The following is a 125,517-nucleotide window of genomic DNA, read 5'->3' as shown; positions in this document are numbered from 1 at the left end:
TTAATGTGCTTCTGCCGCTTAATTGTTCGGGTCAAAAGAAGCCCAGTATGAGATGCTCAAATAATGGTATGTTGGGAAAGGAATAAAACTATTGAGGTGGCAGCGCATCTGGGGGAAAGAATGCAAAGCATTGGAAAACTGAGCTGTTTGGCAGAACGGAGTAAAGGCTTTGCCAGGCCTGCCAGGCCCACACCAGGATTCTTATGGATATCTCCATTGCTGTAGCACTCTGGGAAAACACTCTGGGGGAAAGTGAAAAGCTTTCATGGAATGCTCACAGCTGGGGCCTTGAGCTACTCAGTGGGATCTATTTCAGCACTGTTCTGTCAGTAGTTAGAATATTCCACCCAAACAAATGTTTTGGATTTTACCTGCAGACACACAGTTGAAATAATACAAACATATATTGGCACAGAAATTTCCTCTCTTTGGTTTTTCATGTCTCTCTTTTCCCAAATAACAACTTAAGTATGACAAAACCATTTGCTTCACGTATGCACTTTACATTTCTATGAGTTCCGCATAAAAATATAAAAGTAACATGGCTTTTATTCTGTAAATGAAGGGTTCAATTTTTATATTGTACCAACCTATCATACTTTTAAGATGTATCCCACTCTTTCCGTTTTGCAAATATAATTAAGATGAAAGGTGGTCCTGGGACACACACTTGACATTTTGTTTACCTCTCAAAAACTTGTAATACCAACCATTTTGAGCTTCCTACAGAATGACTCACGGCAACTTACTGACAGGTTGTTGTTTTTTTTAGTTAGATTGCCATCTTGTGATATTCAGTCTACTCAATTACCCAGATCTCACATTTTAGTCAGAAAGTAATTCTTGCCACCTGGATATCAGATATGTTTAATGTGGGAAAAAGAATGAGACACTGACATTTCTCCTGGTTTTCTTCTCAGTCTTCTAATTTTTGCTACACCAAGCCGGTGTATTATCTATATAGCAGATAAGAATAAAGACTCCTCAGGAAAAGCTGCTTTTCCAGTTTAAGCTGACCTTAAAGCAGTGCCAGGGACTGGTTCTGTGGAGAAAGGCTTTTTCATGGACTGGAGAGGCTGTGGTTTCACATGCTGCCTGCATTCCGCCCATGCATGGATGGGGGCTTCGCTCATTAGCATGGCTGAGTTTCTGGTGCACTGTGAACCATTACCAATCCATGGCATGGGGTTTGGAGATCCCTGGCTTAAAGTATCAGATGAGATCTTTATGTACGTTCTAAGGCCTTTGGAGATACAACTGGTGATATAAACAAGGAGTCTTGGAGACAAAAAGACCAAAAAATCTGTGTGTAGGAAGTCCGGTTATCTTCTAGTATTTACATTTACCTTTTTTCATCAGGCCTTTAGTTTTTATACTACTTTAATTATTCTTTGGTTTTTATCTGATGTTTTATTCATTATCGTATTGGATTTTAGCTATGTTTTCATTAAGCACATACCGGTGTTTTCAAAGAATATCTTCTATAAGCTGCCCAGAGTCAATGTGAGTTAGTTGATTGTTGTATAAATTTTCTTAATAAAATATAAATAAGTATTACAACTTATTATTATGCAATTGAATAATAACAGGCTTGAACTGCAAGTAGTTGCAACATTTTCTATACATTCTTGCATTTTTTTGTAAGATGATTTTAAATAAATGCATGAGGTAGAAAGATTACAGGTGCTCTGGTAATCTTTTAACTTTCTTGACAAATGTATAACAAGAGTGGTTTTTAGAAAGCCAATCTAGAGATGTTATCTAAAGTATGCAACACATAATTTGTATACACCATTTATTTGATATGAAAGCCTTGATATTTTTCCTGTTAATGTCTCTATAAAAGAAGCTTAGTTAGTTTTGAAAGCGCAGTTAGTGTATTCCAATAATAAAACATATGGAGAAAAACGATCATGGCCAAAGTTCACTCTGACTTTGAAAATACCAGTAGTTTAAAAGTATCATCAATTTGTGGGGCTGTTTACATCAAGTGTTAACATTCATCTTTTAAGACTTAATAGAGACCTCAAGGTTGTTGTTTAATTTCCTAAAAGATTCAGGTGGCTGGAAGTTGATGTGAAAATACAAAGGTGTTTTCATCTGATCTCATTGCTTCTTGGCTCTATGTGAGAAATGTGTCAGTCTAGCTGAATACAGGTAGTCCTCGACTTACATCAGTTCATTTAGTGACTGTTCAAAGTTACATAAGTTACACTTATGACTTTTGCAGCATCCCGTGATCATGTGATCAAAATTCACATGCTTGGCAACTGGTTCATATTTATGACTGTTGCTATGTCCCAAAGTCATATGATCACCTTTTGCAACCTTCTGTCAAGAAAAGTCAATGAGGAATTCACTTACCAACTGGGTTATTCACTTACCAACTGGGTTATTAGCTTATCAACTGTAGTGATTCACTTAACAACTGTGGCAAGAAAGGTCGTAAAACGGGGCAAAATTCACTTAAACCTATCTCACTTAACATAAATATTGGGCTCAGTTGTGGTTGTAAGTTGAGGACTACCTGTAATATGTTTGAACAAAATACTAACATTTTGTAGTGTTGTAACAAATACCCTCCTCTATGAACTGACATGCTCAAACAGGTATATATCTACGTAAGGGATTTATTTTTTAAAAAATTAATCAGCTCAGGATAATTAAAACATATTCATTTTTTCACATATTTTTTATTAGAATGTTAAATGAAAAGAATAAAAGACAATAGAAACTAAAAAAAAATACAAATTGAAAAATAAAAAAAGGGAAGAGAAGGGATTAGTGGAAAGAGAGAGAGAGAAAAGGAAAATGAGAAAGAAAACAGAAGTAATTTTCCCCTTCAATCACAGAAGGTTAAAAATAAGTTTAGTTTATTACTATCTCTAAATAAAACATAATCTCTTTTTTCCCCATAGCTCTTGTCTTAAGTAAAGAAAACAAAGTCCAAATGCTACGTCAACCCATTTTTCTTAGGAAAAGGCCAGGCAACCAAATATAATTATTTTCTTCTTTTACCCTGGTTGAAGAAACCAATTTAATACACCTTCTCTGAGTTTTTAAAATCATTCTTTAATTCCTTCAAAAAAAAGTCTCAGAGATAAGTTTGTTAATTATCTGTGTTCCAAAGCAAAAATCCATCAGAATTTAAATGGATTTCTTTTAGTATCAATAAAAAATTATCCTTTTATTTATCACTTCTAAAAAAGTTCTTCCAAATCTTAGCAGAGCTCTTTTGCATATACAGAAGAAAAAAATAATATCCAAATCAGTTTCCTTTTTGAATATTTGTTCATCTCCTTTAAGGAATAAGACATCCATCAAATCTTCAAATTAATTTCATAGACATCCATTGCAGCTCGCTCTTGTTTTATAACTTTATTAGATATATTAGATATATTCTGTCAACACATGGAATATTTGTTCTTCTTCAAAAATACCTGGGATGGGTGTGGGGGGGTGTTCAGTACCTTTCTCTTCCCTCTGGGAAGGTGGGAAAGTTCAAGTTTGTATTTAGCAATAGCACTTAGACTTATATACTGCTTCATAGTGCTTTTGCAGCCCTCTCTAAGCAGTTTACAGAGTTAGCATGTAGTGCTTTTACCCACCTCGGAAGGATGGAAGGCTGAGACAACCCTAGCCGGTCAAATTACAAATAATATTCACTGCATTTTCAGACAATTGCTCGTCAAAGCAGTAACCAAGGAATGCAGATCTGGTACCTCTCTAGAGGTTATTGAACTACACTTCCCAGCATTCCTTGCCAATGACCATGCTGATCTCTTATACCTGCACCAATCAGAGCAATCAGACTGACTTCTACTCAGTCCTGACCCAGATTTAATTTTAAACTTAAAAATCTCCAAAACATTATTAAGAGTCTGCAGAGTCTTTGTCAGATATACAAGGACCCATTAACTAATGTTCTCAGGTGAATGCACTACAAGCAAGCTTTTACAGTGAAATTCACAATAGGAATTTTAGATGGTGAGATCTTTGACCACTTATACATTTCTGAGCAAGTGGAACATCCCTCCAAAGGTTACCTTTGCATGTCATAATGGTGCCATTTTTGTAGCACTATTTTGTTATAGGTTTGGTCCCATTATCTGCAGCAGCTGTTTCACAGTGTGGTATGCAGTCCCATCGCACCTGAGCTATGTAAGGATAGCACTCTATTCAGTGCTGTTTCAGTTACCTTTCCATCTTAAGAATAAAGGCTCTCTGGTTAGGGCTATCAGTTCTTATTAGGACTACATTCCTCACGAATTCCCCAAATCCCCCTGGGTTCATCCATCTCTTAAAATCTGTCTCAACCTACAAAAGAGCTCTATGTAACTACAGTGACCATACCTCCTTTACTATAAGGACAGTCTTTGATTTCAGAAGGCTGTTCTTTCATATTTATTTTTCACAATTCACTTTTGTCTTATATTTTGGTTATTTATCGTTTACTGTACAAATGGTACCACTTAATTCACAGACTTTCATAGTCATGCGAAAAATAGGGAAATTGAATGATTTTCAATTATATATAATATATATATATATATATATAAAATTTATCTTGGTTTTGTTCTTAAATTTTCTTTTGTAAAGCAAAGTTAAACACATTTTTTATCATTATGAACCTCTTTCAGATTTGTCTCTTTTTTAGGTTTCTTCTTTATTTCCACCCAAAAATCATAGTCACCATATCTATAACTCAACTATCAGAGATAAGACATAATGTAAATGCTGTAATATGCAAATATGAATTAGACCAGCTATTTGGAAATTGTCAAAAACATGGGTATGATTTCTGTGGTATAGACCCAAGGTAGCAGATGTAGTCATTATATTGAATTGAAATAGGCTTGCTCTGATTGGTGCAGATATAAGAGATCAGCATGGTCATTGGCAAGGAATGCTGGGAAGTGTAGTTCAATAACATTTAGAGAGGTACCAGATCTGCATTCCTTGGTTACTGCTTTGATGAGGAAGTGTCTGAAAATGCAGTGAATATTATTTGCAAGGGATACTGCACTAGCTAAACTTTTTAAGTTCATGTGTATGATTATTATAACATTTTCTATTAGGTTAGATTATTTGTATTCCCCCACCCCCCAAATGGAGCCTTCCCCTTTAAAATGCCATTTTGTACTAGTTGTTACAGTACATGAAAACCATCCATTTTCTTTGATTTTTCTTCTCACCCATGTCAGTGCAAACACACACACAACACACACACAGAGACATCTCCTTTTGGAAGTGAAATGGGAGTAGATCTTCACAAAATAGTATCTCTTCTCATTGCTTTAGACCAGATTGCACAGAAGGAATTGCTGGCCAATAAATGCTTATGAAGCAATTCCTTAGCTGCTCTTTATTCAGCATCCTGAAAGCCAACTCTGACAACAGTCCCAAAGGCCCATTGCCTGCCTACAGGAAATCTGAGACAAATAATGGCTGCAGAAAGAGAGAGCCAACCAGAAAACATTGCCTTCTTTTCTTCAGAGAAAAATAAGCCAATTCAGTTTGTCTTTATGAAAAAGAGGGCCTGGGATGAGGCTGTGTATTCAGCTGCCTTTAAAGGCATAAAATGACATTAAGTAATCCCAGCATATAAATAGATTAAGGAAATACCATTCATCATGTATTTCTACAATGTGGTGTAATGGATCTCTACATAATCAAGGTGTTACTGCTTTTAAGGGGGAGATGTTTTTTTTAATCTATTGGTTTTTTTATATTCAAAAGGAACCAATCCATCTGAGTATATAGAATTAATGGCATTATACTCCCTCTGCTGGGCTTACTATATAATTCCACTATTATATATATTTTTCTCCAGACATATGTTAAAGGTGGGAGTAAATGGTAGATTCCAGAGGATGGTAGAAGACAGGAAGGCCTGGAGAAACCTTGTCCATGGGGTCGCGATGGGTCGGACACAACTTCGCAACTAACAACAACAAAAAATTCCATGTTTTTGAATCTGAAAATATTCTCCTTTGTGAATATTGATTAAATACTAATTTCCAAGAGAATGTGAAATAATGCAAAAAAAAAAGTATGAAGCCGAGAAGGACAGTTTGAGTTTTGTTCCTTATTTCACCTTATGGGGTATTTTTTTGTTTTCTTTCTTTCTTTTAAATTTTTTGCAAAGGATTCACTGAGGTTTAATTTTCAGTCATGGTTAAACTTAAAGAGGGAATGAGGCATGTTAATCTAACTGATGTATAAAGTTTTCATCTATTCACATTAAATCCAACTTCCTTCTTTTTTATAAAAAAAAATGCCCCTAACTTTGCTCTTCTGGATTAGAATGTAATAAAATTTGCAATAATAATCCCTGTAGTGGAAAACACTCATACCAAAGTTGAGGTTAGGAGGGGGGGGGGAGGCATGCAAGGGATATAATTTGTAAGAAATTATGGTACCCTCCTGTATATGATGAAATTAATATTGGAGTCTGAAGCTCAAATATAATGGATTCACCCACTCCCATGCACCTAAAAATTGACAAATCAGTTAGCTAATTTAGCCAATGAATTTGAATCATACAGTGCCATCACATAACACATAATAGACAACAATGAGATAGACAGACACATGGAAAAATTAAGGATCTCCCCTTAACCTGGTAGATCTCTCTACTCTTCATGACACCATAAAATCACTATGATCTGAGAGCAGACCTGATGGACATTAATCCCAATATTTTCCCTCTCCCATACATCATGGCATATTCTATAGGTCATGACGTCTTTTTCACCTTTGTGCTCTCTTTTTCACCTGCAAAACTAGTGGTCAAGACTCCAGGCTAGAAACCAGGAGACTGTGAGATCTAGTCCGTCTTTAGGCTTGAAAACCAGCTGGGTCACTTCGGACCAGCCATTCTCTCTCAACCCAATCCACCTAACAGGGTTATTGTCGTGAGGAAAAGTAGAAGAAGCTTATTTACAAAAATAATAAAGGTGAGGTAAAAGTAAGTAAGTAAATAAATAAATAAATAAATAAATAACCCCAGAGAAATATTTCAAGACTACCCAAAGCTGCTTTTTCAAGAGGCAACTGGACTTTCTGGTGTTTCTTTGAAGACATTTTGCTTCTCATCCAAGAAGCTTCTTCAGCTCTGAGCCATGACCTGGATGACTAGCATCTCCATAGACATTTCAAGACTACCAATTCTCTGAGGCCCAAAACTGGAGCAGAACAGTTGAGATAGGCCAGATAGAATCATTCATATCAGTTCTTTCACACCAGTTTTTATTTCATTTGACAGAAGGAAATTTGCTTTATTTGGGATTGAATTGGAGTACAGTTCAAGGAAAATCTTTTCTTTAATGATGAGAGAGTGCTTAACCTATATGGCAGTCTAAGCTTAAAAAGTTCTGAAAATGGAAACTAGGGAGTAGGTGAAGGCAGGCATGTTCATTAAATCTTTGAAGTAGTCAGTTTGGATTGCCCATCAGTGAATTAAATACAATCACACAAAGCTGAGAATCTGAAATGAATTTTGCTTCAAATTCCTACTCACTATTTACTGAGATGGAAGTAGGTGATAGACCAGAGATAGACAAGAAGCTTGGCAGTTGCTTCACAAGGAATGATGGGGAAAAACAGATATTTAACGTATGAAATTGAAGTGGAAGGTATTAGATTGATACCTAGTTATCAGGTAGTTAAAAGGACCATTAAATATGGTAGTTGGCTTCTTAAGCAACAACTTAAAGGGAGAAACCTGGTGGAGGATTTTGTCCCAAATTAGATGTACAGTCAGGAGATCTATATATGTTGTCACTTCTTATTGATGTAGCAAGGCTGATTGACAGTTGCTAGCATCTAGGATATAAGTCATGGATTCAGATTTCCCTAATCATTGCATGGGTGTCTGAATAGTTCTCACAGGTAAGGAACTATTGCCATATTGTCAGATTCCCATTGAGACAAGAATAAATGTGGTTAGAATACCTTTATTATATTACAGGAAATGATAGCCATGTAAGCCATGTAAGCCACACATTTCTAAGTGAACCAGAAAGATAATTCAGAATTTATACCTGGCCAGCTTTCAAAACCTTCATGTTCCCTCTCAGAAAAGGAAAGTTGGACTTAGCTTTATTTTGGATAAGAGATGCTTGTTTATGGGAGAAGAATTAGACTGGAATCTTTCAATCATTAACTTGAGCCTTGGTATGATTCACTCATTAAATGAGGTGAATATAATCTTGAGGCACAACCCTAACCCTAACCCTAACCCTAACCCTAACCTCTCTGGTTGTAAGAACAACACATTTTAATTATGGCTTCACATTGTAGCAAAGGGGCCACCATGAAAAGGACAGCCTATCATATTTATCATTTACCAATTGCACCTGATTATGTGGGATAGAGTCAGAGCAAAGGTCTTCCCACCAAACATTGCTTGCCACTGTTCTCTTGTGGATAAATGTCATAAAACTATTTCTACTGCAGTGTAGAGTGGAAATATTTGATCAATATCAAGCTCAGCTTGTCCTGTCCTTGTTCCTGATCCATGAAGATGTCCCCACCTGATAGAATTTTAGCCACCTGCTGGACAAGCAGCTTCTTCAACATGAAATACTTTTGCATTACGAGGCAAGGGAGACTCATAGCTCAGCCTATTCCTTCATGCAGGCTGTTTTTTGCAATGAACCAATTCAATACAAGAAATCTGCACAAAATCAGAATCTGTGGGTAAACCTTGGTGGAATTAACTTCTGACAACTTTAGAGCCCAGTGGAGACCTCCTTTTGCAAAGGTGACCAAAGCAGAGACAGCCAGAAGGGGATTTTGTTGTTCAATGATTACTCTACCCCAGTAGCACAAAGCTTTAAAATCCCCTATGAAGGAAATTTAATTGATGCAATCACAGTTTGGCCTCTACAGGCTGCTTAAATTCTCTATATTGCTAGCATTCTATTACTGTAAACTAGATGAGGCATATGTGCTCAATCCAAGGCTGCTGCATTAATTAATTAAAATTAATTAAAATAATTCTTAATTTTCCCGTAAGATGGAAGGGACTGCGATTTAATCACAAAATATGCAAACAGGACCACATCTATAATGACTAACATCTTCAAAATCATTAGGTTTTGCTCAGCCTTCCTATTTATGTTAAATTTGTAGCAATCCCTTTGCCTCCAATTTCATCCTATCTGTTTTACGCAAGTCATATACAGGTAGTCCTCCTCTTACGACCACAATTGAACCCAAAAGTTCTGTTGTTAAGTGAGACATTTATTAAGTGAGTTTTGCCCCATTTTACGACTTTTCTTGCCCCAGTTAAGCGAATCACTGCAGTTGTTCAGTCAGTAACAGTTGTTAAGTGAATCTGGCTTCCCCATTGACTTTGCCGTAAGGACGCAAAAGGGAATCACATGATCTTGGGACACAGCAAAGGTTATAAATAAGAGTCAGCTGCCAAGCACCTGAATTTTGATCACATGATCATGGGAATGTTGCAGAAGTCATAACTATGAAAAATGGTGATAAGTCACTTTTTTCAGTGCTGTTGTAACTTTGAACGGTCACTAGACAAACTATTGTAAGTTGAGGACTACCTGTACTACCACCCCTGTTCATAATTTTCATTTCTGTATCCTTTTCAGTTACAACACCGTAGAAACTAACTTCAGCCTTCTTTTTCTTTATCTCTCCTTCTGCTGTATTTTTGCAATACTACCATAGTCTTTGCTGAGCTATTCAAGCCTCACCTTTCTCATATGTCTACTGCAGACTTAATTTTGTCTTCTACCCAACCCATTGATAGTTTGTAAACAATTTGCTTGTCCAGATATTTTACTTATACCAAACCAGTCAACAAACTGCTGTCAGCTTTGTGCCCATAATATTAAATATACACGATGCACAATGTTGTATGCATTGGAAGAAAGTGGCTACTATGGCAAGAGGTTTGCTCATTCAAACAATAACAACAAAAACAACAACAACAACAACAACATGGCTATGATTATTGAAGAAGCTAGTCACAGGCACTAATTCATCAAAAATGTGCAGTTCCCTCAGATGAACTCTATACATTTCACTCCAAAAGAACGAACAATGTATTTTATTTTTTAAGCCATACTTGTATCATTCACATGATCACATCCCTATAATATTGGAGACCAGTTAATCTCCAACTAACATGCTACCTTTTGTTTTGTTTTTTAGTTAAAATGAAAATAGAGAAAGAGAGAGAGAGAGAGAGAGAGAGGGAGGGAGAGAGAGAAAGATGAGAGGAAGAGACACAGAGAGAGAGAGAATATTTGTCAAACGGAGGGAAAAAAAGTCAGGCACTAAAGAAATTTAATAATAACAACAACAACAACAACAACAACAACAACAACAGAGTTGGAAGGGACCTTGGTGGCCTTCTAGTCCAACCCCTTGCCCAGGCAGGAAACCTGCTTTGGAGAACAGCCCGACTCCCTCTTCTTTGTGGCAACCCCTGAGATGTTGGAACACTGCTATCATGTCTCCCCTAGTCCTTTTTATTAAACTAGACATACCCAGTTCCTGCAACCTTTCTTCATATGTTTTAGCCTCCAGTCCCCTAATCATCTTTGTTGCTCTTCTCTGCACTCTTTCAAGAGGCATTTGCAGCTAGGAGCCTCATCTTATGGAGAGATGACCAAGAGAAGAGAAAAAGCATCTTTTTTACATCGTGGCAACCAAAACTGAACGCAATATTCCAAGTGTGGCCTTACCAAGGCATTATAAAGTGGTATTAACACTTCACGTGATCTTGATTCTATCCCTCTGTTTATGCAGCTCAGAACTGTGTTGGCTTTTTTAGCAGCTGCTGCACACTGCTGGCTCATATCTAAATGGTTGTCCACTAGGACTCCAAGATCCCTCTCACAGTTACTACTATTGAGCAAGGTACCACATATACGGTACCTGTGCATTTTGTTTTTTTGGCCTAAATGTAGAATATTACTTTTTTCACTGTTGAATTTCATTTTGTTAGATAGCGCCCAATGTTCAAGTCTGTCAAGATCCTTCTGTATCTTGAGCCTATCTTCTGGAGTGTTGGCTATTCCTGCCAGCTTGGTGTCATCTGCAAATTTGATGAGTTCCCCATCTATCTCCTTGTCCAAGTCATTGATGAAGATGTTGAAGAGTACTGGGCCTAAAACAGAGCCTTGGGGTACTCCACTGCATACTTCCCTCCATGTGGATGTAGTTCCATTGAGGACTAGACGTTGAGTGCGGTTGGTCATCCAGTTACAAATCCGTCTGGTGGTGATGTTGCTGTCTAACTCACATTTTTCTATTTTATCTAGTAGTAGGTTATGGTCTACTTTATCAAATGTTTTACTGACGTCCAAGTAAATTATATCGATAGCATTCCTCTGGTCTACTAATTTTGTCACTTTGTCAAAGAATGCAATAAAATTAGTCTGGCATGATCTGTTTTTGACAAACCCATGTTGGCTTTTGGTTATTACTTTGTTTGCTTCTAGGTGTTCGGTAATTCATTGCTTGATTATCTTTTCCAGAATCTTCCCTGGTATTGAGGTCGACTTCCCCGGTATTGAGGTCATTTGTTTCTGAAGAGATAAACATATTTCATGGGATTCTTATGAAAGTAAATTGAAGGATCACTAGGGGAAGGCATGCAATATTTTTTGTTTGACTTATATAAATATGAAATATACATATATATATATAAATATATAAATATATTTATATAACTATATATGTGTGTATGTGTGTGTGTGTGTTTATTACCTTTGATTGATTTTTATATATTTTATATATAAGCTTATTATATTTATACACACACATACAGATGTATGTCAACCAGAGGTAATACAAACTTATTTATTCTATTTTAGTGCTTAAAGGGAGAAATGTGATAAACTATATGAACTCATACATATAAGTTTGGTCTGGGCCAGCTTTGAGTCTTCCTCCCTCCCCCTCCCCCCTCTCTCTGTGTTACTATGGAAAGAGACAGAGGCAAAATTTCCAGTGACAAATATAAAGTGATTTCAAATATTTAAATTCCCAGATTGGATTCAGACAGTTTATAATGATGCATTCTAGCTTTTTTCCCCACAAATAGCAATCAGTTAAAAATGTAATTGCTGGTGTTTTCTTACCAGGACAACAAGTTTGCATTTCATAAGGGAAAAATATGAGCACCTGGTTCCTTGAGCAGAATTACCTGTTTGTCAACATACTGGAAGATAGATAGCAAGCCAGCCCTACCTACTTGTTTCATCCCACTCCTTTTTATTGGAGGGAAAAGGTTGTCCTCTGCTAGTTTACACATTATTAAAATAATATTCTTTTCTCTTCTCTTGGTCATCTCTCCATAAGATGAGGCTCCTAGCTGCAAATGCCTCTTGAAAGGCTTGGATAGAGTTAATATGATAGAAGGACAACATTATTGAATAATGGAGAATACTTACTTTGTATTTAATCTACTTAATTGACATTTATAATATAAATTAAATCAAATTTAGTTTTTTTATTTGTCATGGACTCTCCCATTTGTTGGAATGTGATCCCTGGAATGTCCATCAAAATCCAAGTGTGGTCTTCAGTCTAAAAAGGGTTGCATACTTCTGTGCTACATGATCTCATTTTAATGGAATGGATTTCTTCTGTGCTGCGAAAAACAAATCCCTATCACTCACAGCAAACCATCTTGCCATGTTTTAACAAGCTGAGTTCATGCCAGCAAACCATTTTACCTGCAATAGATTTGCCATCCGGGAATCCCTTTGGGATGGATTTGTTACAATGATTTCTCTCCAATTGCAAGACTGCATTGAGATCTCTTGCTACAATTCTCTCTGGTTTCACAGTTAAGACTGCCATCTCATGGTTTGTTCTTGAACAACAGTGTGTATCTTTTTAGTCATGCTTTTTTGGGGGGAAGGGGTAACTAAAAAGAGTACATTCTGTTTTAGGGAGCTTAAGAAAAACAAAACAAAACTTGTGCATGCTTTAAATATTTCAATAAACAAATCAGTGCATTGGTTAACACAGAATGCATAATCAAATATGTAATAAATATCCACTATTGACTTTTATTACAAAAATAAATGATGGCTCTGGTCCTGAATAATTTACATTCATGTGAAAAAACAGCAAACATATGATAGGAAGTTGTCTGGGTAAAAATAGGTCTACCACACTGTTTTGCATGCTTGACAGATGAATATCTATCCTCTGCTTAAATCAGTATAGTATAGAAGAACCCCAAAACCCCAAAAGGCAGACAGTTCCACATGTGAAACCTGATTCCCTTCAGTTTTCACAGAGCATGATTTGTAAAGCTAGCAAAACTCTATTTGAGCAAAAACTTGTCTACTGGATTATTCACTAGTCTTCTCCTCAAAGTCATGTTGGTTGGGAATATTGGCAACTGTGATCTCATGCCACTCAATAGTTGACATGGCAATCAGATATTTGGTGACGCATGTGGTCTTCATACTTCAGCAGTGTTTCTCAATTTTGCAACTTTAAGTGTGTGGACTTCAACTCCCACAATTCCCTAGCCAGCATGCCAAGGTTGAGAAAGACTAACTTAAATGGGAATTGGCAGTTTCACTATGCTTTTCTTAAACCCTACTTGCATAGGGAGTAATCCTATTCAGCCCTTTTATTCTGCTCTTTCATTAACATCCTTTTATAAACTTGGACATCTTAGTGTACAAAATTGTGACGCTTTAAGAAACATTTAAAACAATTGAGAATTTATTGTCCCTTCTAAGTTCATATCAATTGGCAGCAGAATAAAGCATCTGTTTTTCCGTGATTGCTTCTCGGCAGCCCAGGTTCTCCATGAATATTATAAGTAGCCTAATATTCCTGTGTTTCCCATTCCATATCAATTATTGGTCCCTGTAATGCACTTTATTCCCTGAGCTAAATATAGACATGCTATTAAGACTATTATTAAGTCATAAATGTTTTAATTTCCAATAGAATTTATTAGATGAGCGAAGATGGGGGGTGTCAGAAAAACCTACCTTGTTCCATTTTGGACTAGCATAATAGCCTCTTTTATATTGTTCAGATTTCTTCTGTTTGAAACCCTTACTCTAAATGTCAGCTAAAAAATGTGGATGTTAAAATGCTCTCCCTCTCATTCTTTCAGATACTGTAAGTTGCTTACTCATTGCTACTGCAGTATGAGTCATTCAAGCTTCCTGTTATTGAAGGAGCGTATTATTTCTCCTCTCCCTTCATGCTGCAGGCACTACAACTTTTGCTCTCCCTGCTCCCTTCATGGACTCACCCTGAGTCTCTCCTCCCCCTCCCTCCTGGTTTATTGGTTCAGTCCAGACTATCCTGGTTGACCTTGTGAGTGATCAAGGCAGGAGGATGCGCCTCAGTGCTTGCTAGTCTCATATCAGTATGAAGCCCAGTTCTGGGCCTCGCTTTGGCCGGCAGCATTTCCCAGTTGTTTATGTCACCCGTTTTGGGAAACACCCCTGTGGCACAAAGATTTGTTCTGGTGGCAAAAGTCCTCCTAAAAAAGCAGCCCAGGAGGACCCCCATTCCTGCCTTTCTGACAAAGCTTCTTCTGCCACTTTGGACAAAACAGGTCCAGTGGGTGTCACCCCTCAGAGACAAAGGAAGTGCCCAGGCTTGGGACCTGGGATGGTGCAAATCCGAGGAAGCCAAAATGGACGTCGACAACCACAGAGTGGAGGCTGGAGAATCAATATGGCCAAGCCCCCAGGCCGAGAAGCTTCTAAGCTAGCCCCTTCAAAGAAGAAAGGCCGGGGAAGCAAAAGGGGGAGAGCAAATTCTACAATCTCTGGTACTCAGAAATGGATGGGTTATCAGCACATCCCAGCGTTTACCTGATATAACACATTTCCCCAAACTGCTGCTTTCCAGATGCAAATAATGGCTCTTAGGCAGCAGAAGCCAATGTAGTGAAACTGACAGATTAAAGCTTAAATACCCTGTTCTTTCTGTGAATAAGAACCATTAATTTAAAATACACGTATTCCCCCCCCCCCAAATGGATCAGTCTCATGGTGGCCAGCTAATCCAGTTATTTATTTATTTAGTGTATATCATATCATATATGGAGCAGCAGTATGTATTTATATCTTATCAAAACACAACAAAATATAAATGTTAAAAAGATCTGTGTTCAAATACCACAGTCTAGGCCATCTAACCACTGTTTATATTTAAAAAAAAATAAGATACTGGACTGGTATATGCCCTCAGCTTACAGCTGTGGTCTACAGCAGGGGTCTCCAACCTTGGCAACTTTAAGACTTGTGGATTTCAACTCCTTCAGCTTTGCTGGCTGGGGAACTCTGGGAGTTGAAGTCCACAAGTCTTAAAGTTGCCAAGGTTGGAGACCCCTCGTCTACAGTTTGACATGGGACCCAGCAATCACACTGAGGGGAGGATACTATGCCCCATTTATACAGAGTGTCCCGGCAGAAGTCATGTGTGGTATAAATCCTATTCAGGATTGCCCATTGCTGACATGGTAATTCAAAGCTTTGCACCTTTTTTGTGTGGTCATTTATATGTCTACCTACAGTATGTCTGGATGTTCAATCTGGTAATGTTACATAAGTGGTGAACAAGGATAGGTTCACTATAAATTTTGTATTAGCAAGTGGATTTTTCTCTTCCTACTGAGGCTGCAATAAGTGATTCTCAATTTTGGCAACTTTAAGATGTCAGGACTTCAACTCCCAGAATTCCTCCCAGTCATTTCTTAAAGTTGTTAAGGTTGAGAAATTCGGACATAGAAAATATTGCCTACTTTGTCACAAAGGGCATATCTTCTTCACACCCTCAAATGACTCCTGTCCTGTGTTCCTGTCAATTTGACTCTAAACTGGTTTAAGAAAATCCTGTCCAGATTGAGATATTGAGATTGGGAGGTTACTGTGTCTTACAACTGCACAGTTCCCCTCTTGCTTTCCCCCCACAGCTCCAATAAAGCAATTGCCAGCAGCTTTCCTTCCTGTGAGTGAGCTTTACTAAACTCATATATTTCGTAGATATATATCTGTATTTATGTCTACATACCAGAGGTGGGTTTCAGCAGGTTCTGACCAGTTCTGGAGAACCGGTAGTAGAAATTTTGAGTAGTTCGGAGAACCGGTAGTAAAAATTCTAACTGTCCCTGCCCCCATCTATTCTCTGCCTCTCAATTTCCAGCTGATCGGGAGGAAATGGGGATTTTGCAGTATCCATCCCCTGGAGTGGGGTGGGAATGGAGATTTTACAGTATCCTTCCCCTGCCACACCCACCAAGCCACTCCCACAGAATCGGTAGTAAAAAAAATTGAAACCCGCCACTGCTATATACCCACGAAGTTAAATTGAATTTATATATATAAACATAACATAGCAAAATGCATTCCCATGCAGTAGAACAACCAGCTCTAAAGTAAAATCTCTTTTTTTTAAATGGCCTGGCTATCTCTAATATTTTCTAAAATACCTTTATTAGGAATGCCATTATAACATTGTGGTTAAAACACTTTTTGAAATAGAAAATTCCTAGTTTAATACCCAGCAGATTTTTTTTTCTTTTAACAACTATTATTCCTTCTCCTCCACATGCAACAGCTATTTTTCCCTCAGTTTTTTTTTTATTTAAATAAGTTGAGAGCACTGGTAAAAAAAATAAGGAAATGCTGATTTTTGTTAAGTGTACAGAAAAGTAGCTATTTTGGAAAAGAAAAATAATAATTTAAACAAAATTATTCATGAAATTATCTCATTTTTCAAAAACGTACAACCTAACATTATATAAGCTTTCATGTCAATCACTAGCTATAATCTAGGATGCAGACATAAAGAACAATTTTAGCATATCTAAAAATACAAATGAGCTTTTAAAAACTGATTTGCTCTAGAAAGTCAAAAGGTTACTGCCTTAGCAACAGACAGCATAGTGAATCTCTCCCTCCATTTTATCTAATTTTGATTTTCATCCTCCTTTTAGTTTCAGCTGCTATATGAAGGAAAAGATGACCAATATATAAAAACATTATATCCTCTGGAAGGCCTATAATTCTGCTTTCAAATGATATAAAGTATTGATTTTTCAAAATAGTTTGTTAAGATCAACACCTAAACATACACCTCAGTTATAATGAAAGAAGAAAACATATATTTTACACCCACACGGTCACAGTAGCTTAAATTGAATCACAAAATAAATACAATTAAATTACTTTAATAGGTAGCTTTGAAGAGAGTGGAGCAGATGAGTACAAATTCTCTACGTCCAAAGAAAATGTTAATGAAACGATCAAGGAACAAAAGAAAAAGGTACAACATAATAATTGCAATAATAATACACTGAAAAACGCTTTGGCTGGGTCTCAGTAATGGTTGAAAATGGTTTTCTGTGCAGAATCATATTTGTTCATTGTATGCTGCTTCAGTATGCAAATAACACGTTAAAGGAATGATGACAGTCTAGTTGTGACAAATGCTGCCTACTGAAGATGGAAGTTCTGATTTCAGAGTTAAGTTTCTTCTTCCAATCTAGGGGAATCTGAGGTTACAGATCTACATGTGTCCCCCAGCCTCATTTTTATAATTTGAGGTACACTTTCCAAACATTTGGAGGTAGGTTATACACATAAATTGTGGAGTAAGTCTTGACTTAGTAAAACAATAATTTATCTCTACCTAAACTTTAATAATAGCAAGATATATTTCATTTTGCATCATAACTGTTTTTCTAGGTTCTCAGAAAAGCTTAGTAAAAGTGCACAAACTTTTTTATTTGTTTTATTATAAACAAATTAACTCAAATTTCATATAGTCAAATGTACTTATTTTGAAGTAAGAACAATTATTAACTTTAGAGTGTTTTAAAAGTTTATGTGGGATCAAAGAACAAGCAGGATAATGCCGTCATTATCAAAACTATAGCTAGATTCTCATAGAGTTCATTTATTTTCCTTGATGATGATGCAATTCATACCCCATACAAATAGTGGTGGCTCTGAACATGTCATCATCCTGGCTTAAAATGCATGTGAATTAAATAGTATTTGATGTCATTGCTAGCTAGCATATTAAAGTTAGCATATTACTATTAAAATGCTGAGGAATGATTTTTGAGTTATATTGTTAACCATAGACCCAAACTGCATTTTTAAAAAAATCCTTATGAGGGAAACAAACTTTTTGAGATAAGCATAGACATACTTTAGGTTTCTTTGCCAAGTATACATATTTTTTTGAAATTGCCCTAAGGCTGGCCAAAAGAGATTCAGAGATGGTGGTTCATAGGAAATGATTTAGAACTGGAGTAGGGAAAATGAGAGGGAGAAAATTCTTGATACATAAAGCAGTACGGTTCTGTCCATGTTTCTCACATAACTTTTTTCCCCTAGTCTGCAGTGTGGCTTGAAGTATTTGAAGTAATTTCTAAAATGGTAGAAGAAAATGGATACTTTAGGAACAGATTGGTGTCTAATTTTCATTTTTCAGATGAAGGTAAGTAACCAGTGAACTCTTTTCACAAGGAGAAGTTGCCGGATAATTGAGCATAATTTTTACAAAATGCATTTGTTAAAAAGGACTTTTAAATTAATTTTTATCTTACAAACTGAAAACAAAATCCCCTTTTTCCTCCTTTAGACCAAAAAGCTGTGGTCCAATCCATCTCATGTTAATTACAGTACACTTAAAGCTTCTGAAATTATGTACTGGTAATGACTTGAATCTTTGCAGGAATCCAAATTAAAGCATACTCAATAGATAGTCATCAATCTGCTATTGTACAAACTGGTTGAATCTGCTCTTGAATTTCATTTTTTCATTATGAGGGTTTTCTAACATTCATATTTGTAAAGAAGGAAACCTCAGGAGGTGAAAGCAACTGGCTTATCTTATCTGGACTCAAAGGCTAAGCATGGAAGACTGGGGAATCCCAAACTGAGGTGGAGGAATGGGTATGTGAGGCTGAGAAGTAAAAAACAACCTGTAAGAAAGCAGTGAGGATGCGGTGGGTCAGTGGCTAAGACACTGAGCTTGTTGATCAGAAGGTTGGCAGTTCAGTGGTTTGAATCCCTAGTGCCACGTAATGGAGTGAGCTCCGTTACTTGTCCCAGTTTCTGCCAACCTAGCAGTTCGAAAGCACGTAAAAAATGCAAGTAGAAAAACAGGGATCACTTTGGTGGGAAGGTAATAGCGCTCCGTGCGCCTTCAGCATCGAGTCATGCTGGCAACATGACCACGGACACGTCTTCAGACAGCGCTGGCTCTTCGGCTTAGAAACGGAGATGAGCACCGCCCCTAGAGCCAGAAATGACTAGCATGCATGTGCAGGGGAACCTTTAAGAAAGCCATCCATTAAGTTATTAGCATTTGCATTTGACTTGAAGAAAGCTTTATTAGCACAATTCTGTATCCTACATTCTGAAACAGTAGAAACAAGCCTTGATATTTTTTAATGTGATAATCTTTTAGTGCGCATAAAAGTGAACAGGTCAAATTAACGTTCATTTATTTGAGTGGAAGCCAATCTATAGAGAAATTTAGATGGGTTGTGTATTAATCTGAATTATTCCATTATGGCTTCCCAATAAAAACATCACAATGCTACAGTGCACTTGATACAGAATCTTATGGATTTCTTTTTTCAAGTAGGTTTACTATGAAGTCTAGAACACTGGTTCTAGTTGCTCAGGAGTGAAATCCAGCAGGTTCTGACAGGTTTTGGAGAACCGGTAGCAGAAATTTTGAGCAATTTGGAGAGCTGGTAGCAGAAATTTTGAGTAGTTCAGAGAACCACCAAATACCACCTCTGACTGGCCCCAGAGTGGGATGGGAATGCAGATTGTACAATATTCTTCCCCCAGGAGTGGGGAGGGAATGGGGTTTTTGCAGTGTTCTTCCCCTGGAGTGGGGTGGGAATGGAGATTTTGCAGTATCCTTCCCCTGCCATACCCACCAAGCCGCACCACGCCGACTAAGCCACGCCCACCGTGGCTTTACCGGTAGTAAAAAAAATTGGATTTCACCACTGAAATGATCCCTTCAGAGAATAAATGCCTATTTTATTTGTTTAACTCATAATCTGCCTTTTCTCTGAAGCTGAAAGTGATGTACTTAGAGCTCTCGCCTTCATTTTCCCCCCACAACTTGTGGGGAATTGTGGGGCTAGGAAATAATCACTGGCCCAAAATCATCTCTTGGAACTTCAGTTGCTAAGAATCGTTATGTATCTGGGTTTCTCAGGTTCAAGCCCAATACTTTTAATAATTTTACTGCAATGAGATGGATGGAGCATTGACTCATCACTAATTTTTCTCTCACCTTTTTTTTTATTATGTGGAGTAGCAATTCTGAATAGAGTTAATTCTGACAACATTTTTTTTGCCTGATTAACAAGGGGCTAGACAATTTATTCTTGCATATTTATGCAAATCTTTCTTGGTTAGAAGTAGTATAACTCTTGTGTGATTTGACATGTGGCAGTTAAGTGTTCTCTTAAAGTGTTGTTTTTTTTTAAATTCGTAACTGGCATTCATTATTCCATGCCTTAAGGATGAATGAGATGCATTTCAAAATAAAGAATTTGATTTGTTGGTTTCTTTATTGATTTGTTCTGGTAATTGTATTTCTTGCAGCATAACTGCCCACAATGGCTGGGAGCTGGATAGCATATACTGTACATTTAATAATAATTAATAATAATAAAATAAGTTATTTGCCATTTTCTACTTCAAGGAGCTTTTCCAATTTTCCAATCAAGCCAACAGCTCTAGGATTCTCAAGTACTGATCAGAATTAATTTTGTTTAGTTTTTGTTCCCACAATCAGTCAAGATAATTGAATTATTCCCACATTAATGGCATTAACATCTAATTATTTGTTATTAAAGTAGATGCTGCAAAGAATTCTCAGCAACCTTTGACTATACAAGGTAGGACAGGAATGTTTAACTAGCTTCTTATTTAGTTTACTATAATGCATAGATGATGGTTTAGAATTCCTGCTGTTAGAATTCCTAAGTATGAGGGCAAGAGTGTTGATAAGAAGTGAGTGATATAAATCCATTTTTAATGATCTTCCCTGATATGTTGTCCATTTCCAGTCCTAATTTAATGGATTTGAGCAATAAAGCCCTTCATGGCTGAGAACTGTATTATCTGAAAGAATGCTGCTTCCTGTATATCCCTGTATCCTAAAGCCATCTCAAATGGCCTGCTGTAGCTGCCCTCCCTCATTGTTATGTGGGTAGAGTGGGTAACTAGCAGGAAGGTTGTTCAGTGGTAGCTCTTCAGCTTTGGAATTCCCTCCCCAGAAAGGCAATATTTTGGCTGTACTTTCCATGCTTTCACCTGGCAAGGGATTAGAGGGAGAAACAAAGAGAATCAGTGTGGAGCAGTTGGCTTGCAGAGTTGCTTCTGGCCTGGTCCTTGATGTTAAATTCAAAATCAGCTGCCTGAGGATTTGCTCATTCCAAATGCACTTTTCCAGATAGAAAGGCTGAGATCACAGAGCGGAAAGAAAAGATTTCTGTTGTCAACTGCCATTGCCTTGCTTATTTGATGAGGCAGAATTTTTTTTAAAAAAATTCCCAAGCTTCTTAATATGTAAATATTGGGGTAATACTTTTAACTTTTAATTGCTGCTTTTACTCTCCGTTACTGTATACTTTACTTTTTTTTTGTAAATTTTTGCAGTTTTTTAAAATAGGCTTTTATAATTTTGTTACCTTTTAATTAACCTGAATCTTAAACTACTCAGAGATTTTTAAATTGCAAATAATGTACAAGCATATTAAATAAATAGTCATTTCTTTAAAATTAAATGAGGGATGCACAGGAAAGCTACATCGTTATGAAATAATAAGTATTTAATACAGAATATAATAATAAAGCATCTTCAGCTGGAAAATTAGAACAAGGATGATTCTATACAACGTATGTGTGATTTATTGATAATCACTGTGTATGCTGTTGATAATTCATTGTGTATGCTGAATCTGACTTAGAAAAATGTAATTTTAGAAAATTTTTCATCCAAAGGTGGCCTGGATGCAGAATTTCATTATATGAAAATGAAGCAACGATTAAAACTGACATTCTATTGATGTAGTTTCCATTAAAGCTTTGTTCTGCTGCACAATTCAAAGTAACACAATATTAAGCTTACCAACTTAATTGGAATTTCTAGCTTCATAGTTTAATTAGTTTTAGGAAACTGATTTACCAATCCATTAAGTGTTAACTGATTAAGTTTATACTGACATATTCCCGCCTTCAATTTGTCTTTGCTCAAAGTAACATTTAAGTTTGTAAGCTATGTGAGGCAGAATATTTATCAGAATATTGCAAATGAATGCTGGTAAGTTGGAATGCTTCATATTTCTTTGAATTATTAACATGATAAACAATACCAGCTGATTGATAAATTTATAGCATACAAGACGATGAAGTGTAACATGTCACTGAAGATTCATTTTCTGCATTCATACTTGGACTTCTTTCCCAAATATCTAGGTGCAGTCAGTGACAAACATGGTAAAAGTTTTCACCAGGACATTTTGCCACAATAAAAAAATAGTATCAGGGCAACTGGAATTCATCAATGTTGCCTGACTATTTTTGGATGCTGCAGCAAGATGCATCAACAGCAAAATACTTTTAGCCTGTTAAACCCATGCAGCATGTCAGAAACATTATACAATTAAATATTTTATAGTAATTAAACATTAATTTCATATTTCTCAAGATTCCTGTGTGAAATTATATTTGTATTCAGTTTGAGGGGGTCTATCATAATCACTAAAAGTTTTTCAGGAAACAAAACCTTTTGAAAAAAATTGTTATCTAGTGAACTAATCTTTATAATGCACCTTATTCAATTTGTGCATGATGATCATTTACTAGTGTTTGATCTTTATTGTAATCCTGTTTACCTAACAATATAGGTGCTATATTGCCATGGGGTCGCGATGGGTTGGACATGACTTCACAACTAACAACAACAACAATAGGTGCTATACGAAGTCTATGTTGGAGTCAAAGAAATAGGAGGGTCCCTTGCAGCTTTGTCCTGCATTGCTTTCTTACAATAAGAATTATACTTTTAAATGCACTTCTATTTTTTTAACTAAAAATTCATTTTATGGACATACTGTACTTCCACTTAAAACATGTTGTCATACATTGGTGCTGAAAGTAAGAATTGTTTTGTCAAAAATCTGTTTATACCTCCAGGGGAAAGAATGGATATGAATATTTCTCCCTACTTCTCCTCATTTGTCATCATTCATTAGAAATTACATATTGGCAATTATCTTTGGCTATAATTTGCATTTTTTAAAAAGGCACTATTATGCTACTCTCATCGCTAATTGTAGTTCCTTTTCCCCCCAGAGCTTTAATTGTGGCTCACTTATTAAACTCTATTTAGCTGAAAGCTCTTGATTCTAATGCATTTTTTCTAATTACTAGATTTTGCACAATATTGCACCAAAGAGATAAGTTTCCTATTGATCTGAATTCTTTATCAGATAAATTGTGAAAATAAATGGAGTATTCCAAGTAGACTGTAAAATACAGAACAACAAATCTGAAAAAACAGGTTCATAAATGATGTGCAAAGTGTTCTCTTATCTTTATCTAATATAATTTTAATAATATACATTGTTTAATGGGGATTATGAGAGTCATTTCCCCCATAAAACAAAGTACTGTAGCGATTAAAGTATTCCTGGGTTAGAAACCAGGAATACGTGAGTTCTAGTGATTTATTTTCAATAAATCACTAAAGATGTGCTATGTTCCTTCTTGCTTCAAACACTCTACCATCATCCCAGTGCCAAAGAAGCCCCCATCAAGGAACTGAATGACTACAGACCAGTTGCTTTAACATCTGTAGTCATGAAAACCTTTGAAAGGCTGATGCTTTCCTACTTGAAAACCATCACAGATCCGCTGTTAGACCCCTTGCAATTTGCATACCGAGCAAATAGATCAACAGATGATGCTGTTAATATGGCTCTGCACTACATCCTACAACATCTTGAGTCTCCAAAGACCTATGCAAGGGTCCTTTTTGTAGACTTTAGTTCAGCATTCAATACCATCATTCCAGACATTCTTCTAACTAAGCTAAACCAGCTACAGGTACCGGAACAGACTTGTAAGTGGATCACAAGCTTCCTAACAAACAGGAAGCAGCAGGTGAAGCTAAGCAAGATCACATCAAATACCTGTACAATTAGCACAGGGCCCCCCCAAGGCTGTGTGCTCTCCCCACTTCTCTTCTCTCTGTATACCAATGACTGCATCTCCAATGATCCATCTGTTAAGCTACTGAAGTTCGCAGATGACACAACAGTGATTGGTCTCATTCGAGACAATGACGAATCCGCATATAGGCGAGAGGTCGAACGACTAGCCTTGTGGTGCAACCAAAACAATCTGGAACTGAACACACTCAAAACCGTAGAAATGGTGGTAGACTTTAGGAGAAACCCTTCCATACTTCCACCTCTCACAATACTTGACAACACAGTATCAACAGTAGAAACCTTCAAATTTCTAGGTTCTATCATATCGCAAGATCTAAAATGGACAGCTAACATCAAAAACATCATTAAAAAAGGACAACAAAGAATGTTCTTTCTGCGCCAACTCAGTAAGCTCAAACTGCCCAAGGAGCTGCTGATTCAGTTCTACAGAGGAATTATTGAGTCTGTCATTTGCACCTCTATAACTGTCTGGTTCGGTTCTGCAACCCAACAAGAAAACACAGACTTCAGAGGATAATTAGAACTGCAGAAAAAATAATTGCTACCAACCTGCCTTCCATTGAGGACCTGTATACTGCACGAATCAAGAAGAGGGCCGTGAAAATATTTGCAGATCCCTCACATCCTGGACATAAACTGTTTCAACTCCTACCCTCAAAACGACGCTATAGAGCACTGCACACCAGAACAACTAGACACAAGAACAGTTTTTCTCGAAGGCCATCACTCTGCTAAACAAATAATTCCCTCAACACTGTCAGACTATTTACTGAATCTGCACTACTATTAATCTTCTCATAGTTCCCATCACCAATCTCTTTCCACTTATGACTGTATGACTGTAACTTTGTTGCTGGCAATCCTTATGATTTATATTGATATATTGACCATCAATTGTGTTGTAAATGTTGTACCTTGATGAACGTATCTTTTCTTTTGTGTACACTGAGAGCATATGCACCAAGACAAATTCCTTGTGTGTCCAATCACACTTGGCCAATAAAAAATTCTATTCTATTCTAGTCTTAAGCATGAAAGCTGGTTGGGCTACTTTGAGACAATCTTTCTCTTTCAGCCCAATCCATCTGATAAAGTTTATGTGAGGGAAAATAAGACACAAGGGTGTTAAGTATGTACAACGTCTTGAATTGACCAACAATACAAGGCAGGAGAAAAAGAAATCTAATCTATTCTTTATTTTCTCATCTGAATTTTTTCTACAGGTACAGATATAAATCAGAATTTGCAAAGTGAAATTTCTTTTACTGAGACAGTAAGTAAAACAAGTTCTGTTTCAATGACAAAATAGGATTAAAATATATGGCATTTATACACTTTGGCCCAATGGAAACCATTCATTAGATTTACTTGTAGAAATACTTTGGGTTACAGTTACATTATTGCTTTGTATATTGTATATAGTTTTAGTTTTTAACTTATTTTTTTCTGTATATCTTCTAGCATTTTATTATTTTCCACTGTAATTTTCACTCCACTTTTGGTATAGCACGTTAGGTCCTTTTTAATAATTGAACCCACCCCCTTATTTTGTAGCAATAATAAAAAATTGGTTTGGAAACACTTTTTTTTGCCCAGCCACATGTATTTATATTAGTCAAAGCTAACTTCAGAGACAAATAAATGTCAATAATAGAGTCAATAATGACAATGGAATGCTGTGGCACTAGGAAAGTTGATACTATGGTAAAAAAGATTAAGTTATTGAACAGCTACTGTAGGTGATTTTTAAAGTTGTTACAAAATACTGTGAGTTTGCCTTTTCATCCAAGGTGGTATATACACTTTTATTTCAAATAAACTAAGGAGGCTTTTGTCAATGCAATTTTTCAAAATAATATCTCTCAAGAGATATTATTTATTAATTAGAAAGATATTATTATCTTTTATAATAGACCCAAGACATGGATATGTCTATCATGAAACTATAGATTCCAAACATGTACAATATGAAATTATATTGTTTGCCATATTTCATTTTTTTGATTGCTAACAGAAGGAAACTATCTAGTCAAATTGTTTCTCATTATTTGAATTTGTAGTATATAGTATTAATATTTGCTGAGTGCAAATCCCAAGGAATAAATTTGTTGGTTTATGGTAATTTCTCCTATTATACTTTAATGTTAGGGAGGAGTCTCTTCTAGTATCTAATATTACCATTTAGGGAATCCAAGATACACAGGGAAGATCAATTTTATTCCATGACTATCGGCCCTTCGAGGCAGATTATGTCAGGAAACAGATTCATAAAAATATTAGAAATCTACCTTATTGATGTAGATTATATAGTGGAAATTGACACCAGAGTGTGTTTTCCTTTCCTTCATTTTATAACCCAGGGATTTAAGGGAAAATCAGCTTGAGTTTCTTTTTAATGGTCTTTCATTTCTAAGGCTTAAAACATTATTATTTTGCATTTCATTAAAAAAAAAGCTCCTTTTCATTTCACTCTCTATGCAATGGGTTTGGATAAGAAGTAAGATGGGCTTTTCTACAATATGTGCAGAATATTCTGCAGTTATACTGTAAGTTCTGCAATATATATCTGCACACATAGAAAGCTCTTAATAAATTACGATTTTGCAGATAGATAACTTAAAGTCTTGATATATGCTGAAAAAGAAATACTCAGTGCATTTATTTGTTTTAACAAGATGTTCTTGACCAAGATATTTAATTTTTTTCTTTTAGGATGAGGCAATTTTTGGATGGGTATAGAAAAAAAAAGAAATAAGGAAAAGAAGATTTGTTTATTGTTCTTATTTTTATTGTTATATACAATTAGCACCTAACCATTCAAGAGAAAAATATTCCCACCATCAGAAGTGCTGGAACATAAGTGCCATATAGTTTATATGAGGAATATACAATATAAAGTGCAAAATATGCTTTTGTGATTACTGCATTTAGTGCATTTAAGATTACATTACACTGTTATAATATTTTGTTTAAATTCTGAGTAAACAATGCTCTTTGTTAGTATTTTGAATAAATTCTTATATAAGAATGCAATATAATATGGATCTAACACTACTGAAAGAACAGTTAGAATTTCAGAAAAAAATAAGTTTGTATGAAATAAATAAATATATAAAATTGAAACATCTGCAATTCTGAATTAATTTTATTCCCATGCAATTAAAATACCTGAATCTTTGTATATAAATTGAAACATTTAAGTAGCAGTCAGTCATCAATCTCAGCTTGCCATAAGTAAAGTTCAACGTAAGTGAAGCAGCAAAGTGTGAATTCATAAAGGTGATGAAGTTGGGATGCAGTGGCAGTATTTTATTATTGCAGTTATGCATCCCAATGTTATTCAACCATGTAACCTACCAAGTGTTAAAAGGAAGGGTCATTCTCCTTCCAACATTCACTGTCATGATATAACTTTTCACTGCTTCCTTGCCTCTATGGATTATTGACTGGAAACTTCATGAGTCATACTGCAAAATTATATTATCTGAGAGTAATATGTTTCCTGAAAACCCCAATAAAAATGATCATTTCCTGAACAACAGAACATTGTCACATTTGTTATTGTTTATTATCGATCTTAATACCAGCATTTGAACATTTCTGTCCCCATCTGCATCTTCATGTCTTCCTCTTCAACTTCATGCCTTCAACATAGCATTCCACCTGAGTTGATATTCAGCATCCATGTACAAAATATAGTTTAGATGTAGGTAATGCATTTCCATGCAATTTCCTGTTCCCTAGTGGTAATACATAAATACTCTTCTGCATGAAATTTCTCTAAAATAGAGATGTGATAGTTTGGTAGTTTACAGTGCAGGAGCTTAGCACACTGTAAGGCCTAAAATTGCTGCCTTGCAATATATAAACTGCACAAATAAGAACAGCAAAAATAAGCCAAAATTTAAAAAAAAAACAAGTTTGACTTCTTCACTCTTGCACTTTTCTTTCTTTTTTTTAAACAAGTTTTTATTGATTTTTTAATCCCCGCCCCCCACATACATGGTTTATGAACAGAGTTTTGGCCATATCTTATCTTATACAATTCAATATATTCAAATATATTTTACTTAGTTACAATTTTTGCCAGCATATTTTTTTTTCATAATTTTTATTCATATTCTAATATTTTCTTGCTCATTTCACTAAATCATATCTTCTTTCGCCCCCAAGTTCTAATTTCTCCATTTTTATTAGTATTCATTCTCTTTCATTCTTTTTTTAACTGTTTCAATTTTTATCCTAATATATTCAAATATATTCGGAGTTGCCTTTCTTCCATTTTATCTTTTCCTTTCCAGAAAAGCAATCCTTTCTTCTCCTTCTCACTCCTCTTCCTCCCTTCTTTCATCCTATCTACTTTCTTCTCTCCTCTCCTACTCCTTCTCTACTTTCCTTTCCTCTCTCCCCCTTCTCCCTATTTCATCCCCATCTAAACTTCTCTCTTACTCTTATTTCCCCTACCTTTCCTCCTCTCTTCTTCCCTTTCTTTGTCTCTCCCTCCTTCTCCCTTTCCATCTCTCTCCTTCTTATCTCTCTCCATTGTTGTATTTATTTTCATTTCAATATTTCTGGTGTCCAGGCAACCCTGATTTTCTCATTTATTGAGTATATTTCTCAAACCTCCCTCATATATTTTAATTATTAACATTGTCTTCATCTTATTCCATTTCTATCTTACAATCAATTAATACAACCTTCCATCTCTTATTTTCTTAGAGTTTTTGTTCACAATTCAATAATTATTCTCTTCCAATAGTGTACATAATTTACTGACATTTCAATTTTATTTCCTTTTACATCTTAATTTCAATCATTTTCACTTATAAACCATAAATCTTTCACATTGCATCTGCTGGACTATTTATCATTATTTTTTTAAACAATGTACTACTTCTTTTTTACCTTCTTTTCAATTTTATATTTTAACTTCAATTAATTTTTCCATTCTTTTATATACTTAAAATTTATTTCCTTACCATCAACTATAATTCTCTCTCATTCCATTCTCAGACACAAAAAGAAAAAGAAAACATATATCCCATTATATCTTCCACATTTCATTTACTTCTCCATTTTACATTAAACAATATATTCCTTCTTTTTTTACTCTCTTCATTCACTTCATTTCAACCTTTTTTACTACCCTTTTACAATAATCTATATATTTCTTCTAATTTCCATCATTCCTAAAAATTTCTACCACTATTTTAATTTCTTTTCTACTATTCATTTTTCTCCTCCTTTTAACCATTTTCTTTCTGTCTCTCCAAAATCCCATCTCTTAATATTTTCTCTCTTTCTCCCATTCTTTTATCTTCTTTCTCTTTCTTGTATCTTCTTTTCCACCTCCTTTCTCTAGCTTTTACTCTTTTAATTTCCCCCCTCAGTTTCTCTCCATTTCCTCCTCTGCTCTTTGTTCTGTCACTGCTAATCCCAATGTAATCATCTATTTTTTCTCCTTTAATTTTTCTCCTCAATCTTTTCTTCTTTTCTTTTTTCCCTTTCTTTTTTAAAGTATCCTTTCCCCTCTCCATTTCTGTTCTTTCACTATCAATCCCAGTATGATCATCTGTATTTTTATCCTCACTCATTTCTTTTTCAACGTTATATTTTTGTTCCTCTTGTTTCCTCATAATTTCTTTTTTTATTTTTAAGCCACAACTCTGCTTGTTTATTTCCCTTAAAAGATTTTCGCACCATTTGAAGCATCTCCCATAGTTCCTCATATTCATCCTCCCAAGTCTCCATATTTTCTATATAAGGAGAAAGGCTTTTTAAATTTATTTATTTTAACTTATATATAGTCCAAATTCAAGTCCTTGATCGGGATGCCTTGTGCACAGTCACTCACACGCTCGTTACCTCTCGCTTGGATTATTGTAATGCTCTCTACATGGGGCTCCCCTTGAGGTGCACTCGGAGGCTTCAGTTAGTCCAGAATGCAGCTGCGCGGGTGATAGAGGGAGCTACTCGTAGCTCCCACGTAACACCGCTCCTGCGCAGACTGCACTGGCTACCTGTGGCCTTTCGAGTGCACTTTAAGGTTTTGGTTACGACCTTTAAAGCGCTCCATGGCTTAGGGCCTGGGTACTTACGGGACCGCCTGCTGTTACCTCATGCCTCCCACACCGTGACGCTCTCACAGAGAGGACTTCTCAGGTGCCCGCTGCAATGCCGGCTGGCGGCCCCAGGAAGGTCCTTCTCTGTGGGGGCTCCACACTCTGGAACGAGCTTCCCGGTTTACGCCAAATACCTGACCTTCGGACCTTCCGCCGCGAACTGAAGACACATCTTTTCATTCACGCGGGGCTGGCTTAAATTTTATCGGTCTTTTAAATTTCTTAAATTTTTAATATCAATTTTAAATGGGATTTTAGTTTTTTATATATTTTAAAGTTTCGGGCTAATTATAATTAAGTTTTTTAATTTACATTTTAAATTGTACATTGTATTGTCTTTTTTACTTCTGCCTGTACACCGCCCTGAGTCCTTCGGGAGAAGGGCGGTATAAAAATCAAATAAAATAAATAAATAAATAAGTCCAAAATATTGTCTCTCCCCTCCTTTTTTCTATTTCTATTTCTATTTCTTTTTTTCTATTTCTATTTCCCCTCTATTTCCCCCTTTTTTCTATTTCCAAATGCAAGCTAGTTCAAATGTTTTTTTTCTAGTTCGTCCTAGTTCCAATCTTGATCTTTCCAGTCTTTGAAGCTATGCCACAGCTGTTTAAACAAATACTCCTTCGGTGTTTCTCTTTCTCTTGGTAGCCTAAACAATGCAATGTTATTTTTTTCCCCCTCTCCAGCAATGTTTCTCTCCAATCCATAACTCCCAGCCACAAAATGTCACTCATTAATCCACAAAAACAATTCCTTTGTTTTCCTCTATTAAATCCTTTTGTTAGCAAAAAATGTTTTCTCTCAGTTTTCTTCTCCTTTTAATATTTATATTTTCTTCCAAAACCAATTTTAAATCCAGATAGAACATTATTTCTTTTAGGGCTTTTGTCTTATAGATCCTCTTTGCTGAGGATCTCACTTTGTTTTTGTTTGTTTTGTCTCACTTTAAGTTTCCGCATGCCAATTAACCGCTAACTTCAAGCTGGAAAATCTTTTGAGCTTTAAAAGTTTTTTCTTCTTCTTACCTGTAAGTTGGCCAATTGCTCACTTGGTAACAATACTCTGTTCTGATCTACACTCCTGCTCAATCTTCTTGTGTGGTTTTCCCGACTTTGGCAGCTCCTAATGACTGCCTTTCCTTGTCGTTGGGTCGAAGGCTGGGTGCCAGTGCTGCAGGGAATTTGCAACATCCCTGTTCACGCTGGCCGGTGCCTTCTTTCTTCACTGTTCCTCCAGGACAGCTATGGTCCATTGAGGACCCCCAAAATGACTGGAATTTTGACACTCTTCCTGGAGTCCCCAGTGTTCGCGTCATCTCATCATGATGCTGGTCATGCCTTACTCTTGCCCTTTTCATTGGGAATTTAATGCAATATTAGTTAAAAGTAGCTGATGACTTCATAGTTAATTGACTAAATGCAAGATGTATTGGACTTAATTTCCAATTCCTGCTTTCAGATCACCAGATGTTAAAATTCAGCTTGTTTAAGAACCCCAAAACAATCAACCCAAGAATAAAAAAACAAAACAAAAAACAGAGACACAAAATGCAGGATTTTCCATAACATCATTGTACTTTCCTGAAAGACAACTTATCCCAATCAGTGCAGATCTTTAAAAGATTATACTTGGATTTGAAGAAAATATCTAAATTACAGTCACATAGTTACTGATACAAACTTGGGATTTGGTCCAACCTAAAAGTGAAGAATCCCTAGCCATTAAATTGCTGTTTCCTGCAGTCTGGCCAAGGATAAAAATGTTGGAAGCTGCTATTCAATAAGACCTGCTCATAAGAAAATACATTTGTGCAAGATTCTCTGATCGAAAAATATATATATATTTGTTTTCTGAGGTTTTCACGGGTGTTTGTATATAGGTCTTTGGTTGTTCGGGTTTTCTCCCGTGTAAAATTGGAAGTGTCTTGGCGACGTTTCGACGAAGTCTCATTTGTCATCTTCAGGCTTCAGCTTTGTGCTTCTGGGAGCAATGTGTGATCGCAGCTATTTCTTCCTTTTAACTGCTAGTGGGGGTTTGAACTGATTGGGTGGGAGCTTGGCTGTGCTCTGATTGGATGGGGGTTTTTTTGTGCTCTGATTGGATGGGGGTGTGTCCTGTGTTGGTGGGGGCTTGGTTGTGCTCAGTTTAGTCTGTGTTGCAGGGGGATTTGAGCTGGTGAGCTGCATAGCTGTTGTTTGGCTTTGTGGTCGTGCTACATCTTCATAGTGGGTGTCAGTCTGCTGCATGTATGGATTGGAGGGGTTTGAAATGGCTAATGTTGTGCTCCCAGAAGCACAAAGCTGAAGCCTGAAGATGATGAATGAGACTTCGTCGAAACGTCGCCAAGACACTTCCAATTTTACACGGGAGAAAACCCGAACAACCAAAGACCTATATACAAACACCCGTGAAAACCTCAGAAAACAAATATTGCACCTCTACGGGGAGGAAATCCACCATCTGACCAGGACCTATGAAAAACTAGAAGTCCAAAGAGCTTCCATTTTATGTGACCTTGCATTCTTACAAAACTGCCGTGATCAAAATTTAATCCCCAAATGCTTCCAATTGAAATTCCACTCCAACTCTGCAGCCACCAAACGCATCCTAAAAAGAACAGAATTGGCCTTAATCAGAAATGAACTTCACACAAAAAGATTCCTCCTAGATCAAATCAACAAAGATCTCCTCACACTTCACCTCAAACTCAGCAACAAGATGCACCCTGCACTTTGGGACAAATCCAAACAACTTGCCGTCTGGAGAGCCGAAACACAGACCACCCTCAAGACAGACACGCACACCAACAAACTCCGAAGACGACAAGAACGCCAGAAACAAACCCCTCCACCCTCACAGCAACACATGAAACAAACAGTGCATAACATCTCAGATAGGATCCTCACCAAAGCTGAAACCGATGTCCTTTCCAAAGGATTCAACTTTGCAGTCACTCCCAAATACATCCCCACCGAAACCATTATATGCGGAGTTGAAACCAGCCTGACCAAAATCAACCCCGATGACGCTAACAAAATCAGACTCGAGATCTCCAACATCCTCTGCACCAGCAAGCCACCCAAAAGCAACTTACCCAAAGAGGAACAGACAGCACTACTTAACCTGAAAAAAGATACCAGCATAATAATCCTACCAGCAGACAAGGGCAACGCCACGGTGGTTATGAACACATCTGACTACCAAACCAAATTAACCAACCTACTCCAAGACCCTGCATACAAGCCCCTAAACACAGACCCCACCACCTACCTAGAAAAACCACTAGATCCAAAATAAAAGCCTCCCCCATCAGCGAAGAAATCCAACAAAGAATCATTCCCAGAGAGAAATCATCCAGATGCCCTAAGCTCTATGGCCTCCCCAAGATACACAAAGAAGGAACCCCACTCAGACCCATAGTCAGCTCCATAGGCTCACCTCTACAAAACCTAGCCAAATTTCTCGCCAAACAACTACAGCCCTATGCAGAATCCATCACCTCACACGTAAAAAACTCATTCCAGTTCATAGAGATCATAAAGAAACAAAACTTACAGCCCAGCGACCTACTCGTGAGCTTTGGTGTCATATCCCTCTTCACCCAAGTGCCAATCAAAGAAGCCTTGACAGCTATCCAAAACAAATATAACCCCCAAGCACATCCTAGATCTGACCAACCACTGCCTATCCAACACATACTTCATCTATAATGGACAAAATACAAACAAGTAGAAGGAGCACCCATGGGATCACTCCTGACACCTGTCATTGCCAATCTCTACATGGAACACTTTGAAACCCAAGCTCTAGAAAAATCTGATCACAAACCCAAACTCTGGCTCAGATATGTAGATGACACCTTCATAATCTGGCCACACGGGAAAGAAAAACTTGACAACTTCCTCACACACCTCAATAGCCTACACCCCAAAATACAGTTCACCATGGAAACAGAAGTTAATAACCAACTTCCTTCCTGGATGTCTTAGTCTACAGAAACCCAATGGCTCCCTAGGACACACCATCTACCAGAAGAAAACACACACAAACCGCTATCTGCACGCACTCTCACACCACCACCCAGCACAGACCAACTCCGTAGCCAAGACACTCATCTCCAGAACAAAATGCTTAGCTGATGAACAACACCTAAAACCGAACTAGACACTCTCACTAACGTACTAACATCCAATGGATTCCAAAGAAATAAGATTACCAAGCTAATCCAAAAAGAACCCCCCACTAAAATCCAAGACAGAGAACAAGAAAACGGCACAGCCCTCCTCCCATATATAAAAGGCACCACAGACAGAATCAGCAAGATCCTCCACAAACACAACATCAAGACAGCATTCTGCACAAACAGAAAAATATCCACCATCCTAAGAAACCCCAAGGACAAAATTGAGTTAGAAAATCAAGGAGTATATGAAATCCCATGCACCGCCTGCCCCACCACATACATTGGACAAACCAACAGAAGAATAAGTGCGCATTGAAGAACACAAGAACTCATTCAAAAAGAGGAACCAACTTCTTCCTGGTCCAACACTTTAAAGTCACAGGACATGATATTGACTTTAAAAAGACCAGAACTATAGCCAAAACTGAACACTTTAACAACAGAATAATCAGAGAAGCCATTGAGATAGAAAAACGCCCACACAGCATGAACAAACGAGATGACACCTCCCGCCTACCAGCCATGTGGAAACCCGCTCTTAATAACCAACTTCCCTTCCTGGATGTCTTAGTCTACAGGAAACCCAATGGCTCCCTAGGACACACCATCTACCAGAAGAAAACACACACAAACCGCTATCTGCACGCACTCTCACACCACCACCCAGCACAGATCAACTCCGTAGCCAAGACACTCATCTCCAGAACAAAATGCTTAGCTGATGAACAACACCTAAAAACCGAACTAGACACTCTCACTAACGTACTAACATCCAATGGATTCCAAAGAAATAAGATTACCAAGCTAATCCAAAAAGAACCCCCCACTAAAATCCAAGACAGAGAACAAGAAAACGGCACAGCCCTCCTCCCATATATAAAAGGCACCACAGACAGAATCAGCAAGATCCTCCACAAACACAACATCAAGACAGCATTCTGCACAAACAGAAAAATATCCACCATCCTAAGAAACCCCAAGGACAAAATTGAGTTAGAAAATCAAGGAGTATATGAAATCCCATGCACCGCCTGCCCTACCACATACATTGGACAAACCAACAGAAGAATAAGTGCACGCATTGAAGAACACAAGAACTCATTCAAAAAAGAGGAACCAACTTCTTCCCTGGTCCAACACTTTAAAGTCACAGGACATGATATTGACTTTAAAAAGACCAGAACTATCGCCAAAACTGAACACTTTAACAACAGAATAATCAGAGAAGCCATTGAGATAGAAAAACGCCCACACAGCATGAACAAACGAGATGACACCTCCCGCCTACCAGCCATTTGGAAACCCGCCCTTATTGACAAACGAGTCCCTAACACGAGGAATGACACCAGACCCACACTCACAAGGTCCACACAGGATGTCACCACCGCACATCCACCCAGAAAGCAGACCCAAACCCACACTGATCATGAAGCACGACCAAGGACCAGAAGCCAGACCGCAGCTGCAACATTAGCCATTTCAAACCCTCCAATCCATTCATGCAGCAGACTGACACCCACTATGAAGATGTAGCACGACCACAAAGCCAAACAACAGCTATGCAGCTCACCAGCTCAAATCCCCCTGCAGCACAGACTAGACTGAGCACAACCAAGCCCCCACCAACACAGGACACACCCCCAGCCAATCAGAGCACAGAAAAACCCCCATCCAATCAGAGCACAGCCAAGCTCCCACCCAATCAGTTCAAACCCCACTAGCAGTTAAAAGGAAGAAACAGCTGCGATCACACATTGCTCCCAGAAGCACGGTTGAAGCCTGAAGATGACGAATGAGACTTCATCAAACGTCGCCAAGACACTTCCAATTTTACACGGAGAAAACCCGAACAACCAAAGACATATATATATATATATATATATATATATATATATATATATATATATATATATATATATATATATATATATATATATATATATATACAATGCTTTTATTTTCTAAAGTTTTTTGAGTTGATGATGAATAAGTCTGATCAATATGATAAGAGTGAATTGGGAGAGAATTAATTATCTTTGTTTTACAAAGGTATTGTTGGGTCTGCGCCCCCCAAGCTGGGCCCCCTGCCAGAAAGTGACTTGGAAAGTGAGGGGGAAGACCATCAGGACTTACCTCTGGAGCACCAGCTTCCCTGGCTTAGCTCCAGGAGCCAGAGGCAGGCCAGGTGGAGGAGATAACGAGGCCTCCATCCCCTGACTCTTCCCCCCAGGCCATGCCTCCAGACCCGGCTGATGGCAATCAGGTCTGGCTGGACCCTAGGTTTCGTAGGCAGGAGAGGCGGGAACAAAAGAAGCAGGGGTGGGGCAGGCCTAGGAAGTGCTGAGTCATGGAGCCACACCCCACAGGATATAAAAGCAGCAAGGGCTGCTATACCTCTTCGTAGCAAGCAAATCAACTGCTTAATTAGAGCTGAAGTACTGTTTGTTCCTGGTTGACTCATCAAGAGAGATAACAGAGACACTTGGCAGATGCTCGCTAGTTTGCTGCCAGAGCTGATAGTGCCGGCTAATTAAGTCATCGCTTGGACTGAGGCAAGGGGGACAGAACAGGAATCCTTGAATGAGAATGAGAGAAAACATTCATGTAAAATGATAGGTCCAAGTAAAAATTGCACCCATTCAACACCTGAGGTGCTTTATTTTATTGAATTCCTACAGCCTTGGGGAATATATCTGCCTATGGTATCTACAGCTACGGGAAGATTTTTTTTCTACCAGAACGAGCTCAAGCATTAGGTGCAATGAAATAGAGTCTTTGGGTTGTAAACACAGGCCGAGTAAAATAGGGCCTAGACCACAGCTACTGTTACTTTGATTGTTAATAACTTGATCTGCCTCTAATGTCATTCACTGAATGGGATTTCCATACGTCCACCCACTTCAAGAAAGCACATGGATTTTGATGCCTTGCTTTGAGAAGCCTCCAAATGGAAGCATCAAGGTCATAAAGACTGAAACCAGCACACTGCTGCCATCTCTTTAATCTGAAGAACACCTCAGAGAGAGGTGTAGAATTGACTGGGTGGGAGGTCCTACCCAACACATGTGGTTGCCCTGACCAGCTCTTTGGAAGCAGCCGGAAACTAAAACTAATTATTTCCAAGATTCTTGCTGAATTTTTACTAAGTTTATTGAGATGAGAGGGATAGGATTATAGCACTGAATTATTTCCCATTTAGAACCTAACAGGCAGAGGATTTTTGGTTTCTAACAGCCTTTCTATGATCTGATGAAGAGCAAGTCTACTCACTAGCAGCAGAAATGATTGCAATACACTGTTTACTTAAGAGTCTACAGACCTGAGGGGTCCTTGGTGCTCTCTGAGCTTGGTTGTTTTTTTTGCAGATGTTTCATTACCCAAACTAGGTCAGCTAGCATTGATGATGTTATCCCTCAGGTCAACCCTGAGCTACAAATATTCTCCTTTATTAGTCTACAGACTGTTCATTAGCCTAGGATCTCATTATTACAGATGTAAACTGTACAATTGCCTTTTGCAATTGACTGATGGTAATTTTAACATAACATAACATAACATAACAACAGAGTTGGAAGGGACCTTGGAGGCCTTCTAGTCCAACCCCCTGCCCAGGCAGGAAACCCTACATCATCTCAGTCAGATGGTTATCCAACATTTTCTTAAAAATTTCCAGTGTTGGAGCATTCACAACTTCTGAAGGCAAGTCGTTCCACTTATTAATTGTTCTAACTGTCAGGAAATTTCTCCTTAGTTCTAAGTTGCTTCTTTCTTTGATCAGTTTCCACCCATTGCTTCTTGTTCTACCCTCAGGTGCTTTGGAGAACAGCCCGACTCCTCTTTTTGTGGCAGCCCTGAGATATTGGAACACAGCTATCATGTCTCTCCTAGTCCTTCTTTTTGTTAAACTAGACATACCCAGTTCCTGCAACCGTTCTTCATATGTTTTAGCCTCCAGTCTCCTAATCATCTTTGTTGCTCTTCTCTGCACTCTTTCTAGAGTCTCAACATCTTTTTTACATCGTGGCGACCAAAACTGGATGCAATATTCCAAGTGTGGCCTTACCAAGGCATTATAAAGTGGTACTAACACTTCACGTGATCTTGATTCTATCCCTCTGTTTATGCAGCCCAGAACTGTGTTGGCTTTTTTAACAGCTGCTGCACACTGCTGGCTCATATCTAAATGGTTATCCACTAGGACTCCAAGATCCCTCTCACAGGTACTACTATTGAGCAAGGTACCACATATACGGTACTGGTGCATTTTGTTTTTTTGGCCTAAATGTAGAACCTTACTTTTTTCACTGTTGAATTTCATTTTGTTAGATAGCACCCAATGTTCAAGTCTGTCAAGATCTTTCTGTAACTTGAGCCTATCTTCTGGAGTGTTGGCTATTCCTGCCAGCTTGGTGTCATCTGCAAATTTGATGAGTTCCCCATCTATCCCCTCGTCCAAGACATTGATGAAGATGTTGAAGAGTACTGGGCCTAAAACAGAGCCTTGGGGTACTCCACTGCATACTTCCCTCCATGTGGATGTAGTTCCGTTGAGGACTACACGTTGAGTGCAGTTGGTCAGCCAGTTACGAATCCATCTGGTGGTGGTGCTGTCTAACCCACATTTTTCTACTTTATCTAGTAGTAGGTTATGGTCTACTTTATCAAATGCTTTACTGAAGTCCAAGTAAATTATATCAACAGCATTCCTCTGGTCTACTAATTTTGTCATTTTGTCAAAGAATGCGATAAGATTAGTCTGGCATGATCTGTTTTTGACAAACCCATGTTGGCTTTTGGTTATTACTTTGTTTGCTTCTAGGTGTTCGGTGATTCGTTGCTTGGTTATCTTTTCCAGAATCTTCCCCGGTATTGAGGTCAGAGTGATAGGTCTGTAGTTTCCTGGATCTGTTTTTTTTCCTTTTTTGAAGATGGGAACTACATCAGCTCTTTTCCAGTCCTCTGGCAGCTCCCCTGTGCTCCAGGATCTTTGAAAGATATAGTTCAGTGGTTCTGAGATCACGTCTGCCAGTTCCTTCAGAACCTTGGGGTGTAATCCATCCGGTCCTGGTGATTTGAACTCATCTACGGTAGACAGGTGTTCACTTACCATTTTCTTCCTATTTTAACTTGTGTTTCTAATCTGTTTTTGTAGTGCTGTTTTTGATAGGTTGGATTGTTTTTCCTTTTGTGTAAAGACAGATGCAAAATATGAGTTAAGTAGATCTGCTTTCTCCTGTTGCTTGTCATCTTCTTGCCACTTTCTCCCAGCAATGGGCCAATTGTTTCTTGACTTTTTCTTGTTTTTAACATGTTGGAAGAAGCTTTTTGTTATTTTTACTTTTGTCGCTAGCCTTTGTTCATTGTGAGCCTTAGCTTTCCTCACTTCATCTTTACAGGCTCGGCTATTTGCTGATATTCTGCCTTAGTTATTTGCCCTCTTTCCACTTTTTATATTTGTCCTTTTTGTCTTTCAATTTGTCAGATAGTTCTTTATGCATCCATGCTGGTTTCTTTTGAGATCTACTATTTTTCTTCTTCATTGGTATTGTGTTAGACTGTGCTTTTATAATCTCACTTTTCAAAATTTCCCAAGCTTCTTGAGTTGTTTTCCCCCTGAGGATTCTCATCCATTGAATCCTTCTCAAGCTCTAAGTTTATTGAAATTAGCTCTCTTAAAGTCCAAGACTCTAGTTTGACTTTGTTCTACTACTTGTATTTGCTTAATGTCGAATTCCAATATTGCGTGGTCACTTGCCCCCAAGGTTCCTGTAGCTTCAACGCCTTCTATCATTTCATCTCTGTTAGTGAGAATTAAGTCCAATATGGCTGATCCCCTTGTCGCCTTCTCTATTTTTTGGGAAACAAAGTTGTCTGCTAGGTTTGTTAGGAACCTGTTGGATCTTCCACTTGGTGCAGAGTTTGTTTCCCAGTTGATGTCAGGGTAGTTAAAATCCCCCATTACTACTGTGATGTGCTTCCTACATACCTTAGTTAGCTGACTAGCAAAAAGTTCATCTACTTCCTCTGTTTGGTTGGGTGGCCTATAATATAGACCTATGGCAATATCGTTTTTCACCCCTTTTATATTGACCCAAATACATTCAAGATGATTTTCATCATTGTTGTGCTCTATTTCTGTAGAGATGTAGTTATTTCTTATATATAGTGCAACTCCACCTCCTCTTTTATTTGGTCTATTTCTTTTAAATAATTTATATCCCTCTAGCTGTATGTTCCATTTGTCAGTTTCATCCCACCAAGTTTCCATAATGGCAACAATATCATATCTATCCTCATTTACTTGGATTTCTAATTCACCCTGTTTATTCCTCATACTCTGTGCATTGGTGTATAGACATTTGAGTCCATTTGGATTGATCTTGTGTTTACTGTCTACATAACCTGTGAAAGTCTGTGTTGACTGCCCCTACTTTCTTGCCACCTTTTGTCAGTGTCAATGGTGTTCACGTGGTAGTCCAGATGTTTTGGATTGTACCCAGAACATTATAAGTACTGTCTTTGCTTGCTTTTGCCACAGCTATTCTACTTCTACTTTCAGGTCTTTGTAGTTTGTGATTTTCTCCAGTTATTTCTCTTCTATTCTGCTGTCTCCAGGTATTGCAATATCCACTATTCAGATTTTTCCCCCCCGGACAATTGTTAAGTCTGTCAAGTAGCCAAGTGCTTGTCTGCTTGAATTATAAAGTGTCTGAGCACTTTCATTTCTTCATTTTCTATTATTTTGTCTATTTTGTGGTCCCATCCATTTCTGCTTGTAGGCAAGGGGTATTTCTTGCAGATATTCCAATGACCCAATTTTGTTACTTTGCCATGCCATTGTTTATATCCAGTCTGAATGATTTTCTTGCAACAGCTACCTAGGGGGTCCATAATTTCTTCAGTTTCTTTGTACAGGCAGAATTTTTTTGTCTGTTGCTGTCTTCTTAATTCAGACTTTGCATGCATTTGTTCTTAAGGCTTGGTCTTGTGCAATCAGAATTAGCCCCTTGGTCTCTTTTTTCAATTTTCCCACTCTTAGCCATTGCCGGGACTTGTTATTATCTAGTTGTGTGTATATGTGTGTGTGTGTGCACATGCATGCACATGTATTGGCCATGTAATACTCTTCCTTGCCATGTCTCTTTTTCTATTTTTCCTTTGTTTTTTTCTTGTAAACCAGTTTGTCCTCTTTGGTATTCAGTAAGCTTCCATGCATCTTCAATGTCCTTCAGATATTCTTCCAGTGTCCTTTTTCTTCTTCCATTTTCTGTTTGCAATATTCCACACCCATCTATGCTCCTTAGCAAGTACTTAACATGGATAAAGGGCATGATTCATTGTCATTATTTTTCTGGTCCTCCCATCCAGTGCTTTTAATTCTGCTTGAGTTCAGTCCACTATTCCCACTGAGTAGCTAATGTAGCTAATAATAATTGCTATTATTATTTTAAATTTATTATAGTCATTCAACTTCAGTGGATACTGGATCGCATATAAAACCAAAAAATCCATAAAAACAGATAAAACAAAACCATACACACAATCTGGACTAAAACAATCTGAAAAGCAAAACAAATCAAACAGAACAGCCCCATCCCAAAATATAAAAATAACGTCAGCCTCAGGCTTGGGGCCAAAGTCTGCTTTTGAAGGCTTTCCAGAACCATCGGATGAGGGGACCGTCCCTATAAAGGAATGCTGTTCCTGAAGGCAGGGGTCACAACAGGCATGCTTCCTCAGCCTTGCAAGTTGACAACATTTAGTAGAGGTGATCTGTCACATGATAACAATCAAGTCATTAAGTATTGTATCTTAGAATTCTTGATGAATGTATCTTTTCTTTTATGTATGTACACTGAGACCATATGTACCAAGACAAATTCCTTGTGTGTCCAATCACACTTGGCCAATAAAAAAATCTATTCTATTCTATTCTATTCTATTCTATTCTATTCTATTCTATTCTATTCTATTCTATTCTATTCTATTCTAAAGTCTACATGTTGAGGGTTCCATTTACTGCTTTATTGTTCAGGCCTATGTACAGGAATCTTCTCAATAGTTTGCACCTGGATAAAACTAGATGAGGTTCAATGGCATTCATGGGTGTGGGTGTATTGGATTTCACTCTCTTATGACTACTACAGGGTAGGGGTGGGGGGGGGGGTGGCGGTTGCTATTAAAGAGAGTCTAGAGCCGAGGGAGACCACTGTACCTCAGATCGCCGGGTGTGAATCCCTCTTTGTGAGATGGGGTCATAGGTGTCAGATGGGCTTGCTGGTCACGTACCTGGCTCCTTGCTGCGTGACAGCTGCCCTGCCCGAGCTCCTGGAGGTGCTTGCCGGGGTGGCAGTAGAGACCCCCAGACTTTTAGTCATGGGGGACTTTAACTTGCCATCTGCCGGCTCGTCATCGACAGTGGCTCGGGAGTTCATGGCTTCCATGACGGCCTTGGACCTGACTCAAGTAGTTGATGGCCCCACTCACATCGGGGGTGGCACTCTGGATCTTATTTTTATCTCTGGTCAGTGGCTGAAGGATCTGGATTTGAGAGATGTAGTCATAGAACCTTTGTCATGGTCAGATCACTCTCTCCTTCGCCTGGACTTTCTGACCGCCACTCAACACCGCAGGGAGACGGAACCACAGCGTTGGTTCCGTCCCAGGCGCCTGATGGACCCGGAGAGGTTCCGGACGGAGCTTGGGCCACTTCCTGAGGTCTGGCTCACGGCACGGCAGACTAACTGCAGCCTGGGAGCGGGCTGCGGCTGGGGCTTTAGACCGTGTCGTGCCTCTGCGACCTCTGACCCGGCGCAGATCCCAACCGGCTCCTTGGTTCTCCGAGGAGCTGAGGGGATAAGCGCGGAGAAGGCGCCTGAGAGCTCCTGGAGGTCTAGCCGTTTAGAAGCTGATCGGACACTAGTTGGGTCCTATACTAGGACCTACCTAGTGGCACTGAGAAGCGAGGCGTTGCCTCCTCCTCATTGCGTCGGCAGATAACCGCCCAGCCGCCCTTTTGGGTGACCGTTCCTCCTTCACCAGGGGCGGGATGACCCGCTGCAGGGACGTGCTGAGGAGTTTATGATTATCTATCGATAAAATCGTTCAGCCGAGGCGGTCTAGACCAAAATTGCGCGATTCAGATGAGGCGTCTGAGGTGGTCTTGGTGACATTTGTTGGGATGAGTTTGACCCTGTGGCTCCGAGGACATGGACAGGTTGTTGGGTAGGCTGAATGCCACCACGTGTTTACTGGACCCGTGCCCTCCTGGCTGGTGCTGGCCACTCAGGAGGTGACACGAGGCTGGCTCCAGGCGATGAGTGCCTCCTTGTTGGAGGAGTCTTTCCGGCCGCCTTGAAAGAGGCGGTGGTGAGGCCCTCCTCAAGAAGCCCTCCTGGACCCGGCTGTCTTAGGTAATTATCGTCGGTCTCCAACCTTCGGCTTGGCGAAGGTTGTAGAAATATGGTGGCATATCAGTTTCTTCTGCACCTGGATGAAACTGTCTATCTAGACCCGTTCCAGTCGGTTTCCGGCCCGGTTACAGCACGGAGACGGCTTTGGTCGCGTTGGTGGATGATCTCTGGAGGGCCAGGATAGGGGTTGTTCCTCTGCCCTGGTCCTATTAGACCTCTCAGCGGCTTTCGATACCATCGACCATGGTATCTTGCTGCGCCCGGGTTGGGGGATTGGGAGTGGGAGGCACCGTTTATCGGTGGTTCTCCTCCTATCTCTCCGACCGGTCGCAGACGGTGTTGACAGGGGCAGAGGTCGGCCCAGGCGCCTCACTTGTGGGGTGCCGCGGGTCGATTCTCTCGCCTTCTGTTCAACATCTATATGAAGCCGCTGGGTGAGATCATCAGTGGCTTCGTGTGAGGTACCAGCTGTCGCTGATGACACCCAGCTGTACTTTTCACACGGGCCACCCCAATGAAGCTATCGAAGTGCTGTCCTGGTGTTTGGAGGCCGTGCGGGTCTGGATGGGGAGAAACAGGCTCAAGCTCAATCCTCCAAGACTGAGTGGCTGTGGATGCGGCATCCCGGTACAGTCAGCTGAGTCCTCGGCTGACTGTTGAGGCGAGTCATTGGCCCGATGGAGAGGGTGCGCAATCTGGGCGTTCTCCTGGATGAGCGGCTGTCTTTTGAAGACCATTTGACGGCCGTCTCAGGAGAGCTTTCCACCAGGTTCGCCTGGTGCGCCAGTTGCGCCTTTCTAGACCGGGATGCCTTATGCACGGTCACTCACGCCCTCGTGACGTCTCGCCTGGATTACTGCAATGCTCTCTACATGGGGCTCCCTTGAGGGGCATCCGGAGGCTTCAGTTGGTCCAGAAGCGGCTGCGCGGGTGATAGAGGGAGCCTCGGGGCTCCCGTGTTACCTATCCTGCGCAGACTGCACTGGCTACCTGTGGCCTTCGGGTGCGCTTCAAGGTGTTGGTGACAATCTTTAAAGCGCTCCATGGCATAGGGCCGGGCTATTTACGGGGCCGCCTACTGCTACCAAATACCTCTCACCGACCCGTGCGCTCCCACAGAGGGACTCCTCAGGGTGCCGTCAGCTAGGCAGTGCCGTCTGGCGACACCAGGAAGGGCCTTCTGTGGGGCTCCCACCTCTGGAACGAACTCCCCCCAGGACTTCGTCAACTTCCGGACCTCCGAACCTTTCGTCGCGAGCTTAAAACGCACTTATTCATCTGCGCGGGACTGGATTAGATTTTAAAGTTATTGGTTTTAAGGGTTTTTTTATTATTTATATTGTTTTTTAAATTCGGCAATAGAATAAGTTTTTTAATTGTTGTTTTTTAATTTGTATTTATATGTATTTTAACTGCCTGTGAACCACCCTGAGTCCTTAGGGAGATAGGGCGGTATATAAATTTGAAAAATAAATAAAATAAATAAATACATATAGACTCTAAATTAATTCCCCTCTTTACTCCTCCACCTGGCTCTGCCATGTCTCTCTCCAACAGATTCTGAGTTCTTCCACTTTTCCAGAACTTTTGCCTTCTTCCGATAAAGGTGAGTATGCCCCTTGAGTAATTAGTTTGCCCTTGGCTTTCTTGGGGTTCTAGTAATAAAATCCAACAACAAAGAAGATCCTATGAACCTAAAGTCTGCCACTATTCTTGATCAAAACCATGTGGAAGGAGGCTATTGGAAATACTTGCTGTGTTGCAGCTGCACAATGTCAACAGGTTTATTTTTATATTTCCTACAGCTGTTGTCAAATACACCTGTTTAATATGCTGTGCACCAGCCTTTGTTTTCTGCACACTACCCCTTTTCTTTATGGTATGCTTTAATTAGCCATGAAGTACCTAATCACGGTTGTGAAAACTATGAAAAGGAATGGCTTGTATGTATCTCAGCTTATTAAACTGAAACAGGATTGTCTGAGCTGAATATATATTAGTGCCCCTTTATAAATTTTGCTTAGATTTTGCATGCTACGTGCCCAAGCTATGGCATATTATATTCATACTTCCAACTATAATTTTAGATTGATTCAGAATATGAGTTTGAGTCATCATATAATTAATCTTCCAATCCATTTTTCAAGTTATTTGCATTCACCATCACTCCATGAGGGCGAACATGCTTTGTTTGTAGAATGAACAATATCCAGCCTCTAAAAACTCCAGGGAAATTTTTAAAAAGCATTTTATTTCTTTCAGATAGGTTTACTTCAGATAGGTTTACTACTGGAAGAGTGTTTGTGGTGATGGGGAGAGCTTGTGGATGACACTGTCAATCGTCCGACTAACAGACCCAATAAAAGCAGGCATCTTCAGGAACTTTAAAATCTCCAAAGCAAGTCTTTATTAAGTACATCATTCTGGCACAGAAGAAAGCAAAACCAACTCTAAATTTTCCCATGCAACTCTACATAACTAAAAATGAGTTTTCAACTCATCCTCTCCTCCCATGGAATGGGACACATTGTCCAATTAGGAATCAGCTTGTTTTTTTGATAACAGTCCATCTTCGCAGACACTTGCAGAAGTGTCCTTGGTTCTCACAGTTGAAGATTGCAGCCTCCGCCTTCCATCTCACCTTTCTCTCCACCCACTTCATTGGCAAGTTGAAAAACAATAACAGCCACCGGAAGCTTAAGCGTTTTTCAATCTTGAGAGACACCTCCTATAATAAAGACTGGTTGAAGTTGAAACAATTTATTTATTTAATCACATTTGTATAGTAACCCTTCACACACAATAACTGTAAATGGCAATCATCATCATCATCATCATCATCCACTGGTCATTATTTAAAAAATATGTGAAGATCTTGTGGGACTTTCGAATACAGATGTATCGTCACTTGGAATACAACACACCAGATATCACAGTTGTCGAAAACCAAAACGTACAATTTATTGACATCGCGGTACCAGGAGATGTCAGAGTCAAAGAAAAAGAACTGGAAAAAATCATGAAATATCACGACCTGGCCATCGAAACTACATGGCTATCGATGAAACATGTAACAGTGATACCCATTGTCATTGGGGCACTTGGTGCCATGTCCAAGAATTTTATAAGATACATCAACAAATTGCAGCTTCCTGCAATAATACCAGCAGAACTGCAAAAAACTGCACTACTTGGAACTTTGTACATCTTAAGAAGGTACTTGGTTGATACTTAGGATGCTGGCAGCAACCCGTATCAACCATTAGCACCAGTCAATGGTATTTGTGATACCTTTTTGAATGTTCAGTTGACTGAGTTTCATGTTTAATGAATAATAATAATAATAATAATAATAATAATAATAATAATAATAATAATAATAATAATAATAATAATAATAATATATTAAACCATTAAAATAACCATTTTAAATAATAAAAAAAAGAAACCAATTAAAAACAAAATGCTAGCAAAACATGCAAAGAGTGCGTTCCATTTATTGTCATATAGCAGGGGTGTCAAATTCACCTAGAAATAGCAAAGGAATGGTCTGCAGTGGCTCTTGCAGCCCCCCATGCCCCGTTTTGACTGACAGAGTGCTGCAGGAGGCCATAAAGGCCGAAAATGGGCCTGTTTTTGCTGCCAGAGGCAACTTTGCTATTTCCAGGCCGGTCCCGTGGGCCAGATTTAAGCACCCTATGAGCCGGATCTGGCTCATGGGCCTTGAATTTGACACCTGTGCTATATAACAATAAATTGCTGCATGGGGAGGGGGGCGCATGCGGCCCTCCATCCGCTGTTTTGGCCAGTAGGGTGCTGCAGGAAGTATCTGTTCCATATCTCCCCCCCCCTGGCCAACCCATGGAGGAGAACTACAATGCTGATTCGGCCCTCTCAGAAATCCAGTTTGACACCCCTGTCCTATAGCCATCTGTCAGGTTCTATTCTATTGTGGGATATCCAAGCTCAGTGACAAAAAACAGAAAGGCAATGGATTTGGGGCCAACTTCACCTCAAGGGGAATTATATTCCACAAGGCAGGGGCTATGGTAGAAAAGGCTAGAAAAGGCTGATTGAACCCATGCTTTTCCTATTGTACCTGGATAAATATACCATATTTTTTGCACTATAAGACTAACTTTTGGGGAGGAAAACAAGAAAAAAAAATCTGCCTCTGCCTCCCAGCAATTTGCCTCCTTGCAGCAAATGGCAAACAGCCTGGTCAGTTCAGCGCGGCCTGATTTAGCATGAGTAGCTGATTAGCAATTGGATTGGCCTACCGGAATACTGCCGATCAGCTGTTCCAGGCTGTGGGGATTGCCACCACCCATCGCCGCCATTGCCATCCATCGCTGCCATTGCCGCTCATTGCCGTTCCCTATTGCCGCCTTTGTGCATCCCATTTTTGGCCTCTGCATGCCCTGTTTTTGGCCTCCACGTGTCCCATTTTTGGCCCATTTCAGGTGACGGGGATCCCCACTGTTGATCCCCACTAATTGCCACGGTGGTTGAAAATAGGGTGTGTAGAGGCCGAAAATGGGGTATGCGGAGGCTGAAAATGGGGTGCACAGAGACAAAAAAATGGGGCACGTGAAGGCGGCAATAAGCAGTGGTGATAGGCAGCAGCGATAGATGGCGGTGATGGGTTGTGGCGATAGGCGGCGACAATAGGTGGCGGTGATCCCTGCAGCCTGGAACAGCTGGTCGGTATTCTGGGAGGTCACTACAACTGCCAATCAGCTAAATCAGGCTGTGCTGAAGCTGACCAGGCTGTTTGCTGTTTGCTGTAAGGAGGTAAATTGCTGGGAGTCAGAGTTCGAAGGGTGAGGCCAGTGGGCGGGGCTTTGGTAACATTTGCTCTATAAGACATTTCCATCCACTTTTTTTGGGAGGGGAAGGAAATGTGTCTTATAGTGTGAAAAATACGGTAGCTGGGGATGGATGGGAGATGGTTTCTCAAATAACCAGGTTCCATGCTATGTAGGACTTTAAAGGTCATAACCAGAACCTTGAATTAGACCAGGAATCCAACTGGCAACCAATGCAGCACACTGAACAGAGATGTAATGTGTGCAGATCTTAAAGCACATGCGACTCTTGCACTGTGCATATGTGAAAGTGTGCATTAGTGTTGGAATCTAATCTGAGTAATAATTATGTTTTATAACTATAACAAAAGGAGATTCATTTATAGAAAATACATTATAGGGATAAGCATAGCCTAGGTTTGGCTAACTAAATGCTACCAGGAGAATATCTAAAAGCATGTGCTCTGTGCAGGTGTGCCTAGGAAGAATGGCAGGAGGAAGTAACCTCAGATTAACAATCTCTTGAACAGAGAACAGATGGAATGGTAGACAACAATAGATTCCAGAAATAATCCTTAACTATCTACACTTACTGTCGTATTGGGGCCATGAAGTGTCGACGAGTCAGTGTCATTGGATTTGACTCTCCAACATCCCTATGTCTCCCAGTCTAAAACTCCCATGTGGTAATTTTTGAAGAGTTCTCTGTTGATCTCTGGGGAAAGACTTTGTAAGTGGATCTGTCAGCAATGTATTGATTGGGGGATCTGATCTGATTTGTATTCCACTGCAACAAAATGACTGCTGTTTAAACATTTCAAATCAGCAACTTGTGTCTTTAATTGCGCATCTCTTTTGAAGGATGGTGATTGAATTCAGGGAATTTTACCTGAGCATCTGTGCATGGTGGAATTTGGTTTTCATGCGCTTCAGTCATCTTTTGTGCAGCCTTTTACCATTTGATCCTCCTCTTGATAGGCTGTAGTTAGTTAGATGCTAGACTTTGCCTATTCTTATATTTTGTTCCCTACAAATAATCTCCTTTCTGTTAGGCTTACAAAACCTGTTCATTAATTATTGTTTAGGTCATAGCCTGATTTTCAACAATGCTCAAATGCATGCACAGAATGGGTCAACCTTGAACAAATAGAACTTCTAGGCTAGTTCTATGGCATTGATTTCCTTATTAATATTTATACTGTACATACCCAGTTTGTTGTGCAGGTAAATACTACTACAATGTACAGATGCATTCCCAAATGTTTTTTCAAGAGGGAGAAAGCTTTAATTTTCTTCCCTTAAAATATTGCAAAATATGGCTGCTAGAAAATGCATATGCAAGTAGTCCTCAACTTATGTCCACAACTGAGCCCAAAATTTCTGTTGCTAAGTGAGACATTTGTTAAGTGAATTTTGTCCCATTTTTAGACCTTTCCTGCCACGGTTGTTAAGTGAATAACTGCAGCTGTTAAGTTAGCTACATGATTGTTAAGTGAATCTGTCTTCCCCATTGACTTTGCTGATCAGAAGGTCGCAAAAGGTGATGACATAATCCTGGGACCCTGCAACCCTCATAAATATGAGTCAGTTGCCAAGCGTCTGAATTTTGATCACCTGGCCATGGGGATGCTGCAATGGCCATAAGTGTGAAAAATGGTCATAATGGTCGCTTTTTCAGTGCTGTTGTAACTTCAAATAGTCACTAAATGAACTGTTGTAAGTCAAGGACCACCTTTATAGCTTGTATAGCTATTTCAGTTTTTAACTGCATATCCAATTTATTTAATAAAAGTTTTATTCTGAGTAACATGCAGACTGGGAAGCAAAAAACTTATTAGGGGTCTTAAATACGTTTACAAGAAGAGAGGAAATGGGATTGGTTATCCATAATTCAGTCATGCTAATAAAACTGAAGAGCTGATTTTAATAATACAGTAATATAAATATGAATAGTGCTGATATTGTACTAATCTGGCAGTTTGTTTATGGGCATTGCAGTTGTGCTTCCCAAAATGATTTGGAATGGATAGCTTGGACTCTTAAAATTAACAGATCAGCAAAGATAATTGTAAAAAGTAACAACTTCTTGATTTGCTTAAATTGAAAAGGATATACGTCCCATGCTGAGAGCCAGTTTGGTCTAGTGATCAAGGCACCAGGCTAGAAACTAGGAGACTGAGAGTTCTAGTCCTGTTTTAGACATGAAAGCTGGTGTGTGACTTTGGGCTTGGCCATTCTCTCCCAGCCTCCAATGTCAGTGATACGCTAATTGATCCATTTCTGTCAACATTTGGTTGAAAGTAGGAGAAAAAAATATAGTCTCATTCTATGGGACTCTTAATCACAAAATAAAATAAGAATACAAGGTACTCTGGCAGTAAGCAACATTTAGCACTTCCAGGATGTTCTATTGCATACGCTGGTTGTTTGGATGGATGTCAGTTCATATTTAATATGCAATATAATCTCTAAATTTCTCTTTGATTTACTGCTTCCAAGTTACTTTTCTGTTTGCTTTTTTAATGGTGTTCATACTGAGTTTTAACTTGTTCTCTCGCTCTCTGGGCAAGGCTGATAGCTTCAAACAGAAAATACCAAGTTTATATAAACACATTACTGTTACTTCATATAAATGTATAAATAATTGATTTGGCAAGTTGTAATGCAAAGGCAGTTCAACCTTAAAATCAGCCTTTTGAACTTTCAAAAACAGCCATGAGGGCTTCCACAGCTTTTAGGAGATAGCCAAGTTTTTCTTCTCAAATTTCCACACAAGTTTTTATTTCTAGAAACAGAGAGAAACAGAATGTCATATTTTCTCCAAATCTGGCTGTGACCAACAAAAAGAAACAGAGGTCAGATATTTTCTTTTTAATTGTCATGATGAACTTTAAACTGTCATAACTGATATAAAGACAATTTAACCTCATGACAATTAGAATAGAATAGAATTTTTATTGGCCAAGTGTGATTGGACAGACAAGGAATTTGTCTTGGTGCATATGCTCTCAGTGTACATAAAAGAAAAGATATGTCCATCAAGGTACAACATTTACAACACAAATGATGGTCATAGGGTACAATGTAACACTTAATGATACAACACTTAATGATAATCATAGGGTACAAATAAGCAATCAGAAAGCAATTAGTCAAAAGTAATTACATTCCACTTAGTTTTCTTATCTTACTAATATTCAAATAACCTCATAATGAAAGAACAGAATTTATCTGCCACTTTTTTCCTTGCTCATTCCCTCAATCTTTTATTTCCTGCTATAAATGTACACAAAATATTGTAACTTGAGACATGAAAAATAGAAATCACTGGGTTTTCAGCTGTGCTCCTGCATATGGTATTCATATTGTACATTCTCTATACATGGATGATTCATCCTAGCTTTGGCTATTGATTGGAAAAAAGAAATTCAGAATTTCAGTTCTTCTTTGGGATCAATTTGAGAGTTATTATGTTTCTGTTCATGGATTAATCACTAACTGCACTTAATTGATTCCTTCCCTCTCTTTCCACCACTCTCATTTCCTCTGCTCCATTCCCCTCCCCTCTTTTCCATTGGAGGGTTGAGCAATATAGTATTATCATTTATGAGTGTAAGGTACTGTTTTTCTTCCTCCCTTCCCATTATTATTATTATTATTATTATTATTATTATTATTATTATTATTATTATTATTATTATTATTATCATCATTATCATTGTCCTTATTATTATTATCATTATCATTATCATTGTCCTTATTATTATTATCATTATCAATGTTATCATTATTCAATTTTGGTGCCACCCAACTCCCAGAGCAACAGCTACTATTAATTGCAAGTTTATATAATTATATATATCTATATTTTTATTCTGTTCATTAGTTTAGCATAGTAAAAGTATACACCATGAAACTCTGTCAAATATCAAATGGACTTCGATCATTTAAACCCAAATGGCAGTGAGTCTTCAGTCTGACAACAAGGTCTGACATAAACAGTCTGACATAAACTGTTTCAACTCCTACCCTCAAAACGATGCTATAGAGCACTGCTCACCAGAACAAGTAGACACAAGAACAGTTTCTTCCCGAACGCCATCACTCTGCTAAACGAATAATTCCCTCAACACTGTTAAACTATTTACTAAATCTGCACTACGATTAATCTTCTCATCGTTCCCATTACCCATCTCCTTCCATTTATGACTGTGTGACTGTAACTTTGTTGCTTGTATCCTTATGATTTATATTGATATTGATTGTTTCCTGATTGCTTATTTGTACCCTATGACTATCATTAAGTGTTGTAAGTGTTGTACCTTGATGAAGGTATCTTTTCTTTTATATACACTGAGAGCATATGACCAAGACAAATTCCTTGTGTGTCCAATCACACTTGGCCAATAAAATATTCTATTCTATTCTATTCTATTCTATTCTATTCTATTCTATTCTATTCTATTCTATTCTATTCTATTCTATTCTATTCTATTCTATTCTATTCTATTCTAAGGCTATGTTTTCTATACTGGACAATAACATCTGAGATTCATTCCAAATCACTATAAATATTGACAACAATAGACAAAGTATTTATTTCCCATATTCTATCTTCCTTTGAGAGAATTCTCAGCAGTACAAATAAAAAGCATGATGCTAAAGGGAAAAAAATGGTGTCTAAAGTAGTGTTGGTGCATCAGCTCTCTGGAATTCTGTGCTGCTGAAACGAAAGAACAGGGAGGCTGTTTCCCACCAAAAGTTGGAAATGAAACTTGCTTCCTTTGCCAAATGTTTCCCTCAAGAAAATAGAGTTGGAATTTAACAGTGAGCACCGATCAGTGATTAAGCTGGAATTAAGGAGAAATGCAACTCAGCAAGATACATGGATAGCTAGAATGAATATTACACCAGAGGAAATATAATCCATGACATTCTTATGTCTATTCCAGTTTACACATAGGCTGAAAGGAAGCTTTTTCTTGTTTTAAAGACAAGCTAATCTTCAAGTGTTATGGTATGGTCTTAAACATGTATGTTACTTGAGAGTAACTTGAGTTCAAAAGGTGCATTGTTCTGGCTTGATTGTTTAGAAATGTATTATACTAATTTACCATTTCTCTATATTCAGATGCATATTCTTAGAGCCAGTGGTGGGATTCAGCCAGTTCGCACCACTTCGGGGGAACCGGTTGTTACTTTCAGAGCAGTTTGGCAAACTGGTTGTTGGAAGAAATCATTAGGGCAGAGAACCGGTTGTTAAATTATTTGAATCCCACCACTGCTTAGAGCCCTACTTAGAGTCCTCATCTTCCAGAGGATGCTTTCCCCACCCCAAGAACTGAAGAATGAGCCTTTTGAAAATTCCTGCTTAGGTTTTATTTCTTGGCTCTGCCTGCTGTAGCTACATCTGCTCTAATTCCTGAAATCGTCACCTATCTGTCAACGACATCACCGCAGATGGGAGATGGACTTGGTGCAGACTTAAAACTCCGAGCATGCTGCTGGAAACAGGCTGAGCCGGAACGTCGCCTGCCTGTGCTCTGTGCAGACTGTAGGTGGCGTTGTCGCTAAGCACCGTCTCTTTTTCTCTTTGCTAGCACTTGTGGCCGCCCTGGGCGACAGCAGGTGGTGCCAGATCCCGCACGGAAGCCGCCGCCCCAGCTTGGGAGTGTTTGCCTGCCGCAGACTCGAGCGGCTGTCTCTGAGCTCACTCCTTGATCCTCTTTCAGTAGCGTTTGGAACCAGCCGGCTGAGGAACGAGGCGCTGTCCATTCAGCACCACCGGGCGGGTTAAAAACCAGCATTTTTTTTGGCGCAATCCGTCGCGAACTTCCTTCCAAGAGCGAGGTGTGCCCTGCAGTAAGTAGATAGTGGGAGGATGGTGGGGGTGGGGGGCGGGAGGAGGATTCCCCCACCCCCGATCGTCTGATTCTGAGGCATGTATTTGTGACCCGCCCCTGATTACTGGCGCAAATGCATCAGGGCTAAGAAAAGAAGAAAAAAAATCGAGGAGGAAAAGGGGCTCTCGAATATCTTTATCTATTGTGTTTCATTTGTTAATTTGTTCATAGATTGTAATTCATTCCGGAATACGTCAGTTGCCAGAGAAGAGGGGGGTTGTTAAAGAATGATTGTTATCAAGCATCACTTTTGAAAGGCTTTATGTAGTTGCTATGGTTTTTTTTTTAAATGGATGTAATACACAGATAAAAACCTGGGCCAAATGCATCCCTTGTTTAGATATTTGCTGTTAGCAACAAAGGAGCCAAGCTAGATTTACTCCTACAACCCAATCTTGATATGAAACAATCCTTGTTTGGAGCTAAACCAACAGAAGCTTAGCTGAACTCCCTTGTGGGTGGTTTAGACCTGACGATACATTCTTTAAAGCAAGAAATAAAGGTAAAATGCTTCCCCTTCTTCCCCCTCCCTCTTTTCCTCCCTTCCAATTTAACAGAGATATGCAAGTGGGAACCATATGACATGCAGGGTGATTGAAAATTGGCAAGCTGACATATTCTGTCCTTAATTTCCCCTCCTTTCTGTCCCATCCTCTTTTTTACCCCTTTAACACTGATCACCTCAATATGTTTTAGGTCTGGAAAGTGAGATCTAAGGATGGTGAAGCTGGGAAGCAATTTGAATGAAAAGAACAAGCAGCAGCCGTCCAATGAGGATGGTTTTCAGACGGTTCCTTTGATAACACCCTTGGAAGTCAATCATTTACAGTTCCCAGCTCCAGAAAAGGTAAATGGAAAACAAAACAAAATCTAAGCTAAAAGAGAGAGAAAGAGAGAGAGAGAGAGAGAGGGAGGGAGAGAGAGAGGGAGAAAGAAAGAATAGGCAATATAGGCTTTTTAACTATTCTGTTCTATCGTCTTTCAGAAACATAGAAAAGACCCATTGTTCCCTTTAAAGGGGTTGACTTTTGCTGTGTGCACCTGTCTGTTTTCAAAAGCAGAGCAGACCAGCATATAATAGAAATGGATCATGGCTCAAGCCTGAAAAATGGCAGAGTCTTCTCATCCTTTTATCCAATAAAACAGACAGGGGAAAAATATGCTTATTAGAACAATTACAGTGAATTTGTATATTTTAAAATTAGCTTTAAAACTGCAATCCCAGTTGTTTATCTGACATGAATGTAACCTGCTGCAATGAATTCTTTTGACAAAGTGATGCAGGGAGATGTTTTATGCCTACATTCCTGTACCCCCACCTATATTAATTTATGGGAAGAGAATGCATTTGTCAAGCATGTCAAAGCTTAGATTTTGAATGGGATCCTCAAAAGTCAGCATCGTTGATTTACTTCTTACTGAGCCATTATTTTAATATAGTCTGTTGTCTAATCTGTACACATTATCCTATTCTTTAGTATTATTATCGGGGGAGACAAAGTGAGGTCATAAATGTGTTTCAAATTCATTTAATCTGTCTTTTATGTGGATAGAAAATGACTGCAGTGCATCTGTCTATTCGGTTCTCAACCCCAAAATATGTAGAAAAGATACTACGTGGATTGTAGGCATGCACACAAAGGTGAAAAGAGCAAATTAAACAAATTATGCTTAATTCATCTCTATAATGTCACTCTCCTGCCAAAACATTAAAAGTTCTCTCTTTAACACATTATAATAAGTCATGATATCTTTTCTTATCAAGAGGAATTCTACTAAGTAGTTTGGTGATGCAGTGATTGAGAGATAAAATGATAGAAAAGATTAACAATCCATAAAATTGCATTTCTGATTGCAAAGTGGTGTAATGTGAATCAGTTCTCAGAAGTAATGGGTTTGAGATTATTGATAATGATATGGGGATGATAATTTTTTGAAAAAAGATTATTTTGAATCTTGAAATGTTTATTTATTTATTTCCAATAATTTTAAAAATGTATTTATTTATTTATCCAATTTATATGGACCTATCTAGGCAAGAGTCTCTAGGCAGCAAACCCAAGCAGAATTACATTGAAACAGAACAAACAAAAAGAACTAAATGGCGTTGAGGCCCAGTAAAAACCCAAAACTAAAAGACACATGTTCTCATGCCACAGATCTCATTCTAATGTCCTAGTCCCAAAGCTTGGAGGAAAAGCCAAGTCTTCGTGGCCTTGTCAGAGAAGGGACTGCCCATGTTTTTGGGGAGACTGCTCTAAACACTTCAAGAATAATAATCTTAAAAAATATAGAAAAGAAAAATAACTCTGTCAATGATTATTACTCTTGATTGTTATATAACAATTGCAGAATCAGAACAATGGGCTTCTCAGTACTTTACTATGGAACACCTTCAGAAGTGTTCTGGTGCCTTTATGTCCTGCTTGTGAATTTCATGATTGGCTATAATGGAGGCAGAATATCTCACTGGATAAGCTATAAGTTATACCTGATTCAACAAAGTCTACCTTGTTTTAACATTTTTTAAAAATTACATTGAACTTAAGAATAGTTCATATTGCAGACAAGAATATTGTTTATCAGATACACAGAATTTCTAATAAAACAGATGTAATCTGTTGATCCAGTGGACAACATATTTTCCTTGGGTCATGGAAATAACATTTTTCAACTGCACAATTAATTTAGGCAAATATTTATCAGTTTTAAGTTGAAATAAAGGTGATATGAGCGTCATTTTATTTAGGCAAGGAACTCAGTGCACATGGATGAATAGCTGGGGCAAACAAGTAGCAATGCAATACAAAATAGATTATGTGGCTGACAGATCTTGCAGACAATGACTTAAGGAGATCTTGAAAACTTTGGAAAAAATCATAATGTGGCAGCTGCTTTATCTGGGGATGTAGATGTTTTGGATAATAATTTATACAATCTCTTGATGATGTTGCTCATAACTGAGGATTTTAGAGTCTTGAATATTTGGTGAACTACAGATTATTTGAGCTTGTCTAAGGTGACACAACAATATAAGGTGTGTTGAATTTATATTTTACTGACAAAGAAATAAAGGGAGACTAGTATAGATCTATTTCAAGCTATTTAGCTCTCATCAGCTAGCCATAGCCTTTCTGGGATTTGAACCTGGGCTACTTTGAACCCGGAACAATACAAAGTGTTACACAATCACTATCATTTTTGTTTCCTTTACCCAGACTTCCATTATAGTACAGTATTTAAGGCAAGGACTGGGACTTTGCTTACTCATCATGAATAAAGACATGAGCAAAACTGAATTATGCTGTCATTTCCCAACTTTTGCCTTGTGAATGTGTCAGATTCTGTTTGGCCTTTGGTCAAGACTTGTAAGTCATATTATCCCTGGAAGATAAGAAGTTAACTGAGATATACATAGAAGTATATACCACAATGTATACAATTATCATATTTTTTTTTAAAAAACAACTCTTTCTATAGGTGAGGCACAATTCTGGTAGATGTTTCCAGGAAAAGGGCCTTGGAGGATATTAGGAAATGATTACAAATCATCAACTTTACCTCACAAAATTTTTATAAAACTCAAGCAAGCTCAATTTCCTATATAGAAGCTTCGGAAATTAACACTAATTTCCTACATGCAGTGCAGGTGATTATTTCCCCGCCCCAAATAATAGTTAAAATTAAGTTACTCTTTTGCTATCTTCAGAACATAAAAAACATCTGCATATGCAAAGATAACTAATAATAAATACTGGCAGAGCATAATCTATATATACATAAAAATGTGGTATCAGATGATAACTCATCTAACCTGATATAGAAGGAACTTACATTTACTTATATGTTTCCTGTGCACCTTGAATTATATCTACAATTTTAACGTTTCATTTATATTTAAGATCAAAAGCTTTTCTAAGAAGCTTTTGGTGAAAGAAACACCAAAAGCATGATGACACTAGAAAGAAAAATAAAGTATTGTTATGTTATAATCTTATTTAAAAAAAAAACAAATGGGAGAAAAGACTTATCTGAATACTTTGTTTAGTGTCTTGGAAAAGGCAATAACTTTCTAAAAATCATTAAAAAACAGGGATATATCAATTCCCAATTTGCCATTCTTTTGTCAATTTGTCTCATAGTATCTTTCCTTTCAATTCTTCTCATAGTATAGCTCATAGTATCTGTTTGAGTATATATCTCTATATGTATGTGTAGAGTAACTAAGGCCATACAGAAGTTTATTTTTTTTACATACTGCCTAAAACAACAATATTGTGGATCGTGTTCTGTCTCTTAATGTAATATAATTAAAAAGGATTAAATTGCTCCAACTCAACCAGCTCTTCTTCTTTGTTCACAAGAGAATCTTAAAGATAGGGAATTTAGATTGTGGCACTACAGTAATCAGATTAATGTTCATGAAAACACATTGACTTTTGCCAAACCAAGAGTTACCTTGTAGACAGTGAGGCATCCACTGCTATGGTCTGGAAACAAATATAGTGCTATATCTGTGTTTTATTACTTAGTATCATATAGAAGAGAACCAGCTCATTGCAGTGGTTAAAGGCATTGAACTAGAAACCAGGAGACTGTGAGTTCTAGTCCTGCCTTAGAAATAAGTCAACTGGGTGATTCAGGGTCAGCCATTTTCTTTCTGGGCAATTTCAAAACCAGCGCTGAGAAATGTTGCCAAGAAAACTACATGGCCTTGTCCATTTAATCACCACAAATCCAGAGTTACTTGATGGCACAAAGTCACCAGCATCATAGAGAATCAGAATCCAACATAAGGAAAGGAATGAGGCTTTGTCTTCTATTGGAAATGTTTGATATTGTCTGTGAAGTGTCTGGTATGGTGTAAAAAAATGGAAGTAGTTTAAATCAGGGGTTTCCAACCTTGGTCCCTTTAAGACTTGTGGACTTTAACTCCCAGAGTCACTCAGTCAGAAAAGCTGGCTGAGGAACTCTGGGAGTTGAAGTCCAGAAGTCTTAAAGGGACCAAGGTTGGAGACCCCTGGTTTAAATGACTCCATACTTTCTTCAGGGCAACTCTATGGCTCAATGAAGCTCCTCTTTTGCCTATAAAGCATTCCAGATTCACTGCTTGTGATCCTCTATGAAAAAGGCTAGGCATGTCATGTAAAAGCCTTATCCAGAAATAACCTGTGTTCAATGAACCAATAATGGGATATGACATAAGACCTTATCTAATGTCCCATCATCCCCCAATGTATTACTATATCTGAGCACACTTAGAGTTCATTACTACATACAGTAGAATCTCTGGCCACGACCACAATTTGTTCCAGTTTGGTTATGATCCGAACCTAATTTTGGAAATGGCGCTAACAAAAAAAAAATAGCGTGGAAGGGGAAATTGGCCGCGGAAAAAATTGTGAATTTTTTGGTCAGAACCCAATTTGGTTGTGGTCAGAAGCGTTTGTGACCAGAAGTTGCACTGTATAACCAAAAGCTATTTTGCAACTCAAGTTCTGATCGCTGTCTATTTTTATCTTTTGATTCTTTTAATTGACTCAAATGCATATTTTGCATTTCAGTGGTGGGTTGTTACCGGTTCACCACTGATTGGGAAAACCAGTAGCGGTGGCGGTGGGAAGCTCCGCCCCACCTGGACGCTTCTGCATATGCACAGAAGTGTCACGCGCATGGGCGAGTGCATGAGCACTCACGAGCAAACCGGTAGTGACGAGTTTTGAAACCCGCCCCTGTTGAATTTCTGGGAGCTCTGAAGACTGCAGTGGCTGAGGATGCAAATTAGATAAAAACAGATCATCATGAATATCTACAGGGGTCAAAAAGTCAGGATGGCAGTGCAACCACACAATCAAAACTCTGATCATTTTTTAAAAAATGCATTGTGTTTACAAACAGATATAAAAATTAAAGTTAGAGTGTCAATTGGCAAACGCAACCACATCTTGACTTTAAACCCTTTCTTATAGATTCCCAATATATCACTCAAATTTTTCCTGAGATGGGGAGTTAGTTTATCTTCTTTCTTTTTTAAATAATAAGCTCAATTAAATAAGTAAGCCATATTTAGAGTTTATAGAATAATGATTTTTTATATCTCACTTCACACATGCATCTGATAGTTTGTCATTGTGGTCAGGTTTGGTTAAGGTTAGATTAGATTAGACTCAAAAATCAGGAAACGTGTGTGTGTTCACATGCAACCATATGTTAGGTGTTGCCAAATAAGCAGAAGCATGGGTATTTTTTAAAATCAAACTCTTGCTATGGTTCTTTTTAAAAGAAGTGAGGTACAAGCATGTGGCCTACTCCTAGGGCTGCTTTTAAGCAATGTGATTCAGACAACTCTGTACTATTTTTAACTCAGCAATTGTAGGTGGTGGACATTTTGTTCTTTGTGAGAGAATAAATAATAATGCAGTCAATGAAGGAGAAATGAAAAGAAATGCATAATAACAATTTTGCTTTTTATATGCAAGCTCTTAAAAGCAAGGGGTAAACTTTTATTGAATTTGGGGAGGGGTAGAACAGATTTGTATAAACCTGCCCTCTTAAAAATCACTACTATGACTTTGAAATTGCATACATTTCTCTTCCTTGACTATCTATATCTTAAATGTGTTTGTTGCCTTCAAGAAACCTTAGAATTTCTTTAAGCTACCAGGGACAACACTTATAAGAGATCTGTTGGGAGATTTTAAAGTTAAAAATGAAATTCATTTTTCAATTTTAGTAGAAAATTCCTCTATATTCTTACAAATATTTTTTCAGAATATTCAATTCCAATAAAGACTTCAAAAACTTTTGTGATCAGCTCAGTGATACCTTATTCCTTTTAATGTAGGGACATTGTCTTTGTTATTCCCTTTAATGTCCTTTTAACCTAAACAGTTGGGAAATTAATTTTCTTGAAGTTAATCAGACATATGAAGAACTAGTGGCAGTATCAAAATGTTTATTCCCATTAAGTACCACATTTCTATATTAGGAAATGAGAAGCTTGCTTAATTTCAGCTATTGTTTATACTTGTTATTTATTTGCAGGCTTACTCTAATCAGAATACCCCAAGAGTAGAAATATAAAACTATACAAAGCAATACATGAACTCTAAATACTTCCCCCAAGAAAATGGGGCACATTGAATAATGACCTAAGATAAAAAAAGTGGAATGAAATAAAATGTCTAGCTGTTTTTCAGAATGCCACAGGGGAGAGAGTTGCACACATTATAGGAAAAACAGAAAAGACCTACCATTTGGTCCACAATCTGTTAATCCCCAATGGACTGGGGTCCTTAATAGGCCTTATCAAGATATTAATATGAGATGGGCAAATTCAATCCTGGTGAGGTGGTGCTTTGAGATGCTTCATGTATGCTATATAGGACTTTAGAGGTGGTGATCAATACTTTGAACTGGCCTTGGAAGCCTACTGGTGTAATTCAGCAATTTTAGAATTGCTGTGGTGAGGTTGATCCAGAAGTACTTCTACATTTTGGGCCAACTGCAGCCTTCAGGACGTCGCCAAATGATACCCCATATAGAATACAACACACTAATCAGGCTGAGCTTGAATTAGCATTACTAAAGAATCCTGGTCTAGGTATGCTTGCAAATAGAGCACTAGATGAAGCTGGACAAAGGACCTCTAGCCATGGCCTGTCTGTGATGTTGAAGCTCTATCTGTAACAGTGGTGGGTTTCAAATTGTTTACTACCGGTTCTGTGGGCATGGCTTCATGGGTGTGGCATGGCTTGGTGGGTGTGGCATGGCTTGGTGGGCGTGGCAGGGGAAGGATGCTGTAAAATCTCCATTCCGTCCCCACTTCAGGGGAAGGTTACTGCAAAATCCCCATTTCCTCCCAATCAGCAGGGAATTGGGAGGCAGAGAATAGATGGGGGCAGAGCCAGTCAGAATATCTGCTACAGGTTCTCCAGAACTGGTCAGAACCTGCTGAAACCCACCTCTGATCTGTAATCCAAGAGGACACTTAGATCATGAACCAGTTCCTTCAAAAGGAGCAGGAGGCCATCCAAAGACCAAAGCTCTTGGATATACAGAAAGTTTGGAATTTAATCTAAATTAATTTTGCTCTATGCAGACATCAGTTCAGACATTTTGCGTCAATCCCAACATAGTTTAAGATGATAAAGTATCATCCCCAAAAGTCTGATGGCTCCTCACCCCAAACTGATGGGTGTCTTTACTTAGAAACTTCATATACATATTGAATACCACAGGGACAGAGCCCTGTCTTACCTCACATTGGAGCAACTATGGTTTCAAATACTGTGATAAGAAACTTGAACTGCCCATTGAGGAACATGCAGAACCATTGAAGAACTATACCTACAACCTCCAAACCCCATACTCATTGAAAAGAAGAAAAAAAACCCCTTCCCCCCTTCCAACAAGGTCCTGACAAAGACCATGCAACAATGCTGTTTAGGTCCTCTGACCAGGTCTGACTACTGATTGGTAGCAATTCAGATACATCTCTGAAGGCAAGCTGCCACCATCTTCTTCTCCAAAGGGACTCTGTGTGTTTCTGTATCTACTGTATACATGTGTGTTAGAGAAAGAAAACAACTTCCAATGATCAAAAATGGCTGGATCCCAAGAGGACTTCATCCAACCTCATACTTTCAAGCAAATGACTTCCACCTTCATATTTGACAAGCTTCCGAATCCAATTAGTCACATCCTATCGGGCTGCCTGTAGGAGCTAGTAAATTCAAAGATCCAACTTGTATGTGGTGCAATTCATCTCAAAGAGAACTGTATTTATTTCTTTGAGGGTAATAAACTCAAAAGAAACATTATCAAAAGAAAGTCATACATAGAAGATCCTACCTCCACTCCACAGTATTCTGGTTTTAGCCTATTTAATTTGTTTACTTAATATTTAATGTTTGTACCTCTATTTTTATGATGCTTGTAAGTCAGCTAGAGTTGCTTGACGGTAAGATGGGTGGCATATAAATGTAATCAATAAATCAGTTGAATAAATAAACCCAGAAAGCAGCGTAAGGCTCTGCCTTGTTCACTTTCCTGGGTTCCATCCAACAGGCACCCAAACCAGAGTACATGCAAGCAATTTTATCTACCAAGAAATCATAAACATAACCCAGCATGCCTGCAGGCATTTTATCACATCCAATTTTCACAAAAAGAATCTAAGTAAATCTACCATTCGGGAATAGTACATAATGCAAAGAAGAATTGACATTTTGCTGCTCTTATCACAAAAGTTGAAGCTCAGAGATGAACTCTTATCACATCTTTATCACATCTGCTTGTCCTCAACTTATTACATGACACTCTCATAAAATGTATTTCAGTAAGATAGAATAAACTACAGTATCTTACTAGTATTAGTCATAACCATGAGGACGGCATATCTGTCGGCTTTAGTACATTTTGCACAATATGGCACAAGCATAAAGCCCAGTTTTATTCCAACTATATTTATGCTATTCTATACATAATAGTACATCCAGCCTATTCTTGCTCACATCTATCCAACTTGGAGGTACATGCATGATATGGCCATACTCAGAGAATAAGGAGAAGACTAAGATAGTTGGGATGAGATAGAATTAAGGAGATCCTCTGTTCTTGCTTCTCTAACAAAAGCAAACCATGATCAGGAAGAGCCATGATCAGGAGATAATGGGTATTTAACTGTCAGATTTCTATGGAGACATGGTCCCATTAATTGCTGACATAGATCCTCCTACCTACACTACTATCTTAATCAGAAGGTATCTTTTACAGTTGAACCAAGCAAACTTATCCACTAATTATCAAATTAAGCTTGAAAAGCAATGAAAACAAAACAAAATGAATCAGAAGAACAACCACAATTAAAAACTGCAGTAAAGAAATACACTAGTTGAGCCAATCAGCCAAGCCTGGTCGCTGTGAGTATAGCGGTTGTCCTGCAGCATCTGAAGGCTGCTGGCTCCTTGTCCCTAACTGTTTCTTGGTTCTCTTATTAAGAAGAGGAAGACAACGCAGCCTGAGGAAGAGCAAAGATCCTCTCTTCATTCCCCAGTCCTTCAACCCAAATTATTACATGTAATGTATAGCAATTGGTTGGCATTAAATTGGGTGAAAAAAAAGATGCTTTTCCTGTTACTAGATAGTTAGCAACTTTGGTAGAGGGTTTTGTGCAGAAACAATACTTTGCTATTCAGTTGAAATTTCCCTGAAGGAGATGGGATTTCTTTGGCTTTATACTCACAATGACATTATAAATTATGGGAAAAGATACACCTTCAGATATTTGTCTTTGATGCAACTTTATGTCAGACCAAAAGGCATCTTCAGAGGAGTTTTGCTTTTAGATTTTTTTTTGTCTTTAAAAAACAATGTTTCTATTACAGGAGAATATACCCACAGGGATTTAGCTGTAAAGGCCAGTACTTCAAAATGTCAAACATATTAGTTGGCAACCTTTTTCATAATAGAATAAAGAAAAGGGATGGGAGAACATGAGTGAAGACAACTCCCTCTCCTCCCACAGAGCTTTTATCACCAAATGGCTCGGTGGGAAGAAAGGCAGAGTGTTCATTTATGTTTTGAAAGATACAATTTATTGGGCTTTTCACTAGGATTGTTGATTATGCTTAATAATATTTGTATTCTGGGAAGTGTGATATAAAATGATGGCAATCAATTAAAAAAAAAAAGAAAACCAGTGAGAACCGTATGCAAGTTCAGTGTGAGGGACATTTTTTTGTTTGTCAAATTTAGACGCCACCCATCTCACTCACAGAGTGACTCTGAACGATGTACAGTTAATAACACCAAAGGTTAAATCAAAGCTGAAAAGCCATATAAAAATACCATACATCAAGAAGAGCCAGATAAATTCAGAAATAGAATAAGTTAAAAAGCCACCAAGAGTTATTCCAATAATGAGATAGATAAGTATACATTTCATAAATAAATTACATTTATAAAAGAAAATTTATATGGTCATCCAACTCATGCTCAGTGACACTGGTTGCCTTACAAAGATAAAAACCCAATATAAAAAATTAGGAAAGCAATAACTCCCCTGGCAATGAAATAAAAGTTAAAAGGTAGGGCAAGAGCCATCAAGGCACTAACCGTCCCCATGGTTGTGGGCTGCCCAGTGAGTCCCAGGTGAGTTGTCAGAACCAGGTCTTCAAACACCTTTGAAAGACCAGGAAGTGGAGGCCTGCCTGACCTCTGGAGAGAGAATATTCCAGAAAGCAAGGGCAATGGCAGAGAAGGCACTTTTCCTGACTAACTGATGGACTCCATGGCATATCTTCCTTATTTGATCAGGTGAGGCAGAGTGAGGTGATGGGGATGAGTCAGTTGTGCTCTTTCAACCTGACCCCATGCCACGTATTTGTGTATCTCTTCAAAGCAAGAAAATTTCCAACATAGGATCAACCCAGATTTTAACCACTCTCAGAATTCTTTACTTTCCAGAAGTCCCTGGATAGGGATCAGAGGTGGGTTTCAGCAGGTTCTGACCAGTTCTGGAGAATCGGTAGTGGAAATTTTGAGTAGTTCAGAGAACTGGTAGTAAAAATTCTGACTGGCCCCACCCCCATCTATTCTCTGCCTCCCAAATCCCAGCTGATGGGGAGGAAATGGGGATTTTGCAGTAACCTTCCCCTCGAGTGGGGTGGGAATGGAGATTTTACAGTATCCTTCCCCTGCCACGCCCACCAAGCAATGCCACGCCCATCAAGCCACACCCACAGAACCAACAGTAAAATTTTTTGAAACCCACCACTGATAGGGATGGTTATGACTCCATATTTCCTGAGTGGCCCAAAGGCAGGTTTCAGTAAGGTGAACCCCTCTCCTCCCAGTTTTTTAAGAGGGGACCCAGGAACCAATCTTGCTGAAGGCAAATCAGCATGGATTCTGCAAAACTAAACCCTGCCTCACTAAAGTAGATTTTTTTTTTGGGAAGGTTAAACAGGCACATGGATGGAAGTGACCTGTTGACATTGTATTCTTGGATTTTCAAAAAGTCTTAAATAGAGTTCCTCATCAAAGGATTCTGAGTAAACTTAATAATTATGGGAGGGACCTATCTGGTTTTTTTTAATGGATTACTAATGAGTTAAAAAATAGAAAGCAAAGGGTAAGAATTCACAGGCAATTTTGTCAATGAGGGAAGCTGAGAAGAAATTCTTCAAAGACCTTTATTTTGACCAGTGTCCTTCAACTTCTTTGTATATAACTTTATCTTAGAGTTAAGCGGTGAGCGATCTTAGGTTTCAGATAATAGAAAACTATTCAAGGTAATAAAAACCAAAAGTATTTGTAAAAAGCTCTAGAAATGCCTGTTCAAACTAAGCAAATAGAAAATGGGGTTCAATTCAAGTAAGTATAAACTGAAAGCACTGGGGGAAAATTGCCCTATGTTCTTATATATACTGATTGAGTCTGTTGTCTTTAACCAGTAAAAAAAGATCTTGGGGTCATAATAGATTCTTCAGAGAAGATATTGATTCAGTGCTTGACAGTTGTGAAAAAGGCAAGGGATTATTTAGGAGCAGGAAAGAAATCACACTGTGATACTGTCATACAATTCTATGGTAAGTACACACCTAGAATACTGTACAACTCTGGTCATCACATTTTTAAAAAGGATTTAACGAAGGGCGGAAAAGCTATGAATTTCCTTTTCCAGTTGGTGTGCAAGCCCATTTGACATAGGATGAATCTCAGAGTCCAGTTTCTCAGGGAGAACAATATCTCCTTCCTGTTTGGATTGAATTTTAACTGATTCATATTAAATTCAAACATACGGCTGAATCTTATCAACTTTGGCTGATCTAAAAGAAAAATTATTCAGGATCAAACCGTATTACTTACTTACATAAATGGGCGACCACCAAAATGGAACTACAATGGGCATGACAGGCCAAAGACCTAGACACTGAACAATAGTCCTCCAAAATGACTCTTTGGACACAACCCAACAGGAAAGTTTCTCTAAAAATGCTTGATTCTCCTGGAGATTCGCAAATATTTAAAGATTAAGGTCATTGAAAGTTGTTAAGAGTTTGAGGAGCTATCATTTCCATCATGCAGTTTCCACCATGAGCCATTCTATACTTTGGAGATAAAGAAATAGATTTGAGAGGCAACTTTGCAATAAAACTTAAAGAAGCTATAAGAAAGATCACATTCCTAATAAATTGTGAAGTGGAATAAGCTAGTCAAAATGATAAGCCTTTTGAGATGAATCTTGGGTGGATCCGTCTGAGGAAGAAGAAAACAGAATTATTTAGCTTTTCCAGTCCTGCTCTGTAATTTCAAATTACATCTCCATTCATCATTGTCACCAGCATGGATAATCAGCATGTTGAGAGTTTATGAGCCAAAATATCTGGAGAGAGCAAGGGGTGAGGGGTGAAATCCAGCAGGTTGTGACAGGTTCTGGAGAACCGGTAGCAGAAATTTTGAGTAGTTCGGAGAACCGGTAGTGGAAATTTTGAATAGTTCAGAGAACCAGCAAATACCACCTCTGGCTTGTCCCAGAGTGGGGTGGGAATGGAGATTTTGCAATACCCTTCCCCCAGGAGTGGGGAGGGAATGAGGATTATGCAGTATCCTTCCCCTGGTGTGGGGTGGAAATGGAGATTTTGCAGTATCCTTTCCCTGCCATGCCCACCAAAAGACATGCCCACCAAGCCACACCATGCCACCAAACCACACCACACCCACCAAGCCACGCCCACAGAACTGGTAGTAAAAAAAAATTGAATTTCACCACTGATTTGGGGACACGTTCATTGGACCATAGCTTTAGAGAATGTAAAGAAGCTCCTTATGCAGAACTCTTCTGGGGTAATTTGATTGTGAAATTCAGGTGGACACATTAAAATCTAAAGCCCAGGCTTATCATCATTACTATCCTTATCCTAGACCAGAATTCCCCAACATTTCTTGCTTTGCGGACCGGCGAGGGAGGGAGAGGGAATGGTTCCGTGTGTGTGGCTGGCAAGCGTGCATATGCAGCTCCATTTGCATGTGTGCCTGCCACTCATGCAAATGGAGTGTGCACACACTCATGCACTGCTTTTGCAAGTGAGGATGCACGAGCATGTACACACGGTCACCAGCTGTTTCCATGGCCTAGTTGCAATCCCCTCATGGCCCACTAGTGGGTCACGGCCCACAGGTTGGGGACGTCTGTCCTAGACGGTATGTGTGATAAAACAAAGCTAAGTGGGCAATCATTGAACTAGATATGAGTTTGAAATAGATTTAGATGAGTCAGGAATCTGTCTTTGGAAAAACAAATATATGAACCAGGGGTGAAATGCTCCCAGTTCAGACTGGATCGCCTGATCCGGTAGCAATGGTGGTGGGTGGTTCGGAGAACCAGTAGCAAAAATCCTTGCCCCCCCCCGGCCCAGCTGAGCGGCGCGATCATCAGAGGGTTGTTTTTTTTACTTTTAAAAGCATTTTTTCTTCCGCTGGAAAAAATGCTTTTAAAAGTAAAAAAAAAAAAGCTTCTGATGATCGCACGGCTCAGCTGGGATCGTCAGAACCCTTTAAAAACATTTTTTCTACAACCTCTTCAGCCGAAGAGGTTGTTAAAAAAAAAAGCTTTTAAAGAGTTCTGACCATCCCAGCTAAGTTGCCTGATCTCCAGAACCTTTTAAAAGCATTTTTTACAACCTCTTCAGTGGAAGAGGTTGTAGAAAAAAATGCTTTTAAAAGTTAAAAAAAAAGTTGGCCACACCCATCCAGTCACATTACCCCCCCCCCCTCAAGCCATGCCCACAGAACCGGTAGTAACAAATTTTACATTTCACCCCTGATATGAACCCTCCTATGATTTGTTGCTCTCTTTTTCTCCCTAACAAAGGGAATGCTGGATGGGGAGAAACAGGCTCAAACTCAACCCCTCCAAGACTGAGTGGCTGTGGATGCCGGCATCCCGGTACAGTCAGCTGCAACTGTGGCTGACTGTTGGGGGCAAGTCATTGGCCCCGATGGAGAGGGTGCGCAATCTGGGTGTTCTCCTGGATGGACGGTTGTCTTTTGAAGAACACTTGGCGACCGTCTCCAGGAGAGCTTTTTACCAGGTTCGCCTGGTCCGCCAGTTGCGCCCCTTTCTAGACCGGGATGCCTTATGCACGGTCACTCACGCCCTCGTCACTTCTCGCCTGGACTACTGTAACGCTCTCTACATGGGGCTCCCCTTGAGGTGCACCCGGAGACTACAGTTGGTTCAGAATGCGGCCGCACGGGTGATAGATAACACCGATCCTGTGCAGGCTGCACTGGCTACCTGTGGTTTTCCGAGTGCACTTCAAGGTGTTGGTTACCACCTTTAAAGCGCTCCATGGCATAGGACCGGGATATCTTCGGGACCGCCTTCTGTTACCACATGCGTCCCACCGGCCGGTACGCTCCCATAGAGAGGGTCTTCTCAGGGTGCCGTCAGCCAAACAGTGTAGGCTGGCGACCCCCAGGGGGAGAGCCTTCTCTGTGGGCGCACCTACCCTCTGGAACGAGCTTCCCCCAGGACTTCGACAACTTCCTGACCTCCGGACCTTTCGCCGCGAGCTGAAGACATATCTATTCTTTCGAGCAGGACTGGCTTAAATAGGGTTTTTAAATATGGATTTTATTGGGGTTTATTTTTTATATTTTGTATGGTATTTTAAATTTAGGCTATTTTGAATAAGTTTTTTAAAATGTGTTTTATTGTAATATATTGTATTATTTTATTTGCCTGTTCACCGCCCTGAGTCCTTCGGGAGAAGGGCGGTATAAAAATTAAATTATTATTATTATTATTATTATTATTAATGCTCTCGCTATGAGGACAACCTTTCTAGGGATACGTAGACCAATTCCAAACCAGGAACCTTAATTTCTTTTGGCATTATTAATAATCTGGAGAAGAAAAATTTAAAAATTCATGTTCTGTTCTCCTTATGCCACCTGACCTGCAATACATTATATAGTCCTTTGGTGCAAAGTGGGAATTACATGTCCTTTCCTTAAATGAATAATTTAAGAGCATTCATAGCACCCAATCATGTTAAATATTTCACTCGGTCCTTGGCAGAAAAAAAAAAGAGTTTAAGTGCAAGTATAAAGCAGAAATAAATGGTACTAAATGTCCTAAAATGAAAAATAGTCTTCAGACAATACAAGCCAAGATACTGAATTGTCCTAGTCTTTATCCTAAAAATGGGGGGGGGGGTGTTAACGCGGGAAATAATATATTCTTGCACTACATTATATGCGTTATTTCTTACTGAATCTCTCCAATTCCCTTTTTAATTTGGGCATCCATTAAAGTTTCAAGCAAAGTTCACAGGGTTCATGCTGGAATATGAAGATTAAATTTAGAAAAGAGGTGAGCATTGCAACTTTAAGTCCTTCTTCAGCTTATATTAAACTCTGAGCTGGAAGGAAAGTTTCCAGTTTAGCCTCTTCCTGTTCATCCTCCTAAATGGAAGTTTGTGAAGCAAGGAGATAATTCCTGCAGGACTTTTTCTGAGTAAGAAAACCTGTCAATGCTAGCTTTGGATGGAAGAGTCCAGATTACTTATTGGGAAGTAATAAAATGGCTGAGTGGGGGAAAGAAATCCATCACTCCAGTCATTAGAAATACTTCTCCCAAAGATCCTAAAATAGAGTCCCCCAAGTTTTTGTGGCGTTGTGGACCGGTTGTGGAGGGGGACACAAAGATGGTTCTGCACATGTGGTGGGCAAGCTCGTGCAAATGGAGCACATGAGCATTCACTCACCCACTGCTTCTGGTTCCAAAAGGCTTAAGGCCCGGGGGTGGGGACCCCTATCCTAGAAGATAAAGTGTATTTTCTATTGTTTTTGCTTGTGACTATATCTCCCCAGTTATGATTGAGCAATATCTGTCTTGGGGATATTGTTTATCTGTCTCCCCAAGACTATCTCCCCCCTTCTGTTTATAGGGAAAAAAGGACAGGGGTGCCATTCAACAGGTTCTGACAGGTTCTGGAGAACCGGTAGCGGAAATTTTGAATAGTTCGGAGAACCAGCAAATACCACCTCTGGTTTGTCCCAGAGTGGGGTGGGAATGGAGATTTTGCAGTATCCTTCCCCCAGGAGTAGGGAGGGAATGGGGCTTTTGCAGTATCCTTCCCCTGGAATGGAGAGGGAATGGAGATTTTGCAGTATCCTTCCCCCGCCACGTCCACCAAGTCACGCCCACCAAGCCACATCCACAGAACCAGTAGTAAAAAAAAATTAATTCCAACACTGGAAAAGTTAATGTAGTTTCAAGATCAGATTGGTGCATGTTTTTGTGTTTCATGGCCATAACATTCTCCTTAGTGGCTTAGAACGAATACGGTCACTTTGGACACTGATATGGGCAGCATATACATTTTATAATAAATAAATAAATAGCTAGATCTGCAAAGTGGAATTGCCTGAGAAACTGAGATATAACTATGGTGCCTGAGATACAATTATGGTGGTATCTCGGCACTTATCATTAATTGGTTCCAGGAGGTGTGACAAATACTAAAAATAATGAGTATCAAACAAACCATGTGGCTTAACTTTGTTTTGGCCGAAAAGAATCAGAAGGCAGCCAACAGTGACAAGTACTAGCTTGTGCATCAAGTACCAAACAAATACCAAACAAATCATTTTCCAGGACAAAATTTTCCTATGAAAATGTGTCAAGTTCCAAATTCAATGAGTTTTAAAGCAACCGAGTACCAAGGTATAACTATAGTTATCTGGAAGCCTGCAATATGTCTGGAAATATACTGGAAATATATTATTTCAATGTATTTTGATGATAGCATGGCAGCAGATGGTACCTAGAAATAGGAATGGCTCAATTAATTCTTGTTAAAAGGTGTTTATTAATTTGAGTTCCTAAAGGCATTTATCTGAGCTTCCATTCCCCTATGTAACCAAAGAGCATAATGATTTGCCTTCTAAAATAAAATTAAGTATTAATATATCATGGTATGGTTTTTTTTTTTACAATAGCAATTAGCAAAATCAGCAAAATTACTAATTAGCAAAAAAAGTAACTGAATCAAATGGTGTATAAAAAAAATAAAAATAAAATCACTGAAAGTATAGAAAAACATTAAGGGAAACAGACAATAAACTTCTTAATAGTTATCATGCATCATAACTATTTCTGATAATGGGTCTGTTACAATTCAGAGAATGCATAAAATCCATCCTGATTTGTTAGAATTGTGATTCCTAAATTCTGATTTTTCATTATTCAGAATAATCTGTAATCTTTTCTAGTATTTTCTAGAAATTTTATTGATTGTGGGCTCCTTATTGATCCACATCTAAATTGTTACTTTATCTAAGGTTTTCCTTTATCGAGTGATTATTATTTTAGCTGCTAAAATTAAATAGGTGAATAAGGAAATGGATTCCTTATTTTTAAGCATAACAATTTGACTGAATAAATTAATCCAATGGCCATAGCTTTGGATAGCATTCAATTCGCTGCCTGATAATATTTACACTTAACACTTTTTGAGGATGTTGTGCTGAAGAGCATAACTTTAACGTAATCACACCCCCACCCTTTTTTAAAAAAGGATATCTTGTTTATGTTTGTACTACCTAGGAAAAATAACCAATGGTTGAAGAGTCCTCCCTCCCTCCCTCCCTCCCTTCCTCCCTCTATTCATTGATCATCCTATAATTCTACCAAGATAATTTTGCAAAGTATTTTAAAGAAGTTATAAAAGATAATGTAAATGTCTATCAGCATGTCCTGTGAAATAGTATTACAGATGGAGCTGAGCTTGCATTTCCTCCTCTTCAGTATGTAGCAGGAACAAAGGGTGACAGACAGACCTATGGGAATTGTGAACCATTTAAAAACTGAGAAAAACCAGAGAACACAATCTTTTTTAGCTGTTTTGTTGCACCCAGTTTGTTATACATGTCTTCTACTATGGGTCGGGACACACACTTACATTAGTTCATCATAACACTTTCATTATACATGAAACATTCATGCTGGGTGCTTGACTGTAATTGGAGGCTCCTTGTATTGATCTTAGCTTTAGTTCTCATCTGCTCCCATAAGTGTTCTTTAATCTTATTTTTATCAGATTTTTTTCCCCACATAGCTTTTAAATAATAATTTCACCTTCATTCAGATTTCTATTTTAAGAGTTCTGGGTAGTTAAATGTATCATTTCATTTGCTTATTCCAGGAAATATTTTTTTTAAAAAATAACCAGTGTGTTATGAATATCCATCCACCCATCTGTCCATCCATTTGTCCATCCATATACTCACCCATCACTTTGAATCCCATTACAGGACAGTGAAACCAACAATCGTCTGCTTTATCAAATGCAGGAATAGCACTTTGGGATGATAAGCATTTTATGTATCAAAACCTATTTTTAGGGTCTTGAGAGAGATCCTTTTGTTATTTTAATAGCTAATCTTTTCGTCAGGGTCTATAGAGTCTACCCAATCAATTTAGGGGCTGTATCCAATAGAATCTGGAGAAAGAAATTTTTAACTGAGTGGTTATGATGTTGGATTAGGAATGGGAAGACTTAAAATCTCATCCTTCCACATCCACAGAATTTCATTGGGTAATGGGGCCAGTCTCCCAGCCCAACCTTCCTCACAGGTTGTTGTAGGTAAAATCGGCAAAACAAATGCGGTAGCTTATCTAGAATGCAGTGGTCTGAGTATTGAGAGCTGAATAGTTGTTATTTGGTGACATTCAAATTATTGGCTGTCACCTTTAAAACCCTTTGTGGCTGAATGTCTGGAGATCAGAGGGACCAGCAACTCTTCATAGTATTCATCTTTTCAACATCCTCTGTTAGGGTGGGGCTGCCTCCTCATCCTTTATTTCAGAGAATAGCATCTTCAGGGACTATGGAAATGAGCCTTTAGGATTGTTACCACCTTCTGTAGAGAAGCATTCTTCCAGATATCAGAATTGTCCCATTTTCTGCTTGTTTCCAGGAAGGCCATTAAAATGCCAGCCTTGTAAGTCAAAAGATGAGATATACTATTTCTTCCTGCAAAATTAATATCCAGACACTAGAGGTTTACTTGTGTGTTTGTGTGTGTTCTATAAAAGAGGGATGGGCAATTGATTTCCTAATGGGCCACATGAGAAAGTGCAAATGTTGTGGAGGGCCACTGCCATGCCCTTCACCAACACTGTTTCGTGCCCATTGATGATACCCTGCTCCCTGCCAACATCAGGCCGCTGCAGGCCAGATAGTGGACAGTCCGGATGTGTTCTGTAGCCTGTAAAATGAGTAGGTCTGCTATAAAATATTTCTGGAAACCAGAGACCTTTTTGCTGGGAATACTCAATAGGAAATATAGTAAAGAAATAAGGTATCTAATCCTACACATAACAACAGTCACAATGTGCACAGAACTGGAAAAACAAGAATATACCATCAGAGGAGGAAGTGATAAGGAAAATTCTGGACTGTACTGAGATGGATAAATTAACAAAGGAGATAAAAGAAAAGAAAGATACAAAATATTATGGAATATGGAATGAATTGTATAATTGGATAGAAATTAGAAATAGTAAATGAGTAAAAAGGGGGAAAGATCACAAAAAAAAGGTAGTGCATGAAAGAAAATGTATTGTTATAATGACAGGTATGATGGAATATATATATATATAGAAATAAGGGATAATGGGACAAAAAGATAAGTATAATTAAAGAAAACTAGAGGGGAAAATGTAAATAATAGACGATTACCGACACAAAGCTGACATAAAGAAGGAGTATATGTTTTATGTCAGTGTTTGTTATGTCTTGTTGTTTTAAAAAATAAAAACTATTTCAGAAAAGAAAAATATTTTTTGGAAGGTTTTTAACATCCTTGACCAGTTTTCTGGAAGTCAACCGTGCATCAATACACATTCAATAGAGGAAAGGTACTGAAAGAGCGAGACAAAGGAAGTACATTTGAAAATGAATCAGAGATTGCAGAGAGGTTGTTCTGATATGCTTTCATCGCATTTTGTGATTAGAGAAGGGGGAAGGAACATCCAAGGACTGCAGATGTGGAGAGTTGAAAGGGAATGAATGCAGGGCTTGACTTGTTTATAAAAAGAGCACAAATGCTTTTACAGAGCATTACCGGGCTTAGTGCTAATGATCACATTTTCTTTAATTAACGGTCCAGGCTTTTACAAAGTGTGGAGAAAATAAGTATCAAGGTCCAACCAGGAATATAAGTGGAAAACAGGAAAGGAAAGAGAGGTGTCAACGCACTTAATGGAAGTAGAGCTTTTTTCAGTTTAGTGAGACAGTACTTGTTGATACAAAATAGCAGGGGACCAACTCAAGAGGATCACATCTAATTTACGCCAAGAGCTTTCAATATAAACAGGAAGACCAATTCAGGGCAAACTCTTAATTAGAAGCTCTTAGTTCCATGTTGCCTAGCCAATAATTAGCATTAATGGCATTTTACTAGCATAATATGGTACTTTCTTTTACAAGCTTTCCAAACCTCTCCTGTAATGAGATGTCCAACAGTTTTTATTTTAAAAATACTTGTTACTTTATTCCAGGGGTCTGCAAACTTGGCTCTTTTAAGACTTGTGGACTTCAACTCCCAGCCTTCCTCAGCCAGCAAAGGAACTCTGGGAGTTGAAGTCCACAAGTCTTAAAAGAGCCAAGTTTGCAGACCCCTGCTTTATCCTGTTGCACCGGTGTTACTTCTGCATTATATAATATTCATTACTGCATTGGTGAAGTCTCAGTCCCTTTATTCAATTGTGCTGTTAAAATTAAAGGGTTATTTATACATAGTGATGATGTTCTTATTGTTAGTGTGATGTGGATTAGCAAAGTGAAGCAAGCCAGACAGCTTGGAAATTCACCTCTTGGCATTTAAAGCAGACACACCTTTATTTCTGAGACGATTTCTGGGGGAAAAATACACCACCCTGAAACCTCAAACAAGGAAATTGGGCAAGCCATTGATTTATTGGTGTGTGGCATCTCCCAAAACTGTCTCATTCTTAGTCTGAAAACCTCTTTTGTATTATAAATAAGGCAGGGAGAGGTGTCCGCAGCATTTTGCTTTCATCAAAGTGATAAAAGCACCATTGTGCTGTTGTCATGCAAACTCCTCCCTTTGTGTACATGCTCATGATGGCATAATGCACATAGAAAGAGAATCGAACTTGCTTTTGTCATTGGCTTCCCTTCCCTCTGGTATCTCTGGGGGCAAGAAACTAACAGATAAATGTATACATATTAATTAATTATTTTTAATTCATAGCCAATAAACAATTCTGGGTAGCTAATCAGTAAAAAACAACAACATGTAAAAAGAATACAGCAGAGCAGAAAAGCAAAATGGAAAAACCAACCAAACACATTGATGTGAAGCAAAGCAAAGCAAAGCACAAGTTTGACTCCACTTCCCAGAGCTCCTCAACTGTTTTTGTGCTTTATTTCCCAGATATCCTCAGAAAACACAGATGCATTTGTGCAGAGAGAAAGGCTACATCATGGCAATACGATCTAAGGCCCCAGCCAGATGCCTATTCCAAGCTGTGAGTGGGTTCCTGGCCAAACTACTTAGCAGATTCTTGTGGAAAACCCTGAGCTCTCTTTAAAACCCAACTATGTCTCTCCACCCCAACACTTCCCAGATAAAAATGGGACACTGCTCTGCAGGATCTGATAGAATATAGCGACTGGAAGGGTCCTTCTTTCCTTCCATTTCAATATTAGCAGAAATACATAAGAAAAACCACAACAAACCAACAGTGATAATAACAATAAATCGGAGGGTAGTATTCCTCAGATGGTGCCACACCTCTTTCAGAAAAAAATAAATCAGTCTCCAAATACCTTCTGCAATAACCAACTCTTCATAAATCTCCAGAAGGCCATAAGGGTCAGTCTTACTAATGGTTCTGTAGAAAGGGATGCCCCGCCCCCTGAGAATATTTATTTCTATGTGTACTCACACCAAATACTGTAAGTTGGGAGCTTCAGCAGGCATTATCTGCTTGCATGTTTTGTGTAGGCAGATTCTAACCAAGCCTAAAGCCACATAAGGATTTAGAGGTAATAATCAACATTTTGTATTACACACAGAAACAATGTATTGCTAGTAAAGATGGGCATTGGGCACTCAAACCTCATGCTCCCAGATACCAAAAGGTAGGAAAATAAATTAGGCACAATTCACATGGCATTTCTTTCTCCCTTTACAGGACATTGTTTCCATTTTATGAACTGAAACTATGGACAATTAATCTATATCAAGGAATTTTGAAGCAAATTCATTCTTTCTTTCTTTCTTTCTTTCTTTCTTTCTTTCTTTCTTTCTTTCTTTCTTTCTTTCTTTCTTTCTTTCTTTCTAATAGAGCATCTTATAACAAAGCACACTGCTTTCTCCTCTTTACATTGGTCATCTTTTCTTCCATATATTTAGGAAAATATTCAAGAAGTGTTTCCAATTTTCTGCTCAGACTTCATCTGCTTAAGAAGCAGAATTTACATTGCTGGTATACTGCAGATGTACTGTAAAACTAATGCTTCATGCCTATCTGTTTTGAAATTAAACATTGAGGCCAGCTCCTTGTAAATATACTACAAATCAAAAACAATAGATTTTTCAAAAAGTTGAAATTTTGTCCTTGTTACAAAATTAGGTAATTTTGTCCATGGTTCTCCCTTCGTCTTTGTAGTAGGCATCACACCCTCCTTACATTCAGGGTGCACGAAGATTTCCTAGGGTTCAAACCGTTATTGTTTTAGGGAAGAATTTAAACTTGCTCCTTTCAAACTTATCTAGAAGTAAATGACATTGATCTCAATGGATTTTCTTTCTGAGTAAATGGCCTAGGTTTGTGCTGCCAATAAAACAATGACTTTTGAGAGCAAATGGATTGGAGGTGAGTAGTAAACAGCAGAATAATTTACAAGAAATTATTAGCAATCTGTTCTGCTTAGAATTTCCAGCAGAAAAGTTATATGTGCAGAGATATATATTATTAAGGGCAATGACTATAGTATATTTTTTTTGGGCAAGGCAAAACAATTTGCTTTTTGGCAAAGCAAAACAATTGGCAAAGCAAAACTGCCTTCTTTCATGTATAAATCTTGAAAGTAAATATCAAAAATAGTATTTCCAATTTTATTTTGAAGGAATACACTCATATTAAGATATAAAGTGTGGATTCTCAATTATTAGTGTCTTTGCCAGCTGCTAAAAATAAAACAATGCAGAAAACATAGTCTAAAATTATTCAGATATGTGGATTGATGTGAAAATGGCAGCCCTCCAATATTTGTAGCCTCTGGAACAAAACCATCTGACTTGGCACCCAAATTCTGAATGAAGTTCCAACATTTGTTTCATTATCCACATATAATTCTGTTATTTCTTTTATATCTCATTTTCTCAGCCAAAAATAGCTTCCAAAGTAGCTAACTATCTAAGGCCAATGTAAAATATAATAAAGTGCTGAAAAGTGTTTATATGTATATTATATAAGTGAATTGAAGTGCAAATTGCTCATCTAACATTAGCCATAAATTTTGCTGTTTATAGGATTAATAAACATGGTAGGTGACATCCAACATATTTTAAATAGCTTTAGCAACGGTTCTTAAAAATGTGTAGGACTATCAGAAACCAAGTTAGATGCTATGTTCTAAACATAGAAAGGGGAGAATGATAGTTATGGAATGTGTATAAGATTTAAAGCAAATCATAGTGGTATCCTAAAATAATACTTGATTCGATGATATAGTTGAGTCATTTTAGACATAGGAGTAAATAGCTTTGTCCATCCTCCTTTTAGGTAATTGTGCAGCATGTTAACAACTGTTGCATGCTTTAGAACTACTTCAACATTCATTTTAGATTAGAGGGAGAAAATATTATACTCTATGTTAATTTTGAATGTGCAAATTCTGAGCATATGTTGTATTTCAAATGGAAGGAATGCTGTGGTACCACATTATGCCAGAAAGTTGCTATACTACCTTTACCTGCCATTAACCATAAAGTTTACCCTATGCTTTAAATTTGTTAAAGAGTGTTGGAGCGCACATAGACGCAATAGCACTTAGACTTATATACTGCTTTACAGTGCTTTACAGTGCTTTACAGTGCTTTACAGCCCTCTCTAAGCGGTCAGCCTATTGCCCCCAACAATTTGGATCCTCATTTTATTCATCTTGGAAAGGTGGAAGGCTGAGTCAACCTTGAACCTGGTGAGGTTTGAACTGCCAAATTGCAGTCAGCCAGCAGTCAGCAGAAGTAGCCTGCAGTGCTGCACTCTAACCACTTCGCCACCGCGGCTTATATACATTGCTTCTCAAATGAAATGCATGTTTTCCTGAAAATATTTATTCATTGAATTAGTTTCTATAGCTACCAATTTCTATCCAATTGACTGTTATACTAGAGTAGTCAGATTTCAGCAGCACCTAGTATGGCTGAAGCCTTGTTCCAATGTCATTGGATGTTCCTGAAGAAGGTAGAGAAAGAAATAGAAGGAGAAATCCTATACAAAACTATCATTTGAAGTGCAGTCTTCATATTCCCATTCACTTGATTTATGGATTATTAATTGGCAACACTGGAAGAAAATTGGCTGAACAAAACATTTATAATGAGAAATAGATGTTGCTTTACATAAGCCAAATAAGACATGATGTGGCTAAGTAAGATGTACTCCATCAAATAAGGGCTCTTATAACATGTGGGATGGTTGTCTTTTCAAAATGGACTCCCCGAATACCATACTTTCCAAAGTAGTCAGGGGTAAGGCTCAGGCCTTAACCTATGATTCTCAGAGCATCCCTGCTGAAATTCAGGGCCAGAATGGTTTAGTTTTTAATAGTCCTAAAAATTATTCCATATCATTTGTGTCACTCTGCAGCATCTGAAGACTAAAATAATAGCTTTAAAAATACAGGTGGCAGGAGGAAGATGTTATCTGTATATTTTTCTGAAATAAATGGATTTTTTTCCATTTTTCCTTATCCCCAGATGTGAAGTGCAGGACACTAGTATGTTTAAGGAGAGTGACTTAGTTTAGTCTCTCACCATCATGGAAAATGTTATCAGTTCATTTATTTAACCTTTGTTGTTTCTTTCTGTGTGCGTGCGTGCGTGCGTGCGTGCGTGTGTATGTATTTTTTTACCTGCAACAATGATTTCTGCATACATAAAGTTATTCACAGAGATGACTTATTGAAAATTCTTTAATGAAACTACATATTTCTTTAATGAAACTACATATTTCTTTAATGAAACTACATATTTCTTTTTGGCTGGGGAAAACTGAAGATATCAATTTTTGTGTCTAGGTGATTGTGAAAACAAGAACAGAATATCAACCAGACCAGAAGAACAAAGGAAAACTTAGAGTGCCCAAAATTGCTGAATTCACAGTCAGTTTTACTGACGGTGTAACAGAAAGGTTAAAGGTAAGAAATGCAGATGTTTGGTAAATGTCCACTTTTCAATTTTCATAAAATAATTAACAGACAGCAGCTCTCCTATTTTGATTTTAAAATGGCATACAACTCAAGATCAAAGTACACATGCACTTAAGAATTCTTGGGTTGGAATATACAGTTTACCAATGCATGGCAATGCATCTGCCTTAGATATTGGATTAGATTAGTGACCAGATTTCAGCGATGGCAAAGCGGGACACCATTGACGGGGGAGGGGGGGGCTGCGCATGCGTGCTGAATCTTGCCATCTGCCTGAAGGAGGAGGAGCGGCTGCTGCTTCTCCGCTCTTCCAGGCAGGCTCGGCTCTCCTCTCGGCTCTTCTCTTCCTCTCGGGTGAAGTCAAGCGGCATCTCTCCTCCCTCTTGCGCCCCCTTCTCTGCCACTCCCCCTTCTCCGCCTCCTCCTCTTGCATTGCCGCCTCCCATTTTCAGAATGGGAGTGAAACAAAAAAAAATCGGGACTTTTTGGAATTGCCGTGGGACGCGGGACAAATCATTAAAAAGCGGGACTGTCCCGTCAAAAGCGGAACATCTGGTCACTATAGATTAGATGTATGACATGAAGAGGAAGAGGGATTCAGCCAGGCCCAGCTAAGCTTTTCCAAGCTGCTATTACTCATGCCACAAGAAATCTACACTTATAGTCAGAATTCAGTTGGGGAATCAAACTTCTTGCCTTCATTATATCCATAATTTAAATGTTCCCCTAATTAATTAATTACCTGAATTATCTGAATTCTGGTACATTCGGCCTCAAAATCACAAGATATTTCCAGAATCTAAAGGTAAATGATTCTTCATCTTTTTGTAAAAAGCATGTATTATATTAAATCTATGTTCTACTCCATCTGTTTCTTATTGGCGTAGAGGTTTCAGAGTTGTTAGCCTGATTACATAGTGGAAAAGCAGTCCTGCTTAGGCAACAGATTGAATTTGTGCTCAATTGCGAAGTTTTATACTGTTGCAAAAAAAATAAATCCCAGATTAAAAAGATGTTATCTCCCTGACTCAAGATGATTACTGGTAATATTGCCACTGTTGGATAGATATAATTAAAAAGCAGAAATTGCATTTGAACATGAAACTCATGCCTGCAGACTATTGCTATCAAGGGCTGTTCATTGGAAAACATGATCTATTGTCTTTGATCTGGGTTTGCTCTAAAGCAGAGGTCTTCAAACTTGGCAGCTTTAGGACTTGTGGACTTCAACTCCTAGAATTCTCCAGCCAGCTATACTGCTGGCTGGAGAACTCTGGGAGTTGAAGTCCACAAGTCTTAAAGGGACCAAGGTTGGAGACCCCTGTTCTAAAGGATGAGATGGAAGCTCTAAGCTTTATTTGTCCATAAAGAGGAATCATTAATTTTAATATGAGAATGAACTGCAGCAAGTTTTAGGGTAATATAATTCTGCTCCTGTCATTTCTGTTTTCTGTCTGTCATGAGGTATTTGTTCAATTTGCATTTTAATGTAAATTTACTTAATTGGCAGCTTTCAAATCAATGTGCAGCCTGTGAATATATACAACTGTATATTTTAAAGAAAAGTGAACCTGAAATGTCTATATTTTTTTCTGATGCCTGCACATGAATAGATATGAAATTTTAATGTAGCCATGGAAGTAAAAGAATTATAGTCTGATTCTGTAAGGAATTTAATTCTAAAAAAATTAGGACCTGAAATGGAAATATCTTATTTACTATAGAAAACTAGCAGCTTCCACTTTTAATATTAAATTAGTAACAAATGCAGAAGACTTTTCTGTGATCTCCAAACTTCAACAGCCATGATTTATTTAAAACATGTATCTGGAATAAAACAATCTTGGAAAGCATTGTTTGATCACAAGGCATTGCTAATTCCACAAACATCATACATAAAATCCTCATCTATTAAGAATATGTCAGAATTGCATGCATAATTGACAAGCCTTCTATAGTTATACAGTATGTGGGAAAGACAGTTCTATATACATGTTGCCATATGGATGGCATCCACATCAAAAAGTGATCTTATGGGTATAGTATTAGCAATCATGTGGCATATGAAGTTGCAGAGTACTTCTATTGATTGGAGTACTGTTCTGTAAATGACTGAATTCTGTCTGAGCATAAAGATCTATAAGAGTTAGTTTGAAATGACCTATGGACATGGAAATCAAAAATCTGCCAACAAAATACAAAATGTAAAAATTAATAGCAGTTGGACTTAAATCAAGGCAAGGGCCACATTTTATGCTTTGAAAAGTTCTGTGACTCCTTTGAAATCAGTATCTTGTGCTTTCTTAAGCTAGGAAAACTGTTTTCTTCATTGGGGCTTTCTAGCTTGTAATTTGGAAGCATATTTAGTTACAAAAACACATAATTGACAACATAGTTCCCTATCACTTTTATTTCTCTTTAATTGATCTCCCAAGCTACTTCTATTACTCTCCTTTCCTTCCCAAGCATTCTTCTCACACTGGTTGTTATCTGGGTCAGCAAATAAATCCAATGATCTGTCATTCAATGGAAAATGTCAGTGATATTTTCTGATTCTTCATCTGATAGTGATTTTGACCTCTCCATATTACCTATTATCACCTATCATCATAAGAGAAAATAGATCGGGCTGTAAAATTCTGCCTGCTTTTGATAGATACTCCATATTCTATATTAACTTTATTGACTTTGTTGAATTATTTCCTGATCCAAATGAGCTGAGATAATAGATCGTTTTTATTACCTTCTATATGGTTTTAAAAATTGCTCTTCATTTCTATTCCAGTGCCTATTGTAAGGATGTTGCTAAATATACTTCCTTACAATTACATACATATATTTTATTTTGTGCTGGAAAAATAACTTCAATTTGTGTTTATGGAGAATGGAAGTGGCATAAATGTTTTAAGGTTTATCAATTTTGATTTTGACACTTTTGGAAAGGAAAGGAAACGAAAGGAAAGGAAAGGAAAGGGGTGAAGGAAATAAAGACTAACAGATCTTGTAAATGAGATCCTCATGTTTTCTGTTTTTAGATGGAAGCTTGTTACTCAGTATAACCCGCCAGTAAGCAATGTGCTAGAAATTTCATTTTCACCTTTCTGGAACAGTTAAAAAAAAGACTTTTACCATACATATAAGCCGTCTTTTCGTCTTTTCTAAATCTTTGTGTGATTGCTTATTAGGAAGCAATTATTATTATGTTCAGTGGGATTTGCTCTTAAATTGGATGTGAGGAACTGCAGCCTTCTTTGTTCTTCTATCCTTTGTTCTTCTAGTACTTATCCATACAGCTTTTCTGTAAGATTCTTGGTGTCCGAATATATGGAAGGAGCAAGTGATTTTACTAATATCAATGGGATTCATATAGCTGATTGAGAAGCCTTCATTTTCCAAAATGACCATTTTCTCAGTTTTGCTTTCCTGGTTTTACTAATTCTGATGCCCATTTATTTTTGGGTAAACTCATTTGAACTTAATGGGCCCCTCTGTTGATCTACAGGATCTCTTTCCTAAAAGGTCATGTGATGCTTGAAACGTTTTGAGTCTGTTTTCAGATATAGACTGATTAAGGATTTTTTGTTTGTTTGCTTTTGGTAAGATAGTCTTATGAGGAAAAATGTAAGTTTGCAGATATTTTCTTAGTGGTTGAAGTTTATAAATACAACTATTTGGGTGGTCCATTGTGAATTTATATTTTTAACAAATTTGCTTTAATTGCTGCTATTAGGAAATTTATTTAATGTTTTGTATTTTTAGATAAAACAAGAACAATCCAGATATGTTTTCTTGTTTAGATATTTAACTGCTGTATTTCCTTTCCCTTCACTCCCATGTGAGTGAAAATTTCATTGTGGCAGCAGCCATATTTATTTTCCCCAAACATAAAAATCACTTGAGAACAACATTTTAGGGCCAAAATTAATAATGTCTGCTATCCCTTCCCTTCCAAGGAATGTTGCCCTACCCTCAAAATAAAGGAAAAAGAAAATATCTAACATTTAAAAAGGGATCCTTCTCAATTAGGCTATGTCCTATATTGCTTCCAGCTTTTCCTTCCATCTCTCACTTGTAAAAGCAGTTTTGTGTTTCTGCTGAAAATAGGTTGTGATCACATGCTTATTGCAGAACTGTCTAAAGTATGCAAATTAAGCCAAAAAGTGTGCTGTTTTTGCACAGTATATTCTGACTTTTCCTATTAGAGTACAGAAATAGAAATTCCCAAGGATATTGATGTTCCTTTGACTTCCAGAAATCTTTTTAGCTATGTCCTTGACATAGAAATTTCTGCATTATCAAACATCAATTTCTACTTTTGCTAAAGGGTGAAAACTTTCCTAAAATAATGAAAATTGAAAGTGAGGTTTTCCTTCCAGCATTATATTCTGCTTACTTTGTGTATTCTCTGTCACATTAAGTTTATTGTAATCTTTGCTTTAAACATACTGATTTTAAGAACAGTAGCACCTTCTATTTAGAAAACTAAATTCTTTTATTTCCAAAAATAAAAGTAGCCATCCTTTCCACAAAAGCTCCAAAAACAGGAAAATGATATGCCTCATATAGGGACCCAAAACACAAAGAGACATCTCCTTTATATGTCATTCAAGAGATTTTATTGGGTGGGCTGATGAGACATTGAAAAAATTGAGATACATGGACCTACCATACTGTATATTGAGTATACAGAACTTGTAGAATCCTTTTGAGGGCCTTAATACTAGTTCTGTTCCACATCACATAACTTGAAGAGAGAAGGGAGGAAGTTTGGAACAAAGGATCAGCACTATCTCAACTTTGATGGTCAACTACCTTTTACAGGTAGAGATTTTTAATGACCCCTCCCCAGCTCTGGCTGGACTGAACCTATTTTTTAATTCAGTCTTTATTTTCTTCTCCTGGAGCCAAACGTGGTCCAGTTCTCAACAGTTTTTGAAAAATTATCCATACACATAGAGAGAGAGAGACTCAGAATCCCGACCCCATTCATATTATTTCTTTCCAACTCTTTGTCAGGTTGGATAAAAAGATAATTATATACAGAAGATCATATGTCTGCTGTATCCTTCACTATCAGTTAACGATGGGCCCAGTGGTGAAATCCAATTTTTTTTACTACCAGTTCTGTGGGCGTGGCTTGGTGGGTGTGGCAGGGGAAGGATATTGCAAAATCTCCATTCCCACCCCACTCCAGGGGAAGGATACTGCAAAATCCCCATTCTCCACACTCCTGGAGGAAGAGTATTGGAAAATCTCCATTCCCACCCCACTCTGGGACCAGCCAGAGGTGGTATTTGCCGGTTCTCCAAACTACTCAAAATTTTCGCTACCGGTTCTCCAGAACCTGTTATAACCTGCTGGATTTGACCCCTGGATGGGCCACAGATTAGCCATAGCCATATTAATTCTATAGATTAATTCATGTGAGCAAAAGGTACTTAATGAGTGGCTTCAGTTTTCAGTCAGTACTGAAAAAGAAAATCAATAAATGGCTGTAGCTTTAGAAGCCCAGTGTTTTTCATTGATGGTAATGTGTGACTTGCCTGTCTGTTTCATCTGTTTAGCCCATTTGCTAGATCTGACTAAAAATCAATTATTTTTATTTAGAGGTTTTGGGGGGGGGGAGAGGTATAATTCTATAATGGAAGGGGGAGGGATTAAGATGCATGCTAGACATCAAGGATGTGCTTCTCTCTATTTCCCGTTAGTTTTGTCAGTATGTGAATGGTAGCCTATGTAATTGGTGCAAGATTGATAACTTATGTTTCAATGACTTTCCTAGTAGAGTGCATTGAGTGTTACCTCAGTGATGGTTTCTGAACTGTCTTTAAAGCAGACCCTGCTCTTGCATTGAGTTGAGCAAACTACATCTAAATATGGCCCCAAAAAACATTAAAACACTGAATTCAAATGGGCAACTGTTATAAGACCATCCCACCTTCTTTCTATTTACTATTCAGCAATGTCTTTTACTATGTGTTTGTGTCTTCTCAATTTCTTGTTTATTGTATAGTTGTTGAAAATATTTTTTTTTTCCACAGTTCAAATGTTCGCTGTTGGAGTGTTCAAAAACTCTACAGGAGTTACAAATGTTATCACTGATACTTTGTATGCAAAAGAACCACATTGATGTTGCAACGTAATATGCAGTATTTGATATTCCAGTTGGTTTTGCAACTTCTTGCAATTCTTCAGCAATATTATCTATCCCAGGATAGTCTTTATTCAATTTCAGATGATTGAAGATATAGGTATTAGGATACATCAGTGAGTTCCCATCTCTTTATTTTGTAAATATTTTCCAAAAATGCATCTGATATCCTGACTTGGGTGAGTTTCCATTGAAAGGGAGTCAGTGTATTTCCTTACAAAATGATCTGTGGCTTCCTCAATGTTTTCTTATTCTAAAAGCATTGCAAAACAGTTGTAAAAACACTCCATACAGTGGGAATGTTTGGCCTTAGGGGTGAGTCTCTTCAATCAGAGCTGCATGGTTGCATGTACAAGGTGGAAATTGCATATGCAAGATAGGAAATATGTGTTAGGGGAAGCTATAATAGATGTTATGACAAGGGAGAAAAGAATTAATAACACATAACTATTTTCAGTGTTTCTTGACTCTTGTAGACTCCAATTCTATTCTCATCCAATTCTACCCTCACCAATTAGAACATTTTGTTTTCAGTTACTTCACCTTTGTAGGAAATATCAGAACTCCTTGTACTTGATAAGTAGTTCTAAATGTATCCTTTATTCTGAGCCAATTGAATAAACTAACCTGTTAATAGCATGAACTTTGGACAACACAGAGTTCCTTTAGAAGAGAAGCTTTTATAGTAGAGCTACCATTCATCTTGGCAAAAATATTGGTGAGTGGGTGAAGCAGGAAGATTCAAGAGGTTGGCTTTGGATCAAAGCCTTTCTATTTTTTTTGTAGGCATCTCAATCACTAGCTTAACTCATTTGCTCCCACCCATGTGTTACAAGAATAGGGTTAAAGTGGGTAGGAGAGAAAGAGAAACTGAAGCCATGCTCACGATGCCTCTGTGTGTCTGTAGAAATCTTAGGTAGAATATGCTTATAGCCTTACCCAGTGGTGGACTGCAACCGGTTTAACAACCGGTCCTGTGAGCGTGCGCTTTGTGTGTGCATCTGCATTTCACCCAGCATTCAAAATACAGCAATTTGAAGTTCAGGCAGCCTCAGTAAGTAGAACAGTGGAGGCGTGGAAATCAGCTGTGCCGCATGAATCAGCTGAGGCAGAAAGAAGGAAATATAGGACAGGATAGGGCACCGGTGGGTGGGTGGGGCCAGCTGATCATCAGAACTACCGGTTCGCCCGAACTGGTGTGAACCAGCAGCAGCCCACCACTGGCCTTACCCATATATGTATTGTGTCAGCACACACTCCATTGTGCTTTTGTTTATTTTAGATGCAGATACCTCCATAGAGCTCTGGGATAATTTCCCCAAAGGAGTTGTTGTCCCTGCACAATTGCTCTTATTTTTTCTTACTGAAAAAGTATGTTATTTCAGGAGCTTGTCATTTCTGAAATATGATATTACATTTCTGTGTTGCTCAGCTCAGTTATGGAGCATTCTGGCAGCTTGACCAATTATTCTTCAACTTCATGACTCATCTTGTACATACATTATGACAAATGTCTTCGCCCACTCTATGTAGGTGGAATACAGGAAAATAATATTAAAACAACATTAAGCTCCAGCCACCAATGTCCCAAAGTAATTTCAGTTCTGTTCTGTGCTCAGAGAAGACCCGTCAGAATTTCTTTATATGGAAGTTTTATTCTTTTGCTGTGGAAATCTACTGAAACAGAAGCCCATAGAAGGCTATATTTCCCTACAATGTTCTAAATTGTCTGTCAGGAATCTAGAAATCATGGTGAACAAAATGGCTGAATATGTAAAGTAAGTATCCTATGGATTTCCCTTTACTGAACAAAGATGGGAAGAGAGGTAGGCTTTATTGATCCCTATTTCCCCCCCAGAGTTTCTGACAAGGAGCCTGTGAGATCTCTTGGTGAAAGAGGAGCTGAATTTTCCCCAAGTGACAAATCATGCTTGTCCCACAGATGACACTCTTGATTAGATCAAAGCATCTTTGGCCATCAAAATAACACCAATCAGAACCAACCCGCAGTGTTTGTGGATGTTGCCATTCATTTTTCAATATTAAGTTATAACTTCACTATTAAGTTATCTGCTGAGCTTTTCTTTAGGTATATGATATTCAAAAAAAGTACAAAAATACAGAATTATTATAATATATGTGGATTGATTTACCTCATTACTGCCTCTCTGCCTAAAATGAAGTAGAACTGTCCACTAATTATTCTAGACTTAGGTACAGTCAGTATTTTGAAGATTAAAATTTCAAACCAAATATTATTTGTATTTCCTCCTTTGTTGAGACAAATTTGGTCATGGGGTATATACTAAGATTTGACAAATATTAGAGACATGATTTTTAGCTTAATGAGCATTCCAAAGAGTTGAATATCCTTTTTTCTACTTCTCATAGGTTGCTATTTTTTTTTACTTTCCAGTTTTTATTCTGTATTAAGGATCAGGTAAAATACTATCTTCTCACTGATGAAGATGAAATCTTGTCTCTTGATCTTATATTTACTGTATATATTCCATAGGCATCAGAGAAAGTAAAAGTTGTATTGGACATCAACAGATTAAATGAACATCTATCATCTAGCTATATTTTATTAAGTTTGAGAATTTTATAATATATTAACTTATTTTTATTGCAAATAAAGGATAACAGCATAGCAATTAGCTATGGTGACACATGATTGATTCTCTCCTTCTTGCTCTTTAATACTATATGAGGTCACTGGGAGAGAAAATCTATGTGGTTTGGGGTGCCATATCATCAGTATGAGATTGAGACTCAATTGTTTATTGTCATCTTGAGTCACCCCAGAGACACTCTTGGGGGTTTAGTATCTGAAGATAGTTGGGGTGGGATGGATTTTGGAAATAGATTTTGTGACAGCATTAATCTTGCCTCTCAGGGAGCAGGCATTTTCCCAATAGATTAGGTCCATAATTTGAGGACCTATTGGATTTATCATGGCTATTGCTGGACAGGTAGGTGGCGGCTGTGATCAGGAGACCCTTTGCTCAGATTTAATACTAGTTGCATCCTTACTTGGGTCTGACTCAGGGGTGAAATGCTCCCGGTTTGGACCGGATCAGCCAATCCAGTAGCAATGGCGGCAGGTGGTTCAGAGAACCTGTAGCAAAAATCCCTGCCCCTCCCCATGCCCAGCTGAGCCACGTGATTGTCAGAGCGTTTTTTTTACTTTTTAAAAGCAATTTTTTAGCAACCTCTTCGGCTGAAGAGGTTGTAAAAAAATGCTTTCAAAGGGTTAAAACAAGGCTCTGATGATCCCAGCTGAGGTGCCTGATGTCAGAGGCTTTTTTTAAAAAAAACTTTTAAAAGCATTTTTTAGAAGGTAAAAAAGCTGAAGCCTGCTAGGCAAAAAATGGGAGGGTGTAGGCAAAAAATGGGGTGGGGGGTTCATTTAAGAGAGAGAGAGAGAGAGAAAGAGAGAGAGAGAGAGAGAGAAAGAAAAAAAGAAAAAGAAAGAAAGAAAGAAGGAGGGAGGGAGGGAGAGAAGGAGGGAGGAAAAAGGAGAGGAAGGAAGGACTACAAACTGGGCACTAGAAGCAGCTTCAGAGGATAATCCAGGGCTGGAAGGGACCTGGAGGTCATCTAGTCCAACCCTGCTCCACCAGGACATTGTTAGTAAGTTTCTGTCTTTTGATCCCCCAGTCACATAGCCACACCCACCCAGTCACATGACCCCACCACCAAGCCACGACCACAGAACCAGTAGGAAAGAAATTTAGATTTCACCACTGGTCTGACTACAATGGCTCTGTCGTGTCCCACTCCTCCGCTGACGGCTGGGTCAGGGAAATCCGAATCAGGCTTGCCTCTGCAGCTCTGCCCAAAGTCCTAGCAAAGTCCTCAGAGCAGGCAGGAGACCAGTAAGTGACTTCAGCAAGATAAGTTCGACTTTTGCCTGACTCAGAGACTGCCAGAAAGTAGATCCTTTATATAGGCCATGGGGTGTGGCTCCATGACTCAGCACTCATTAAGGCCTGCCCCTCCCTTCCTTCTGTTGCCTCCGCCTATCCAATCTTCTGATGCGAGGATCACTCCAATCAGCTGTTGGTAATAAACCCTCCTCAGGCTCACCTGCTGTGGAGGAGGGGGAGGGGTCTAGCTGCTCCGTTTGCCTGGGCATGGAGTCAGGGCTGGGGCAGGGAGGTGCTCCTTCTTCTGCAGTTTGTCTGGGCATGGAGCCAGGACTGGGGCCGGGAGGCATACATTCCTCCGTGTTCGGGAGCAGATAAGAAGGCCCCGGCTGCTCTGAGGGCGGGCAAGACACAACAGGCTCATTCTATCAACACCACTTCACCTACATGAGGCTGTCCTTAAAGACTACTCAGAAATTTCAGATGGTGCCAAACGCAGTGGAGTTTGCAGGAGTTGACCATTGCAGTAGCTGATCACCCTTGATTTGTGCACCTTCCATCAGCTTCAAAGCATGATTTATACAGTGATGGTATTTACCTATAAAGCCTTTTATGCATTGGCACTTGGTTAGTTGCAAGATTGTCGCTCTTCATTAGAGTCAGGCTGATCACATTGGTCATGCTTGTCTCCTATTTTGGGGAGGTTAAGGGAGCCAAAAAGTGTTTTTTTTGGTGATGACATGACCACTCATTGGAGATCTGTTTATCTGCAATATAGTCTACTTTCTGAGGTTGGTGTTTTCTGGAGAGTTTTTGGGAGCATGCCACATACATTATTTGGATTTTATTTGCCTTATTTTTTTCTATTTATTGTATTTACAAATTGTTTTTGGCCACTGAGAATCTTGAGAACACAGCAGTGTACACATCTGATAAATATTTTTTAATTTCCTCAGAAAGCTCTGGAATCTATCAAACGTCAGTGTCAACAATTCAATTTCCCATCTTAGCTTTGTTATGTTTCATATTCTTTTTATTCCCTCTACTGCACTGAAGACTGCTGTAATGATCTTGTATCCAGTGGCTTCTTTCAATTATCTGTGATAGACATCCGCTCATAAGATGAGGCATTCATTGTTTTTCCCACGCATATGTATGCATATGTGGGCGAGTATGTCTCTAAATTAGTTCAAGAGAGGCATCAGTCTGGTAGAGCAACCTTGGATGGCAGAAAGAGCTGCATTCTGCCAACAGTTTCTGTTCTACTAATAAACAATACTAACCTTTAGTTCTTCTATTCAAAAATAATGCCGTGCCACGCACGGTCACTCACTGTCATGTCCCACTCCTCCGCTGACGGCCGGGTCAGGGAAATCCGAATCAGGCTTGCCTCTGCAGCTCTGCCCAAAGTCCTAGCAAAGTCCTCAGAGCAGGCAGGAGACCAGTAAGTGACTTCAGCAAGATAAGTTCCACTTTTGCCTGACTCAGAGACTGCCAGAAAGTAGATCCTTTATATAGGCCATGGGGTGTGGCTCCATGACTCAGCACTCATTAAGGCCTGCCCCTCCCTTCCTTCTGTTGCCTCCGCCTATCCAATCTTCTGATGCGAGGATCACTCCAATCAGCTGTTGGTAATAAACTCTCCTCAGGCTCACATGCTGTGGAGGAGGGGGAGGGGTCTAGCTGCTCCGTTTGCCTGGGCATGGAGTCAGGGCTGGGGCAGGGAGGTGCTCCTTCTTCTGCAGTTTGTCTGGGCATGGAGCCAGGACTGGGGCCGGGAGGCATACATTCCTCCGTGTTCGGGAGCAGATAAGAAGGCCCCGGCTGCTCTGAGGGCGGGCAAGACACAACACTCACGCCCTCGTCACTTCCCACCTAGACTATTGCAATGCTCTCTACATGGGGCTCCCCTTGAAGAGCACCAAGAGGCTCCAGCTAGTCCAGAATGCGGCCGCGCGGGTGATAGAGGGAGCACCGCGTTGCTCCCACATAACACCTATCCTGCGCGGCCTGCACTGGCTGCCGGTGGCCTTCCGGGTGCAATTCAAGGTTTTGGTTACCACCTTTAAAGCGCTCCATGGCTTAGGACCGGGATATCTACGAGACCGCCTTCTGCCGCCGATTGCCTCCCAACGACCTGTGCGCTCTCACAGAGCGGGCCTCCTCAGGGTGCCGTCGACCAAACAATGTAGGTTGGCAACCCCCAGGGGGAGGGCCTTCTCTGTGGCAGCACCGGCCCTGTGGAACGAGCTTCCTCCGGGGTTACGACAACTCCCCGACCTCTGGGCCTTCAAATGTGAACTGAAGACCTTACTATTCCATCGAGCGGGAGTAGCCTAAGAAATATTTTAGTGAAATTTAAAGGGGTTTTAAATCGGTTTTACCGTTTTAGTGATTCGGCCATCTAATATTTGGTTTTAATTGTTTTTATATTGTTATTTATTATATTGTTGTATTTTAAACATGGCTGTGAACCGCCCTGAGTCCTGCGGGAGATGGTGCGGTATAGAAGTTTAATGAATAAATAAATAAAATAAATAAATATAGTAAATAGTAAAGCTGTGCTGTAGGTTTTTAGTAAAACAAATGCTTCAAGAAGTAGAGAGATGTTTGATCTACAGTATCTTCAGCTCTTTCGGACAAATGCATATTTTCCCAAGATTTCATGGCTGCTCTTCACATATCTAGAAAAAGACATCTTTGGTTTAAGAAGTTGCAAATAGGGGCTTTGTGTACAATCCTATGTGCTCCAAATCGCCTATCTTCTTCAGAGCTAAAGTGCTGCACAACCTTGCTATTGTGCCACTGAATTTCTTCTAAATTTGCCATAGGGAACATAGTTTCTGTGGGATCAATAAGTAATAAGCACATTACTTTAAAGCAGAGGTGGGCTTCACATACTGTAGCAACCAGTTCGCCCAGCACCAAAAATGCACACATGCGCCATCCGCGCATGTGTGCTGCATAACAAAACAAGACAATTTACTTGCACATGCCATCCGTGCATACATGTGACATCAAACAACACAGCAAATGGCTCACACGCATTGTCCGCACATGTGTACAGCGTCAAAAACACAGCGATATAGGACAGGATTGCGCCTGGGTGGGTGGGCAGGTGGGTGGGCAGGTGGGCGGGCCCACTCCCACCCGTATGTCGCGACTACCAGTTCGCCAGAACCGGCTGAATACCACCTCTGCTTTAAAGTCACTCTGAATTATTGGTAGTCAGGCAGCAAGCAAGTTTAATACTAATTTTTAAAAAATACTGGATGAGTAGATGGCATTGCATTCCTTCCACTTTCACAATACTCTGCAAAATCCATTTCCATGGTTCTTCTGGTCAAACTGAAGTTAATGTGAAATCACCAGAAGTCATTCAATCCCTTCTCTGGAAGACAAGCAATAATGTCAATGACCTCTAAATCCCATCAGAGATGTTTCTTCAGCCTTGGTCTGCTCAGCTGGGCATTTCTTACTTAATATGACAGTTTTTACAGTTTTTTCTCATTTTGTTACATGATCAGCCCTGATCTATTCATTTCCTGTTTTGGATTTTTCTGTCATAAAGAATAAATAATTGATTGTTCTTCTGACCTTAACATAATTGGGTCACATAGTGAGAAAGAATTTAAAACAAACCCAGTTATGAAAATCAGTCACATCACTCCAAGTATATATTTAATATTTTTTCTCTTTTATAAAACTCATATTTAGAGTTGTTCCTTATATAAGCTTTTCTGTTTTCACAAAGGTCATCATTTCCAAACAAACTTATACTTAAATGCAATTTTTTCCAAGTATGTCGTAGGAGAGGAACATCTATAAGCCTAAATGATTAAGTATGGTAGAAACGGAATATAAGAAATAGATTTTTTTAACCTCCCTATAATCCCTTTTATTAGCGTGGAGATGGGACAACTGAATGGAGCTCAGTTTTTACTGGCTGGATGTCCTTCCTGATGCCTAGGCAAAGTTCGCAACAGATATTTTCTCTTTGCGCCCCAATAAAGAAACATCTATTACTGCCTAGAATTGAACTCTCAAACTCCTGAGTGTGAGGTGAGCGCCTGCACCTCTAGGCCACCACACCACTCAGAATCTAAAAATTAGATAAATATCTATGAATAAATTAGTATGTTGCTAACATCAAATTTTATTAAAGAAAATGGCAACATACCCATTCAGTATCTAAGAAAGCTTTTTATTTCTTATATGCACACGCAGAGAGAGAGAGATATGCATACACACACAGTAGAGGTGGGTTTCAGCAGCTTCTGACCAGTTCTGGAGAACCAGTAGTGGAAATTTTGAATAGTTCAGAGAACCGGTAGTAAAAATTCTGACTGGCCCTCCCCCCATCTATTCTCTGCCTCCCAAGTCCCAGCTGATCGGGAGGAAATGGGGATTTTGCAATAACCTTCCCCTGGAGTGGGGAGGGAATGGAGATTTTATAGTATCCTTTCCCTGTCACGCCCACCAAGCCACACCTACAGAACCAGTAGTAAAAAGATTTGAAACCCACCACTCACACACACACACACACACACACACACACACACACACACACACACAGACAAAGAATTTTATATGATTTCCTCATCTGTCTTTATGCACAATTTGGTGCATTGGTTCTGTTTAAGAACAGAAGAAGGCATGTGAAGGAGAAAGTAATCTTGTTCCAAAATGCATTTTCAGTTTATCTGTTCAGCTCAATTCATTTAAACAAATTGTCAACAGGTTAGTGATGACCAGCTATTGGTTATAAAATGTATGTATGTAATCACTGTGTGATGATAGGTATCATAGAGGAAAGTATTTGAAGAATCAGGGTTGACTCAGAAAGAGGATACCAAATACTATATGAATATGGATTTTGTTTTCTCTCTTTCTAGATCTGGAAAGCCTTGGTCAAGGCAGCTGAGTTTCTTAAGGAAAGGATTTAGTGTGATGTTCAAATGTTTATGTATTCCAGGAAAGCTGGAAACAAATTGAAGTCAATATGAATATGATTAGAGTGGTATGGAAAGGGTACTAAATGATCAAGGAGCAGGAAAAAATATTCTGATAACACTGATTGGAAAAATGGAGCAAAAATTATTTGACTCATCAGGACCCTCTTCCCCTAGATTTTATTTGTGGCTGTTAGGAATGGATTTGGTAGGGGTGTATGTAAAAAAAAAAAAGGAGTTGCATATATATTCCACTGATGGATTGAATGTCATCACTTTAAATATAGACTTATATTTAAAGGTATTAGATCCTCTTATAAAACCAGTATAAGAAAATGCTGTAAATTAGATCACATTCTAACTCTTCATGGTGTATCTGCAACTGGGACATTAAATGGTTTAAATATGAAAACCATTCTTACTGGATGTGCGATGAACACAACAGCAGTTGCAATGAGAGTACAAAGGGTTGGACTGGATGACCATCGGGGTCTTCCAAATCAATAAAAATAATAACTTTAATAATAGTTTCTGAACAAGAGACAGTAATGTACGGTGCACGAATGCTAACAATAATTTGTTTCTTGATCTACAGTGCTCCATCAGCATTCTCAAAAAGAACTAAAACGCTAGAACATAGCAGTAAATATACTATTACTGCTTTTCATCTCATCTCACATGAAAAGGTCACTGCATTTGAGGTAGATAAATTATTTCTCTGTATTTATATATAAACTCACTTCTTTGCAGGGCTCTGGCAAGTGAAGCTCAATTTTGAGGGATATTTCATTAAATGTCAGAGCCAGTAGAACACTGAAATGTGAAAAAATGATCTGAGGATACAGAATAGAATACAAAACTCAAACTCCAGAAAATTAACCTTTGTTTGCCCTCAGCTGTTCAGTCTACTTTTGTGACAGTGAAGCAGCAATGCCTATTTAGATGCTTTTATAAATTTACCTTGTTTAAAATTACCTGTCATAACTAAATGAAGATAGGCTATCAATAAAAGAGGAAGTAAGTTGGGCCACGGTGACTCAGGATGTCCCAAAGGTGCTTTTTCAAGAAGCAACTGGACTTTCTAGCTTTTCTTTGAAGACATTTCACTTCTCATCCAAGAAGCTTCTTCAGCTCTGACTGGATGGTGGGGAGCTTCTTCAGTCAGAGCTGAAGAAGCTTCTTGGATGAGAAGCGAAACATCTTCAAAGAAAAACCAGAAAAGGCCTTTTGAAAAAGCATCTTTGGGACATCCATGACCTGGTTGACTGAGAATCTCCATAGATGGTGACTTAGGATACATTACATTTAACATTTACTCCTTTTTTTATAGTTAAATTGTTTCATGGAAATGCAATTTCTTTTCTAAACTTTTCTGGATTTTAGGTGAAATCTATGTGCTGCTTTTAGTTACTTGGGACTTGTATTTCATTTGTATTTTGTTTTTTGAACTTGTATTTTATTTTACTTGTTAAATCTGTTAAATTATCCAGATAATTTTTGTTTAGAAGAGGGCATGTTACTACAAAAATGAGGCACTGGGAAAGTTATCTGTCCATACAGTACTTTAAAAAACGTATATTTTCAATAGACATTACCTGCTATCCCACTCTAAAGCTGGTACCACCACAACCCCTTATTGCTAGGAATAGTAATGAGGTTGTCATTTTGAAAGTTCCAATATGCATCTCAGAAGGATTTCTGGGAACAAAAATATTTCCGGATGTCTTTGTCATAAATTGATTTCCTCGAAAAATTGACCATGCAAAATAGGTCATTAGAAATGGAAGCTTTTGATGGAATGCCATAATTTCACTTGAAATTGGAGGTGATTACCCATCTGCTTAGTTGTATCCATAAATGTTCTCCCCCCGCAAAAAAAACTTTATTAAATTTCAAAAAAGTATAACATACAAAAAGAAAAGAGTCAAAAAGAATGGAAAGGGATAATGGAAAACAAACAAACAAAAGCTATAGAAGAATGATAACTTCTGACTCTCTTTGATACAGATAAAACCCTCAAAGTCAATTATCCTTTGAACTAGAATAAACTGTAAACTGTAACAGACAGTTTTTCTATCATCATAAACAATCTAATCATCAAAATCCAAGGTTAAAATTTCATTTCTTTCAGCCTCAGACAAAAAAAAATTAAATCCAAGGGTGGTTCCAAGTAGAAAGGAAGCTAGATAAAGATTGCTTTAATCAAAATAATCACTTTCACCATCTCTGTCAACTCAATTAATTTCACCATCCACTATTCCATTTTTTAAAATATGTGAATTCTTCCAACTCTGTGCATATAGAAGCCTTGCTGCTGTTATCATATATAAAAACAAAGTTCCATGCTTTTTTTTCAATCTGTCCATTAAACCTAAAAGAAAAGTATCTGACTTTAGTTGTACACTCAGTCCAGCATAGGTGACAAAAAGTGCCTTCAAATTTCCAACATACTTTTGACACACACTTATAGAAATAGCATAACAGAATTGGAAGGGACCTTGGAGGTCTTCTAGTCCACCCCCTGCCTAGGCAGGAAACTCTACACCACTTCAGATAAATGGTTATCCAACATCTTCTTAAAAACTTCCAGTGTTGGAGCATTTATAACTTCTGGAGGCAAGTTTTTCCACTAATTAATTGTTCTGTCAGGAAATTTCTCCCTAGTTCTAAGTTGCTTCTCTCCTTGATTAGAATAGAATAAAATAAAAAAATTTATTGGCCAAGTGTGATTGGACACACAAGGAATTTGTCTTGGTGCATATACTCTCAGTGTACATAAAAGAAAAGATACCTTCATCAAGGTATCTTGATGAAGGTATCTTGATGAAGGTATTGATTAGCTTCCACCCATTGCTTCTTGTCCTGCCCTCAGTTGCTTGGGAAAATAAATTGACTTCCTCTTCTTTGTAGTACCCCTGAGATATTGGAACACTGCTATCATGTCTCCCCTAATCCTTCTTTTCATTAAATTAGACATACCCAGTTCCTACAACCATTCTTCATATGTTTTAGCCTCCAGTCCCCTAATCATCTTTGTTGCTCTTCTCTGCGCTCTTTCTAGAGTCTCCACATCTTTTTTACATCGTGTCGATCAAAACTGAATGCAATATTCCAAGTGTGGCCTTACCAAGGCATTATAAAGTGGTATTAACATTTCACGTGATTTGATTCTATCCCTTTGTTTATGCAGCCTAGGACTGTGTTGGCTTTTAAGCAGCTGCTGCACATTGCTGGCTCATATCTAAATGGTTGTCCACTAGGACTCCAAGATTCCGCTCTACTATTGAATGAGGTACCACATATACTGTACCTGTGCATTTTGTTTTTCTGTCCTAAATGTAGAAACTTACATTTTTCACCATTGAATTTCATTTTGTTAGATAGCGCCCAATGTTCAAATCTGTCAAGAGCCTTTTGTATCTTGAGCCTATCTTCTGGAGTGTTGGCTATTCCTGCCAGCTTGATGTCATCTGCAAATTTGATGAGTTCCCCACCTAGCCCCTCGTCCAAGTCATTGATGAAGATGTTGAAGAGTACTAAACCTATACTGTACATCTTCAACAATTTATCAGGTATTAAAGGCCAGTGGACATCATCTTGTAAGAATTCCACCTAGAAATAAACAACCTACTCTCTAATAAACAATTTGGTTTCAGAAAAAAATTATCATGTAACTTACAACTTCTTCACTGTAAAAACACATGGACTACAAATCTTGATCAAGGCAAAACAATAGATGCAATCTACATAGACTTCTGCAAATCTTTTGACTCAGTAGTACATGATAAACTTCTCCTAAAACTAAAATCCTATGGCATTTCAGGACCCCTTCACAAATGGAAATCTGCTTTTCTGTCCAACAGACAACAAGTGGTCAAAATTGGCAATGCTCTATCAAATCCTGTTCCTGTCAAGAGTGGCGTTCCTCAAGGCAGCGTTCTTGGACCAACACTCTTCTTACTATACATAAATGATCTTTGTGACCATATCTCAAGTAATTGTGTTCTCTTTGCTGATGATATCAAACTATTTAACACTACTGACAATACATCTACCATTCAAAAAGACCTTGATCATCTAACCGCTTGGTCTAAAACTTGGCAACTCCAAATCTCAATCAGCAAATGCTCAGTCTTACATAGTGGAAAAAAGAACCCAAACACTAAGTACATGCTTGATGGACATTACCTTACAGATGACCCCCACCCTGTTAAAGACCTTGGAGTTTTCATATCAAATGATCTAAGTGCCAAAGCCCACTGCAACTACATAGCAAAAAAGGCTCTAAGAGTTGTAAACCTAATCTTGCGTAGCTTCTTTTCCAAAAACACTATACTACTAACCAGAGCATATAAAACATTTGCTAGGCCAATCCTTGAATACAGCTCACCTGTCTGGAACCCATACCACATTTCTGACATCAATACAATTGAACGTGTCCAGAAATATTTTACAAGAAGAGTTCTCCACTCCTCTGAAAACAACAAAATACCTTATGCCACTAGACTTGAAATCCTAGGCTTAGAAAACTTAGAACTCTGTCGCCTTCGACAAGACCTAAATCTAACTCATAGAATCATTTACTGTAATGTCCTTCCGGTTAAAGACTACTTCAGCTTTAACTGCAATAATACAAGAGCAACCAAAAGATTTAAACTTAATGTTAACCACTTTAATCTAGATTGCAGAAAATATGACTTCTGTAACAGAATTATCAGTGCTTGGAACACTTTACCTGACTCTGTGGTCTCTTCCCATAATCCCAAAAGCTTTAACCAAAAACTTTCTACTATTGACCTCACCCCATTCCTAAGGGGATCATAAGGGGCGTGCATAAGAGCACAAACGTGCCTACCGTTCCTGTCCTATTGTTTTTCTTTCTTTTCTTTTTTCTTCTTATATATATATATATAAGAAGAAATATAATATATATTTATATATTATATATTATATATTTGCAACTACAACTACAACTACAACTGCAACTACATAGCTAAGAAGGCTCTAAGAGTTGTCAACTTAATTTTACGTAGCTTCTTTTCAAAAAACACCACGCTACTGACCAGAGCATATAAAACATTTGTTAGGCCAATCCTTGAATACAGCTCACCTGTCTGGAACCCATACCACATTTCTGACATCAATACAATTGAACGTGTCCAGAAATATTTTACAAGAAGAGTTCTCCACTCCTCTGAAAACAACAAAATACCTTATGCCACCAGACTTGAAATCCTAGGCTTAGAAAACTTAGAACTCTGTCGCCTTCGACAAGACCTAAGTTTAACTCATAGAATCATCTACTGTAATGTCCTTCCTGTTAAAGACTACTTCAGCTTTAACTGCAATAATACAAGAGCAACCAAAAGATTTAAACTTAATGTTAACCGCTTTAATCTAGATTGCAGAAAATATGACTTCTGTAACAGAATTATCAGTGCTTGGAACACTTTACCTGACTCTGTGGTCTCTTCCCATAATCCCAAAAGCTTTAACCAAAAACTTTCTACTATTGACCTCACCCCATTCCTAAGGGGATCATAAGGGGCGTGCATAAGAGCACAAACGTGCCTACCGTTCCTGTCCTATTGTTTTTCTTTCTTTTCTTTTTTCTTCATATATATATATATATATATATATATATATGTATGCTTATACCTCCTTATATTTCCTCATATGTATGTTTATATACTATATAATCTTTTGTGTGATCCTTATATATATTGTTACAACAAACAAATAAAAATAAATAAAAAATAAATAAATTTCCTTCAAGGTTATAATTCAATGTAAATTTCAATTATTTATATATTCACAGATTGATCAATTTCTTGTCTACTTGATTAAAAAAAACCCATTCACACATTCGTCTTCCATATTCATTTTCAACAGTAATTTATACATCTTAGCAATTGCATGTTTGTCATTAATGTCATTAGTTATAAATCTAACTCAAAATCAGTTTTCTCATTGGTAAGAACAAAATTCTTCTTATCCAGTTAAAATCTTTCTTTTAACTGAATATAGGCAAACCATTGACAAATGTGGTCTTCCCTTCTCAGTATCCACAAATGTTCTAACTTCTTTGATAATTTCAATGCTGAATTGTATTTTGTGTTGCACTTAAAAATGTCCTTTAAGCTCTGGGACTTTCCATTAATGCAAAATCCCATGTTAATCGCTTGGTGAAGTGCCCTAGATGAAACATAATGCAATGTGATATCACCTATAAAAGCTGGCAGCTAGGGGACAAGCTGTTATATAGGAGCTATATTACTTGAATCAGTTGTTCAATTTACAGATTTGAAAGACAAATCAGTCCCAATTTTTCTCATTACAAATTTTCCTTTTTATAAGGTCATTTTAGAAAGGCTGCTCTGAAAAGTACTCATCAACTGAGAACACCCACTGGAAGTTAAAGGATCTCCCAAAATCCCCAAAGCTTCAACCAAAAACTATCTACCATTGACCTCACCCCATTTCTAAGAGGTCTGTAAGGGACATGCATAAGAGCACAAACGTGCCTACCGTTCCTGTCCTATTGTTTCCTTTCGTTATATGCAATTAATATAGTTATTATATACTCATATATATGCTTATATATTGTATAATTATTTCATGCTTATGCTTATATATACTGTGTGACAAAATAAATAAATAAAATAAATAAAATAAAATAAATGTTCTTGCAATCACTTTTTTTCTGGAAAAGCAACAATCATGTTTCTGAATCTCAACACCAGAAAATTAAACATCCTATCTAATCCATTATTCATAATTTATCATTAATTTTTATTTTCCCTTAAATATTACACTGTTTAGCATTCAACTGTTCATGTCTTTCCAATGTAAATATCTTCTACAGTTATGCCATTGTAAGAGCTGCAGGACAGAACCAACCATGACAGGAGTGAAAATGATTGGAATACGTGGGGGTGGAAACAGTGATTATGGATTCTCACAATCATATAAAACCTGAGTTTTAGAAATCATTTTCATCAGTTGAAATGGACTAGCTGTCTGAGAATTACAAGAACTGAAATCTAACACACCAGACAGAAACCAAATTAGGGAAGAAAAAGCCGCATAATTACTTCCTAGTCATATTTATTACTGAAACTTTCAATCGATTCAGTACATTAGATGATGTCATGCGCTTCATATTACAAAGTTCTGTTTGTAGAAAAAGATATTTGCAAGCTACCTTAAATGTTATTTTGACAATGGAAGACTTGGCTATAAATACACATAACAACACATTTACAAATAAACAATGACAAGGACACTGTCAAATCGTATCTCCCAGTACCAAAATTTGATATTTAATATCCAGTGCATGACAAAATCAATTGTTTTACAGATATTGGCTTTTATAACCTTTTCTTTACTAATCAGTATTGCAATGTTTGATGTAATATAGTCATTCTTTGGGCTAACTGAATAAAACAATGTATCAGTAAAGGAGAATATTTGTAACTCAGGGTTGAAATGAAGGATCCTTGGTGCTCTCAGAGCTTGGTTGTTTTCTTGTCGATATTTCATTACCCAAACGAATTAACGGACTAGCACTGATGATGTTATCTAGTTTGGGAAACAAAACATCAGCACAAAAGCAACCAAGCTCAGAGAGCACCAAGGACCTCTCAGAAAAACAATGTAGTTGTCAGATATTTCACTGAGATTTTAGGACAGAACAACAGTTGGGAGGAACCTTGGAGGTCTTCTAGTCCAACCCCAGGCTCAAGCAGGAAACCCAATATTATACCATTTCAGACAAATGGTTGTCCAATCTCTCCTTAAAAATCTCCCGTGTTGGAGCACCTACAACATCTGGTGGCAAGTCGTTCCACTGATTAATTGTTCTAACTGTATTGTTGGACTTTTGGTTCTGTGAATGCCCCATTCCAGAGTATTATGATGTTGGTGATTTATTCATTGATAGAAGAAAACTGAATGAATGATATTAGTATGTGTGGGATAAACAATTATGAAAAATTAAGTTTAGAAAAACAGATTAATCTGAAATCAGGGAATAATAAGATAGTTGCTATTTATTCCCCCTCCCCCCCCCAAGCTTAACACACACACACATATCCACTGTAACCTTGTGGATTTGCATTCTGGCTCAACTCTGGGGATTCATTGTGAAGCATGCAGTGAAGATGCCGTGTCTTTTTTCACAAATGGTTTAGCAGACTGGATAGCTCAATTTTGTAGGTTTGAATGAAGCAAGTTTTTTTTTTCCTTCTCTTTGCAGTTTGCTAGAAAGTTAAGTCCTAATACAGACAGTCAGTAATCAACCATTTATCGGTGGCTGATAATGTGTCTTATAACTATATGATTATACATGGCTGTACAATCTGAGGTTACCATAATCTGACTGAATAAATTGTAAATAAAATTGCTCATATCTGCTATGAATAGGAAGCTGGCTGGACAGGATATGATAAAATGGTGAAGGTAGCTTCTTTCATGGTTACTGGGATGTTTCTGAGGAAGTGGGAAAAAGGGTTCTTTGTAGCATTATCTCCAGAACTTGTGGACTAGTCTTAACCCCTTCCTGGCTAGATAAATGTCTGTGTATTTAGTTCATCTCTCTCTCTCTCTGCCCCCACCCCATCCCTCTCCATCTCGCTCCCTTCCTTGATATGTTGATGCTGGTAATTTTGAGAGAAGCAATGATCTGCCCCTATTCAATAAACTGCCTTGGATTAATTTATTTTGGGAAACCATCATCCTACATCCAATTTCTACTATGTGGGGACAGTGGTGGGACAAGAGTTGCAGAACCTTAGATGAAACAGATTGTCCAGATCCATTGAAACCTGAGCATAGGTTTCAGACCTGAGCATAGGACTAAACCTAATTGGTGACTCTCATCTGTGACTTGTGGCTGAACGTGGATGAAGAAAACATGGCCATCCACCCTTGTTTTATTAGAACTTTTGCCATGTGTATAGTCGTGCTTGATTGTTTAAGTGGTTGGGATTTGGATGTTATAATGATTCCATGCCTTCTTGAGTGCTGGAGTTCAGTTGGCTGTCAAAAGGTATGATGAGAATGATCAGATTGTTGGTCTTTCCTTCAAGAGATGCCAATCCATGATCTTCTCCCCTCACTGATTTAACATCAATTTGAAGCTAACAAACTAACAAACAGGAAGCAGCAGGTGAAGCTAAGCAAGATCACATCAAATACCTGTACAATTAGCACAGGGGCCCCCCAAGGCTGTGTGCTCTCCCCACTTCTCTTCTCTCTGTATACCAATGACTGCATCTCCAATGATCCATCTGTTAAGCTACTGAAGTTCGCAGATGACACAACAGTGATTGGTCTCATTCGAGACAATGATGAATCCGCATATAGACGAGAGGTCGAACGACTAGCCTTGTGGTGCAACCAAAACAATCTGGAACTGAACACACTCAAAACCGTAGAAATGGTGGTAGACTTTAGGAAAAACCCTTCCATACTTCCACCTCTCACAATACTTGACAACACAGTATCAACAGTAGAAACCTTCAAATTTCTGGGTTCTATCATATCACAAGATCTCAAATGGACAGCTAACATCAAAAACATCATTAAAAAAGGACAACAAAGAATGTTCTTTCTGCGCCAACTCAGTAAGCTCAAACTGCCCAAGGAGCTGCTGATCCAATTCTACAGAGGAATTATTGAGTCTGTCATTTGCACCTCTATAACTGTCTGGTTCGGTTCTGCAACCCAACAAGAAAAACACAGATCCCTCACATCCTGGACATAAACTGTTTCAACTCCTACCCTCAAAACGACGCTATAGAGCACTGCATACCAGAACAACTAGACACAAGAACAGTTTTTTCCCGAAGGCCATCACTCTGCTAAACAAATAATTCCCTCAACACTGTCAGACTATTTACTGAATCTGCACTACTATTAATCGTCTCATAGTTCCCATTACCAATCTCTTTCCACTTATGACTGTATGACTATAACTTGTTGCTGGCAATCCTTATGATTTATATTGATATATTGATCATCAATTGTGTTGTAAATGTTGTACCTTGATGAACGTATCTTTTCTTTTATGTACACTGAGAGCATATGCACCAAGACAAATTCCTTGTGTGTCCAATCACACTTGGCCAATAAAAATTCTATTCTATTCTATTCTAAGTTTCTGGGAGAGGCAGTTCACTAGTTTTAGGTGAGATGTTATTAATATACTGATTATATCCAGTTGTACTGAGAATCATTAACCCTATCCCAAGGAGAACAGGTCCACAATTTGGAGGTCCTCCTCAACGTATAGGTCCTGAGAGTGGAAGCCAAGGCAGGAGTAGTTTTACCTAGAACAGGAAGCAATAAATATGAACCCTTTGTCATCTCCAGTACTGATTACTTTACATGGGGCTGTCTTACTTGGAGCTAAGGAAATGAGCCTTCTCTGTCACAGCCTCTCTCCACCAAAAACCTTAGTTGCAGCAAAGCATAGCAGTCAACAGACTAAGTAGACAGTCTTGATGCTGCGCTACAACATCATTGCAATGAGACTTGCACTGGATATGTTTCCAAGTGCAATTCAAAGGGCTAGTTATCACCTATAAAATTTTAGTAGTTCACGGCATGAGTATTTTTGAGTTTGCCTCTCCCATAGGGTCAGAGAATGCCTACTGAAGATCTCCAACTATAAAGGCATGAGAAGAGATGGGGCATGAAAAGGGGTACCCTCTGTGGATACTGCCCTACTTTGGAACAGCTTGTTTCTGACCCAAGGGAAGCATCTGCTCCCATGGTCTTATGGAAGTTTGCAAAATTATGGTTGTTTTGCAAGCCTTTGGGATCTGAGTAACTATTGTAACTATTTCTAAGACTAATTGTGACGTTTAACTGTAATTATTATGTTTGTTTCCATTATATAGTATTGTATATATACAAGCGGATTTGGATGTTCTTGCACAGTATTTAGAGTCAATTGACTGAACAGGCTATAGATTAATTAAAACATTTCCCTATGGATCCTATTACGCTCACTCCATGTGCTCCAGGAGTGAGAAGAAACCGAATAACGGAATATTTTAACATGAAACCTGTCACATTTAAGTTGTGCATGAGCCAAGCAAGTTTTCCGTAGAACATTTTTTTAAAAAAAAGCTGCTACCATTTACCATTACCGTTAACCTTCGTCTATGTAAACCTCCCACCCAAGTGTAAAACATTTATCACTTTAGTGCATCTGCTAAGAAAAAAGCATTTTATAACTCACCCAGTGCTTATTAAACATACAGTAATTGTTATTCCCTCACTGGAAATTTAGGACTTGGCAATGAAATATGTCTCCTAACTGCAACCTGGCTCCACAAACACTTAAAGCATCAAATCCATTAGGATCCAAACAAGCTCCAGAAACGATATTATGTGACGGAGTTTGGCCAGACTAATTGAGCCAGCTGCTTAATTTAATTATTTGATAAATTACTTGGAAACATGATGTACTTGTTTGTTCTGTCATCTCATTGCTCTCTCAGAATAGCAGGGCAGGCAGAATTAATGGCAGAGATATCATCTTAAAAAGGCAGGCTTTGTGGTGACAAGATGTATAAAGCAAACGGGCAATGGTGACATCAGAGGTTCCCAAAAGAAAAAAAAAATTGGAACAAACATCGGGTTGTTGTTTTTTAATGAAAAACATTTTTTGAAGAATAAGAGTCTTAATTTAATTCTATTCATGTTGTGCTTTTATTAAGGAAACATCAGCCATTTATTCCCACCTTTAAACTCTCCCAAATGTTATGCACAATCTATTTTGAAATAATATTTTAATTTTTTCTAGTCTAAGGATTATAAAACTTTCCAAATAGTGGCTGGATCTCTCTCTGGAATGTGTAGAGTTGTTCTCTCCAGTTGCACCAAATTCTAATTCCATGCTCCATATATTGTGGCTGTTAGAGAAGGGATCGCCAAACTTGGCAACTTTAAGACTTGTGGACTTCAACTCCCAGAATTCCTCAGCCAGCCATGGCTTGTTTTTAAGCATAGGAAAACTGGCTTATCCTGATGTAGAGAAAATGTCACTTATAGTAGAATGGGGCCATCCTTTTTCTAAAGTAAGATTATGATGGGATGGGTGATAGTGAAAGGGGAAGAAGAACTGTGATGCCATGGAAAGATTGAACATTTTTATTTATTTATTCATTAGGTTTACATGCAACCCACCCCCATCTAGACGCAACATAAAGATTCATCCTTCATATTATTGAGACCTACAGGATGTATCTTGCTTGTCTCTTCTGCCAAACCATCCCGGCAGCTGTATGTGAAATTTCAACCAAATAACTGAATCCTCCAATTTGTCCAAATGGGAAATTCATTAAATTTATGCATTCATTACTTGGCTTCAAATAGAGCCAAAGTGTTTGTCTAATATTGTCAAGCTTTCCTGCATGCCTCCGTCTTCTATTTTTAAACTTTATCTTTGTGAGAGGCACTCTTAATAGATGATTCATCTCTATGAAGCATGGATATTCAATTATTCTTACAAGCATTAAAAATGCTTCCTGAGTTTTCTAAAACCTGTGGAGATGTTAAGAAACACTGTGACGTATATTTCTAATGCTCCTTATTTTAATGGAAATTGCTGTGGACAAACCTCTGTAGGGTCATCAATGGAGAAGAGGAGGAATGGGACTGGAAGATGTGGTCCCTCTTGGAGAACCACGTTTCCAAAGCATCTTGATGCCATTCCCCTTTCCTACTTCCTTCCCTCTCTCCAGGTTGCACCTGCATGCACATAACAAATAATGCTGATTATATGGGTTGATTCTGAATCAGTTCTGAATTAAAATAAGGTTATTTGAACTGCCCAGTTCAAGCCCAGGTAAGCTATATATTTCTTTGTTCATTAGTCAGGATCGTTCAATGAATAGATCAGATCATAGAGTTATGATAACAGTAAGTTAAAAGGAATTAAATATGTGGGTTCCACTTTCAATTACACATTTATTTTATCATGCAGTTGAGTCTAAGAGGAAAAAAAAATTAGAACATGAAGTTCCATATAAACACAAGATACCTGGTTTTGAGAAGAATGTTTTCACATGAAGGCACTAGAATTCAAGTGTCATGAGATATGATAAAAATAAGTGGGGCATTAGGAAAAATGAAAGTGCTGAAACATAAATTATTATAAAACACAAATTCTCCTCCCACTCTGGATTAAGGAACTTTTATGGAAAGTTCCTTCTGGACAACTATTCAGATGGTTCATTTTTCTGATGATGTGTTATTTCAATAATAATCAATTTCTGCATTTTCAGGAGAACTTGGAAAATGGTAACATGCTTATTATTCTCATTTTTCCCTTCAGTCTCTAAAGGGCTTGATTTCTTTACTATACTGGATTTTTATCAACTTTATTATTCTTTAAAAGAATCCATGAAATTAGTTGATTTATAATAATAGTTGCAAACTTGAAACATAGTTTTAAAATTGGAGGCTTTGATGGCCACAATCTGTTTCTCATAATGAGAGATTTCAAGCTAGTTTGAATGTTAATTGCAGGTAACTGGGTATAGACATGAATAAGTATTTATTTTGCCAGCTTTAAATTTTGTATTGGCTGAGCGAGTCAAAGAGATTGCAACCTGGTGATGGAAGACCAAGGCAAAGTGAACCAGGCTGGAAGTTAATATATAGTATATCATCAAAAAAGCACATCAAAGAATGTTCTTTCTGCACCAACTCAGAAACCTCAAACTGCCCAAGGAGCTGCTGATCCAGTTCTACAGAGGAATTATTGAGTCTGTCGTTTGCATCTCTATAACCATCTGGTTTGGTTCTGCAACCAAGACAGATACAGACTTCAGGGGATAATTAGAACTGCAGAAAAAACAATTGCTACCAACCTGCCTTACATTGAGGATCTGTATATTGCACAAGTCAAAAAGAGGGCTGTGAAAATATTTACACACCCCTCACATCCTGGACATAAACTGTTTCAACTTCCACCCTCAAAACGACACTATAGACCACTGCACAGCAGAACAAGGATAGTTTTAACTTCTGTACTGCTGGTTTTTCTTTTCATCTTTCTTTTAATTTTTTTTAAAATTTATTTTGTCACAACAGTATGCGCAAACATTGACATAAAACAACAACATATATATAAGCAAAAAAAACCATATATATAAGCAAAAGTATGCAATAACTATATTAATTTGATATAAAGAAAGGGAACAATAGGACAGGAATGGTAGGCACTTTTGTGCTCTTATGAATGCCCCTTAAATCATCTGATTGATTTATGTTTATATTTTATAGAATATTTCAGTATATGTTTTAGCTTACAATTATGGTTGTTTGAATTGTACTGTCAACCACTTTGGATTTTTTTAAACAAGAAAAGCCATATAAATATTTATACAAAACAAATTGAAGCGATTTCAATTTTGTAGGCCATGGTGGAAGTATCTAAAAGGAGATAGCAGTAGGGTTGGTTGGATAGAATGATTAGTATGACAATCCTGAATATCACAAGATACAGAACCAATCTAGGTACTAGCGGTCTGAAAGGACGCTGCTTCTACAGAATTTGAATGAGATACCCCTTTGAAGCTCTACTATAAACAAAGCAATGGTTCCCTATATTTTTTCCATTGTGTGACACAGCAGCATTGCTTAACAACTTTTACAGACGAGAAGCAGCTGATTGAGGTAGATCAGCACTTTTTCAGCACTTTGTTAGGACAGAACTGTTTGTCAAGGCATAAATATTTTTCTCCACTCAAAGGTGCTTTATCAAACAGTCCAAAGAGCTCTTGGATGAAAAGCAAAATGTCTTCAAAGAAAAAGCAGAAAGTCCAGCTGCCTTTTGAAAAAGCACCTTTGAGACAAACGATGACCTGGATGACTGAGAATTTCCATAGATATCTTTCTCAGGTCTCTTGATGATTTTTGCATCATTGAGACAGGGGAGCTCAACCCTGAGATTACCTGAGGCAGATTGCAGTCAGTCTGCCTTAGTTTACAAAGCAAAAATATTGGAGGCTCTTTAAGAAAGAACAGTGATGCTTTAGCTTTAAGATAAATTGGCTGCCCTTGGAAAGAGGTGTATCTAGGCAGCTTTCCATTTTTTAAAAGATTTTATGGAAGAAGAAGGACATAATATCATATCTTCAGCTGTGAAACTCAAGTAATGTTCTGTTTCCAGTCATACTGTCTTTCTAGGTTCCACACTAGAATAGACTAACAGAAGGGACCTTGGACAACTTCTAGTCCAAATCCCTGCTATATCATTTCAGACAAATGGATATCCAATATCGTCTTTAAAACTTCCAGTGTTGGAGCATTCACAACTTCTGGAGGCAAGTTGTTCCAATGATTAATTCTTCTAACTATCAGGATATTTCTCCTTAGTTCTATGGTTGCTTCTCTCCTTGATTAGTTTCCACCCATTGCTTCTTGTTCTGCCTTCAGGTACTTTGGAGAATAGGTTGACCCCCTCTTCTTTGTGGCAACACCCCTCTTCTTTGTGGCAGCCCCTCAGATATTGGAACACATGTTTTACTGAGGTTTTACTGAGTACTTGATATATTATAGCAAACAAACTTTTTGTTATTCCTAATAAAAATGGTTATTGGTTTTGCAAATTGGCTTTCTTTTTGTTGTGGCTCATCTAAATCATTTTGAAGATATGACGTAATTATATATTTCCATGCAAATCAATAAATAGTATATTGTGGACTCCCAGCAAAGCATTGACACTTTTCTGAAGAGCCATGAGCCAAGGCAAAATCAGAATTTAGCTACTTTTGGTCCACTACATTACAAGGGCCAGAAAAAGAAAAAGGCAGATACAGTGGCAAATACAGCATGATGTTGGAATATTTTAGATAAACACATCTGTGCGACCTTATTATTTATCCCTTCCTACCTCAGCATGCTAGCTGTTTTGAAAGCACATAAACAATGCAAGTAGAAAAAATAGGGACCACCTTTGGTGGGAAGGTAACAGTGTTCCGTGCGCCTTTGACGTTGAGTCATGCCGGCCACATGACCTTTACCTTTACCTTTTTACCTCAGCATGCTAGCCCTACTATCTTAGAAATATACTCAGTGAATAGAAACAATTTGGACCATAGGTTCCTGACTGATTTACCTTGACAAAGACACTATAAGGCAGTGATGGTTAACCTTTTTGGTGCTGAGTGCCCAAAGCGCATGCACACACATGCAAATGCACGCACATGTGCTGGAACCCCCAAAATGCAATGAGAGCAGCCCCCCCTGTATTCACATGCACCCCCCTGCATACACGCACGCATGCCCATGTGCCCTGTGCCCCCCCAGTGCCCCATTTTGGCTTCCAGATTGGTGCAAGAGGCTTTCCAGGCCCAAAATGGGGCACCGGGGGGGGGCACACGAGCATGCAAACTCCCAAAATGCAATGTGAGGCAGAGACCTGAAGACCAGCTGGCCGGAGGGAGGGACATGTGCATGTGTTGGGCTGGGGCTGGGGCAATGGCTGGCGTGTCTGCACTCATGCCATAGGTTTGCCATCACGGCTATTAGGAGTTGGTATGGGGACGGGTATTTCGTAAGTTTGGTAATGAATTCAGCATACTTGTATATTGGAGCGCATACCATTATATTTACATTTAACTTTTGCCGCTACATTTTATTTATTTTTATTTATTTATTTATTGTTTGAATTTATATACCGCCCTATCTCCCAAAGGACTCAGGGCGGTTCACAGGCATATAAAACATCAATATACAAATTAAAATAATCATTAAAAAACTTATTCTACTGCCCAATTAATTAAAAATAAAAATATAAATATTAAAATCAATTTAAAAACCCCTCTAAATTTAAAATCTAAAAAACTAAGCCAGTCCTGCACAGATGAATAAATGTGTCTTGAGCTCGCGACGGAAGGTTCGAAGGTCCGGAAGTTGACGGAGTCCTGGGGGGAGTTCGTTCCAGAGGGCGGGAGCCCCCACAGAGAAGGCCCTTCCCCTGGGTGTCGCCAGACGACACTGCCTAGCTGACGGCACCCTGAGGAGTCCCTCTCTGTGAGAGCGCACAGGTCGGTGAGAGGTATCTGGTCGCAGTAGGCGGTCCCGTAGATAACCCGGCCCTATGCCATGGAGCGCTTTAAAGGTGGTCACCAAAACCTTGAAGCGCACCCGGAAAGCCACAGGTAGCCAGTGCAGACTGCGCAGGATAGGTGTTATACGGGAGCCACGAGGGGCTCCATCTATCACCCGCGCAGCCGCGTTCTGGACTAACTGTAGCCTCCGGATGCCCTTCAAGGGAAGCCCCATGTAGAGAGCGTTGCAGTAATCCAGGCGAGACGTCACGAGGGCGTGAGTGACCGTGCATAGGGCCTCCCGGTCCAGAAAGGGGCGCAACTGGCGCACCAGGCGAACCTGGTAGACCGCCCCCCTGGAGACGGCTGTCAAATGATCTTCTAGAGACAGCCGTTCATCCAGGAGGACGCCTAAGTTGCGCACCCTCTCCATCGGGGCCAATGACTCGCCACCGATGGTCAGCCGCGGATTTAGCTGACTGTACCGGGATGCCAGCATCCACAGCCACTCTGTCTTGGAGGGATTGAGCTTGAGCCTGTGTCTCCTCATCCAGACCCGTCGGCCTCCAGACACCGGGACAGCACTTGATGGCTTCGTTGGGGTGGTCCGTGTGAAAAGTACAGCTGGGTGTCATCCGCGTACAGCTGGTACCTCACACCGAACCCACTGATGATCTCACCCAGCGGCTTCATATAGATGTTGAACAGAAGGGGCGAGAGGATCGATCCCTGCGGCACCCCACAAGTGAGGCGCCTCGGGGCCGACCTCTGCCCCCCTGTCAACACCGACTGCGGCCGGTCGGAGAGATAGGAGGAGAACCACCGATAAACGGTGCCTCCCACTCCCAATCCCTCCCACCCGCGCAGCAGGATACCATGGTCGATGGTATCGAAAGCCGCTGAGAGGTCTAATAGGACCAGGGCAGAGGAACAACCCCTATCCCTGGCCCTCCAGAGATCATCCACCAACGCGACCAAAGCCGTCTCCGTGCTGTAACTGGGTCGGAAACCGGACTGGAACGGGTCTAGATAGACAGTTTCATCCAGGTGCAAGGGAAACTGATATGCCACCATACTCTCTACAACCTTCGCCGCGAAGCGAAGGTTGGAGACCGGACGATAATTACCTAAAACAGCCGGGTCCAGGGAAGGCTTCTTGAGGAGGGGCCTCACCACCGCCTCTTTCAAGGCGGCCGGAAAGACACCCTCCACCAAAGAAGCGCTCGTAATCGCCTGGAGCCAGCCTCGTGTCACCTCCTGCGTGACTCCTCCTTATTTTCTTGAAGATAAACGAATACATTTTAGAAGTGAAAATAATAAATAATAATAATAATAATAAAAAATAATAACTCACTCCGCGTTGAAGATATGCATGTCCCACCAATGCATTTTTTTAAAATGAACAAGAGGGAGCAGGATGCAATGAACATCACTGTTTATGGCTTCTTCAAATCAGGTACTGAGTTTGGACCTATTTTCTGTTTCCTCCCTCCTGCCTTTGTCTCCTATTCTCTGGGTATTAGTTGAGCAAGTGGGCTAAGGCAGCATCAAAATACTTAAAATCAGCCAGCCTTTATACTTAGAGTGCATCACAGCCAATAACATCTGTGTCATTTTCATCCAGAAAGGCATGTTTTCACCTTGAGCTGTTCCCAGATCAATCTCAGTGGGAAACTATGTTATTTTGACCCTTGGCTTCATAGGTGTTACTGTGTTCTTATTGCCAGATGAAAACACACTTGGTGATATTTAGCACTGCATATTTTATGTTTTTCTGCCTGGAGATATTAGATTCCAGTCCAGATTAGTTTGTTTACACTGTATATTGTAGAAATTCATAGTTTCAGATGTTAATATTTATTGTTATTATTGCAGTTGGTCACATAGTCAGCCAGATGTTCAGACTGAATCTTTGTTTTCTTTTGCCAGTCATTCTATTTTTATTTGCAGATCTTTGTATTTTGAGATTTTCTCCAGTTCTTTCTCTTCTATTCGGCTGACTTCAAGTACTGCACTACCCAGACATGTTTTTCTTTCTTATCAACAATTGTTAAGTCTGGGGTGTTGTTGTAGGTGCTTCTCTGTTTGAATTCTAAAGTCCCAGAATGCTTTAGCTTCTTCCTTTTCTATTACTTTGTCTATTTTGTGGTTCCACCAGTTCTTGCTTGCAGGCAAATGATGTTTCTTGCAGATATTCCAATATACCTTTGTTGGTACTTTGCTATGCCGTTGTTTCTAATGAGTCTGTGTCATTTTTTTTGCAGCAGCTAATTAGGTGATTCACTGTTTCTTCAGCTTCTTTTGTTGTCTGTGCTGTTTTCTCAATTTTGGCTTATATGCATTTCTTCAAGAATTGATTTTGTTGAGAATTAGCCCCTCTGTCTCTTTTTTCCATGGCCAGGTCTTCTTGTTTTTTGGCTTACCTGCTAGTTTTAGTAAGGGGCGTGCATAAGAGCACCAATGTGCCTACCGTTCCTGTCCTAATGTTCCCTTTAATTGTATACAATTTCATATAGTTATTACATACTTATGGTTATATATATGCTTATATATTGTATAGTTATTCCATGCTTATGCTTATATATAATGTTGTGACAAATAAATAAAAAAGTTTTGTATGATGTGCTGTCCATGTAATACTTTGTTTTGCCATATCTCTTTTCTGTTTTCTATTTGATCTTTCTTGTAGGCTACTTTTTTTTTCTATTCAATTATTATCTCTTCACAGCAATGTGAATTCACAGCTGTGAGTTCTTTAGCTGGTGTTGGCCTTCAGTTGGCCTTCATTCTTCTTCAGGGGTGCTATTCAGCAGGTTTTGACAAGTTCTGGAGAATTTTGAGTAGTTCGGAGAACCGGCAAATACCACTTCTGGCTGGCCCCAGAGTGGGGAGGGAATGGAGATTTTGCAGTATCCTTCCCTTGGGGTGGGGTGGGAATGGAGATTTTGCAGTATCCTTCCCTTGCCACGCCCACCAAACCACACCATGTCCATCAAGCCACACCCTCAGAAATGGTAGTAAAAATTTGAATTCCACCACTCTTCTTCTTCCCCAAGAACCCAGAATGTCGTATGTATCAGTATAGTATATATGCACTCTAAGTTGTGTGGTTTTTTTTTCCAGCTGACAGATGGAAATGTTGATGCACAGATTTTCTAAGTGTTGTACAATATTTTTTGGTCTGGCACCCAGTGTGCTGATAATCCCTGGGACTGCCATGGCTGGTTTGTGCCATAATCTTTCAATTTCAGTTTTTTGGATCTTGATGCTTTGTGATCCTCTCAAATTTTTGTCTTCTATTCTATTATCTTCAATTCTTTATCTTCTATTCCACTATCTACTCTACTATCTACTATGTCATATTTATTCACATTTTTTTCTTTTCAGCCACAGTTATATCTGGTGTGTTATGAGTCAAGATGTTAATCAGTCTATTTCAGAATTCCACAATTCTGAATATAGACTCGTTTTTAATTACTTTTTCAATTACATGTTCCTACTAATTCATTACTGGTACATGATAATTTTTACAGATTTTGCAGTGAATCATTTTGGTGACTGTGTTATGTCATTGTTTATAATCAATTTACATGACCATCTCTCACAAGCTGAATATATGATATCATATTTTATCTGCTTCTTTGCACAAACTGCACTTTGAATTATTTGATGATTTTTCAATTCTCACCTTCATTGTATTAGTTCAAATACTCTTGTACTTTTGTGCAACAAAAATCAAATCTTCACTTTCTTTTTTAAATGTTCCAGTTGTAAACCATTACCAAGTTTTACCTTTATCCACCTTCCATGTGATCATTTGTAAAAATTGACCATGCAATCCTTTTCCTTGCCAATTTTTTGTTCATGTTTTTATTACATTTTTTCAACATTCACTTGTTGCTTTAATACTTTGTCATTTTTAACTTGCATCAATGCTTGTTCTTGACTGTCTTTTACATAACAAATGAATGCACACTTTTCTTCTTCAACAGTTTGTCTGACTTGAAGGAAACCTCTTCCTCCATTTCTTTGGGGCAGGTATAATCCATCACTATCACTACAGAGATGTAATGCATAGTGAATGGTGGTCAGTTTTCTTGTTTTGGTCTAAACTGTCTAGTTCAGCTTGTGTCCAGTTAATAATTCTAGCACTGTATAATATCATAAGTATGGTCCAGGTATTGATAGGATTACTAACTTTTGTGCTTGGTAATATTCTCACTCTTTGGATGTCTTGATTATTAGTCACACTTTTAACTTATCTATGCTTGATGTTATTCAACTGTATAATGCCAGGATACTTGTAGGCTTCATCATAGTGGTTCTTAATAGTTTGGCCATTTGGCATTTCAATAACATTACTGTTTGTGATTTTATCCTGATTTATTGCTACAGAGGCTCATTTCCCTGGGCCAAATTCCATTTCTATATCTGTGCTAAAAATTCTTATAGAGTTTGTCAATGATTGGGATTTCAATATCTGATTTTCTATAAAGCTTTAGACCGTGGGAGTCAAACTTGCTGTGTCACGTTGCCATCACGTGATGTTTCGCGATGTTTTCCCCTTCGCGGAGCTGGAATGGGCATGGCCTGTGTGTGTGACACACCTGGCCCATGGCCCGCCAGTTGGACTTCCCTGCTTTAGATGTTGAGGTTGATGGTTTAGTTTTATCACAATTATCTCTCTATCTCTGTGATCTCTTATCTCTATTTCATCTCTAATCTATCTATTATCTATCTTACCTGTATGTATGTATGTACGTATGTAACTCAAGGCAGCAGAGATACCTAATATTCTTGCTTTCTATTTTCTTTGCAACAGCATCCCTGTTAGATGGATTGGGTGAGGTTGAGAGAATTACTGGCTTAAAATCACCCAGTGGCTTTTATGCCTAAGGCAGGCCTAGAAACAGTCTCCTGATTTGAAGGCTAGCACCTTAACCACCACATCAAACTAATATCTCTAATATCTCTTCATAGAACACTTGCTGCAGTCTGTTCTAGTTTAGCTTTCTGTCTTTGAAATAGCTCCTCCAAAGTTATTAATTTGCTTTCCTAGAGTTAATATACCCTTTTAGAAAATATACCAGTATTCATTTTAATATCTGTGATGATGGGAGTTAAGTGCTGCATGTTGTGCTAAAAAACAACCGCAGCCACAAATCTTTCTATTAGACTGACTATAAATACACATGATTTCCTAGGGAGCTAACATCCATGACAAGAGATTAATTTAATTGTTAATTGTTTTGCAGGTCACTATTCTCATAAGCCTGGCTCTTGCATTCCTTGCCTGCATAGTCTTTCTTGTGGTATACAAAGCGTTTACCTACGACCACAGTTGCCCAGATGGATTTGTTTATAAGGTAAGAAGTCTGGGATGAATGAACCGTCTCAGCTAGTGATAGAATCTTGTTCGCTGCATGACTACAATTTAATCCTGCCTTTCTCTGTCAGGGCTGAAGATATAATTTGTCAACAACATGCTGAAAAGTGGTTAGTGCTTTAGGAAATAAAGGTCTGCAATACCCTCCAACAGCCTCAATTATTCTGAATCTGACAGGTATAAATCTTCAAGCAGACCTCAGCCAGCCACCCCCATTTATTTTTGAACAGGCTGACAAAAACTAGGTTTTTGACTCAGCTTAGCATCAGATTAAAAATGTAAGAGGCATGCAGTTACACATTATGCATTTTGAAAGTTTTGGGACATCTTTATTGATCCTCAGTTTATTGTCACAGAATAAAGGGAGAAATAGGAGTAGGAGTGATAAAACTGAGGAAAAATTACCTACTGGCAAGCTTGTTCACTAGCCTATACCAGGGATGGCGAACCTATGGCATGCATGCTGGAAGTGGGATGCAGAGCCATCTCTCTGGGCACATGAGCTGTTGCCCACTTCTCTTCCAGGTTCCGATGCATTGGCCAGCTGGTCTTCACGTGTGCGAGACTGCCAAAAACCGGAAGAGCAGTCACCTGGTGCACACGTGTGTGCTGAGTGGACGCCCTTCTGGTTTCTGGTGCGCAAATGCACACCGGCCAGCTGGTCTTCTATTTTCTGGCACACGTGCATGTGTGAAGACCAGCTGTCCAGTGTGCACGCACATGCCAGAAACCAGAAGAGCAGCTGCCTGGTGCACATGTGAGCGTATGTGAACGCATATGCGCTGCCTAGTTGGGCTTTGTGTGTGCATGCACACAGAAAATGGAAGACCAGGTGGCTGGTGCACATGCGCACATCAGATATCAGAAGAGCAGCCGCCCAGGCAGCTGCTCTTCTGGTGTCTGGCATTCTCACACGCTTGAAGACCAGCTGGCCGGCATGCGGGAACCCAGAAGAGCAATGGGCAACGGCTCACATGCCTGGAGAGATGCTCTGCATACCACTTCCGGCATGCGTGCCGAAAAGGTTCGCCAACACTGGCCTATACCCTACAAAGAGTTTGATTGAGAACATATGTACTTGTAGTTCTGCTGAGATTTGCAGGACTATCTTAAAAACAAATTGCATCCAGGAAATAAATGTTTCTTTTGAGTCAAAGTCAACTGCTGGCGATTTTTGCTCCATGGACAGATCCATGCAGTTATTTTGGCAACAATGCAGAATGGTATCCCATTGCTCTTTTTTTCTTTTTCTATTTTCCTATTTCTTATTTCCTGTAGTCTGAACTACAGTCCTGGGATTTTACCCATTCAAATAATAGCCAGACCCAGTTCTATGTTTAGCTTTTTGAGATCAGCCAAACTGATCAACTGCCATGGAGCTGGGTTCGGTAGCTAGAATTGCACTCAAAATATTTAAACTTTTGCAAGGGGTTCAAGGTGAGCTAAGCTGATGGCAAGTAGATCATTAAATAAAAAGGTATTTTTGCTTAATTGGTATTCATGGTACCTGTTTTTTCCCCTTGATCTCCAGCATAAGAGGTGCATTCCTGCTTCTCTCGATGCTTACTATTCAGCTCAGGATTCCAACTCCCGGGGCAGATTCTACACCGTCATCAGCCACTACAGCATGGCTAAGCAAACCAGCTCGCGGTCTGTATCTCCCTGGCTTTCATCAGGATCGGTAAATCATGAAAATAAGGCCACTAAGACAGAAGGCCATTAAAGCCATGTGATGGCCTGGGGATGGAGGGAGTGGGAAAACCACATCATGTCTCTAAATCATTGCTCTAGTCATAGAGGGCGCCTTGCTAATCAGTGTGATGAGAATACACTAACTCCAAGTGCAGGTGTCATCTTAATGGATAGTTTTCTCTCTTTCATTCATTCTCACCCTCCCCTTTAGTGCATTGTTCTCGTTAATTTGTAACTAAGTCAGGATCTTGTACAAAGGCATGTTAGGTGTTGACTATATCTCACAATGTACAAATATTTTTAAAACCATTGCTAAGTATTTGTTAAGAAAATAAAAATGAAACAAAAAAAGCAAACCCAGAAAACATTGACAAGAAGGTAAAAGAAATAGTAAACATAATTTATTAGGCCTTTCTTGGCTGAGAAAACAGCCTTGAAACTTGGCAAACAAAGGTGGGGAATTTGTTTATCACAATGTGACATGAAAAGAAAGTTCAGATTGATGGAGGAACTTTATAGTGCACAACCATCATATACAAATAAAATACATAATTGTCTGGGCAAAAATCCATCTCAAAGAGTTTTCAAGGGATGGTGATGTTATATGGATGCTTTTAAAGCAATTTGGCACAACTGGTGCTCCAATGTGCATTATTCTGTCCTTAACATTAAAATGAATGGGAAAGCCCTTACATACAAGGAAACTCCTGCTCTCTTTACAAAAGCCCCACACATGCATTAAACTATTGGATTGTGGCTACTAATCTTTAGTTGTTTCTCAAGAGGGATATATTAGCCATGAGAGTGAATGCAAGCAGGTTCCTATGTGTCTCCTGACCGTCAACCCATTTTTGAATACAACAATTCTGCCCTCCCACAATCCAAAACTGACTGCCAAAGTTCAAAGATAACAAAGCAAAATTCGACTTAGAGAAAGAGGGTGAATGGCTGTCTCAGAAGGGCCCAGGGTTGGTTTCTTTTCTTTCTTTCTTTCTTTTTTGGTCAATTTGAGATAAAGACAAAAAGTTATAGAAGTGAAACAAATTTTATTTTGATTCCTCAAGGAGTATGAGAGGCTTATATCTCCTTGGCTCCTGGGAAACTTGCTCACTAGAGCAACAGACAGATGCCACTGTAAATGCCCCATCACGTGGCCAGCCACTCTAACAATAGAGAGATAGCCTGTTTTCTGTATGTTTGCCAAAATACATTAAAAATAAAGAATGGCCAGCCAATCAGGTGAGTTATCACATAAATAAAATGGTGCTAGAGATACATAATAATAATACATAATAAGCAATGGTATCTGCTACTAGCCACCATGACCCCAAAATGATGAAATAATGCATTATGACATCACGAGGCACATGAGTGCCCTTTCATATCCCAAGATTAGATAACAAGTACAGAAGTAATATGTTTTGCCTAGTTATATTATGACAATATGTAAACACTTGCCCTCCTTATGCCAGTGGGTACCAGATGGCTTCAGAAAATTGTCATCTTCATTGGCAAGGCCCATTTTCTTTCCTGAGAATCTGAAAGAGATGGATAATACTGTCCTCTCCTCAAAATGTAAAAGACAGAAGAAACAAAACAATACCCAACCAACCAACCAAAACAAGCAAGCAACAAACAAACTTGCAAGCAGCAAATATTTTTTTAAAGTGGAAATTAGATTAGAAGTAGCACAAGCTGAAACACTGATATTGGCTATTCAGCTTCACATTTTCTGCAATAGGGATCAAAAAGGAGGTACTGGTTCTCCTGTGTATTGGACAGTATTTGACGAAACGTATCAAATTAAATTAGCACATTGTGTAGATGATGAGTAGGTTACAAAAAGGATTTTAGGAGTATAACCTTGCTGTTTTATGCCACATTTGCATGCTGGCATTTTTAAATTCTTCCCCCTTCAATCGTCCTTCACCCTATACAATGACTAAACGTTTTTTTAACGAAATGCAAAATAATTTTAAAAGTCACCCATGACATAATGTCAGAGCAGCTGTGGAACAAACCACTACCACTGCCAAAAAACCCATGCGTATTTCTATACACTCTCATGTAATCATGCCTCGCACCTACTGCAGATCATAGCTTCACTCTTTAAGAAGATTCTCCTAACTAACTCTGTGGGTTTCATTTTTACTAATGAAACAACGTCTAATATCACTGTCAATATATAGGTGGTAAAGAGATATGCAGTTACTCATCAGGAAGCCATTTTTTGCTCCCAGGAAAAGAATCCACATATGTTTAAAAAACCAAGCATATACATTACTCTTAATGGAATATAATGCCTGTGTTTGTTTACACCAAGTCCTTGGCATCATCTAAGAAACTGTGTTTTACAAATTCAGGCTACTAGTGCAGCAGGATTAGTACTAGTGACCTTGACAGGCAATGGCACTTCATAGTCTCCTAATCAATAGCACTGATTAAGGCCATATGATTCAACCACTTCAAGGTCTGATCAGCGCTTAGATGGAAGACTCAAGTCACATGAATCCAATCATAGCCGTAAATGTGCTACATAGATTTATATTACAGCTACATTGAGTTCATCTTCAGTAAATAAAACATGCTGAATTTTTAACAGGAGTTCTCAGAACCCCACAAACTGGCTTCCAGGAAATCAGTAGAGCCATTTCGAATGATAAGAGTTACTGAATAAATGCACAGGAGGAAGCAGTTCAAGAGTGTGTTTGATCTAAGCCATCATATTAGGAAACTCTGTAATCTCATATAAATTTATGCTTTATTTTATATATATATAATACAAAGGGTTGAACGAATTGTGTATTTAAATATTCTTGGTTTTGTAAAGCTGGTTTGTGTCAAATTAACCTTCAGTTTCATGAAGAAAAAAGAAACCAAGAGTGTGATCCACCAAAATCTTAATTTGTATTAATAGGAGTTGCTTGGGAGAGGTCAGTGCGGGAATTCTTGGCTATGCCCAAATTATGCAAATTAAACCAACCTGAATGTAGGAAAAAAAAACCCAAACAAACAACAGCTGTTTTAAAATTAATCAAATTGTCACTAAGAGTCCTAAAGATGGGCCCCCAAATCAGATTCCTGATTTATATTTTACCTGCAAGCAAAAAAAGAAAGCCTACTCTACTGGAGATGGAAAACAGAAGAAGTAATGATAAATGGTTGTATAATGTAGCCAAAACTGTAGTGCCAAATCTCATTGTCTTTTTATCCCTGTCTATCTCTTTCTTCATACTACATCTGTAAATCCATTTCTCATTGAAAAATGTAAAAAAAAAATCATTGGAAAAAAAAGTAAACAATTTCCAGAACAGCTACTGGATAATTTATAATTTTGTGGTTGTTGTATGTCAGTAGATAGAAGAGACTGAAGTATTTTTGGTGTAGTTCTTGACTTTTTCTGACAGGACAAATAAAACTAGATGTGTCTGAGAGTCTCAACTATTGTGGTACCATTGTTTCCTTCCATTTTCTCACTAAGAATTTACTTGAATATGATGAACATGTTAAGAATGATAAAATATGGATTGTGCATGTTTATTTCACCCCTCACAAATATAATAGACTATTCTTACATTTTTAACACACGTGCATCTTTTAGAGAAATATGTAGGTGACTGGCTTACCTCAGATCAACTTTACTTCAGATCATCTCAATTCATAGGTTGATCTGGCTCACAGTGATCCCAACTGTCAGTTTCAGGACTCATCTGGTATCTGCCAGTCAAGTATATTAAACATTGCATCATTGCAATGAGTTACACTTCAAAATGGGTGGGTCCTTCACAGTTCAAACCTGCTGCTTCTGACAACCTTGCTTAGACATCAGCCACCCACATGTACGACATGCTTGGCATATACACTTTTCTTTTGTGAACATTTTGCAGCCCTCATTTATTTTAAGATCCAAGCTGAACTTATTCTGCAGAAACTCATACCTTTCTGGGAGGAGGGAAGTGCTGAAAAATTGTTCCTGAAAACTGCTCAAACCCTGAGAAAAGTCAACAAAACTATGATTTAATCAACATCATATTAGAAACAGAGATTATAATCAGAGTCTTCTCAATATCAGCCAAGGTAAGTGAAATATATAAATTGAAGCCTTTTCCATTCTGCTCAATAACATTTTTCTTTATCTAAAAACACTTACTTTTAATTTAAAAAAAAATGAATCAGAAAAAAAGAGACTTGTGTAAAAGAATGCATCACACAGCTCCAAAAATTAGGGAGGACAATGATAATGATTAAATGAGAAAATATATGTGCCAATACATTTTACTGCCAATTAGGGGTGAATGAGCATGCATATGCAGTATTAATTATGCATAAGAACACATATAGATCTACACATTGTCTTTATTCACTGCCTCTTGCAGGATGAGCTTTACTTATAGGAACTTTGCCACTGCATGAATGTACCAAACCATAATAATTACGTACTTAAAGATGTGTAATTAAAGTTCTAGTTTATATGAAAGCTTTTGTATTTCTGCAATCTCTCCACTACAGAAAATAACATTGTAAATGCAGACATCACAGTGTGACTTGTAGAGGGGAAGATGCTACTCTCCATGTGTTGAATCTACTTCATGCAAGCCACCCTTTGACAGGACAAGGGATGGTTTAAACCAGGGGTGAAATCTACTTACCTTCCCTACTGGTTCGGAAGTGCGCACTCCCTGCACACATCACATGAACGCTTGGACCCTCTGAGCCTGCGCAAAAGGCTTCTGCGCATGCACAGAGGGTCAAAAGCAAAGTAGTAATGACATCCGGGCGGGTGGGTGGAGCCTTATACTGCTGCCACTAACGGTTCTCCGAACCACGTGCCGCTACATGAAATAAAACCAGTTCATGGAAACTAAGGCTATCAGGCAAAGTTAGTCACAGTGGCTATTGCATCCTTTCAATGCTAATTGTTGCAGTAAATGTGATTGGGAAGTATCAATTCTGAGACCAGCTCTTGGGTTTTCCCCAAGTATGTATTTACCAATGGAAAAAATACAGACAAGGTGGAAACAAGGCATTGTCATTTTCTCAGGTCTTCATATAAAGAGGGAAAGCTTTACTAGTGGCAGGATTTGTTCTGACTTTACTTAACACTATCTCCTTTTTCCAATGCCCAACATTATGTTTGCTTTAAAAATATTAGTAGTATGTTATTTTTAAGCAAGTTAATAGCAGAATTCACTGTTGTACTAAAATCAGTGCAAAATTAGTCTTA

At 38.5% G+C, this 125,517-nt stretch overlaps 1 protein-coding gene across 2 annotated transcripts; it reads left to right on the top strand.

Moving 5' to 3' along the window:
* Positions 1–55,403: 55,403 nt before the first annotated feature.
* NSG2 (neuronal vesicle trafficking associated 2) lies at positions 55,404–120,324 on the top strand. 2 transcript variants are annotated; one of them, XM_058169636.1, is made up of 4 exons: positions 55,404–55,532; positions 81,040–81,123; positions 118,471–118,581; positions 120,133–120,324. In XM_058169636.1, exons 1-4 carry the CDS (start codon positions 55,404–55,406, stop codon positions 120,322–120,324), a joined length of 516 nt encoding a protein of 171 aa, XP_058025619.1. The 2 variants fall into 2 exon arrangements, with proteins under 2 accessions (XP_058025619.1, XP_058025617.1); XM_058169634.1 differs by having other exon boundaries at positions 81,040–81,159.
* Positions 120,325–125,517: the final 5,193 nt, after the last annotated feature.

The sequence above is a fragment of the Ahaetulla prasina genome, chromosome 2, assembly GCF_028640845.1.
Source record: "Ahaetulla prasina isolate Xishuangbanna chromosome 2, ASM2864084v1, whole genome shotgun sequence".
Taxonomy (NCBI): Eukaryota; Metazoa; Chordata; class Lepidosauria; order Squamata; family Colubridae; genus Ahaetulla; species Ahaetulla prasina.
This window is presented reverse-complemented; position numbering and strand designations above follow the sequence as displayed.

Excerpts from the sequence above, each read along its gene's own strand:
- NSG2 (XM_058169634.1), top strand. The coding sequence starts at position 55,404 with ATGGTGAAGCTGGGAAGCAATTTGAATGAAAAGAACAAGCAGCAGCCG. Across the intron at positions 81,160-118,470 it reads GTGTAACAGAAAGGTTAAAG|GTCACTATTCTCATAAGCCT; the intron begins GTAAGAAATGCA and ends ATTGTTTTGCAG. Across the intron at positions 118,582-120,132 it reads CAGATGGATTTGTTTATAAG|CATAAGAGGTGCATTCCTGC; the intron begins GTAAGAAGTCTG and ends CTTGATCTCCAG.